At 47.9% G+C, this 144179-nt stretch overlaps 1 protein-coding gene across 2 annotated transcripts; it reads left to right on the forward strand.

Annotated features, from left to right (window-relative positions):
- Positions 1 to 61447: 61447 nt before the first annotated feature.
- Positions 61448 to 115718, forward strand: TRAF4 (TNF receptor associated factor 4). Of its 2 annotated transcripts, none has more exons than XM_069226205.1 (7): positions 61448 to 62147; positions 102157 to 102208; positions 107093 to 107197; positions 108189 to 108350; positions 109577 to 109738; positions 110769 to 110924; positions 111392 to 115718. In XM_069226205.1, the coding sequence occupies exons 1-7, from the start codon at positions 62005 to 62007 to the stop codon at positions 112022 to 112024; spliced, it is 1413 nt and encodes a 470-aa protein (XP_069082306.1). In that variant the 5' UTR covers positions 61448 to 62004; the 3' UTR covers positions 112025 to 115718. The 2 variants fall into 2 exon arrangements, with proteins under 2 accessions (XP_069082306.1, XP_069082304.1); XM_069226203.1 differs by lacking the exon at positions 61448 to 62147 and adding an exon at positions 91089 to 91249.
- The last annotated feature ends 28461 nt before the right edge of the window (positions 115719 to 144179 follow it).

Raw genomic sequence — 144179 nt, forward strand, 5'->3', positions numbered from 1 at the left:
GTACTGGAGTCTTTTAGCATGTTGTTAGGTCGAGTTAGCGTGCTGCTTTTCCAGACGTGAAGTTATCTATTTGGGTTTTTAACCACGCTCAACTCACGCCCATCACGTTCACTCGTTTGTGGGCTTGTCCTACAAAAATCCTTTGTTATCATTAGCAAATGCTTTACGTTTGTCCCTCCTTGGGGCAGTTTGGTTAACACCTCGGCCATCACCCCTGTTACTTGGCTAATTGTACTTTTGCCGATACATTTGGCTGCCAGCGAATTTCTTTTTCATTTTGTGCGTCTCTTATACACTCATGCTCATGGTGGCCGTCAGCTCGCTTAAGTGAAACTGTTTTACTTTTGATTTTCAATTTGCGTGGCAAGAAAGGCCAGTTAGGAGTTTAAAATGCCAATACCTTTTACTGCATTCATTCCAGATAATGATTTTAGGCCCATATTTATACTTTTTTTAGCGCCTCATTTGCACTGCTTTTTCATGCAAAAACGGCGCAAACTTACAAAATACAATTGTAAAAATGTAAAAAATGACGCAAATGCGGCGCTAAAAAAGCATAAATATGGGCCTTAGTATGGAGACTTTAGAGAAACTATTTTGGATTTTCTATATACCCTGGTCCATTGCCCAGGTTCCAGTTCTGTTACTGATTTGTCCAGAGTCATATGGGGCCACAAGCAGAAATTACTCACTATGCTATCATATAATTATACCCTATGATTTTTGCAAACCAAACTCCTTTATGCAACATGCATTTTTTTGCACCTTCCTTGAAAAGTTTGTTTGTGCCTTACACTGACAGCTGTAGGTAGTTACATTTGGAAAAGTTGTCAGCAGCCCCAGCAATGGAGAGTTTCCTTTACCTCTCAATAGCTCCTGTTCACATCAAATGCAGCGCCTGCTGCAGGTCTGGAGTCTCTGTAGGTGTTGATGCCGCAGGCTCAAGGGAAAAAAGGAAGCTCTCCAGGTCCACATGGTTCTTAAACCCCTCTGCCTCAGGGCCTGCAGATGACATCACACTGCTCGCAAGAAGCCAGCTAAGATCACTTCCCCAACTCCTGTCTGTGGTGCAACTAATGGCAGCCCTCTGCTATGTGCAGAGTCCATCAGCCCATTCTGAACATGATGTGTTCAGGCTCCAGAAGCAAACAAGGTGGGAAAAATGTCCTACAGGCTTGGGTATGCAGGAATCTTTCTCCAAACTCTTTAAAGTGTGCTTTCCCAAGGATCGGGAGACCAGTTTTAGATATCTGGTCACCTGATGGAATTTCGTCAGCTCCTCATCTAGTTCTTTAAAGAAATGATAATCTGGTTTGTTCACAACAGGCATAAAACAGACCAATGATTCCTAGAACCCGAGAAAAGCAGTTGAAACCATCTTACAGGAATCAGCTTGGGACTCCATCACTCCTGAGGACTTTGTGATGGATTGCGCATATATAGCACTTACATGCAACTATTTTGAGTACGAAGGGAATTTTTCCTCTAGGTCAATGGAACTTCTATGGGCAGTTCATTTGCCCTAAGTCTGGCCTGTCTATGCGTCTACCACCTTGAGAGATCCCTGATGTTATCTGAAGATTATCCATATCAGCAGAACATTTGGATATTGGAAAGATACATAGACAAAGGGCTACTAATAGGGTGAGAGTCAATGCGGCAGCGCAAGACTTTGGCATGTAGCTTAGTCCACCTCCCTGATCACGTGTTCTGATTGGACCCAGTGTCCAGGAGCTGTGAAGAGTTCGGTCAGCTTATGAGAATTTAGCAGAGACAAGTGCATGCAGTACAGGTTACATCTTCCTAGATAAGGAATGCTGTAAATGAGATTCTACGATAGTATCCAAGAGCGCAATCATATAGACAGGCCCTGTAATAAGTCCTATTAGGGACTGTATGGTGAAAGTAAGCAGGGTCGCCAGAAATGAGGCAAGGACCTTCTCATGATGAGGATTTTTTGCTCCCCCACCCAGTAATTAACTACATGAATTATGGAATATGTTCTGATTCTTAGTATGTGACTATAAAGGGAGACGTCCCCCCTAGATAACGATGAGGCCTTTTCCTGACAGTTGCAGGGTAAGTGCAGAAACTCTAGATGAATGAAAAATAAATGTTGGTTGCAGTGCCAAGCCCCCAGTGGCAGTATGGAACCAACGCCACCCCAGCTCCAGTGACACCTCATCTCCCCGACTCCATGCGGTGTCTTTGTTTCCTCATTGTTTTCCAAAGTGCTGTAACCGGGTCTACACGACTCCGTGGCACGCCACGCTCCCTTATGGGTGGTACCGGACTGTTGGAAGTGACTCTGTCAGGCGTTTGTTTTGATAGCCCCAGTTGCAGCTTTTGTGTTTGTAAGCCCTATACTACATTTAGGGCCTGATTATGACCTTGGCAGATGAGATACTCCGCAAGTTCCATTATATTCTATTTAACTTGTAAAACGGTGGTGTCATATTTGTGATGGAGTATCCCATCCGCCAAGGTCGTAATCAGGCCCTGAATCTTTAAAAATGTGTTTCTTTACTTGTGCATGTTGGATTTTTGTTGTTTTGGTCTTGTTTTACTCGGATAAATATTAACTATTTTTCTAAACTGGTGTGGAGTACCTTTGTAGAGTTTTCACTGTGTTACTGTGTATGAGTACAAATACTTTACACTTTGCCTCTGAGATAAGCCTAGCTGCTTGAGTCAAGCTACAAAGGGGGTTAGCAGGGGTTATCTTGGATGTGTGACTCCCTTACCCTGACTAGAGTGAGAGTCCCTTCTAGAGCAGGGTGCAAGGTGCAGTTTGCACCCTTGCACTTGAGCAGGGTGCAACTACTGCCAGCTTTGAGACCCCATTTCTAACAATGGCCTTTAAGTTTAGGCAGGAGGTTAACTCAAGGAGGTCGTATGAAGTAGAAAACCAGGACTCAAGCATATCACATAATTTAATAATTCAGTTTCCAGCAAGTCGTTCGGAAGAAAATGTACTTCATTCACAGCAGACAGCTAAATACTAAATAATATGCATGAAATGGAGAGGGCAAAATGAATAAACACATTCATCAATTGACTGTCGGTATTACTTTGAGACCACTCATGCGATCCTACATGTAGCAGCACAAGATAAGTGTGAAACCACAATTGGTTGCCAAAGGGCTTGCAAGGTTCAATCTCCTTTCACCCTCTCCAAGGTGTAAATACAACATAAATAAGGCTGGCAAAGTATGGCTGTTTTTAAGGTATCTGTATAGCTTCCATAGCTGCCGTGGTGTTTATCAATGTTTATCAATGTTCTAGTGGTCCCTGTAACTTTGGTTGCATACTGTACTTTTAAAGTTTGCAATGGACTTTTCCAGCATTGTATTGTTGGCTACGCAAGGACAGCACACCTGACAGTGTATGTGCTTGCACACACGCTTGCTTAAGAGTGGCCACACTCTTTGGTCTCCTGCTACGTTCTCCAGCAGTGCAGTTGGGTACAGGTGCATGCCTTTGAAACAGAAGAGAAGGAACTATGGCCCTCATTATGAACACGGCGGTAACAACCGCCGTGTTTATGCTGGCAGTCAAAACACTGACTGCCAGCGTCCCCGGATCCCCGCCGGCCACATAATGAACCTTCCTGTGGGCCGGCAGACGGAAACATTGTTTCCGCCCACCGGCTCACAGGAAGGCCTGGCTGGGACATTGACAGCTGCTCCACGTGGAGCCGCCGCCAATGCCTCTGTGCGGCGGGTGCATCTGCACCTGTCGCGCAGATCTCTGCCTGAAAATCGGGCAGTGACCTGCGTGATGGGGCCCCCAGGGGTAAACCCGCCAGGGAAAGGCTGGAGGATTAGGAAACATTATCCGAGGGGTGGCACCGCTGCCCTGTCAGATAATGTTTCAGCCCGCCGCCAGGCTGCCTGATGGAGAAAGCCTGGCGGTGAGTGAGGGCCTCCGATGGCGGCCCTCACCAGGTTCATTATGTGGCGGTTTGGCCCACCATGCTGGCTGGCGGTTTCACCCGCCAATCCCTGCATGGCGGGCCAAACCGCCAAGTTCATAATGACCGCCTATATCTTCCTCTGTCTCCACTGGTATGTAAATCTTGGCTCTAATTAATGAGAAATCTTGGGACTCCAACTGGGGATTTCTGATTATACTTACTCTTAGTTTGCAGACAACAAGAGGTGGGTTCCACAGACCCAGCTCTGGGTCTGGTTTTAGGTGGCTCCTGTCTTTTTCTGTATTCCTTCCAGACTAGTAAACCTACAGTCTTTTTCTTCTACTATCAACATGAAGGGAATGGGGTTGGGAGGGATGTCAGGGGGAGATAGCAGAGAGATCTGAAATGTAGGGAAAACTGCAGGAATAGCTTGTATCAAAAGGATCAGAGAATGGGAAAGAAGAAACTGTGTAGATTACAGGTCCCAGGGATTATCAGACTATCAGCTAGAGAGGCTTGAAGGCGGGTTGTAGGGAGTGGAAAACATGCTTATGGACATTTTAATGAGACCTAGGGCCTCATTTAGAGCTCGGCGGATGGGTAACTCTGTCACAATGGTGACAGATATCCCACCTGCCGAAATATAAATCCCACTGGATATAATGGGATTTATATTTCGGCAGACGGGATATCCGTCACCGTTGTGACAAAGTAACCCGTCCGGTGAGATCTAAATCAGGGCCTTAGATAGCTAATCTTTGCGCAAGTAGACACTTCTGGGTTAAACTTACAACTTCCTGGGCTTCATAAGCAGAAGGAGTATTTAAGGTCTGCTGCAGCTTGCATTAAGTGTCTGGCAACTTTCTGAGAAGTTGAATGGCCTGCCATTTCTTTAGTTCGGTACCAGGCACCTTTTTTGTTTTATTCCCTAGGAGTTCCCTCGTGTTAGTGGGATTAGGAAGATGTAGATCAGCATTTTCCTTTTCTCACCATTCTACACAATCTGGGATTTTGTGGCCTACTGGGGCTCGACATCTGCATCCGTGTCAGCCATTGTACTGTCCACTATGGAATTATGTAAATTAAACCACTGTGTTTGTTGTGTGAATCCTTACCCTTTGCAAATTTGGTGTTTCACATTTTGTTTCTGTGCTTTATTTATACAAAGCTTCCGTAAAAATACTTGCCGCCCAGAGTTCAGAGTGGTCAGGATGTAATGGGGTCCGCGTTCCCTAGCTTTTTAGGTTGAGCATAGCAGCACACAAGCGCTGCTTTTCCAATGTGTTGGTATGTATCTGGATTTAAAAAAATGACTACTGCACGCCCGTCACCATCACTCGTCCATGGGCTTGCCCTTCAAAAATCCTTTCTTTTCATTAGTAAATGCTTTACGTTTGTCCCTTTTTGGGGCGGTTTAGTTACCGCCTTCGACATCGCCCGTGTTACATGGCTAATTGCACTTTTGCAGATACGCTTGACTACGAGCGAACTTCTTTTTCCTATTGTGTGCTGCTTCACGCTGATGCCATGGCGCTTTGAATCGGCTCGCTTATGTGAAACTGTATTACTTTTCTTTTTCAATTTGTGTGGCAAGAAAAGTCAGTTTAGGAGTTTACAACGCTAATAGCGCTAACTCGAGCAAATGCGAGACCAATTGCATTGCAAAAGCTTGTTTTATTTTGTCAACACATTTCCCATACAAATAAACATGTGAGCGCACATGGTGAGCCCATCTATTTACATGCGAGCCCTGCCCTGTGTCCCAGTCCATTTCCGGGCAGGCAGGCCCTCGGAGTACGCAAGTGATTGTTGTGTGTGCTAAGAACAAAAATCAAAACTATCTAGAGACTCGCGGCCTCGTGAAATTTAGGGCAGGGATGCATGCTCTCCGGAGTAATACAAGGAACATTTCCGCCCCAACAGATTCCCTTTGTGAGTCGGGGATACCTGCTGATAGAAAGGAGTTGTTGAAAAGCGCAGTGCGAGGGTTCAGCATTAATCAGAGTGGAAGGACACTGGGGCCCACTGTCTTCTTGGTGCTCGGTACCGTGAACCCCTAACAGCTTCGGGAGCCTCCATCTGTGCGAGGCATATGACTGGAGACAAGATTGATCACATAGAGCGAGTCGATGTACTTAATCAATAAGGAAAGTGAAGACCCACTGGCCCCTACCCTAGAATTATCATTAGCCAAGTCATTTGTAAAAGGCGATAATTTACTTTGATCTACTTTTGCTTGGATACAAACGGAATTACAGCCCGCTGATTCTCAGTGAAAAATATGGCCCTGACCTTCCCGATTGCTTGTAGTGTTTTTAGCAGCTGGATTTCCCCAGATTGTTTGGATCACCCCAGTTTCTTTGGAAGCACCAGAAAAAGTTTCTTGTTTCTTTCGGCCGTCAGTGCAAGGACGAACGACTTGCAGTATTGATTATAAACCTGTGTATGTTTTAATGAGAGTTTGACTATATAGAGGCAGTCCATACCAGATTTGACGTTCTTCACTTGTGCTAAGCCTCACATTTCTACCCAGTGCAAACATGCAGGTCTTTATAAAACATAATTGGCTATTCAATTGAGGGAAAGAAGCTCTTCCTCTGCGATTGATAATACTACAGTTCCTGCAATATTTGGCAAAGCCAAAAGGTCTGGATCGAAAGTGCTAAAGCATGCAGCGTCTTCACATTAATGCAGACAAATTAAAACAAGCATTTGCAATGCAATAGGTCTCGCATTTGCTTGAGTTAGAGCTATTGGCGTTGTATATGCATAACCCGATTTTTGTCGCCATATAAATTGGTCGACCCTGCATAATTTGGTTCTCTTTGCCACATAATTCCAGTGGCACTACATATTGGATGTAACATTTTATTGAAATGAGGAATGCAAAATTAACATGAAAATTGCAAAGAAATGTGGCACGGTAACTAAATGTCCCTGTTGTAGTGAAAGACGCACTAAGTGCCAACATTGCAGTGACACACTTTCTGTATTTATTGCATACGGAGCATGTGAAGAACAAAGTTAGGGACTCCATTTGCAAAGCAGATCATGGGAATGTACAAAGGGTGAGATCAGGTGGGAGAAGAATACTGCTGAGCGGAGTTGAGTTTGGCCCTAGGAGCTGTATGGGTGCGAAGAAAGCAGATGTTTGTTAACGCTGCTGCAGGAAGCACATGTTATTCCTGACACACCGCTGTAGAGAAGAGAAAACAGCACGATCAAGTAAATAAGTATAGTAAAGAAAGGGCAGGATTTGCCAATTATATAAGGTTGTGACGGAACAGCAGAGGTGGGGACTTTGGAAGTGAGGATCCAGGTTTGACTCTGGGCGTTGCCTCAAAATCAAGAGTTTCCGGGAAACTCTATTTATCTCGCCCCAGTATTGCAGAGTTTATATAAAGCGCTAGAAATACCTTCGGGTTAAGTTTACGTTATATTAAGCAAACAAAAAAAAAAACTCTTCAAAAGAGGTGTTTAAGGGAATGAAACCTTCCAGCGAGGGTGTGGGAGGAGGGAGTTTGGAAAAGAAAATTAGCAAATGAAATCAAGTAGTTGTGTTGTAATTAAAACAATGTATTGTTTGCAGGTCCAGTACTATAGTAAGGCAATATTAAGCTTCATGTAGGTGATAGCAGATTGCCCCATATATATTATGGATCCTTTTTCAGATGGGGTGGCAGAGAGGACACTGCTTGACGTGTCTCTGTGGTTGCAGATGGTTGGCAATGGCAAGCATTTTCAAAGACTGTTACACAGACATGATTTTTCATGACCCGGAGAAGGAGACAAACCAGCAGAAAATAGAAAAAGATGGAGGAAGATGATGATATATGGAAACAGTAAAATGGGAGAAAGCAAGGATGAAAAAGAAGGCACAACAAGAATCAGATAAAGAACACAGACTGCAGGCTGGTGCAAGGAAGAGGCACGTGGTAGAACCAAGAGTAGTTTATCATCATTTCGGCAAACCCTGGTGTTGCACCTGGCCCTTTTTGCAGGGTCATCCCCAGTCTTTTTGCCTCCTTCCTCCTATTTTTTCTGACCTGTTTTTGTTGGCTTTAGGACTCTGGGCACTTTACCACAGCTAAAACAGTGCTAAAGTGCATATGTTCTCTGTGTAAATTGTACTGTTGATTGGTTTATCCATCATTGGCATATTTGATCTACTGTAAGTCCCTAGTTAAGTGCACTAGAGGCGGCCAGGGCCTGTAAATCAAATGCTACCTGTGGGCCTGCAGCACTGATTGTGCCACCCACATAAGTAGCCCTGTAAACATGGCTCAGACCTGCCAATGCAGTGTCTGTGTGTGCAGTTTTAAACTGCCAATTCGACCTGGAAAGTGTACCCACTTGCTAGGCCTAAACCTTTCCTTTTGGTACATGTAAGGCACCCCTAAGGTAGGCCCTAGGTAGCCCCATGGGCAGGGTTCAGTGTATTTAAAAGGTAGGACATGTACTGGTGTGTTTTACATGTCCTAAAAGTGAAATACTGCCAAATTTGGGTTACACTGTTGCAAGGCCTTTCTCCCTCATAGGTTAAGATGGGGGCTGCCTTTAAATAACTTTAAAGCACAGATTCCTTTTGAGGGCAGATAGAAATATGGAGTTTGGGGGTCTCCAAACTCACAATTAAAAAATACATCTTTTAGAGATTTGGTTTTGAGATTGGGCTGTTCACACCTTTCCTCTAGACAGTGGCGCAAAGGGCGCTGGGGTATAGCCTGCATATCTTGAGGAGCCATCTGAGCTAGAGTGGAGGGAGGAGTGGTCGCTTGCACCTGAAAGGACTGTGCCTGCCCTCACACAATGCAGTCTCTAACCCCTTGGTGTGTGTCTGGGGCCTGGCCTGGACAAAGAAGGATCTTGCAAACACTTGAGACTTTGCTTTGAAGTTTGCCAACTTCAAAGGCAGAACGGGGTATAAGAAGAAGACCCAAAACCCTAGACTTTTAGAATCTTTTTGGAATCAAGAGGAACCTCTGCCCGGGAGAAGAACTGAAGAGCTGGAGGAGGAGTACTGTCCCTTTACTGTGTTGCTTTGCTGGCCTGGCCTGCAGTTGCTGCTTCTGCCTGAAAAGAGTGCAAAGGGTGAACTTTGCTGTGTGTCCTGCTTGAGAAAGTTCTCCAAGGGCTTGGAGTAGAGCTTGCTTCCTGTTGGAAGTCTCAGGGACGCCAAAGACTTACGTTTCCTCAACCTGCAGCACTGGGAATTGTGTGTTATGTGCAGTTCAAGAGGAGAAACCACCGTGCAGCCGGCAACGAAGCCGCTGGCCTGAACCGCAACCTGCCGACAGAGTACAGAGTGGCATTGCCCCACTTCACACCGCAACCCTGGTCTTACCGATGCCGTCATCGGATGACTTCACCGGGTGGCTGCTCGCACTGTGGCCTGTGGGCCCGCACTCCGGCATTGCCTGCTCACACCACAGCCTGGGCATCCCTGACGTGCCAGTCCTGCAGGCACTGGTGCTGCTGCCTGCACCGTGGCCTGTGGACACCGCTCGTGAGGTACCAGAAGCACCATCCTGTTCCGCACCATAGGCCCGGTCCACCGACGCCAGTACCATCAACTCCAGTGTCGTCACCAGGCATCCCTGCCTGCACCGTGGCCTGTGGACACTGCTTGTGAAGGTCATGAAGCATCATCCCATCACGCACCACTGGCTTGGGCCTACCGACGACAGCGCTTTAGCAACGACGACGACGCTGCCTGCACGTAACCTGTGACACCGCACGTCACACCGTCCTGCTTCACACCGCAGCCCTGGTCTCACCGACACCGCTGGATGCCATCACCGAGCCGCTGCCTGCACCATGACCTGTGGGCACTGCACGTCGCATCGTCCCGCTTCACACCGCAGCCCCGACGCCATCCAGGCCAGTGCTCCTGACTTCATCAGCCCAGAGTTCGATCTGCAAGGCATGTGACTTCCAGGCCCCGACGACTCCTGCACCGACTCCGGAACCGACACCGCAACGCCAGGGACACCGCTCTCCAGAGCTCACGAGGATCACAACGCCCTGCAAATCCAAAGGTACAGTTTGCAGGTCTTCCCAACACTGTAGCTGGCACGCGACACCGCGGCTGGCCTGAACTGTTGGTTTTGTTGGTCACAACACCATGATAGCCCCAGGTGGACCTATTGACTTCTAGTAACTGTATTTTTGAGTAAATCTTGCAGAATTCATATATCTATTACTGTATGGCGGATTTTTATTGTACTTGGTCTTGTTTTATATAGATAAATATTGGCTATTTTTTCTAAAACTTCTGTGGTATCCTTTAGTAGTGTTTTCACTTATTACTGTGTCTTATGTGCAAATGCTTTACACATTGCTTCTGAGATAAGCCTGACTGCTCGTACCAAGCTACCAAGGGGGTGAGCAGGGGTTATCTGAGCGGGTATCTCCTCTATCCTTACTAGAGTGAGGGTCCCTACTTGAACAGTGTGCAAACCAACTGCCAACTAGAGACCCCATTTCTAACACCTGGCATTTGGAAAAACTGATGGCAAACTCCCAGGCGGCTGCAATTTTTTAACTTTTTTATGTTTGTTTTTTTTTTAACAAGGGAAGCACTGGCCGATATAAATTTGTAACTTTGATGCAGAGGGAAAGGAGCACTTATATTGGCTATGATTTTATGTAGTCATTACGACCTTCCAACAGGCAAAATTTCCAAGGGCTGTCCGACCAAAATTTTAAATTATAATATTTTATGTGACGTTTCTAAGCACTGTAAGTACTGGTTGCTGTCAATCTAATTTAATGTTACCCATTCTGCCAACCTTGGACTTATTACAAAATGTGTCAATGCTACTTCGGGATTCGAACTCGCAGATGCAGCATTCGTTCACTGAGGCATCTTCCCACTTGATGCCATGACCTCCCTCGGCACAACCCTGGAAGAGAAAATGCTAATAAAAAAATAAAAGAAGCCAAAGCATTTCTGCTCTCCCACCGCCAATGAGCGCGAAGGAGAGAGACAAAGGACAGAAACAATGCTAATAAAAAAAACAAGCCGAAGCATTTCTGTTCTCACACCGCCATGGAGTGCAAAGGAAAGACAAAGGAACAAATGTGACATAATTGGTGCTCATGCAAAGTGCTGCAATACCGCCAATCGAGTTTGCACTGTATGAAATTTTAAATCACCATGGAGCGTGGGGAGAGAAAAGAAAAAAAAGTAGTTTGCCCAAACAGCATCAAGGCGGGGCAAGCGTGAAGCATTTACCAATGTTTATATATGTTTGCTGGCGATCTTTTTTGAGACTGCACTTCATGGTATCAAATATTTCTGAGGTCAGTTTGTAACTCCTGCTAAGCAGAGGTGTAGGATAGTCAGTAAGATTGGGAGGGGGGGGGTTGGGCTTCAGATTTCCCGACAATCATGTTGGCATATAATGTGAAAATACATTATACAACAAGAAGGGTACGTGAGAGGGGCCTTAGGGGCAGTGAAAAAGGAGAGGAATGTGGCTTGCTAAGAGTACTAAGTGAGAGAAACACATATTGTAAAATAAGTAACATTTTTTAGGGCTTTTAAAACAGAGATGAGAGATAGAGTATGTTTTTGACAGTGTGTGCATGTAAAAATCCCAAGTGAAATCTGACAGACACCTCACTGTCCCCAACTGAAAGCACCCATACCCAACTATTCACCAGGAAACATATTTATTAGGGGGTGTACCATCCCAAACACCCCCTGAAGCTCTGCCCCCGATGCTAAGAAGAAAAAGACTCTAGGCCTGATTTATATTTCGCCAGACGGGGTACTCTATCACAATGGTGACGAATATCCCGTCTGCCAAAGTATTAATCACATAGGAAGTAATGGGATTTACATTTTGGAGGAATGGATAGCCATCACCGTTGTGACAGAGTAACTCGTCCACCGAAATCTAAATCATGCCCCCTGTTTTGAGTTTTGAGCGCTGTTTTGGATTCAAACCAAATACATATTCAATTGAGGTGACAAAGGATAAAGGAATTTCCATAAATTGGGAAACTTGTGTTTATTTGGGCATATTGATGCCCCAAACTGTAGATTCAATTAGAGTCTACTGAGCGCATTAAAAGAGGATCTGACCAGGAATATAATAATGATTAACTTTTTGAGGTAACAATTGTGTACAGGCTGAGCTCTTTTAGAGTTAAATTAATATTCATGTTATTTAGGTTTTGTGTCTAGCAGAGTTTTCCTGGTAATACATATATGTAGTACATATATGTTACATATAAGCCAGGCCTGAATGTATGCCAACACAGATTCACAAATACATTATTAGGGTATTTGTGGTTTAAGCTTAGAGCCTAGAAAATAACTGTTTAAATGATAATGCTCACAATTGTGTGCATGATTGCCATCATTTTCTTTCCGAAACTCCATTTTGACATTGTCCACATAAAAAAGATGGTGAAGGAATTTTCTATCTCTGTGAGCTGTATGTTTTGCTTGCAACCAAACAACCATCTCACCTTGTACAGAATTAGCTTGGAATGAAACCAAATTGTTATATCGCTGCCTTCTGTGCACTCTCCTGCAACAGAGCATTGTTTGCAGATGTATGCAGTAGGACTGTCCCTTCCCCTCTCCACAGGAACTACTGAAAGTTAAAGTACAAATAGAAGCCAGAAGACGGAGGTGTTAGATGCTGGGTGGGCTATGTTAAAAAGATTATATTCCAGCTGCAGGCCCAGCAGTAAAGTACTGTATGTGGGGAAATTAATATAACATGGCATGCTATAAATTATTTAGGTGGTACTCCCAAGCAATTACATGTCGCATGAATTTTCTCAATAATAGATAGGGATTGTAGACTAATAAAAATAGGGATGTGTGATGAGACATGGTTGGGGCTTTTCTTCGATTATCTCTGGCTTTAATTATAAATCCTGATATTTGAGTAATTTCTAGAATGCTGTTACATATGTTTTATAGATGCTTTGTGCATAATAACTAACTGATAATTATAAAATACCAATCATTGTGCTTGTCTACTGTTGTAGGGAGCCAGGGCGAAGCTTTATAAATAACCCCAGCAAATGAGAGGCACAATGACACAGTTGTCTGACTTCTACCACACCCTGTCAAAAAAGAAGAATGAGAGACACCTGCATGTTTGTATTTTCTCTGAAACAGGTACAATTAATATATTTCCTCTAGGTGCGAAGGTGAACTATCCAGATGTGCCCCCAAAGCATGAGGTTCATGACATGAGTGCAAATATAGGGGAGTGTAGTATTTATGTTAGAAAATGATTGAAATGATTAGTAATCTTTCTTCTTTATATTTTAGTTATAAGTACAAGGAGACAGGCTGTCTGACTGAGATCTAGATGAAAGGAGGTAAGATCGAAACAAAGGAGTTTACATGTTCTTAGTTCAAAGGTATTGACAATTACTATTCATCTGTTCTTTGCTTTTCCCTGGGAAGCTCAGGCACAATTGATCCTTAAAGTGAAGCTGACTACTATCAGCTCTTCCCTTTTGTTTCGTGCTGTTAGATTGTGTACACTGAGAACAATGAACCTGAGTGAAGAGGTCCAAATCAATGAAGGAATATCAGGTCAGTGAGAGACTGGGAATCCAAAGAAGAAATTACCTATTGTCTGAGTACCATAGATCATGGAAATATGTAATTTTCTGATCTAGGTACACTACTACTAGAGATGCAAAAACAAATATCAGAATCTTGCAAGGAGTTGGATCTTTACATCAACAGGTACCTTTGCTTCCATCGTATATATTAGATCAATTTGCAACTCCTAAACCGAGTATTCCAGGTTCTAGTACACTTCTGGCTACTCCAATTATTTTTCCTAGTGCAAAGCATCAGTAGTTTCTGTTTTGACTACCATGGTCATGCCAACATCACTACCTTTAGTTCTTCCAGAAATGTATGCAGGGGATCAACAGAATTTTTTTCTTTTCTGACACAGTGTAGTTTACATTTTTGAGGACCTTTTGTATTCTATACCCCGGAATCAAAGGTAGCATTTCTGTTGTCTTATTTAACTGGTGATCCAGCAGCATGGCCTTGCCTTTAGGTACCTGAAATAGTCCATTAATATATCGTTTTGAGGCTTTTGAAAAAAAATATGTGCAAAATCGTTGATAGAAGGACTCTCACTCAATCAATGAATCCTGAAATATTAAATCTAAGAGACGGGAAGAAAGACGTGTTAAGGGATCTACCATAATTTAATAAGCTGGTGCTAGAAGCGCAATGGCTAGATGAGATGAAAGGAGCTATTTTTATAGGGGGTTATGTGAAAAACAAAAAGACATTTTAGTCCCTGTTCCTAATAGACCTACCTATTTTGATGAGTTACTTGAATTAGTTTTGCAATTAGATCATCAAGTGAGCTTAAAGGAAGTTGGTGAAAAGAAGAGTATAATAATTTTTATAGGCCAGTAGAATTGATAATCAGCCAAAAAGTAAGGCACCAGGCCAATGCAAAAAAAGAAAGAAAATAGAAGGAAACATAATCAATGTCTGTGTTGTGGTTCTTCTAGTCATTTTGTTAGAAATTGCCCAAAAAGACACACGAAGATTTGGTTAGAAAATGCCTCAACCCAATGTTGAAAGAGAGAGAACAGGTGCAGATGGAAAAGAAAAAGTACACGGATCAGCACAGTATCTTTAAGGGATGGGAATGATAATAATTGCATACTATATGCTCTGATCAATTCATGGGCAACTGGAATATTAGTTGATTGTGGAGTAGTTAGGAGCAATAGGTGGACTGCAGTAACTAAAAATTCCCTCTATCCAATCACTGCAGTGAATGGATCAGATCTAACATCAGAACAAACTTCACGCCACACAAAAAATTATTTCATGAATTGTTTTGAATCTCATCAAGAATTTGTACTATTTGACCCTATCGATGCTCCTCAATATTACTTAATTCTAGGTCTTCCTTGGTTGAGGCAGCACAATCCTGTGATAAAATGGTGAGAGGTGCAAATTCGATTCACTACTGAATATTGCCAACTATCGTGTCTAATGCAGAATGGACATGTGGCATGTTTGTTTTATGAATAGTTTCTCTTTCAAAGCTACTGAATCTTCTATAGAAAAATCTAACATGCGTTGTCAATTTTTTTCACCATACCAAGAATTTAAGGGTGTATTTAGTAAGAGGGCAACTGAAACACTCCCACCACATAGACCTTATGATTGTCAAATTGTACTGGTTTATAATCATTAAAGGGTTGTTCTGAAACAGCAAGTAGTGGTTGTCTCCACAAAAATGAATGGTTTCCTAAAAATACATTTATGTATTTCGTTCAGACTTCCGTCAGTTCCAGATATTATCACTAACAGTTTCTGCGGTTTATCATAACTCTGGCATGGAGGTCCTGGCTACAGCAACGATGGATCTCAACTATGCCATGGACCTCAAGGAATTTTTACTCCTTAACTTCAACATGGCCGTTGCCACTCTGTGGCTTCTAGGACTTGTAGTTTCCTTGACTGTGTCAGACGCCTCGTGTTGTGTCTGGAATGAGAGAATGTCCAATGAGCGTGTGCAATGAAAATACCGTGACAAGGAGGTAGGAATGAAATGGGAAGAGTTGGGAGGGTGCCGCAGCTGGAAGGTCTCACCTGTGCTACTTCCAGCTTAGGAACAAACTCGTTCCTACCTCGTTTGAGCATCTGGCTTGCCTTTCAGCCTTCCTGCTTAACACCAGCCTTTGCTATGTCCTGCTTGGTTTTATAAGATGCAGTTTTGGGCAGGTGGGGCTCTCTTAGGTGCTGTAAGGTGCAGTTCTGGATTTGACTTTCTGCCTTTGCTTGGTATACTAAGACGCAGTTATGGGATTAGGGCGTCTGACTGACCTCATAAGATGAAGTACTGGTTGGTTCTCTGCTCTAACTGGGTATCAAGACACCCCCCAGCTTGGTATGGTCTTGTGTTGTAATAGTAAATAGCTCTGGCCTGGATATGTTCTGAGGGTCGTCATGGATGCTCTCCAGGCTTTGGCTAGCTCTGCTGAGTATAATTATCTGAAGCATCCCGGCTAGGTATACTCTGATTGGTGTGATAAGATACAGTCCTGGGAAACTGTGTTTTGATGAGGTTTGTAAAATGCATTACTAATTTCTTTGACAATGGCCCTTAGGACTGGTGTTAAGTGCATCACTTTCCGGTGGATAGGAGTAATTCATCAAATTTCAAATGTTCTGGGCTCCATATCAGGACCAGGGCGACTGGAAGCCAATCGGAGAGGCTCTTCTCGGATCAGGAGATGCAGCTGCTCTGTGTGGGCTGCACTCATAGCAAGTAAAAGGCAGCACAGGTTCAGAGTGTCTCCTCCCCCACAGGAATGGGTGTGTTTCCCTAAGGCCTGAACGCTAATTTCCGGGCTGGTGGTTCTCCTCGCCCGACCCCGGTCAGTCCTGAGTCTGGCAGTGAGTCACTCCCTGATTCTGAGGCTGGAGCCTCGCCACAGTGAGATACAAAGGATAAACGACCCTTTAAGCCTGTTGTTACATTTAAATGAACCCTTTCCTTGTTTCCTTTCTTATTTCGTCATAACTGCATGTTTTTATGTTTCTTTATTACTTTATGTGAAGAATTAGGTTCTGCTATAAATATGAACGCACATTCTGCGCCTAAAATATTGAGAAAAGCAACATACAGATTCTTGGGGTGTTGGACTCAAGTCCCCAGACTAATGGCAAAGTGTGATGTCAGGTTCATGGATTCATGTCATAAATTAATGTACGGTTCCCAAATCCATGTCACAGTGTGGTGTTAGGTTCCTTCTGTGAGGTCACGGTATGATGTGAGATTCCTGAACCCAAGTCACAGCGTGACGTTAGGTTCCTGCTGTGATGTCACAATATGATGCAGGTTCCTGAATCCCGGCCACAGCTGATGTTAGGTTCCTGCTGTGATGGCATGGTATGATGTCAGGTTTCTGACTCCAAGCCACAGCGTGATGCCACGTTCTTTCTATGATGCCACAGTCTGATGTCAGGTTCCTGGAGTGAGATTACAGTCTGATGTCACGTTCCTGGCGTGATGTCACAGTCTGATGCCAGGTTCTTGGAGTGATTTTACAGTCTGTCAGGTTCTTGGAGTGATGTTACAGCCTGATGTCAGGTTCTTGGAGTGACGTTAGAATCTGATGTCCGGTTCCTGGAGTGACGTTACAGTCTGATGTCAGGTCCTGATCCCGATGTCACAGTCTGATAACAGGTTCCTGCCGTGATGTCACAGTCTGATGCCAGGTTCTTGGAGTGATTTTACAGCCTGATGTCAGGTTCTTGGAGTGACGTTAGAATCTGATGTCCGGTTCCTGGAGTGACGTTACAGTCTGATGTCAGGTCCTGATCCCGATGTCACAGTCTGATAACAGGTTCCTGCCGTGATGTCACAGTCTGATGCCAGGTTCCTAGTGTGAGGTTGCAGTCTGATGTCAGGTTCCTGGAGTGAGGTCACAGTCTGATGTCACGTTCCTGGCCTGATGTCACAGTCTGATGTCAGGTTCTTGGAGTGATTTTACAGCCTGATGTCAGGTTCTTGGAGTGCTTTTACAGCCTGATGTCAGGTTCTTGGAGTGCTTTTACAGCCTGATGTCAGGTTCCTTGACTGATGTTACAGCCTGATGCCAGGTTCCTTGAGTGATGCTACAGCCTGATGCCAGGTTCCTGCCGTGATGTCACAGTCTGATGCCAGTTCCTTGAGTGATGTTACAGCCTGATGTCAGGTTCCTTGAGTGATATTACAGCTTGATGTCAGGTTCCTGCCGTGATGTTACAGCCTGATGCCAGGTTCCTTGAGTGATGCTACAGCCTGATGTCAGGTTCCTTGAGTGATGTTACAGCCTGATGTCAGGTTCCTGCTGCAAAGTCATAGTTAAACAGCAAATTCCTAGAGTAATGTCAAAGGTGGATGCAGTGTGTCTGGAATGCCACCTCTGCTCTCCCTCTCCCTTTCTCCCCTTCTTTTGTCATTTTTCTTTCCCCAGAACCTCACCTTACACCTCAATCCTACGGTCAGATCAGGGTTCTTTCCATGCATACCTATATATTTAGTGCTCTGTGTGTTTTCTATAATACTGCACACTCCTGTTCAGCCGACTTGGAGTGTTTGTAGTAATAGTGGGCAAGCATGTTGCATTATGGAAAGGACATGGAGTTTGCTTGCTCCCATACCCACTAGCACTCCGATACGGCTTGACAGCAGTCAGGGACATTTTAAGGATTTTGGGGTACCCGGGCCAAACGTATTTTGGGGGCCCTGTTCGAAGCAGCTTTGAATTGATGATCTAATTACAGCTCTTTCATGTTCTGTTTCGCCAGGTCACAAGCACGCTAATCCAAATTCTAAATGTGTTTCCATCTAATGTTTAGGGACAGAATATTGTGTTTTCAATATTGTAATACAGCAGCAGCTCAATAATATTTCAAACAATCTCTGTGACCCGAATATGTGAGGTCCTGTTTCGAACAGACTCCCACACATTACCCGTATCAAAAATAGATTAAAGAAAAACAGTATTTTAAACCGTCAATGTTTAAGAATCATTGAAGATCATCAGGGCAAAATGGCTCTATCAGCCCCCCCTGAAAGGCTGGAGCCCTGAACTAGAATCCACTTTGCCCATGCCTTAAAATGTCTCTGACTGCAGTGTGCAGTGCTTTAAAAACGCTGGAGAGAAGTACATAGGATCTGCCAATTATTGCAGCAGGTGGTAAAGGCTTGACGGTACTGGTCGTTGGAAACCCTCTGATGCCAACTTCAAGCAGTGGTTAGAAGTGGCCCCAGGAGTATAACCAGCAGGTTCAGAGGGTGCTGTATAGATACGTTTCAAATCTATTCCAGTGTGAGCAGCGTCCTGGGTGGATGCTCGTTGCCATAAGGCGCAGGTCCACCTCCTAGTCATAAGTGGAGTGGCAGGGGGCATTCAGAACCTGACTATTTAGAAGGTCTCTTTCGGGTCGGTGATGTGCTGGTAGGATTCCTCAGAGTGTAGCACTCTGAGGACCCTCAGAGGTCCCTTCCACTGAATCTACCTCTTGGCTGATGGCTGATAGCTTCTGAGCAGTTCACCTCAGAAACCAGCCTGGATGATAGGGCTAGAAGAGACTTTGAAACTTTTGATGTTAATAGAAAACCCCTAATGTTTCTAGAAATATGAATAATAGAATTAATAACTACAACCCATGGACACCTCCAGTGCACATCAGACCCGAAGTCTGCCCTGCACAGCTTCTCTTCTTTCGGTGCTTAGGCTCATTGCCAACAGTACAATGTAACAAGGGTCAGACTGAAAATAGGCCCTGGCACCAAAACAAAATTGGCAGCTGTTAGACCTGACAGCCTTAGGGTAGTCACCCCTAACTTTTTGCCTGCCTCCCTCCACTTTTTGGACACTGTTTTTGCTGGTTTTTAGACTCTGCGCACTTTACCACTGCTAACCAGTGCTAAAGTGCATATGCTCTCTCCCTTAAAACATGGTAACCTTGAATCATACCTGATTAGACTATTAATTTACTTATAAGTCCCTAGTAAAGTGCACTTCATGTGCATAGGGCTGGTAAGTTAAATGCTACTAGTGGGCCTGCAGCACTGGTTGTGCCACCCACTTAAGTAGCCCCTTTTTCTTTGTCTCAGGCCTGCCATTGCAAGGCCTGTGTGTGCAGTTTCACTGCCACCTCGACTTGGCATTTAAAGCTACTTGCCAAGCCTAGAACTCCCATTTTTCTACATATAAGTCACCCTTAATGTGTGCCCTAGGTAACCCCTAGAGCAGGGTGCTGTGTGGGTAGAAGGCAGGACATGTACCTGTGTAGTTATATGTCCTGGTAGTGTAAAACTCCTAAATTCGTTTTTACACTACTGTGAGGCCTGCTCCCTTCATAGGCTAACATTGGGGCTGCCCTCATACACTGTTGAAGTGGCAGCTGCTGATTTGAAAGGAGCAGGAGTGTCATATTAAGTATGGCCAGAATGGTAATACAAAGTCCTGCTGACTGGTGAAGTCCGATTTAATATTACTATTCTAGAAATGCCACTTTTAGAAAGTGAGCATTTCTTTGCACTTAAATCCTTCTGTGCCTTACAATCCACGTCTGGCTGGGCTTGGTTGACAGCTCCTTGTGCATTCACTCAGACACACCCCAAACACAGGGTACTCAGCCTCACTTGCATACATCTGCATTTTGAATGGGTCTTCCTGGGCTGGGAGGGTGGAGGGCCTGCTCTCACACAAAGGACTGCCACACCCCCTACTGGGACCCTGGCAGACAGGATTGAACTGAAAGGGGACCTGGTGCACTTCTTAGCCACTCTTTGAAGTCTCCCCCACTTCAAAGGCACATTTGGGTATAAAACAGGGCCTCTGCCCTACCTCATCAGACACTTGCTGGAGAAGAAACCTGAACCAGAAACTACATCCTGCCAAGAAGAACTGCCTGGCTGCTCAAAGGCCTCACCTGTCTGCTTTCTACAAAGGACTGCTGCCTTGCTGTTGCCCTGCTGCCTTGCTGAACTCTTGTCTGGCTGTGAAAGTGCTCTCCAAGGGCTTGGATAGAGCTTGCCTCCTGTTCCCTGAAGTCTCAGGACCAAAAAGACTTCTCTCTTTTACTTGGACGCTCCGTGCGCCGAAAATTTCGACGCACAGCTTGTTTCGCGGCGAGAAAAACGCCGCACTCCGACGCTGATCGACGCGACGCTCTTGGGACGATCGAAGATCCGACGCACGGCCTCGCAAGGACAACGCCGCCCGACCTCTAGAGGAGAAATCGACGCGACGCCTGCCGTGAGATCGTAATTTCAACGCGCAGCCCCGCAGATCGAAGTCTAGAGGAGAAATCGACGCGACGCCTGCCGTGAGATCGTAATTTCGACGCGCAGCCCCGCAGACCGACGCGCAGCCGGAGAACAAGCAGGAAAATCCACGCACAGACCCGGGACATCTGGTAATCCCCGCGATCCACAGAAAGAGACTGTCCGCGCGCCGGAAAACGACGCCCGACTTCCCCGCGTGGAAAATAACGACGCAAGTCCGTGTGTGCTGGGGAGAAATCGACGCACACACCCGTTTTCCACGCACCTCTTCTTTTGTGGCCCTCTGAGGAGATTTTCCACCAGAAACCAGGTACTTTGTGCTTAAAAGAGACTTTGTTTATATTCTAAAGACTTAAGACACTTTATATCACTTCCCTGTGATATTTCTACAGTTTTCCATTGCAACGTTATTCTTTTTGACCTACAATTATCCTGATAAATATTATATATTTTTCTAAACACTGTGTGGTGTATTTTTGTGGTGCTATATGGTGGTATTGTATGGTTTATTGCACAAATACTTTACACATTGCCTTCTAAGTTAAGCCTGACTGCTCGTGCCAAGCTACCAGAGGGTGGGCACAGGATAATCTTGGATTGTGTGTGACTTACCCTGACTAGAGTGAGGACTTTTGCTTGGACAGGGGGTAACCTGACTGCCAACCAAAAACCCCATTTCTAACATTGGTGATCAGTGGTGAGGATAGGACTTGTATTTGTGCAGTGACATACAGTAGCTAAGTATTTCACTACCTACCCACAGTTGAAGGTCAACTTGGTTTTTATCTCTTTTTGAAAACCTGATTTTTTTCCTGACAATTTTCAAAAACTAAATCCTCACTCAACATGTCTCTGACTGGGTCTCAGACAGGGGACTTTGACCTAGTCCAGTTGGATACATATACGGTCAAACAACTAAGAGGATTCTGCAGGGCACTGAGGGTACCCACCCAAGGGGCCTCCAGAAAGGAGGACTTTCAAGTGGCGCTGAGGGCCTGGGCAGAAGCCCATTTAGAGGATGATGAGGAAGAGGAGCCAGAAAATGGCACCTCAGAGGAATTTTCACTATCTGTGGATGGTGTTACCACTGCAATTGTGCCCCCTTCCAGACCAGGGAGCAGTGTCTCTATGCAAAGCCTGACCGCAGAGGAAAGGAGAGAGGAAAGGGAGTTCCAATTGCAAATGGCAAAACTGAAAATTGAGGCTCAACAGGAGGAGAGAAGGGCAGAGAGAGAAGCCAAACAAGCTGAAGCTGAAAGAACAGCCAAGCAAGCAGAAGCTGAAAGAGCAGCCAAACAAGCAGAAGCTGAAAGAGCAGCCAAACAAGTGGAAGCTGAAAGAGCTTTGGCTGAAAAGAAACTATTGCTGGCTCATGAACTGAGTCTCAAGGAGCTGGAGATCAAGGCGAGACAGTCTGAATCCAGCTATAATGGTGGCAGCATACAGACAGGACCTGCTGGAGAAAAGAAGGTTCGTATACCCAAAAATGTGGTGCCCAGTTTTGTGGTGGGAGATGACATAGATAAATGGTTAGCTGCTTATGAAGTTGCACTAAGGGCTCATGAGGTTCCTGAAGGGCAATGGGGGGTAGCTATGTGGGGTTATGTGCCGCCATTGGGGAGGGACACACTTCTCACATTGGATCAACCTGATCAAAACACATACCCACTTCAGAAAGCCATTTTACTTGCCAAGTTTGGGCTGACACCTGAGGGATACCGTCAGAGGTTCAGGGACAGCACCAAACAAACCACACAAACATGGGTAGATTTCTTTGATTTCTCCAGTAAGGCACTGAATGGATGGGTGCGGGGCAACAAAGTAGCAGATTATAAAGGTTTATATGACTTGATTCTGAGAGAGCATATGCTTAATGTTACTTATACAGATTTGCGCCAGCACCTAGTGGATAGTAAGCTGACTGATCCCAGGAAGCTTGCTGAGGAGGCGGACCTCTGGGTTAGCACCAGAGTGTCCAAGAAGGTACCTGGGGGGGACTCCCACAAAGGTGGTCAGGGTTCCCAACAGAAGAAAGAGGGGGGAGATAAACTTGCAGATAAGGAACTCTCTAAAGGCCCCCAAAAGAATTCCCAGGGAGGGGGTGGCAACCCTTCCTTTTCCAAATTTGGGAAAAAGCCAGGGACATATGACAAGTCAGGGAAATCTAGCCCCAAATGCATGGAGTGTTACCAGTATGGTCACTACAAAGGCGATCCACAGTGCCCCAAGAGGGCACCGTCCACTACTGGACAGGCACCTGGGTTGACTAGTGTAGCGCTCGGGGGGGAGATGGACCCAAGTAGCTTTGGGGAGCAGGTAGAGATTTCCCTAGTGTCCCTGGGAGAAGGAGAAATGGTGCCCAAGGCCCACATGCCCAGAAATACTTCCAAGTACCGGCAGTGGGTCACCATTGATGGGCAGAAGGTGGAGGCTCTGCGTGACACAGGAGCCAGTATGACTACTATCAAGAGTCAGCTGGTGTCAACAGAGCAGATAGTACCTAATACATTCCACCAGGTCAGAGTCGCTGACAATCGCGAGAGTCACCTACCGGTGGCTCTGGTTCCCTTTGAGTGGGGGGGGGTCTCTGGTACTCTGAAAGTAGCTGTGAGTCCTGCCATGCCTGTAGATTGTCTGTTAGGCAATGATCTTGAGCACACTGCTTGGAAAGAAGTGGAGCTCAGGTCTCACCTGGAGATGTTAGGGTTACCTGTGTGGGTCTGCATGACCCATCCATGGTCTCCATGGCTGACCACGAGGGAAGTCAAGGGCATCTGGAGCCTGGAACGATGGCCCAGAGGGCTGCCAGGAGGAGGGACCAGGGGTGCGGGAAACCGGCCCCAGAAGTTCCCACAGTAGCTGACGGGGCTCCTGAGGAGGATGCTCCCGAGCCAACTGGGGAAGACATTGCCGCCCTAGGTGACTTACCTGAGCTTGCTGGCTGGCAAGTTGAGGGTGGACCCACCAGGGAGGAATTCTGCAAGGCGCAGAAAGAATGTCCCACTCTGGAAGGTTTGAGGAAACAAGCCTCAAACCAGGCAGCAGGCGACGCCTCTGGCGATCACCACCTATATTGGGAGAATGATCTCCTCTACAGTGAGCCTAAGGCTCCGGGCTTTGGGGCAGCACGTATGCTGGTGGTCCCCCAATGTTACCGAACCTCCCTACTGGGTCTGGCTCACAACATTCCCCTGGCAGGACATTTGGGGCAGGACAAGACCTTTAACAGGCTTGTCACCCACTTTTATTGGCCCAAAATGAGGACACACTCAGATAAGTTCTGCAGATCTTGTCCTACCTGCCAGGCCAGTGGTAAAGCAGGAAAAAGGGTTAAAACCCCCCTGATCCCACTTCCTGTCGTTGGCACCCCCTTTGAAAGGGTGGGCATCGACATTGTTGGTCCCTTGGACCCCAAAACTGCCTTAGGCAACAGGTTCATCCTGGTTTTGGTGGACCATGCCACCCGTTACCCAGAGGCAATCCCTCTGAGGACCGTAACTGCACAAGTGGTGGCCAGAACCCTGATGGGGATATTTACCCGTGTGGGATTCCCCAAGGAAATAGTGTCTGACAGAGGCCCTAACTTCATGTCTGCATACATGAAGTCTCTGTGGGATGCGTGTGGTGTGACTTACAAGTTCACCACACCCTATCGCCCCCAGTCTAATGGTCTTGTGGAGAGATTCAACAAGACCCTGAAAGGCATGATTGGTGGCCTCCCTGAGGCCATGAGGCGTAAGTGGGACGTCCTCTTACCATGCCTTCTCTTTGCTTACAGAGAGGTCCCCCAGAGGGGGGTAGGGTTCAGCCCCTTTGAACTTCTCTACGGGTATCCTGTCAGGGGACCCTTAAGCATTGTCCAGGAGGGATTGGAGAAAGCTCCAAAGACACCCCCGCAGGATGTGGTCAGCTATATGTTGGCCCTCCGCAACCAGATGACCCGCTTCTGGAAAGAAGCCCAAGATAACCTTGAGGCCAGTCAAGAGGTGATGAAAAATTGGTATGACCAGAAGGCCACCCTGGTAGAGTTTCACCCTGGAGACAAAGTGTGGGTAATGGAGCCAGTAGAGCCCAGAGCTCTCCAGGACCGCTGGTCTGGCCCATTTGAAATAAAGGAGCGGAAAGGGGAGGCCACTTACCTAGTGGACCTCCAAACCCCTAGGAATCCCCTAAGGGTGCTCCATGTGAACCGACTAAAAGCTCATTTTGAGAGGTCGGAGATCAACATGCTTCTGGTCACAGATGAAGGAACGGAAGAGGAGAGTGAACCTCTCCCCGACCTCCTCTCTGCCCAAGAAGGTGATGGGTCAGTAAGCGGGGTCATTCTGTCTGACTCCCTGACTCTAAATCAGAAAGGAGACTGCTATGAGCTGTTGGAGCAGTTCTCCCCCCTGTTCTCCCTTACTCCTGGACTGACCCACCTCTGTGTTCATGATATTGACACTGGTGACAGTCTCCCTGTGAAAAACAAAATTTACAGGTTGTCGGATAAGGTGAAGGCCAGCATCAAGGAGGAGGTCTCCAAGATGTTGACTCTAGGGGTTATTGAAAAATCCAGTAGTCCCTGGGCCAGCCCAGTGGTGTTGGTCCCTAAGGCTACTGCCCCAGGTGCGAAGCCAGAACTCCGGTTCTGTGTGGACTACCGGGGTCTCAACTCAGTTACACGGACTGATGCTCACCCCATCCCCCGAGCTGATGAGCTCGTGGACAGACTAGGCGCTGCCAAGTTCCTGAGTACGTTTGATCTTACTTCAGGGTACTGGCAGATCGCCCTGACTGAGGGGGCTAAGGAAAGGTCCGCATTTTCAACCCCTGATGGCCATTACCAGTTCCGGGTGATGCCGTTTGGGCTGAAAAATGCCCCCGCTACCTTCCAACGGTTGGTTAACGGGGTCCTAGCTGGCAAGGATGCCTTCTGTGCAGCCTACCTGGATGACATAGCTGTCTACAGTTCCAGCTGGGAGGAACACCTGCTTCACCTCAAGGAGGTGCTTCAGGCCCTGCAACAGGCAGGCCTGACCATCAAGGCTAGTAAGTGCCAGATTGGGCAGGGTTCCGTGGTGCACTTGGGACACCTGGTGGGTGGTGGCAAGGTGCAGCCACTCCAGGCCAAGATTGAAACTATCAAGGCCTGGCAACCACCACGAACGCAGACTGAGGTGAGAGCCTTTTTAGGCCTCACCGGATATTACCGCAGGTTTGTCAAGGGCTATGGTACCATTGTGTCACCCTTGACAGAACTCACTTCCAAGAAACAACCTAGGTTGGTGAATTGGACAGAGGCTTGTCAGAAAGCCTTTGACACCCTGAAGGAAGCCATGTGCACGGCCCCCGTGCTCAAGGCCCCTGACTACTCCCAGGAATTTATCGTGCAGACAGACGCTTCAGAGCATGGCATAGGGGCAGTCCTAGCACAGCTAAATGAGGAGGGCCAAGATCAACCGGTAGTCTTTATTAGCAGAAGGCTATTACCACGGGAGCAGAGATGGAGTGCTATTGAGAGAGAAGCTTTTGCTGTGGTCTGGGCACTGAAGAAGCTGAGACCCTACCTGTTTGGGACTCACTTCCGGGTTCAGACAGACCACAGGCCCCTCAGATGGCTCATGCAGATGAGGGGTGAGAATCCAAAACTCTTGAGGTGGTCCATTTCCCTACAGGGGATGGACTTTACGGTGGAACATCGCCCAGGGGTTGACCACGCCAATGCTGATGGTCTCTCCAGGTACTTCCGCCTTAGCGATGAGAGCTCCCAGGAGATCGGGTAGCTCTCCCCACTTTCAGCTGGGGGGGACACATGTTAGACCTGACAGCCTTAGGGTAGTCACCCCTAACTTTTTGCCTGCCTCCCTCCACTTTTTGGACACTGTTTTTGCTGTTTTTTAGACTCTGCGCACTTTACCACTGCTAACCAGTGCTAAAGTGCATATGCTCTCTCCCTTAAAACATGGTAACCTTGAATCATACCTGATTAGACTATTAATTTACTTATAAGTCCCTAGTAAAGTGCACTTCATGTGCATAGGGCTGGTAAGTTAAATGCTACTAGTGGGCCTGCAGCACTGGTTGTGCCACCCACTTAAGTAGCCCCTTTTTCCTTGTCTCAGGCCTGCCATTGCAAGGCCTGTGTGTGCAGTTTCACTGCCACCTCGACTTGGCACTTAAAGCTACTTGCCAAGCCTAGAACTCCCCTTTTTCTACATATAAGTCACCCTTAATGTGTGCCCTAGGTAACCCCTAGAGCAGGGTGCTGTGTGGGTAGAAGGCAGGACATGTACCTGTGTAGTTATATGTCCTGGTAGTGTAAAACTCCTAAATTTGTTTTTACACTACTGTGAGGCCTGCTCCCTTCATAGGCTAACATTGGGGCTGCCCTCATACACTGTTGAAGTGGCAGCTGCTGATTTGAAAGGAGCATGAGTGTCATATTTAGTATGGCCAGAATGGTAATACAAAGTCCTGCTGACTGGTGAAGTCGGATTTAATATTACTATTCTAGAAATGCCACTTTTAGAAAGTGAGCATTTCTTTGCACTTAAATCCTTCTGTGCCTTACAATCCACGTCTGGCTGGGCTTGGTTGACAGCTCCTTGTGCATTCACTCAGACACACCCCAAACACAGGGTACTCAGCCTCACTTGCATACATTTGCATTTTGAATGGGTCTTCCTTGGCTGGGAGGGTGGAGGGCCTGCTCTCACACAAAGGACTGCCACACCCCCTACTGGGACCCTGGCAGACAGGATTGAACTGAAAGGGGACCTGGTGCACTTCTTAGCCATTCTTTGAAGTCTCCCCCACTTCAAAGGCACATTTGGGTATAAAACAGGGCCTCTGCCCTACCTCATCAGACACTTGCTGGAGAAGAAACCTGAACCAGAAACTACATCCTGCCAAGAAGAACTGCCTGGCTGCTCAAAGGACTCACCTGTCTGCTTTCTACAAAGGACTGCTGCCTTGCTGTTGCCCTGCTGCCTTGCTGAACTCTTGTCTGGCTGTGAAAGTGCTCTCCAAGGGCTTGGATAGAGCTTGCCTCCTGTTCCCTGAAGTCTCAGGACCAAAAAGACTTCTCTCTTTTACTTGGACGCTCCGTGCGCCGAAAATTTCGACGCACAGCTTGTTTCGCGGCGAGAAAAACGCCGCACTCCGACGCTGATCGACGCGACGCTCTTGGGACGATCGAAGATCCGACGCACGGCCTCGCAAGGACAACGCCGTCCGACCTCTAGAGGAGAAATCGACGCGACGCCTGCCGTGAGATCGTAATTTCAACGCGCAGCCCCGCAGATCGAAGTCTAGAGGAGAAATCGACGCGACGCCTGCCGTGAGATCGTAATTTCGACGCGCAGCCCCGCAGACCGACGCGCAGCCGGAGAACAAGCAGGAAAATCCACGCACAGACCCGGGACATCTGGTAATCCCCGCGATCCACAGAAAGAGACTGTCCGCGCGCCGGAAAACGACGCCTGACTTCCCCGCGTGGAAAATAACGACGAAAGTCCGTGTGTGCTGGGGAGAAATCGACGCACACACCCGTTTTCCACGCACCTCTTCTTTTGTGGCCCTCTGAGGAGATTTTCCACCAGAAACCAGGTACTTTGTGCTTAAAAGAGACTTTGTTTATATTCTAAAGACTTAAGACACTTTGGCCCTCATTACAACTTTGACGGGCGGCGGAGGCCGCCCGCCAAAGTTGCGCCGCAGGAATACCGCACCGCGGTCTGAAGACCGCGGCCGGCATTCTGAGTTTCCCGCTGGGCGGGCGGCCGCCTTAAGGCCGCCCGCCAGCCCAGCGGGAAACAACCTTCCCACGAGGACGCCGGCTCGGAATCGAGCCGGCGGAGTGGGAAGGTGCGACGGGTGCTACTGCACCCGTCGCGTATTTCACTGTCTGCTATGCAGACAGTGAAATACAAGCGGGGCCCTCTTACGGGGGCCCCTGCAGTGCCCATGCCGTTGGCATGGGCACTGCAGGGGCCCCCAGGGGCCCCGCGACACTCCCTACCGCCATCCTGTTCCTGGCGGGCGAACCGCCAGCAACAGGATGGCGGTAGGGGGTGTCAGAATCCCCAAGGCGGCGCAGCAAGCTGCGCCGCCTTGGAGGATTCCAACGGGCAGCGGAAAACCGGCGGGAGACCACCGGTTTTCCTGCACTGACCGCGGCCAAAGCGCCGCGGTCAGAATGCCCTGCGGGGCACCGCCGGGCTGTCGGCGGTGCTCCCGCCAACCGCGAGCCTGGCGGTCACAGACCGCGAGGCTCGTAATGAGGGCCTTTATATCACTTCCCTGTGATATTTCTACAATTTTCCATTGCAACGTTATTCTTTTTGACCTACAATTATCCTGATAAATATTATATATTTTTCTAAACACTGTGTGGTGTATTTTTGTGGTGCTATATGGTGGTATTGTATGGTTTATTGCACAAATACTTTACACATTGCCTTCTAAGTTAAGCCTGACTGCTCGTGCCAAGCTACCAGAGGGTGGGCACAGGATAATCTTGGATTGTGTGTGACTTACCCTGACTAGAGTGAGGACTTTTGCTTGGACAGGGGGTAACCTGACTGCCAACCAAAAACCCCATTTCTAACAGCAGCCATAAGCTAAAAAAGAGCCCCAAATTTACAAATCGGACCAGTTTTGAACTTGACATGTTGTATAGGTATTTTTCAAGGTATGGGTGTCTGCATGCATTTGTGCATGCTGCAGGAAATTTTTGTGGCAATATCAGCGACTGCCCTTATTACCACCATGGACAACATCCAAATGATCATGGACAGAGTTGACACTGCTCCCCTCATCCTACTGGACTTTTCCACAGCTTTCAACACAGTCTTCCTCTCCATCCTTATCCAACAACTGCCAAAAGCCAGCATCCAAGGACCTGCACTTTGTTGGATTTGCTCCTTCCCAATTACCCGCTCCCAGTCGATAAGCCTGGTCCCCTTCACCTTGGATGCATCAGCCTTATCTGAGGAGTTTCACAAGAATCTTCACTCAGCCACATCCTCTTCCATGCCTACATGCCCCCACACACCAGCATCTCCTACCTCACTCCTAAAGCCTAGACCAACCTGCCCCTTCATATCAAGCTGCCTCCTAGGTGCTTCAATGTGGTGAGAAACTGAAGGTCTGGCTCTTCACCTAGCCCCAGCCCTTGCACGGCCCACAAAGCTCCTTACAGCTGCTTCAGCGCCAGGATACCCTTTCAGGTAAGTCAACCATAACATTACTGTAAGGAAATGCCTCCTTGGCATGGTTACCCCCTGACTTTTTGCCTTTGCTGATGCCAAGTTATGATTTGAAAGTGTGCTGAGGCCTGCTAACCAGGCCCCAGCACCAGTGTTCTTTCCCTAAACTGTACTTTTGTTTCCACAATTGGCACACCCTGGCATCCAGGTAAGTCCCTTGTAACTGGTACCCCTGGTACCAAGGGCCCTGATGCCAGGGAAGGTCTCTAAGGGCTGCAGCATGTCTTATGCCACCCTGGGGACCCCTCACTCAGCACAGACACACTGCTTGCCAGCTTGTGTGTGCTAGTGGGGATAAAAAGACTAAGTCGACATGGCACTGCCCTCAGGGTGCCATGCCAACCTCACACTGCCTATAGGTATAGATAAGTCACCCCTCTAGCAGGCCTTACAGCCCTAAGGCAGGGTGCACTATACCATAGGTGAGGGCATAAATGCATGAGCACTATGCCCCTACAGTGTCTAAGCAAAACCTTAGACATTGTAAGTGCAGGGTAGCCATAAGAGTATATGGTCTGGAAATCTGTCATGCACGTACTCCACAGCACCATAATGGCTACACTGAAAACTGTGAAGTTTGGTATCAAACTTCTCAGCACAATAAATGCACACTGATGCCAGTGTACATTTTATTGTAACATACTCCCCAGAGCGCCTTAGAGGTTCCCCCTGAAACCTTAACCGACTACCAGTGTGGGCTGACTAGTTTTAGCAGCCTGCCACACACCAGACATGTTGCTGGCCACATGGGGAGAGTGCCTTTGTCACTCTGTGGCTAGTAACAAAGACTGTACTGGGTGGAGGTGCTTCTCACCTCCCCCTGCAGGAACTGTAACACCTGGCGGTGAGCCTCAAAGCCTCACCCCCTTTGTTACAGCACCCCAGGGCACTCCAGCTAGTGGAGTTGCCCGCCCCCTCCGGCCACGGCCCCACTTTTGGCGGCATGGCCGGAGGAGATAATGAGAAAAACAAGGAGGAGTCACTGGCCAGTCAGGACAGCCCCTAAGGTGTCCTGAGCTGAGGTGACTCTGACTTTTAGAAATCCTCCTTCTTGCAGATGGAGGATTCCCCCAATAGGATTAGGGATGTGCCCCCCTCCCCTCAGGGAGGAGGCACAAAGAGGGTGTAGCCACCCTCAGGGCTAGTAGCCATTGGCTACTAACCACTCAGACCTAAACACACCCCTAAATCGAGTATTTAGGGGCTCCCAGAACCTAGGTAACTAGATTCCTGCAACCTAAGAAGAAGAAGGACTGCTGAGCTGAAAACCTGCAGAGAAGACGGAGACACCAACTGCTTTGGCCCAGCTCTACCGGCCTGTCTCCCCACTTCTAAAGACACTGCTCCAGCGACGCGTTCCACAGGGTCCAGCGACCTCTGAAGCCTCGGAGGACTACCCTGCATCTAGAAGGACCAAGAACTCCCGAGGACAGCGGCTCTGTTCCACAAAGACTGCAACTTTGCAACAAAGAAGCAACTTTGAAACAACACACGTTTCCCGCCGGAAGCGTGAGACTTGGCACTTTGCACCCGACGCCCCCGGCTCAACTTGTGGAGAACAAACACCACAGGGAGGACTCCCCGGCGACTACGAGACCGTGAGTAGCCAGAGTTGACCCCCCCTGACCCCCACAGCGACGCCTGCAGAGGGAATCCCAAGGCTCCCCCTGACCGCGACTGCCTGCTTCAAAGACCTGAAGCCTGGTAAAGACACTGCACCCGCAGCCCCCAGGACCTGAAGGATCCGACCTCCAGTGCAGGAGTGACCCCCAGGTGGCCCTCTCCCTTTCCCAGGTGGTGGCTACCCCGAGGAGCCCCCCCCGCCTGCCTGCATCGCTGAAGAGACCCCTTGGTCTCCCATTGAAACCTATTGCGTACCCGACACTTGTTTGCACACTGCACCCGGCCGCCCCCGTGCCGCTGAGGGTGTACTTTTTGTGCTGACTTGTGTCCCCCCCCCGGTGCCCTACAAAACCCCCCTGGTCTGCCCTCCGAAGACGTGGGTACTTACCTGCTGGCAGACTGGAACCGGGGCACCCCCTTCTCCATTGAAGCCTATGCGTTTTGGGCACCACTTTGACCTCTGCACCTGACCGGCCCTGAGCTGCTGGTGTGGTAACTTTGGGGTTGCCCTGAACCCCCAACGGCGGGCTACCTTGGACCCAACTTTGAACCCCGTAGGTGGTTTACTTACCTGCAAAACTAACAAACACTTACCTCCCCCAGGAACTGTTGAAAATTGCAGTGTCTAGTTTTAAAATAGCTTTATGCCATTTGTGTGAAAACTGTATATGCTATTTTGCTAATTCAAAGTTCCTAAAGTTCCTAAGTGAAATACCTTTCATTTAAAGTATTACTTGTAAATCTTGAACCTGTGGTTCTTAAAATAAACTAAGAAAATATATTTTTCTATACAAAAACCTATTGGCCTGGAATTGTCTCTGAGTGTGTGTTCCTCATTTATTGCCTGTGTGTGTACAACAAATGCTTAACACTACCCTCTGATAAGCCTGCTGCTCGACCACACTACCACAAAATAGAGCATTAGAATTATCTCTTTTTGCCACTATCTTACCTCTAAGGGGAACCCTTGGACTCTGTGCATGCTATTTCTTACTTTGAAATAGAACATACAGAGCCAACTTCCTACAATTACACAATATGGCATTAAATGGTATAACTACTGGCCCAGCAGACCATAAAAATACCCCAAAACAGCCAACCCTAGCCCAGACACTGATCTGTGAGACCAGCCCTTCTGGCACTGTCAGATTGCCCAATAGGCCAATCCAACTCTGCATATATCTCAATCCTGACTTGCAGCATCCTCAGTTCATAACTTGACCTGGCGGTTGCAGGAGAGGGCCACCAGCATTCATTTTTTAGGGACTGCACTTATTTTTCCTCATCTGACATTTCCTGAGAGCAAGAGAGGGGAAAACAAATAAGCGGGAAAGGAGGAGAAATAGAAAGACGGAAACCGTCGCAAAGGGCGAAAGCAGGAACCTGTAAAAGTGAGATAAAGGAGCAGGGGAGGTCTGGTAGACGTTTAAACAGGCACGAGGTGGATTCCAGACTCCATAGCTTTGGTATGTAATGGGGCCTGCTGGGGATTTCAGGACAGAAAATCGTGCACTGGCACTCACTCTTTTGAAAATTGAGTAGAGAGCATCCTCTCTTAAACTCATGTGAGCGGAATCAAAGCACAGCTCTGCCAGTGCACTTCCGGCCTGGCCTCCATCACTTGCAGCTATTCTAACAATAGAGACGTACGTAGCTCTGCCAGTGCACTTCCGTCCAGACCTCCATCACCTGCAGCTATTCTAACATTAGAGACGTACACAGCTCTGCCAGTGCACTTCCGGTCTGGCCTCCATCACTTGCAGCTATTCTAACATTAGAGACCTACACAGCTCTGCCAGTGCACTTCCGGCCTGACCTCCATCACCTGCAGCTATTCTAACATTAGAGACCTACACAGCTCTGCCAATGCACTTCCGGTCTGGCCTCCATCACTTGCAGCTATTCTAACATTAGAGACGTACACAGCTCTGCCAGTGCACTTCCGGCCTCACCTCCATCACTTGCAGCTATTCTAACATTAGAGACCTACACAGCTCTGCCAGTGCATTTCCGGCCTGACCTCCATCACTTGCGGCTATTCTAACATTAGAGACCTACACAGCTCTGCCAGTGCACTTCCGGCCTGACCTCCATCACTTGCGGCTATTCTAACATTAGAGACGTTCACAGCTCTGCCAGTGCACTTCCGGCCTGACCTCCATCACTTGCGGCTATTCTAACATTAGAGACGTTCACAGCTCTGGCAGGGGCACTTCCCAGCCTTCTTGTCTTGCAAAGGTCACCGATGTTTAATTACTGACTGAGACCCACGTACTGCTCAGCCAGGCCACCTCAATCCTGACCCGCTCTCAAACTCACGCAAAGGGGTGAAGAAAACATGGGTGGGGCGATTATTCTTCTGCATTGGTGGGGAGTTTAACAGCAAAGATGGTCAGCTGTAAAACCGCATAAAATATTCAGGTAAAGGGGATGGCTGTGCATGAAGGGAGGGGGCATGTGGCAGTGAGAGCGGAGAAGGGGATGGTTGTGCATGAAGGGAGGGGCATGTGGCAGTGAGAGCGGAGAAGGGGGGATGGCTGTGCATGAAGGGAGGGGGCATGTGGCAGTGAGAGCGGAGAAGGGGGGATGGCTGTGCATGAAGGGAGGGGGCATGTGGCAGTGAGAGCGGAGAAGGGGGGGGTGGTTGTGCATGAAGGGAGGGGGGCATGTGGCAGTGAGAGCGGAGAAGGGGGGGTGGTTGTGCATGAAGGGAGGGGGGCATGTGGCAGTGAGAGCGGAGAAGGGGGGATGGTTGTGCATGAAGGGAGTGGGGCATGTGGCAGTGAGAGCGGAGAAGGGGGGATGGCTGTGCATGAAGGGAGGGGGCATGTGGCAGTGAGAGCGGAGAAGGGGGGGTGGTTGTGCATGAAGGGAGGGGGCATGTGGCAGTGAGAGCGGAGAAGGGGGGGTGGTTGTGCATGAAGGGAGGGGGCATGTGGCAGTGAGAGCGGAGAAGGGGGGATGGCTGTGCATGAAGGGAGGGGGCATGTGGCAGTGAGAGCGGAGAAGGGGGGATGGCTGTGCATGAAGGGAGGGGGCATGTGGCAGTGAGAGCGGAGAAGGTCCCAATAGCTTAATTCCACCTCCTCACCAAAGACCAGGCAGGAGACCAGCAGGCAGGACCTCCTCCTACTCGCCGAGTGGCGGCACGAGGTACACACAGCACCGAGTGCATGGCGGCAGCAGACTCACTCAGAAGTCTTCATACACTCCCAGGGAGTGTACAGTGTCGAATTCCTGGGAAGGCACCTTTTATCTTTTGTAGCCCAGATCAGTGTGAATGTTTTCCCATACGTTTATTTGCCCCATCAGCGAGGTTGTTTGAGGTCAGTCCCCACATCTCTCTATCCAATCTTCATTTCGTCCACAGTTTCTCAACAACCTTGAATAAATGTGCCAAAGACAGGGCAAACCATGTCTGTGGCACTTGTAGTTCTTTCAGAGCTGTCCGTCTTTGACATACAAAGCCTCACTGGCCCACTTCAGGCAGGCTATTTGAATCACCAGGCCTGTTATGGTTTCCTATAACCTTTTTGGTCCCCGTTTTACCCAAAAAAAAACATAGGTCTCTTTTTCCTTTTATCCACTTATAGCCACTTGAGTTGAACCAGCATCCTAAAGATTGCAACTGCGTAAGGCTTTCCCTGTCACCAGTTTACCACTGTAGAGCCTCATGGGTCCTAGATTTCACTTACTCATTGACCGGAGACCAGGCAACACGCAAATATCGCCTCTCTCCTCAAGAAGTCCACTTCTCTCATTCACAGACATAGATATCTGCTAACCCCAGTACGGCACCGTCTCTGTGATGGCCTCCAATCATAGTGAATCACAATTTGCAACTTACCTCATTAATATTCATGAGATAGGTCAGACTGCAACCCACTACGATTAGTATTAGTAAATAGATTGGCTCTTAAAAGTCTTTATGGATCATAAAAATTCTGGTTGCAATTTGTGACCAGTATTTGCAACCAGCGATTCGAACACCTGGCCCCATCACCTCAACTTTAATTGGAGTACTGGCACTTTCCTGCGTATCTCTCCTACTATCACCTCTTCTTCTAAATCCCAGTGCTTGACCGCCACAAACATAGTATAAGGGGTGTTTCTTCCCATACTTTGTACATTCATGTTTAACTGGCATGGGGACCAGTCACATGTTCCTTAACTGAAATTATAGCAGGTGCCCACATTCTCATTCTTCACTTGGCCTTCCAAAAATCCCACCCCATTTGGGGAGTGCCACCCTAGAAAAGGGACATACAGAAGCAGTAAACTGCTATCCATGTGCACTGATGGAACTTCCTAGTGAATGTTAATAGGTGTAGCCACCGCTCGTTATCAATTTCTGCCTATGAATGCCAAGGTCTAATCTTCCGAATTAAAAGTGGTGAAAGAAAGACTGCCGTAGCTCTGTCTTAAACAGACATTGGTGCCACACACCAAGTACTAATTTCATTGGATGAAGAGGGTGGACTTTTGTAGTGCCCCAAGGACCAGAGAGACCGAGGAAGTAGGCATCTGCAAGGGTCACTCTGGTGGTGCTGGTCTGCTCATCCCTGAGTGGGTGGAGTGCAGGGGCTCCAAAAATATTTGTGGGCCCACAGAAGGCCAAAGAAAGCAAATGAGGGCTGACCAGAACTTAATGGGCCACAGCTTGTTGAAAGGAGGAGGCAGGCTGCACCAAAGTAGGCAAACAGGAGTGTGGCTAATTTATTGAGACAAAGATTTTGTATGGTTTCCAAATATCATCCCAGGGCTCTTGGTGAGGTTGGTGGGCAGAGAATTTACAGTCTGTGAATGACAAAACAGACATAGTGCAGGTAAGCAACTGAAGGAAGTGCATGGTGGTAGGATGGCTGGCCCTTTTAACGGGTACCTATTCTTTAACTAATAATTTTCCCAGTATGGGGGATGCCCAAAGAGGTTGAGATGGAGTTTCAACTGATACATCACCTTTCATGGCCAGAGGGGAGTTCAGTGAATAGCCACATTGACCTCATGGAATGCTCTGTTTCACACTCCAGCATACAGCTGCCCATTAACATGGTGCTGGTGACTGCAATGCCTGCAAGGGAATGCTGACCCTTCAAGTAAGATAGGCAAAAAAGTTAGTGTGCTATTGGCATCAGAGGAAATAGAGGGACTGGCGATGGTGATTATACTTTTGGGCATCGAGTTGGACTTAATGTTCATGGTGTAATAAATGTTGAGAGACAAATATGAGTGACTCTTGAGGTTGTAGGCAGTGAAATGTAAGTTGAAAAATTAGGCAGCAACTACTTGGCACCTCAGTTTCATGTCCACAGGGCAGACGAATGGTGAGTCTTTCAATCTACACCATAAGAAAACGATACCTTAGTGATTGATATGAAACATGCTGGCTTAACTTTACTTCATGGACAAATACAATCAGGTGACAATAATATGACTGGACGGTGACCCAGTGACCTGAAAGGCAGATTTTTTCTGGTGCATCGTGGCACAATCAGTGCTTTTAGGACTGATGGTGCACAGAGCGCTGACTTGAGGCCTAGTTCGACAAAAACACGGTAAAGCCTTTTTGGTGAGGTCCTCAGGAAGACAGATATCTACGAAGAAGTTGACAGTTATGCTGGAAATGAAGCAGCGGTTAGAGAGATAAACAGAATGTCTATCAATGACCCGTGGGTGTTGCGCTTGCTGAAAGAGCTAATGTTGAGATTCCTGTAAAGGATCTTACTGTTCTGAGTGAAACATATCCCAGGTTTGGATGATGGGGCTGCTGATGTCCTCTTACATTTGCAGTAGTCGAGATTCAATGAGTTGGCCCCGGGTGCAGAAATACAAGGAACACCCGTGCTAGAAGACATGTGAATCCTACGGCAGTGGGTGGCTCTACTACAAAAGTGTAATTTCACCAAACTTGGGAAGAATTCCTGGACATTGGGCCACAACATGTTTGGCAGCGGAAATGGGATGGGATTGGGATGGAGGATAGGAGGGGGAATGTTGTTACCATTGTTATGGCAATGATTAAGAAAGGCCTGGTGCCTGTGGCAATTTGGGGAAGCTCGCAGGTACAGCATTCTGTGGTAAGTGTGAATGGGAATATGAGGGGTATTCGTTTGTGAAAATACTGGAGGTATGAGCAACAAAAAAGGTAGAAATTGGGATGAGAGAAGAGCTTTCATGCTGAACATTTTGAGAGTGGTTGCCCAGGTGAGATTCACATGTGCATCCCTGTGCGAGTATAGGTTGTTTTGAACTATATTTATAATTATGTTATGAAGCTTTCATGGTGTCTGAAGTGGTAGGAACAAAAGTTACTGTAAGGCCGAAGAGCAATGAAATTAGCTTGAAAGGCGGTGAGAGTACATTGGGGTGCATAGCTGAATGATGGACCAGAACGGGGAAGTACTTGGGTGATGTTGCTCGGACAGGGGACAGGAAGAACTGTCCAGTCTCAGCATTCATGTCTTATGTGACCTTGATGTGTGATAGGACTGGGGAGGCATTTGAGCATTAGGATGGCAATGAAATGATTAGGCCATTGGGGGTCAAAGTGCACACTGGTATATGCTTGTCCCATGGAAAACGTGATGCATGGACTGTGATAATGAGCATTATTTACTGGTAGAAGTAAAAGATTGGAGGACACTGAAGAAAGAGGTGTGAATATGCGGTTGTAAAATGGACAGGGAAGCGTGCACAAGGCAATGCTATGGGCAGCAGCTGAGCCTGGAGGAAGACATGGTAACACTACATCAGTATGGGAAAAGGGGGGTGCAATGGGGACAGATTTCACCCATGCTGTGGAAGAAAGGAGTCCAAGTTCAGAGGCAATATTGTTGCATGAGTAGGAAAATGATTTGGTGCATTTGACGGGTGGGGATCTTATTAAAATGACGAAAGAGACTTGGAACGGATAACAGTCAAAGAAAAGGCAAATGCTGTTTGAACGTGGTTGCTTCCTAGAAGAGTTTGGAGGAGTACCAGGAAACCAGCAGCCATTAACAGGGCTTGCAAAATAGTGGCGGTTTTCAATGAGAGTGGGGGAGTGTCGCCCCCCCTTTGCTGCGAGCCATGTGTAAGAAAATAAAATGGCAATGAAAGATTTCCCTGGCATTTTATTTTTCACCAATGTGCATGTCGCAGTGTGACTGAACTGAAAGACATGCAGGTGCGTCCTCTGCTGCTGATTGGCAGCATGGACGACTGGAGCAGTGGCTGGCTGGATACTGCAAAGTGCGCATGTCAGTTTAGCCAGCTGTCTTTGCAAAGGCCAGCCTGACATATGCACTTTAAAGCTCTCCATTCTGAGCTGTCTTAGACAGCTGAGTGGAAGCAAACACAGGCTTCGAGGCCTGAATGAGTGTCTGGCCAACCCACTCCATCAAATCCTGGTGCTTCTTTCATGCTGGTTAATAGCATGAGATCAGCGCCTGGATCAGTGCTTAATTTGAGCCAGCGGTTTCCGGTACGGGGCACTGATACTTATTTTTGAGGGCCGCCACTTATTCTTCTGCCTCAAGCATTTCTTGCAGCAAAAGACCTATATGGGAAAGACGCAGGAAGAGAAAAACGCATCACAAAGGGAGAAAGCAGAAACCTACAAGTGTGAGCTGAAGGGGCAGGGAATGGCTGTAAATGGGTTAAAGAGGACCGAGATGGCTTTAGGATTACGCTGCCTTAGTATTCTGTGCATACACATTTAACTACAGCAGTCGTGAGTTTCATAGGAGGGCTTTGTGCACTGCTAGATTTTTATGTAGAAATTAAGCACTGGGCTGGATTGGTTATGGAAGCTCCACAGCAGACTGCAGATTCAGAACACCAAGGAGGGTGTGCAGCATTGAGTAAGTGTCATTTATTTTTTATTTAATTTCTTTTTTAATGTTAGTGTAGTTGTTTTATTTCTGACTTTTGGAGGGAGGAGTTGTTTTACTAAGGGCTTTTGGAGGGGTGGTTATTTGGGGCTTTTGGAGGGAGGTGGTGTTTTGTTTTTGTCTTTTGGAGGGAGAGGGCGTTTTGTTTTGATTTTTTGGGAAGCAGTGGGGCACTTCGCTCCGTCCACCACTTTCAAAGGTTACCAGTCGCAAAAAGGTGAACCCGGAAATGCCTTGTTTTTGTAAGGTTCGGGACAGTTATATGATGAGACATGAATATTATTTATAAGCTCCTTGCACTATTCCCAGTGGCGTAACAAAGGCCTCTTCAACCCTTGCGGTTCGGCGGGGCCCCCGAGCTCCTGAGTCCGCCGGGGGAGCCTCCATGTTCTTTGCAGGGGGGGGGCTCCAGTTTTGTTACCATACTGACTATTCCAGCACCAAAGGGTGCGTTTATCACTTTTTCAGGAATATAATTTACATAACTGATGTAATAGAGTGTTGGAAGACCAGTGGAAGAGGTTGTAGTCTTAAAGGGGGGAACCAAAAGGACACCTTGGGGGTGGTCTTTCTCTTGGCAGACAGAGTGAAAGCTCAGAACAAGTCAGGGGGAAACAGTGGGAGAGAGAGAACAGGTTACAGCCTGGGCCTTGTGTGGGGGGCTGGTAAGAGATATAAGGATCCTCTGAGGAGTAATGGTGGTCTTTCCTTCCACAAAACAGACACCCCAGGGACGGGAAGGTACCATCTCCTCTGTGAGGAGTCATTGGGGAGGTGGGACAGCAGACAGAGTTGGTGATGCTGTAGCCTCGCAGGCACCGCATCAGCAGTCCAAACCCATGAAAACACAATGGGCCACAATTACCCCAACCCTGATGGATCTGGCTTGATGCAAGCAGTGGGGAGTGACCCGTACCCATGGTTCGTCGCTGGGAGCAAGTGATGAGAGTTTGGAGTCAGGAAAAGTCAGAGGGAGAGCAGAGACGATTAACAGAAGGAAAAGCAGGACAGAGTGCAGTAAAGAAGGAAATACCTTACAGCCTTGGATAGTGCAGACAATTTGTCAGGAGAGGTGGAATAAGGAAAGAAGGAGAACCTGTGGCTATAAAGTAATAAATAGAGAGATGATTACAGTATAAATGTGAAGTGAATAGGGGATTATGTCATTAGAACGAGCGGTACTGTTTAGGGCAAAAGGGAAGGGTTAATTGTGTTTAAAACATATTTTATTGATTTTCACAACAATACAATACAAAGCACTTTTGGCATCAAGATTTCAATCAGTAAATGACACGGCCATCCCAGCCACCTTCACTGACTCATCTACTTCCTGAATCCCCCCGTGGTCTCGCCTCTCGTCTCGCCTATGGCATGCCGGGTACCAGTATTTGCTTCTCTTGGCACGCTGTCCAAACACATTAACTACTAATTAGGGGGAAGCTCTTAGGGAGGAGACCCCACATGGGTTCCACTATTCCATCCTATTTTCCTTTCCCTGATGTTAAATCAGAGGAGATTCCATAATTATATACAGTCCTGTTCTGGGGAGGGCTGGGGAATGGGGTTTTCAACACTCTGCCCTCTTCTGGTATATACGTATTATTACATCCCATGCTCCGAGGAAATCAAACTTCCTCTGCCTGTTTTTGGGCTTCTCTGTGTAGCATGGCGACCTCTACTTCGCCTATTTCTCAGCACTCTTAGCCAAGCCAAGGAACTAGGACCCCAGAACTCTTCCAATCCCGTGCAATCTGTCTCTTTGCTAATATTAATGGTGGCCTACTAGTTCTTAGGTTTTGCGTATAGGTCAGACAGGAATCCATCTGGGAATTTAGATATATCACTAACCGTTGCTGCCTGTAATACCAATCTCATTGTCCTCCAATATTCCTCTGTTGCGGGACAACTCCAGATCCTATAGTAGAGGGCTCCATCAGGGTCTGCATATGTTGGGCAGGCAAACCAGTGCTCTACGGTAGGTTTTATTAATCCTATAAGGGATCAAATGTACCAGTGGACACTGAGCACTCTGTTCCATCCTCTTCAGTGATATGCCTGCCAATGTCTGAGAGTTACTGCTTTGGATTTCCCAATAGTAGTGCAAAATAACTTGAGTGCATTGTGTTCAATAGGTTTGATGCGCCTGTATTCCCAATTCTTTTGAATAGTCGCTCAGACTGTGCAATACAATAAGAAATATCCCCTTGGAATATCGTATTCCTCCCTTAGTTCTTCAAATTCTTGTAGGGCTGCCCCCACAAACAAATCTTCAGCAGTATTGATACCCTTCTCAGCCCATATCCTCAGCCACCCCCTCTCCCTTGCGTTATTCTGCATCAAAATACGTTCTAATGGGATGCACTCCGATATGTCCGGGTGTTCTCACCACAGCTCTCTACCAGCAGCATGGCAACACTTGCTGAAGCCAGTCTTCATCCGTCGTACCCTTTAGAGGCCAGATAAACACAGCCAACATGTCAGTTAGAGCTATAGCTCCAGGAGCGCCGTTCCCCTTTTACAGTAGACTCTTATTTACTTGCCTCGTGATCCATTGCAGCTGCGCTGCCAAGTAATGTTCTATTACTTACCAGCAATTTTCAGTACTCCTTGTCCTGTTGTCCTTGTCCCATTCATCACTAATTGAAGATAACTATCTCCACAACAGAAAAAAGAACATGAGTAATGCTGTGATGTTGCCTCCCCAGCCCCTCCCTCTGGTAGTACATAAGCTGTACTCACCCAGCATTCCGTCTGCACTACCAAGCCCCCAACGAAGGCCGGCGGCACGGGAGGGTGGGAGGGGTGTGATGAATGGGACGAGGACAACAGGACCAGGAGTAATGGAGATTACCAGTAAGTAATAGAACATTACCCCCAGGTCCCTCTAGTCCTCGTCCCCTTCATCACTAATTGGAGAATACCCAAGCATGGAAAACTGGCCTTCTGAAAATCGGACAGAGCCAACAGAACACCCCAAGAAGGGATAGCAAACAAAACACCATACTGTGATGAACCCCAACAAACAGAGAGCCAACAGACCCCACTCCGGAGTCCCAGGCCAAAACAAAGGCCGAGCGCAAACCAGAAAAGTAGCGACCGGGCCAACCCAAGGAGCAGAGGAACCGCCGCACGGCAGAGCACAAGGGGAACAGACAAAGACTGAGCCCAGAAGACCGTAACCAACCGCGAAGACCAGTTCAAGAACCCCCCAGATGAGGAACACCAGACACCACAACAGCCAGTGCAACAGACAGCACGGGAGATGGACCCAAAAAAGACGTCCACCAATGAAACCTCCCTTGGCAGGATCCAACAACAACTGCAAAGCTTGGAAGGAAGAGGCCGACTGGAGACAGCCAAACCCTGAGAACCCAAGGCAGAAAAAGGATGCTTTGCAAGCAACGGACAAAAAAGGAACCACCGGAACAATGAATAGCCAATACACAAAGAGCACTCCATAGGCTGAAAAAGACAAGACAGGGACTCCAGTCCCACGAGAGCACAGAACCCGTAGCCCCCCAACCGAAGATGTGGCCAACCAAGAGGCCACTGAAAACGAGAAAGGTGGAACAGCAGCCACCTCCAGAGACACACAGGAGCCCAACAAAAGGCTCACAGACCAAAAGACCACACAGCTACAGCCGGAAACCGGGGAAGCCGAAGCATAGCAGCCCAGGCCAGACAACAACCAGACAGAGAGCTGCCGCAGGAACAGAGTGGAAGGAAAGGGAAGCCACCAAGGCCATACCACAGTCATCCCCATGGAAATGTAAAACCACGACCTTCGGAGTAAACCATGAACCAACAAACACCACCTGGAGTACGTCCCGGAAGCAAGGCAGAAACAGGGCAACAACCACCCCCTGGGGAAAGAAGCAAAAGATACCAGGGCCAGGGCACCAACAGGGTCCCCAAGCCTCCTGAAACCCTGCGAACAGCACATACAAGAGGGGTGTCAGACCCTGGAGATAGGAAGCAAGCAAAGCGAAGAATGGAAGACCACAGCAATCACACAGCAGCTGAGGCCTGGCTAACATGAAACAGTACATGAAAGAAGGAAACCCCAGACACAAGACAACCTCCATTCAACTTCTGGCAACTGCACCACCAAGAAAGAGAGACACAACCCCCTCAACCCCCTTCCAAAAAACAGAGAAAAACAACAGGGGAGAAGTACGAGGAAACGACAACCCTTGGAAAATCAAAAACCACTGGCATGCGGCAGGCAGAGTGCACCACCAGAGACCATACAACGAAGCGGGATACAACCTGCCCGAAGCACGACCAGCAGGAGCAATGGCATCCAAGAGAAGGCCCATCCAACAGGAACTAGAAACCCAAAGGCGACAACCCAAGACAAAGAACAGGGAGAAGCCAGGGCAGGGCCTGAAGCAAGGAAACCCCTGCAACAAAAACAGCCCGAACAGGCCGAAGAACACCTGCAAAGCCTCAGGACACACCTGGAACAAGAAGGAAAAAAACTGAAGTGTAAGCAACAAAGGAACCTAGAAGGGGCAAGGAAGAAGCAAGCCAACAGCTGAAAAAAATAGCTGTGAGGGCAGGACACTGGCCACGAAACGCCAGGGCCAGGGGCCGAAACTGAGGCACCAACCCAGGATGGGGACTGCTGCAACAGCCATCTCCAATCAAAGATACATCCAGAAACAGGGAGCAACAGGAACTACGCCAAGGAGCTCCACACAACCAAGAGGGGCTGCCAAAGAACCACCTGAGACACGGCAGTAAAGAGCAAGTGAACAAAGAAGGAAACAGAAGACAGAGCACCCCCCGGGAAACCACCATCCCCGAGAACAGCAACGGCGGAGACTTGAGATCGAGACAGAACAAGAACATGCACCTTGCCAAACAGCACCCCAAGAAAGAACCCCACAGCACCCGAGGAAGAAACATGTGGAAGAGTCCCAGGCCATAAGGGACACCACCCACCAACAGGTATAGAAAAGCCTGTGAGGCCAGGCGAACACCCCACACCATACCAAAGCGGGCAACAACCAATCAGCAGGAGACCACTGAAGGGAGGAACACCATGCAAAAGGGCGACATGCCAATCCTGAAGCACAGGCAAGGAGCAGCCCCTGCAGGGGAAGGTGACACAACCCTCCCCCGCAAAAAGGAGACCGCAGCCAGGCAGGGGAACCCCTCAGGACAAACCCCCCTGAACAAGCCCCATAAAAAGGGGCAGGAACCCCGTACCAGGGGAGGCATTCGGGTGGCTGCAACCACCCATGTGAACAGGATAAGGACCCCAAGCAAGCAGGAAGTGCCACCGGGAAAGCAGACAGCGAGGAGAGACACAAAAGAAAAGGGTCCATCAACCCCAAGAAGACCCAGAAGCATGCCCACCTTACTGGCCACGACAGAACCGGCCAGAAAACAAACACCAAGCGGGAGCACAACTGTCCCACATAGCACATCCTGTCAGCAGAAAAGATGGGCCTAAGAAAGAGATGGAACCACAGAAAGAAAAGACAACAGCCATCACCAGGGGAGAACCCCAGGGCACAGCCTGAGAGGCTGGAACCAGGATAACAAGGCTGTACACAAAAAAGAACAGACAGCTCAACGTGCAAGGAACCGCAACCAAGAGCAGACACAGGCCAACCAGAACCCCCACCTCATATCATAAGGGATCAAAACTGGAACAGACCAGGACAGAAGACACACACCAGAACCAACGCCATAACACCATCTATGGGACAAGAGAGGCAGCGCTACCAACAAGAAGAAAAGAAAGGCAGCATCCTGTGAAGGCCCAACAAGAGGGGAAAGGAGATATACAACCCCAAAACAAAAGCCACAGCCCTCCATGCAAGGTCCCGAAAAGGGAACTACCCCTGGGGTAACGCCGGAAAGACAAGGTGGCAAAACCCTGACACACCAACAGCTGTCAACAGGGACCATGAAGGAGACACAGCACCGGAAGAAACAGGAGGGAAAGGAGGGGACACAGGCAGAAACGCCTGGACCCTTACCACGCAGAGCGAGGAGAAGGCTGGAAGAGAAAGAAAAAAGAAGTGGCACCACAACAGTCACACCAGCCACACAAAACCATCGCAAACAAAACTAGTGACCCCAAAACAGCACAGAAGAAGCGGAGACAGCAGGGCAGAGGCCCAAAAACGCTGTGGGAGGCCAAGAGCCCAAGGAATGCACAAGCGGAGGCCCACCAAGAGCACAGTGCAGCAGGCGCCATCCGGAAAAGCCAGACGAAGGCACCCCAAAAAGCCAACAGCCTGGAAAAAAAAAGGAGGGGAGCGGCAACAGACTCCACACTCACAAGGGGGACAGTACAAGTCCACGAATCATGCAGTGCTACCCCGCAAATACAAAGAATAGGGAAGCACCAGAACAGTCCCACCATGCATGGCAAAGGAACATACCAATGGTGTGTGGACGCGCCGCACCTGCAGAGCTGGGGAACCACGTGCCCGACCCGGACCAATCCACGTTCCCCGAGCCACTGCTGTTGTTTAGCCCGAATTATTGTTGGTTTAAGATGTTTTATTTAATATTTTACCTCTGGAACTGTCCTGCAATGGATAAGGTATCCACAAAGAGCAAGCACCAATATCGGCCCCCCTGGCACTGGAGAACAGGCCCCCATCGCAGCAGCATGGTGGTAGTCCGTAGCAGTCACCAAACAGCAGCACGACCCACAGAAATAAAAAAAACGCCAAGCGGTACTCACCCCTGGAACACACCAGCAGCTGAGCCGAAAGCATGCTTGCCAACAACAGCATCCCAAGGAGGAAGACAGGAAAGCGTCCAGCTGCCTGCAGTCTCCGCAAGGGTCCCAGCTGCCCAGCTGGCCGGGAGACCCTGCAAGCAGACTGCCACTGCTGGAAAGAAGACAAGGGACCAAAACTCACAGCGGCCCAGGGGAAGGGCAGTGCCCATGCAGCCACCCGCAACCTGCCACCCTACCAGGGAGTCCCAGAGGATAATACACTGGCAAACAACAGCCCGCACAGCGGCCACTGCCATAGAACCAACAGCCAGAGGCATTAAAGTGGCCCTTTTCACAAAACAGCTGGAGTACTGGTGGTCTGTCTTCACCAAACAGCAGTGCTGTGCAGGATTGCAAGATTTTTATTGGCTGCACTTCTCTGTAGCAATTGGGCATATGGAACAGTATGGCCATCATGGGCATATGATCTTTTGTATTGATGGAAGATTGTAAATCACCTCTCCAAGATGGCTGGTAGGCAAAAAGCTGTGAACTGTTCTCAATGGTGGATTATCAACAGGAAATTATGGTTTGGGGTGTGGGGGTGGTTTCACATATGTAAAAGATAGAATTGGGTGCGTAGCTAATGCCGTTTTGGAGAGTACGTACGATGACCAGGGCCACTGGAATTCTGCAGCAGAAGAGGGCCAAATTATGCAGCAGGGTTTTACTAAATTAAAAAAAGCAAAATTGTGTGGCATAACGCGGCACATTTTGTGATAGTATTACTTTATTATTTTGTTCTTTTTTACCACTTTAACATTCTTTTAGCACAGGGTTCTCCTTGTTAGTACTTTAGCACCCAAATTGCAATACAGCAATAACCTACTGAAAGGTGACCAGTCAACTCTTGGGAAAGGCCTTCAACTGGGCAACAACATATGCTGTTGATTTTTGAGTAACTTTAGATTATTTTTTTTGCTAGAATATTTTTTTGTTTTGTGAAAATCTGCAAATTATTCAGCAGATAAAGGATTATGTGGCAAATCCGTCAAGACCATAATTATGTGAAAACCTCTGTACCCGCCGTATTGCATAATTCTAGTAGTCCTGACCATGATATATGAACTGCACATGTAGTGTAACTGTGGGGGCAGACATAAGCCGCCATAGGTGAGCTGTTTGAATAGATGAGCACTGTGCTGCCTGGTTGTGAGATTGCTCCCCTGTTTTGAGGACTCGGAGTGTTATTCCGTGATAGATTGCTGAGTCAAGATCTTGGATCTCCCCGTGCACTTAAAAACACTAAAGGATCATTATGAAGGCATTATGGGGATCTTATAAACTAGTAAGGATTATGTGGATGTAACTGAGGTTAGAAATCTGCACAGATGGAAGATACAGTTTCATATGACACATAGACCCTCATTATGAACATGGCGGTCTGGACCGCCATGGCGGCAGTGGCATATTCTGAACATGGTAGTGAACTGGCCGTAAAGCAGCCAGTTCACTACCACCCACCCCCAGGCCAGAGTCCACCGCCGGGCTGACTGTGAGCACATCCGACCCGGCGGTGGAGGCATTACAGGCGGTGCGATTACGATCCCATTTCCACCAGGGGTTCCTTGGCAAGTTACCCCACCAGGTAATCCCTGGCAGAAAGCATACGGGTGACAGGAAGAATCATTCCTGTCACCTGTATGTGACATGCCTGGCCCCTCCCCCCTTTCCACAATCCCTACCCACCCCCCAAGCCCCTAGAACAGCCCCTACCCCAACCCCCTCCCCTGAAAACCGACCCTCCACCCCCAAAACCCCATGCAGGTCCCCCCTACCCTACATACAGGTCCCCCCACACCCCAACATCCAAATTCACCCGTTCACGTACATGCACACATGCAGACATGCACTCAGACACACATCCCCCCCACATACACTCATGCACACCCCCATGCACTCACACACTCACCCCCCTTCCCTCTCGGACAGCACTTACCTTTTCCGTCACGCTGCTCTGGGAGGGAACGGGCTCCCTGGATGCTGCTCTGCCTCCATCGCTGCCTCTCCATACACCCCCACACCTATAACTGCTGTATTATAGGTGTGGCGGTGTATGGAGTGACGTGGCAGTGAGGGTGGAGCAGCATTCACCACCGCCACTGACTGCCAGCATGGCGCATGGCGGGGCTTACCGCCATCAATGGTGGTGAGCCACCATGTGTCATTATATGGCGGGATGTCGGTTGCCAACACTGGCGGTCTTTCATTGACTGCCTGAACTGTTGGCAGTGGGGCATCCCGCCAAGAATGTAATGAGGGTCATAGTGGGCAATACTAATATGGTACTCCCAACACATGAGTGTTTTCAGGAAGGATATGATTCCGATTTGAGTAAAAATATGAAAAAATATAAAATAAAAACGTATGCTTATGGTTATGATTCAGTTCTAGATAAGCGACATATGAAGCGTGCACAAAGGACCGAGTTCGTATAAATCTATAGTAAAGGTTTGAGGAAGGAAAATGCACTGAACTTTTACATATAGGTAGATGACAAGAAGGTGATGGCACTTGATGTTGTGCCAATAAGAAAGACGGTAAACGAAAAAACAAATCTTTTTTTTAAGCCAAAGGATTGAATTTAAGTATTTTACAGGTTTAGATATAACTTATTGCTCTTAAACACATATCTGTAGTTAACATGGCTGTGTGCCTCAAACTGCAATGATCTTGATCCATGTTCCAATATAACGATTACATGTAAAGGTTCATATTGGCTACACATGATAGGCTGCGTATTTATGATTTTTCAGTGTGTAATTATGTTTTAGGTTAGCATTTATCCTGGCTTTGGCTAAAAGAAGAGTGGTTGTGAGTCCTGATGAAGGTAGACGCCTTTTGGCATCTTACTCCAAATCGGTGATAGATACCCCCTAATGTCCCTACTGAATGGAAGATTGTAGTGATCAACTCATGTCAACAGGAAGAAGAGGCGGGATTCAGGACTATAATTATGCACTTTACTCTTGTTGTTGACTTTGTTTTTTTTTAGAAGAAGGGAGAGTGTATATGAATGAATGAGAAGGATGAATGAGTATGAATAATAGGTACAAGAGTGAGGGCGTGGGCAGGGACTCCTTCGGGCATGGGCGAGCTGGGGTAAAGGACCAGGGCGCCTAATTTAAGAGGGTTACACTGAGACTACCTTTAAAAACGTATTTTAATATATGTTTTTTGTTCCAGGCCGACAGCGCCTGTTCTTTGTCTCCATAAGCTGCATGAATGAATGAGATTGCTCCCTCCCAAGTAACTCCTTACCTTTGTGGCGCTTAGAGGAGAGATAGAAGAGAGCAGAGGGGAAAAGGACGAGGAAGGGCAAGAACTTTGGTTTGCCCAGGTCGTTTTCTTAGCAAAGGACGGCTCTGGGTGTGGGTATTGCAAATTTGATGTAATAATAGAAAATGGCACGATAAGGAAATCAAAAAAGAAAAACAAGGAAAAATGTTCTATTAGAATGAATTCAATTGAAAATATTTAGACTTATAAGGTCGGCTTATGATAATTAAGATGTGTTTTTAGGAATTGTAAATATGGTTATTAAATTATCTGCATATATTATTGGATATGGGCTATGTTTTTTAATGAATAAACCAAGTATGCTGGAATAAAAGAAATATAGGTTTTGCATGTTTTTTCTATTTATTTATTGGTCGAAAGATCCTCGCTGCTGTATCGAAGACGCCCGAGAGGTGCCAGTGCATGATGCAGAGGTGAGCAGCAAAGGAAGGGGGCGCTCTCGCAAAGCAGGATACGAATGGAATCGTAACAAGACACAAAATGGAGGGCCGGAAGCCATATCGTGACCCTTACAGGGCAGGTAACTCTGCAAGCGCAGTGTCCAGATCCACACAGAGGGCCGCTGTAAAGGAAGTACCCAGGGCCAGCTTTCCAGTGTGCCCCGAAGTGACCAGCCACGTCGCTGTGTGAACGTGCGCAGAACATCTTCGGGAAGAAAAATCAATTCCTTTGAAGTGCATTTTTCTGCATCCTGTCTGTTTTGAAACGTGCATTGTTGTTTTTGTGTATACATTTTTATGTTTGAAAGTGATGGTACGTTGCTCATCCTCTACTTGTAAAGTTACTTTGGTTCACAAGATAGTCCTAAATTAAGTCTTGTGCCTAAAAAAGTGTTATTTTAAACACAGTAGTGAAAATGTGTCAAGATGCCACATTAAATTAAAATGTGTGGAAGCAAAAGGCAGTATTGGAGACAGCATGTAACCCCCATGGGGTACCCTGACAGGCCTTGTTAACAGTGTGAATTCCCTTCCCCGCTGAGACAGCAACGTTGTGCTAACACGAGCTGACACGCAGAATGCCTTGTTGTTATTGGAACAGCTGGGAGCCCAGGAGAGGGGACTGAGAACAAAGACAGACCCTGGGAAAAGTTGAGGTTTGTACAAGGCCAGGTGGGTGTGACCTTGCAAAGTGTACGGGTGCGTTCACATTTGAGTGGACATGGAGGGATGGTGTGGCAGCAGGGGGTTATGATGGTAGATAATATGTGATGTTACTTGGTGGTCCGGGGCTTTGAAAGACTAGTAGGTTTTGGGGCACAGTCAGTCAGATGTCAGAAAGAAGGTTGACATGTGACTTTGTGTCAGGCATAAGTGATGTTCCTGACCCAGGATTAGCCAGCATTTAAATCTGCAGGGCTGCCAGGACAGATTCCATATTCAGTGTAACCTGGCAAGTAATTGACTCATCCCAGCCCGACAGACTGTCAAATATCCGTGTTTGACAGGTGACTGGCCTTGCCAGTTGCTTCTCTGTTCTGATAGACTTTCAGAAGCAAGCACAGCACGTGCTAATTCCGTCCAGCCCCTTGTGGCTTTGGTGGTAAAAAGATATAGACTTACCATGGCTACCGGCTATTTGGGCTTTCATATCAGAGCCTGCCAGGTTATTTTCTCTGTCCCAACCTAGCGCCCATCATAGTTTGGTTCGGCAGATAACTGAGACTGCCCCAACCCTAACAAACTCTTATAGTCGAGCCTTGCACACAACTGACTGCCTCATCCCGAGCCTCCCTTCCCGGATGGGCCTAGCTGGTGACTGAGGCCCATACTTATGAGGCTCTTTCACTGCCATTGCGTCACTTTTTGTGGCAAAACGGCGGTACAAACCACTAAATCATATTTCTAAGGCCACGCAAAGCCACTTCGCTTTGAATGCCTTCATAAATATGGAGTAAGGCAAGGCAGGGCAAACCGCTGAGTTGCCTTACTCTCCTCTAGGGAAGCGTTCCAGGGGCATTGCAGTAGGTGTTCCCATGCAACACCCATGGATTTTGATGCATCCCCAGATTTACAAGGACTTGTAAACCTGAGGATGCGCCAAAACCTTACACCTCCCCAGGGGAGGCACAACTAGGAGTGTTACTATTTCTCCTCATTTTTCCTCATAGAATGAGAAAAAATCCTCCCAGGATTGGTTTTGTGCAGGAAGGTACGCCTTCCTGCACAAAACCAATCCTGCATGCAATGCAGGCACTCTTGCACCACAGGGCAAGGGTGCCTGCATTGGCACTAGGCTGCTGAAACGGTGCCAGCACAGGGGAAAGGACAGGAATGCACCGTATGCTGTAGATTTGGTGCATTCCTGCTCTTTCCCTGTGAGACGGGGCAGCGCAACAAGTTAATGCGCTGCGCCACAAAATCATAAATATGCCCCTGCGTGTCCTAGCCTTTTCATCTGGAGTGTTTTCGGAGCAGGCGACGATCTGCTGGTAATCACCCTACACCTGCGTAGTCGGGTCTAGCTCTGGTCCAGCAGCCCTTTGCATCCAACTTCTCTTGGGAACTTCAGGTCTGAGCTCTTGGGTTTTGACTTGGTCGGACCACAAGACTGAATTAATAACTAATGGGATGGTCCTTCTTCGGCCCACTAGACCCAAAATAGCGAAATATAGTAAGGTATGTATGCTCGAGAGAACCGGGGAACTGATGGGGTGCACACGCCTGACAAAAAAGGGAAGTTCTCTCATCCCTGTACTCATCATTAGTAAGGCCTCATGTAGAGCTCTGTCTGTTTCAGAGGGTTTTATCTTTAATAGTGTGTCAAGTTCTTAATGCCCATCTGCAGTATTGTGTTCATTTCCAGAAAGTTCATTTGGAATATTGTGTCCTGCACTGGAGGCCTTGTGAAATGGTCACTGGGACCGCAGCTAGAGTATAACTGTGACCAATTCTAGAGGCCCCACATGGAGTATTGTGTCCTGTTCAGAAGGTCATGTCTGAGTACTGTGTCTAGTTCTAGATGTTTCATTTGGAGCATTGTGGCAATTTCTCAAGCCCTCTTCAGGTGAATTATGACCAGGTTTGAAGGAATAATCTGGAGGCTAGTATTGTGTCGTATTTTGTGGCATCATTTAGAGTACTACAACCATATGACGTTTCATTTTGCGTAATGGTCGCGATCTGGGTGGGTGGAATTGGCGAAGTTTCATTCCACAAACTTTTGTGGAATTACATTAAAATTCTGTGGAATTCCACGAGATTCAGCCAAGGGCCAGAGTGGGCACCACAATGTGCAGTGCAATCTCTCTTGGTGCCCTTACATACTTATGTAAAGGGCACCCAGGGGTATGGCGTTCACGGTACCCTTACTTAGGCATATAATTGTACTGAGGGGTATCCACCGGATACCCGTCAGGTACCTTTACATACTTATGTAAGGCCACCCAGGGGTATCCACTCCAGTGCAAACCACTCAGCACCCTTACATAGTTATGTAAGGGCATTGAGGGGTATACACTGCACTGCAGTGATTTAAACAGGGCTGGAAGTGAGAGCAGTCACTCTGTGTTTAAAAATCACTGCAAATGAAAGTTGGCTGGAAAAGCTCCCTCTTCCAGACATGTTTAAATACATTACAGTGCTGATTAATTTAGCTGGCGGAACGGCAGAATTAATTAGTAACTCTGTATTACATGAGTAGCGCAGAATTATTAAATTACTCCAATTCCGCAAGATGAATTACAAATTATGCCCACCCCTAATATAAATGATCATCTCTGAATAGTGTGTCTAGTGCTTAAGTCCTCTTCTAGAGTATGGTGTCTATTTCTGGATGTTTCGTTTGGAGTACTGTGTCCAGTATTCATCCTCATCCTGAGAAATGGCCTGTGAAGCCACACTAGTTCTGGAAGTCCTGGCCCAACTATTGTGCCAGGTTCTTGGGGCCACATCTGGAATATTTTCTCTAGTTTGGAGCCTTCATTTGGGGTATTATAACAATTTCTGAAAGTGTCCTCTAGAGCGACATGTTCAATTTTGAGGACTTAATCTACAGACTAGTATTTGCTCATGTTCTAGTACTATCTTTTGGAATATTGGGGCCAGATCTAGAGGTTTCATTTGGAGTATTGTAAACACTTGTGGACACCATATCTGGAGTGTTGTGCCCAGTTCTAGAGACCTCATTGTGTGCTTTTCTAGAAGCATGTTTTGGGAATTGTAGCATTTTGTGTCACTTAGACATATAATCAATAGAGTGGGGTTTTCCCTGTACAGTAGGTCCACATCAATTCATGTTCTTATATCCAGGTTATGAAATGTATTTTAATTTCATTTTGGGGTTTTATAAAGTGCTACTAACCATTGTTTAATAGTCTTGCCATGCTTGGGATATGGGAATGAACAAGAGGGAGTGGTGGATTATGTTATAGTACACTTGCCAAAACCAATGGTGACAACCATGGATCAACCAGCTGTAGCTGATATTGACTAGAGATAATCGAACCATTGCATTTCTACTCAACATAATGGCAATGCCTTGATTGGAAGTGCCACAAGGTGGGATGCTGCATTTTTCATACCTGAAAAAATCTGAAACACCAGGGTTTGGAATTTATTGGATGTGAAAAACAGCACATATACGTAATGCTGCCTAATCAATGGAGTATAACATGATGATTTTGGCGATTGCTACATCAAAATCTGCAGATCCCTGCATTTACTGGCTTGTTTTACAAGATAAATTCTGGTAGGTTTGACCTGCCACATTTTTCTGAGGGATGCAGGCTTTATTACGTATGGTATCCTGTTGCAGCAACGATCATGAAATTCAAAGTCACTCGTGATCAAAGACAAAGCCTTGAAGAGTAGGAGTCAGGAAAGCGTGGTTAGAGAGTCAAAGAGGTCCTGGGCATTTGACCGGGCCAGACTAAGGGTGAAATGAGAGGGCTGGGGTAGGAGGGCACGATTATTCAAATGCCAGGATGAAGAGGTGAGTTTTTGCACTGTAATGCTATTTATACAGGGCTTTCCATGCACCTTGTGAGACATATAGCCTGGCTAGTCTTTATAGAAATAAACGTGTAACCCCGTATACGTGGATTGTTCACACTGCAGTTCAGGAGTCCTCGGCTGGAGTTTTGTGGCCAGTTGCAGAGGCCTCTCCTGGACATATTATCGAGTCATTCTTGTAAGGTCTGCTTGCAAAATAGCTCATGCTTTGCCTGGCGAGATATGTTTGAGAGGGGATTGCTGCAGTCACAAGCACAGATCCCTCAACTGGTTGTCAATAACTTTGCTTGGACCTAATTTGGACCATGCTGACTCTGTCCCTTCGCTTTAAAAGAGACATCACTAAATGCTGAAAAACCTCTAAGAATTACATCCTCCACCAACCACACATTCTAGACATTGAATAATTTCCTCTGGTCTGCTGCATTCCTTACCATGATGCCTATGCCTTATCACTCTGAGCACTATGCCAAATTTAAAATTATGTATTGGTGTATATTAGAGTGCCTAATTTCACGTGATTTCCTTACTAGAAGAACATAGAACCAAGACACGGATGGACAAAATTTAATGTCTAGAGCAGACTTTTACAAAATGTAGCTTGTTAGCTACTGGTAGCTCTCCAGCTACCTGTAAGTAGCTTTCCTGTGTGCAGCCCAGCCTACTAAATTAGAAACTTTTGCTTGGTTGAGTGTATGTATGAATACCAAATCTGAAAAGTGTGCATTTGAGATGGAAATATGTGTATTTTTACAATTTATAAGCTGATGGTTAGACACAAATGGTTGAATTTCCAAAATAAATTTAAATCTGGTACTTGAGTAAAAACTCGTTTGGCATTGGAATTAATTTTTACATATGTATATGTATATGTATATATATATATTATATATAATCGATGTATATATATATATATATATGTATATATATATATATATATATAATAATATATGTGTGTTATAAATTACCCTTGCATACTGCTAGCAACCCTGTTTGCTGCACTGAGCCGTGGCGGCGGCTACTGCAAATCTCAATGGGGGACGAGGGGGGAGACGAAGGGGACAGGGGAAAGAACAAAAATTAAAATAATTTAAAAAAAGACACTGACAGCAGCATCAGGATTAGTCTGAGTGGCTTGGATGGCTTGGACTACCGCTCAGACAGTGCCCTGGGGTCTGTGCAGTTTCTCCAGCCCATCTGTCAAACACAACCAAGCTTGAGAAACCTAAGTGCGCATGTGTGTTTGGCCGGCCTGACACGGCCGGCCAAACACACATGCATACTTAGGTACACTCTGTACTCCTCCACCCTCCCACCTCCCGTGACCCAACCCCACCCCTCGTTGCACTGCTGGCTGAGACTGCAGCTGAAAAATAAAACGATAGTGGAACTATCGTTTCATTTTTCATCTCCTGCCTTTTGGTCAGAGGGGCGACACTCCTCCGCCATTGCAAATGAGCCGCCTGTGGCACTGAGGTGATCACTGCTGACAACCATGCAATGTTATCTAGTCTGATGTGGACACTATTACACTTCTAATATCAGTAGCTTGGAATGACTTTCATTCAACATAAGTAGCTCTTATTTTAGAAAATGTTGGAGACCACTAGTCTAGAACCACTCAGTGTATATTGGTCATTTTGTTTCCCAGCCGACCTAATCTATGTCACTGTAGGCAGAAAAGGGGTACACAATCTAGAGCCAGTGTTTTTCTCTCTGCCATTTAGTCTGTTTCTGTTTTCTTTGTGATTACAGAAATCTTTATTGTTTGTTATTTTTTTCATAGTCTAGGATAGCTATGTCTGAAGAAGCGGTATGCGTGGCCCCAAAATATCATGTTTATTTACCCCATCACTGTTTTACTTACGTTGGTCCTGTATAATCAAGTCCTCATAATATAAAAGTCCAGTTGGTACTCAATCAATCCATGTGAATTAATCAGAGTGTATTTGCTAAAGTATCCCAGCAGAGGGTGCCCTTGGCCCAGCCATGAACCACGTTAAAGCCGATGTGACTGTATTTACAAACAGCACGTGGGTATTGTAACGTATTTTACTGTCACCCGATCTGATGGTGCTCAGTAATGGAACTCAAAAGACTAAAACTGTCAGAGACATATAAAAAAGCATTAACAACAATTAATTAGAAGCGAAACTGAGTTAATGTTTTCTTTTAATGGAGTTTCATCATCTACATAATAAAGTGATTTATGATTTTTACTGTGGTTTATGGGTTTCACAGTGGCTCATGCATTTTCCAGCGGTTTAGATTTTCATAGTGGTTTGTGGGTTTTTTTCAACTGTGGCTCATGACTTTCACAATGGCTTATATTTTTTTTACAGTATCTTGTGGTTTTAGAGGTATTTCCTGATATTTAGGGTCGAGCGCGCAAAGTGCTCTGTCCCTGTAATAATCTCTCTGTGAACTTTTAATCACGCTCATGTCACGCTCATCAGTTTGGGTGGTTCGTGGGCTTGCCTTTTAAAATTCGCTTGATTTCATTAGTGAAAGGCATTCATATGTCATGGCTTTTCCGATGTTCATCCCTCCTCGAGAGCACCGGTAAAGTACTGAACATGTACGAGGAACCGTGTTTTCTGTTTGGTTTCTGGACTACTTTTTCTCTTTATTTCATAGGCAGCGCGATCTCGGGCATTAGCCATGGGCTTTGCATGACATCCACCCTGTTACATGGATAATTGCAGTTTTGCTGGTAACATGGATAATTGCACTTTTGCCCATACATTTGACTGCAAGTGAATTTCTGTTTCCTTTTGTTTGTTTGTTTGCGCTCATGGCGGCCGTCAGTTCACTTATGTGAAACTGTTTTACTTGTCATTTTCAGTTTATGTGGCAAGAAAAGTCCGGTTAGCAGTTTACAACGCTAATAGCTCTCACTCGAGCGAATGCAAGACCCATTGCATTGCAAATGCTTGTTTAATACTTGGGTTGGGTTTTCATGGCGCTGGTGGTTCATGGCTTTTCACTGTGGCTGAGATTTTCACAAAGGCTTATGGTTTTGAAGGCACCTCGTAGTTGATTTGGAAGAAGGCTTTTGATTTTGAAGTTGGCTTATGGTTTTCAAAGTAACTTTTTGTACTGAGACTTATGGTATTCAAAGTGGCTCATATTTGTCACTGTGAATTATGGTCTCATAATGGCTCGTAGTTTTCAAGGTGACTCTTGTTTTTCAAGGAGGCTTGTGGTTTTCATAATGGCTTACGAATTCCTATGGAGATTCATGTTTTTTTCGCTGTTGTTCATGGTACGTGTAGTTCATGTTTTTCTGTGATGCCTGTACGTTTTTTTTGTTATATACTAGCTCATGTATTTTACAGTGGGTCATAGTTTGCATGATGCCTCAGTATAGGGTTGATAAAACATGCCAATGAAACTGCACCTTTCCAGCACTAACTCTCAAATGATGACAGTGTGGACAATGTTAAAGTGACAGCACATGGACAAAAATGGCCATGAGCTCCATTCAAGCAAGGACAAAGATGGCGGCCCCGCAGTCATCCACATCATAGATGTTCATGAGCCGTCACCCGTGTAACCAATCTTCCAGCATTCTAGGTGTGCGGGCATGGGTTCAGAAGAACTGGCGCGGGATCAGATGTGTTCAGTAATTAGGAATCAGCCAAGTGTAGCTATGACTAAGGAGACCGGAGATGGATAGGTGGAACCGTTGTTGAACAGGGTTCCTCACCCATCTCCTTTCCCCAAGGTGAGGCGAGTTGAGGCTTGTAATGTTATGTTATATTGATTTGTATTGTGCACTAATCAACCGTGAAGATATTCAGGCATCCCTGCCTGCTATATAAAAGGATCTGTGATTATAAAGTATCCACCTCCATACAGGCCAAAAGTGTGAAATTGGATTGTACAGGTTCATGGGGCAGTGGAGGTAGATGGCACCATACCCACAAACAAAGGGGCATCACTTCTAAATGTAAACTTGAGATGGATGGAGGCTCTTGGTCATAAACATAGGTTGAGGGCCCTAGACAGTCAAAAAAATGTATCCACTAAGCATAGAAAGACACCTGAATGAGCCAAACATGTTTTTAGTAACGTTTGGTGCCGATTGGATAAAGTGGCCGAATTTATAGGTCATCCCTTTACTTCTGACCTAGGATCACTACTGCAGACTCTCATATGTAGCTTCGTGCAAAGCACATACATCTCCGCCTCAGGTGCTGGTGATGTGCACAAATAACAGGTCTTCAGATTATGTGTCATGTCACCCGTCATGGCATTATAGTACCTTTGAAGGTAATAACTCATTTGTGTGTTTTATGACAGGGCATGCTGTGTCTTTTTCCAGCATGTAAGATAGCTCCCGAACATTGGAACCAAGTTTACCCAGCCATACCTAAACGTACCAAGGATCTCCTGGGCATAAAATATCGTCAGACAAAAGGCCTAAGTCAACAGATTCCAGATAGGCAGGTATTACTCCTATGAAAGGTAAGCAATCGCCCTGGCACAGTTTACCAATGAAAACCTCTCTGAAATGGACACATCTGTATATAGTCTCGCTGACATTGATAAAGTGACAACAACGGTTTCCCCTGTGGGTATAATTACATCACACATTCCTCGAATGGATGCCATTACATCAAATCTTCATGACAAATATAATTTCTTCAAACCTTCGTTAAAAGGATATGTATACATCAAACAACTGTGATTTGAGCATAGTTCACCTAAATATCTATACAATGGATGCACACACTTACTTTCTCCCTGAAATGGGTAGAGCTACATCAAACGTTCCAGAGTTTATATCAAATATTCTTACCTTGGCTGTAATGATACTCATCCCCCTGAAATCAACATATTGATATGAGATCCACCTGCGATTTCGACAATGACCTCAGAGCTCCTATTAGTGGATGCAGAGTTTGAGAAAATAACTCTGGGTTGAATATATTTGGAAATGACCTATCTGTAACTTAGGAATGCCACCTCCAACAACAACCTCTCACAATACAATACATAAAAAAGACCGATAGTACTGATGTGTACCCAGTTTTTGTTGCTTGACTTGCCCAATGTGAAGCTTCTGGACCAGTAAGACGCGAGGAGTATTTTACATGAGCCATATGTTTAAAATGAAACATAACTTAATGTGGGAAATGGAAGAGGTGGAGCTGGAGGGAGACACTCTCACCCATAAGAGCTGTAAAAAGTAATAACAGTGTGTGGTGTTCTAAGAAAGACTCCCAAGCATGTATTGGACCACTTACCTGGAAATCCTAAATAGCCTGGTGTCCTGCTACTCCAGCCATGATGCTGCAGGCCATGGGACTGAAAATCCTGAGAGGCTTACATCCACTTTGGTGGACTGATACTTCCGACATGATGTTGAAGGTTAGGGTGGTAAAGGAGTTGGAAATCCAAACATGGTTTGGAATGAGTGACTGATACCTCTGGCATATCACAGATCTTGGTGGCTGATTGGCCAGAATGTATCAAGCCATGGGACTCAAATCCAGATGTCGCAGGTGATGTAGACCTGGTACTACGGCTTGTCTTGGGCCATCATGTCCTGGGGAATGTCAGAGGACCTGGAGGCTGAAATCCAAAGCATGTCTTGGATCACAGAGGATGCAATCACAGGTACAGTATATTTTGAGCCATGGAGGATGAAATAGCAGCCGTGTGTGTGTTAACTAACAGAGTCTGAAATTCTCCCATAAACTCATCCTAGGCCACGAAACTGAAATCCAACAATGTATGTCTCATGTTTTCATGGGACAGCCATTGAACCGAAACGGAAGGCTCTGTGGGCTGAAAACCTATACACAGGTATTTCACAGGCCGTAGAACTGAAATCCCACGCGTGATTCCATTTACTGTCCAAGGCGTCACTGTTACTTTCCTGGGCAAACCAGGCTGACATCGGGGTACACTGCATTCATCCTTCCGTGACCCTTACCCGCCCACTGATTACTCAGTTTAAGAGGCGTAGCAAGAGGGCCATGGGCCTTAATGCAAACAAAGTTTACGTGCCACGGCGGCGTCCATTAAAGTATTAAAAGACAGTCACAAATGTGTGCGGAGGCTCTCTCACCCTTCTCGACACTGGGCCACTGCACCTGCTGCACCATTGACAACAAAGTTTCTACTCACCCCGCCCCCCTCTTTCCTAGCGCACTACAATCAAATACAAGGCCCTATTTGAGCTTCTTACATTGAAGTTCGTATATGAACAAGAAGTGAAAATCGTTTACGAAGGAAATTAGTCTGAAGCCCTAACCTCCACAAAGCTCCTGAGGGCAGAGTTATTACCGCGCCAGCGCGCTCTGCTTCAGTGCACAGTGCAGCAGGGTATATGACAAGCGCTTAAATGAATGCCATTTAAACTAGGTGACATCGCCTTATCATAGCACCTACCAGTGCATTCTGTGGGCATTTTCAGTGTAAATAATAGGTACCGTTATTGCACAACCCAAGAACACCCAATTAACAATAGCAATAGGACTTACCAAACGACACAATTAAGCAATTACACACAGTTTGTTTCTCGCCCCCTATTTAATGTGCTTTCTGTATGTATAAAGCATGCTTGCCGATGGTATGGTAATAAAGCGCATAGTTTCTAAATGTCACAAGAAATACTGGATGACATAAGCGGCTCATAACCGTACACGTCATGTTCTTTATATAAGACACATTAATAAATAATGCAGCTCCTCCATTGATTGAAATCAATAATTCATACTTTATAACCATGAATTATGCAAAAATAAATTCGTGGGTATGGCATAATTCCTGAGAATTAGTGCTTTGGAAACCGGCGCGCACCCGGTTGTGCAACATTGCCAGCATCTGTCCTTCATGCAAACAAAGGGGACGGCGGGCGCTAGGACCCGGCGCTCCGCCCCTCCGTCCTCCTGGGGAATGCCAGTGGGCGGGGCAGCTCCTGCCCTGAATCCCGAGCAGCCGAGCAGTGCGGGGGGAGTCAGTCCGGAGCCGGAGCAGGGGAGGCTGCGTACGGAGCGGCTGGGGCAGGGAAGGGGGAGTCAGTCCGGAGCCGGAGCAGGGGAGGCTGCGTGCGGAGCGGCTGGGGAGCAGAGCCCAGACAGGGAGGGGGACTGAGACCCGAGAGAGGAGAGCCCCTGTCCGCGGGACGCACACCCCGAGCAGAGCCTTGGGGGGCGAGAGTCCCTGGAGGACTCAGCCCTGGGAACTAGAGAGCCCTGAACAGGGGCCCTGGGGGAGTCGCGGGACAAGGAGGGTTGCAGGAGACCTGTGCACGAGCGGCGGGGTCCCACAACGGGAAGATCGGGGCAGAGCCCTCGAGACGAGAGGGCTGGGGAGCGCACCAGAACCAGCTGCAGGTCCAGGCGAGAGACCCCTGAAGCTGGAAGTGCCCCTCAACCCCGGGGCTGGGAGAGGGAGCAAGGACCCGGGCAGACCGACCCCAGGGGCAGGAGGACTGGAAGCGACCTGGGGAGGACTGAGCTCCCCAGAAGTGAGTGTAAAGCCCCAAGAGCCTCGCACACCCGGTGCCCCCGAAGATGCCCGGCTATGACTACAAGTTCCTGGAGAAGCCGAAGCGGCGGCTTCTGTGCCCGCTGTGCACCAAGGCCATGAGGGAGCCGGTGCAGGTGTCCACCTGTGGGCACCGCTTCTGCGACACCTGCCTGCAGGAGTTCCTCAGGTAAGTCTGCGCTCAGTCCTTGTTACCTGTTTCACAGTTCGTGGGGGACAAGCCAGGGCAAGTGAGCCGACGAGCCCTGCCACAGGGTGGTGGGGCCCCTGCAGAATGTGGGGAGGGGCTTTTGGTACCCTGCTAACTCTTTCGCTTGAATTGGATGCCCTCTCTTGCCACCAGGGCTGCAGGAGCCTGCTTAGCACCAGCTCCCAATACACTCAGGCAACTTATTCATGTGGGCAGGGTGCGTGCAGAGATGTCCCTGCACGTGTTGCGTGGCATACACCAAAACGGGCTGTACAACAGACACCGCAGGAGACCTTTAAGTTGTCAGAAACTTTAGCTGTTGCATTCGAGGCTCACACCAACCACTCTTGGCAATTTATGAAACAGTTAAATAATTAGCTCTCGCGCCAGAAGAGAGGCACATGTTCTTCCTCACTGAGACGCGCATGCAGTTCTTTCTACCAGTGCACCCCAGCATCTGTTTCTTTTGTGTTTTCTGGAGATCATGCACAGCTCCGCCAGCGCACGTCTATTGAAGCCTGCAGCGTCTTTATTCCAGAACTGGGTCCTTACGTAGCACTACCGATCCTTCTTTACTCACTCAGCTCCGATAATGTACCCCAATCTCGTTTGCAACTACCCCTTCCTCCGCTAATTCTGTACTGGACACAAACACAGTGCTTTCGGACTCCTTTCACCATTAAGTGGCTATTGGTGGCCCCAAATAGCGCTCGCTCCATTGCACCCCAATCGTTGCAAAAGCATCGTTTTTAATCCCTGGAAACTCTACATTGATCTGCCCGTGCACCCCAGTTCTTGTCTTCCCTACCGCGTCATTTAAGTGCCCAAGCGCACATCCATCAATGCACTTCAACACTGCCCCCGAGCCCCTCGGGTTATTCCATCACTGGATTCCACATGTAGTGCTCTGACTATGCGTCTTAATTAACCATTACTGTTTGGCCCCTGTCCTGGATATTCCAGTTTTGGGTCCATATTCCAGCGCTGCCAATGTACCTCATTCCTGGTCATCTGCATCGCATTCTGGCAGTACTGGGCAAGGCGCAGTGTGCCCGGGTCTGCTCAGCCCTGGAAGGAGCAGAGTACAGTGAAGTACAATTGCTTGCAGATGACAGTCCCGGGACAGGATGTGTGCTGGAGTGGGGGTCGGAGGGAGACACAGGCTACATTGTACACGGAGTGCCGCAATTTTAACGCATTAGCAAGCTACTCATTTGTGTGGGTGGGGGAGGGCCGGGTCTGCTGTGAAACTTGCTACTGGGAAGTTATGGTTACTGCACTCGTGTGGAAGTCGATTTAAATGCCCTGGTACGATTCACTGGTGCTGTTGGTTCACATCCTTTGGCATGTCCCCATTTCCTGTTTATTGCACTTCATCTGATGCCAAGCCCTACTTTTAGTGCATGTGTGTTTCGGCATCTTTTCCTACAGTGCATGCGAGTTTCATTTTTTGACCCTTTTGTCGGTGCAGTAGTCATTTTACAGTTTCCGCCCTTTTCCTGAATGATTACTACCAGGTGCTTGTCCCTCTTGGAGGCGTGACCTCCAGGAACTGTTTACACTATTGGATTTGATTGGGACAGGTCACTGTCAGGTAGGTACAGTACCCTGGGACGGGACACGGCGTGCCAGAATTGGACTACAGAAGGGCACGGTATATGCGAGGCGGCCTTCAGAACTGGAGATAGCGTTTCAGTTGTAGGAGCAACATAGCGTGGACATAGTGCTTCGGACGAGGCCTTCAGAAGGGACACATATGTGGTCTCCACATCTGAACACGATTTCCAGAACTGTACAAGGAGAAACAACTGTTTTTATTTACTCAGTGGATTCATTACGATGTAAACAAGGTTTTCTTTAATTTGTAAGAGTTGCCGCCGTTGGCTATCTCCAAGGAACATGGTCTCGCGATCTTGTGAAAAGCTCGGAGTACCTGGTGGAAGGTGTGTGTGTGCTGACAGCGCTGTATGGGGGAGGGGACTAGAAAACCTGCGGTTTTGTGTACAGTAAGCTCACGTTTCCAGTTGCTTGTAGTCCACTATCATTCTCAAAATCTCTCCCCCGTATGCACACCACGTTTAACCACTGTCAGTCACTCACTCTCTCTGTTTACAACGGTAGCCTTTAACTCTTGGCCTTTCACTGTGTCCTCTCGAGATTCATCTGCTTCTTTTTGCGTAGTTACCCTTTGGCTGTATACTGGGTTGCATTCTCCTCGTCCACCTTTGTCAGTTTTCTAAAATTACGCCAAGGATTTTTTTTTAATCTGCTACCTCGGGACAGCTCGCTCTTTCCCCTCCAAACTCCCGGCTCTGCTGCAGCGCCACATATGAGTGCTTTGAAGCGCACTGGGCCTCGTCACCCCCTCCACCAGCTGCATGGATTGTGCTTCTGAAGATGATGACAAGTCTCCCACGCGTGAAGTTGTCTGAGGGTTCGTGCTTGACGGAGTATCTCTCACCTCTTGCCAGCACCCGCTTGGGTGAACTAATGACCCCCCTCCCGCCCCCAACCACTTGTAAAACGACCATTGAACCAAAACACCTTCCCCCCCCACTCACACCCACCACTTGTAAAACGACCATTGAACCAAAACATTCCCCCGAAATCAGGACGGGATACCCTGGGTCGGCGTGTCTCTGCACATTTCTGAAATATTTCAAGTAATGGGCATTTTATGACATTTCGTGTAAAAGTAAATATTGATGGGATTCGATTCTGGAGGTTTCGGTAAAGCGTTGCACAGTTGTAGAGATGCTGTGCAAATGCTTCAATTTCACGGACAGTTTGCTTAAATACTTTATCTGTGTTGTGAGTCCGGAGTAGGGAAGAAAACGCTACCTGGGGTTCAGGTAGACCTCGGCTGCCTGGGGCTCGCTGGGTGGAGGTTTCAGGCACTGGCCTGAGTCAGCAGCTTGCCCCACCCGTGGCCGTGCCAGGGGCCCCGCAGCCTCTGCCCGCTGATGTCTCATGCTGAGCTGCACCTAGCCCCATCCGGCTGACCAGGCCGCCCCGCAGTGCATCATGCATCATGGGGTGTAGGGTACGGTGTGGGGGATCGGGGATCCCCCACACCGTACCCTACACCCCATCCGCAAGGGAACCCTCATATGCTGTAACGCGGAGCAGCAGACCCCTGCCCACCCAGCTGCTGCTCCTGCCCACCCGACCCGGCGGCCTGCAGACCCCCCGGAACTTAGCCCCGCCACGTGTCCTATGGGCCCTGGTCGACAGGTGGGGACCAGTGTCTGCTTTAAATGAGCCCGTCGTCTGGACTATTTGCATTTCCCGTCGTTCCTCCCGGCGCAGGTTATTCAAATATTAATGCCGTTCAGTGAATATTTCTCCGCCCCTCCCTGTCTAGCCGCTTCTGTATTGACCCAAGTCCGCCTTCCTCTCCCCCCCCCCCCCCCTTGTTTTCCCTTCCTGGTGTCTTTCATCGCTTCCTTTGGGGATTGTGTTTGTACTTGGGGTCATTTCTGGGCCTACTTTGTCACGGGCGGTAATTAGAAGGGAACAGGGCGTGTACACGGCATTTGTCACCGTGCCAGCAGTGTGCACAGCGCTTAGAGGCAGCACACGCGTTGTCGCCGTGAGTGTGTGCAGCGGTGTTTACCAGCGCCGGCGGTGGAGCCGTTTCTACCAGCAGTGTCTGCTATGAGCGTTCACGGTGTTTCCCGGACATGTACACATTGCTTCTCCGCAGCGCGGCCCAGCAGTGTGCACACTAAGTGTTGTTAGTCAGCAGTGAGAGCTGGGAGTGTACACAGTGCCACGGCATGCACCCACTGAATACCAGCAGCGCTTTCAGTGTTCAGCTACAGTGTGAGCCAGGCACGTACACGGCGCTTGCCAAGCGTGCACACTGTAGATGCAGTCTGGGCCAGGGCTGTGCACGGTGTATGTCCAGTTTGTGTGCAGATAGCGTTGCAGAGGTTTACACGGCACGGGCAGCTTGACTAGCTAGTTTAACGGGTGGTTACTGTGGCTGCATGCGCCGTGGGCCAGGAGTGCATACCGTGCACCAGTGGCATGCATAGGGTAATTACGGACAGCTTGACTAGCTGGTTTAACGGGTGGTTACTGTGGCTGCATGCGCCGTGGGCCAGGGGTGCATACCGTGCACCAGTGGCATGCATGGGACAGCTTGACTAGCTAGTTTAACGGGTGGTTACTGTGGCTGCATGCGCCGTGGGCCAGGGGTGCATACCGTGCACCAGTGGCATGCATAGGGTGATTACGGACAGCTTGACTAGCTAGTTTAACGGGTGGTTACTGTGGCTGCATGCGCCGTGGGCCAGGGGTGCATACCGTGCACCAGTGGCATGCATAGGGTAATTGCGGACAGCTTGACTAGCTGGTTTATACGTGGTTACTGTGGCTGCATGCGCCGTGGGCCAGGGGTGCATACCGTGCACCAGTGGCATGCATGGGACAGCTTGACTAGCTAGTTTAACGGGTGGTTACTGTGGCTGCATGCGCCGTGGGCCAGGGGTGCATACCGTGCACCAGTGGCATGCATAGGGTGATTACGGACAGCTTGACTAGTTAGTTTAACGGGTGGTTACTGTGGCTGCATGCGCCGTGGGCCAGGGGTGCATACCGTGCACCAGTGGCATGTATAGGGTAATTGTGGGAAACAGCGCTCCCACAGGTCACACTTTGCTTCGCATGAAAGGGCCCCTGTTGGGGCTGAAGGTGGCATTGAGTAAGCAGGGTGTGGCGAGATATATCCGCGCAGTGCCCGAGGGGCCGAGAGGGACAGGACATCCCCTCACTCAGTCCCCAGGGCTAGTGTCGTAGGGGCGACTTCTCCCATAGAGGCACTGGCTGCAGCAGCCACGGTTATCGGACGCGTGCTTGCAAAGCGGAGTGGCGAAGCCAGCTCCTTCCCAGTGCCTCGAGACCCCTTCACTGCGCCAGTGAGTGTGATATTGCATTGCCCATTGTGGGGGTACAGGCAGCAGTCGGCAGTACAAGGGCGCATGCATTCTGACAGACTTCTGTGCCGTGGGGGGGGTGTATCACTGCTGCACTGCATGGGTCACTGGCACTCACTGACCACTGGTTAGGCACAGCTGGCAGAGGGCAGTGTGACACAACATGTGCACCATAGAACTCGGAGACCACCAGGAAGCCCACACCAACACCTGCTACATGCAGACCGACATTCGTTGGAATAATTTTTTTTCAAACTTTTAGCAATTACTTCACAAAATACCAACAGTAATAAATCAATTCAAAAGAATCTTCAAAAAGCTATTTACAAACATTTATAGAAACAATTTCATTAATATTTATTCAATAACCATAAACGATGTGACAGGATCCCTTCCTGCCCTAAACCTCCTTTGGACCACACAGGTGAACCGTACCTCACCTGTATCCCTGGGGAGGGGTGGCTCCCCCAACTTCACTGTTCCTTGTCCTCATGCTCAGAGTTCCGCCCCCTCTCCAAACACCAATCTGCCAAGGGGGTGTAACGGGGCAGCCAGGAGCGGGAGCCCCATGGCCACCCCAGCGATCTGGGCTCCCTACCCCTTAAGGTGGTGGGTACATCTGCAGGTTGGTTCAGGACTTCAGGATCCTAGCTCTGGTGTTATCCCGGGGCTACAGCCTTGGAGACCCCTCTGTTGGTTACTTTAGTACTTCTTATCCAGCCAAAAATTAGGGGAGTGGGTGGGAGAACACTGATCTTCGGTCTCTCTGCCGCCACGCTGTAGAAAGGCTGAGCCTTTTCTGGGGGACGCTTAAATACCCCCCCCCCCCCAAACCCCACCTGGTGCGCCACGACCAAACCCGGAAAACCGTCACCCCAACATCCTCCACAGCTAACTTACACCCCCACAGCTCGCTAAGCATGAGGGCGGAAGTACCCTGGCCAGCCCAATGCACAACTAGTGCAGGGGGTTTAGGCCACAGCGTCCCCGATCTCTAAGGGGCCACACTCCCCCGACCTCCCCATCTTGGGGAGGGGGCGGTTTTCCATCAGACCTGTTATCGGCACTCTCTTCCAGAGTTCTTTGCGCTTTTCAATATGTGGCCCCTGGAACCTTATACTTGAGTATACATGTCACGTGGCATCTATCCTGCTTAGAGTACACCTTTGTACAGTCACTTCACACCACGGTGCAAAGGGCATCCCCCGCCAAAATGAGTTTTCCATAGGAGGCCGCTGTGCACTGACTGAGGCGCGGGGTGACAGCTGTACTCCTGCCCCCTTGCTCTCTCTGGTTCTTATTCAGCGCTGAGCTCTGTGGAGTCGCTGCCCCTGCAGGCGAAATCACCCAGTTTCCGTCTTCCCCCGTTCGCACTGTCGGATAAATCTCCATATTTCTCGCTTTATCTCTGTGCATATATCTCTGCCTCTCTCTTTCCAAGTGCCTGCCTCAATGTCTTCCACAGTCTCTATCGTTCTCTGCACACACCTGCCCCTATTCCCGTTTCATCTTCTTATTTCCCTCTAGTTCTGTCTCTATGACCTTCTCTGTCTCCGCGTCTCTCTCTTGTATCTTTCTCGTCCGTCTCTCTGTGCACCTGTTTCTGTTTGCGCGCCTCTTCCTGTCTGCCCGTGTCTTCTAGCCGTAGCTCAGTGTCTCTCCGCGCCTGTCCTGCTTTCTCTTTAACCCCGCCCCCTCAGCCGCCAGCTCAGATTGCACCATGTATATGTTTACTGCTGGTAAAGGAGGAATTCGCCCTCAGTAACTCGCGTTTAAACAGGCCAGGCACATTCGATGAACCAATCAACCGAAGGATGCGCCACGTCATCGAGAATTCATCAATGTCACACAGCGCTATAAAATCGGCACTATTTTACACGAGAGTGACAGCAGTATAGACCAATTACATCTTGTAAAACTGTCCTCCGACCGCGGAGGCAGCTCTCTTGACAACTCCATGGCAATCTGAAGTATGCCATTGACCTAACATGCTCATTCACGGTGATGGCAAGCAAAGCCATTCACTAGCAGTCCACACTCTCGGCAGTGTCACTCGGTCTCGTGACGACACAGCTCCAGATGTACAAAGTTGAGCTCATGTTTAAGACACACCTGTGAAGATGTCCATTAATATAAAAACCGAATAGACTCGGCCCCGGCCACTATGGCTGCTACAAGCATGGATACATGACAGTGAGGAAAAAAAAAAACAAAGTGGGCAACAGACTTGACCGTTGGTGGAAAGTTTCCCATCAGAAGATGGTTTCAAGGCAGTGTGTCCTTTCAGATGCTGTGATTTTGAACTCTTGCTGCTGCCAAAACAAGAGCCTTTGTTAGACGGATAATGCCTTCTGAGGTATAATATGCATGATATACTGCATATACAAGGGAACATGTTAGCCCCGCTCATGTGCATTAAACAGCACAAAAGCTGTATAATACTTCAACAGCGCACACATCTCCTCACACTAACCTACCTCCCACTGCCATTCAGAACAAGTTAATGTACCTACATTACACCCACCTGTGCAAGTCACAAAGGATAATGCTCAACAAAATAGTCATCTCAGCCAATGGACAGCTATTCATCTGCCAGAACAAAACCAAAGGAACAACCCTATCCTCACATCCATCAATGAAAACAGTACACCACGAAGATCTTCGATAGCGTAGGAAACATCACATCCTTCCCTTTATCCACTACAGGAGATTACTAAAGAATACATTAAGGGCACTGACCAAACACAATGACACCAGATAACCATGACTCCACTCCCATCCATGAGAAACCCCAGAAAGCTGTCAGACGGTCACTGAGGCCAAACAAACTCTATAGGCATGTTAATGCTGGTAACTTAACGTGTACAAAGCACCCACATATCACCAATTAGAATAGCCAATTTTCACAATTCTTTAATCACAGACACTACCTTCTTCTGTTTGTGATTACTAGACAGAACAAAATACTATGCAGTCTTTCATTGTAGGTGGTGTGGGAGCTGGATTTGTGGCTTATTATAGCTGTTCTATATGAATATTTGATGTATTGGGTTGGGTGTGTGGAATCTGTTGGTCGTGGCTGCTGTTGGGCTGTCTTATATAAGTATACCCATGCTGCGATGGATGTTTGTAAGAGGTTCTGTCTAATGGCTCCCGTGACCAGTGCAAGCAATCCAATCTGCACATTGCAAACTGCACTCCTTAGTGAAGACTGCTCACTGTTGCTCCGCAGCTCCTTTCCACCACTTGGTCTTGGGTTCATTCTGTACATTCATGGCACTGAATGATCCCTTAGGATGCTCGTATTCTGCAGCCAAAAAATATGACTTGTGTATGAAATTGAGGGGGCCTGGGCCACAGAAATAACAGGAAACAGATGAGGAAACAGGCTGAAACGTGAGCGCAAAGGAGCACGGTGATGGTGGGATTGGGTGATGAGACTCAAGGTTGTTGGGGGTTAGACAGGAGTACCCCGAGAGAGACCTGGTGGGGGAGGGATTTAACAGCGGCTGGGTATACAGCCGTGCAAGAGGTGCAGAACGGGGGTAGGACAGTGGGCCGTCGGGGAGGACGCTCCGACATGGTAGCAGGTAGGAGGTTTTTGGTCTCACCTGTTCAATAGCCTATATGGTGTCTCCCCCATCTGATGTACAGCAGACTGGAAAGAGATGTTGTAACAAGTGTAACATGCATTCCATGTCTCATGCAACTCAAACAAATATTAAAAACGCATCTGGGAGGGTTTTGAGGCTTTCTCTGCCAGACCCAGCAGTGCCAACCCACCTCTCTAGCAGCACTGCCATCGATTACTCTCAGAATATTATCTTTAGAGTCTTAGATTGTCCCCCTACTTCCTACTAAACAAGTGGTTAAGTACTATCCTAAACAGCACCCTGAAGATTTAATCCCTATTCCTCAAAATCTTGAACTTTCTCTATTCCTCACATGAGAGCTTGTCCACCTGGGAGTCTGGGAGTACACCTTCATACTACACTAGCAGACCTTTGGGCAGCTGTGTCTTGAAAAATGTCTAATATTTATGGGCTATAAGGCCCCTCCCATAAACACACACAACTTTTTTCATCGTATAGTGTGTAGCATATAACAATTGAGCAAAACTATTTTCGTTGCTTTTAATTTGGACTCCTAAAGCATCTTTAGTCAGCAGTTCTTACAGTTTGGAGAAAGTGAATTCAGTGCTATGTATCCGCGTCTTTACACTCTACTCATACCTACAGGGTAATGTGGAGCACACTGACCAGTGCTTAATTTGTGCTTGCTGTTTCAGGTGCGGGGCACCGACACTTATTTTTGAGGCCCGGTACTTATTTTTCTGCCTCAAGCATTTACTGCGAGCAAAAGACACACATGGAACAGACGGAGGAAGAAAAAAAACAAAAAAAAGCATCATAAGAGTGAGCTGAAGGGGCAGGGAGGGTCTGTAAATGGATTGGAGAGGCCCGAGATGGCTTCAGGATTACGCTGCCTCAGTATACCGTGTTCGCACATTTAATTGCTGCAGCCGCGTGTTTAAGAGGAGAGCTTTGGACACCCGCACGTTTTTATTTACAAATTAAGTACTAACACTGACATACCCATGCAATGGCTGTACAGTACAGGATACGACACTTTTCCCTTCTTGGCCCAGGGAGCAGTTTAGTACCAAAGAATATGTGTGCAGTGCAACACGCGTACTCGCACAAGGCATGACGCACTCCTCTCTCGGGGAACCGCGGAACCCCCTTGTCTCTACAATACGGTGGTGCCACTCAAGACGTTGGTCATTTTTGGAGAAGGCCAAAGGGTCCTAGTGTGACCTCGTGTACCTCAGGGACATCTCTTTTCACTTGAAGGGGTGGAGGGGCGGTGGAAGTGGTTTATTCTTCAAAGCGCAGAATTTGAGACCATTTCCTTTAACCCCGAAGGCGGGTTCTTGAATGAACCCTTTCCCAGGGGAGGAAGGCGCAATAACAAACGAGCTTTCGAAAACCTGCTCTGATGTGGGGTGAAGGGTCAAGTTTAACTCCAGGAATCGGCTTGTTTGCTCTCCTCCCCGATCTCTGGGCTCAGGTTTCCTGCTGTAAACATGCTGTGGTTCGCGCCAGCGTGCTCCAGGGCCTGAGTGTCTCATGGTGGCCCGTGTGGGATGTGCGCTGTCAGTTTGGCTTACAAGGCACGACTAGTAGTCGGTGTCCGGGGCGGACCTGGGTGTATTTGTTTATTAGGATGGTTCTCGGAGGGGTCACCTGGGAGGCAGAGAAGGTGATGTTGGGCAGGAGGGTGGCCTGTGGAGATTTGGCTCGCGAATAAAAGGGGGGAAGGGTCTGAGAGCTTAATACATGAGTGGGGGAGAGGAGGGTTGAGGTAGAATAGCTGCAGCGGCTGAGAGGCAGTGAGAAGAGGGTGAGGGGAAAATAGCTTCTAGGGCAGAGAGAGCTGGATGTGTTTAGAGGGGCCTGAAGGTGGGGTGGATAGGTGGAACGGCGGGGGTGAAGGAATTAGAGGTGGTGAAGTCGATCTAGAGACACCAGTGGAGAAAGGTTTGGGCGGCGCAGGAGAGAGAGATTAAGGGTTTAGCTAGAGAACCGAGTGCCTGCCAGCTTCACAGTGGGACCTACAGACGGAGGCATCTGAGCTGGACCGGGCCCGAGGAAGGCATTCAGACTGCGATGGTGCTGGAGAAAGCGATGGAGGGTGAGGGAGAGGGGCGCAGATCAGCATTGGACAGGGGTAGGGTAGTGATGGCGAGAGATGGTGGGGTCGAAGCTGGAAGGGTGCAGAGATGGGGGGCAGGTGGAACATGGAGGCGGGGAGGAGAGAGGTAGGCGGAAGGGTCTTGGAAAGGTGGTGAGTAGAAATAGCTGATTGAGCCGGAGGTGGCGGGGGAGTGAGGGAGGGAATGGCGGCAGTGAACAGTGAGTGAATTGGATGCTAAATGGAAACGGAGGGAGGGGGCGCGCAGGGGGCTACATTACTAGGCTTGCCGGTACAGGCAGGTGCAGGATGTTGTCACTGAGGCGTCTCCATTCTTCCTCCCAGGCATCTCCTGCCATCTCCCCGGCGAGCGTGCCCGGGCCTGCAGCTTGGAAAAGATCCCGTTTCACTTTGGATTGAAATATCTAACGTTACCGAAGTTTTTCTTAGAAACCAGTGGCATAGAAGACCCGCAAAGTCACCCTATCTCTGTGGTTACGTTTGTCTCGAAAGCCAACAGTCTCCTGGTATAGCCTTGCTACTGCCCTGTGCGCGCGACGGACCCTTTACCGAATTTGTTTTGCGACTTCACACAAACACCCTCAATACTAGATGCTTTTGGACTACCTGGCCCCGAGGTATGAATGCCAGAGCCGGACATCTCTTGGGATTTAAGAAGTGCCATTGTGTGTTATTATAGGACAGGGGCTTTAGGCTCTTAATATTTGAAGAGATGTCATTGTACACGGGCCTGTTATTTGATACTAGTCGGTAGAAGGCGCCGACTGTTTACGCAGTGACATCTTGGATGGGCACGAAAGGGATGTGGTCTAGTTGCAGATTTGCTGGCCTTCCATCTTGGGGATGTTTCTTGCAGTCTCGGAGATGGGCTGGTGTGGAGCTCTGAGTAGTAGCTAGTGGTTGATATTAATTTAAACTCTGCCCGTCTTTCCATCACAATGTTGTGTGTTGGTGTGGACTCTCTCTAAGTGTGACCTGTATGCCCAGACTTCGATCCAGTGATCACTGCCACAGGAATCAAGCTATCCCTTACCAAGGAGGCCTAAATAGGCAGCACCGATCTGGATTTGCTTATGTTCTTATCTGGACGGGATTTGGCCCAACAGTTAGGGCTGGACTGGTCTTGTTGGACTGAGTTGCACATAGCTGGGCTCGGTCTAGAGTGGCACAGTGGGTGAACAACAGCGGCCTTCAATGGGGCTCTGAGCGATCGCCATTGCTTAGAACAATTCAAGCTAATTTAAGTTTTCCTTATCTTGTTTGTTTGTTCCAATCTTGACCGTCAAACAAAAAATCGTCTAATTTTGAACAGTATCACTTTATATCTCTTTGTCTGTAAATGTGCAAACTGTAAACATGTAAAACCTAGCAGGTGTCTTGCGATGTAAGACAGCCTATTGTTTGAGGGTTCTGAAAGTTAATTAGTGCTCTGGTCTTGGCTCTTGCACAGAAACATTTTAAGGATTTTGGGGGCCCTGGGCCAAACTTTGTTTAGGGGCCCCCTTCTTGGAAGAAGTCTGAATTTATTATGCATCTCCTATACATTGACACCCTTGGCGACCATGGTAGGATCATTGACATCCCTTTTCCTTGGCCAGTCTAGATCTGGGCCCAAACCTATAACAAATAGTCTGTCTGTGGCTCGCCAGCACCAGAGAACCAGATAAACTAGTTGGGTAAACAAGCCTGCGGCATGTGGTGCAATGGACTGGTGTCTCACCTTTTGGGCCAGTGCATACGGAGGGTGTAGTTTTTGTTTAATGCACCCCAGTCCTTGCTCTTTGAAGAACCGGGATTATGAGTGAGTTGGCACTAGGCTGTGATCTCACAAGTCGGGCAGCGTTTCCACGTGGATGGTGCAGTTATGAAGGGAACATATAATGTTTTTATGTACTGAACGTTGACATGTGGCGTACCCTCCTGGACCACACTGGCACCCCACCTTAACACAAGCAGTCTCCAGCTGGACTGTGCCAGAAAAGCAGAAATGTGTGGTGAGGCACCATTCAGGTATTCAGTGCTGGTACCAAGCTAAAGGGGGGCCATTGTTTACTGCACTCCCTCTGGCACTCCCTCTGCCATGTGGGACTGGTATTCAGAGTTAGATGGCACCAGGCGGTAACCACACCGGTCTAGCAGCAGCTCCATGCAGTCACAGAGGGAGCCCGTAATGCTAATCTTTACTGCACAGTAGGTGTCACATACTGCATAAAGGCAAAGGCTTGTGCAGTGGGCTGAGCCTGTGCACTTTAAATTGTTAAACGCCTACTGAATCTGCCCAGCATCGAATGGGTGTTCTTCTTTAGTCCTCATTGTCTCTTGAGTGGGGCTGGACAGGCGGATAGCCTGGGCTGGAAAAAAACAAAGTATGTAAACAAACTGCACATTTAAAAACTGTAGACCATTTATGACTGTTATGTAAGCATAATTAGGGGGCCCTGGGCTAGAGCCCACCTTGTCCATCCCTTAAAACGTCTTTGCTCTTCCAGTGCACCAGATTCATCAATCTGGCTGAGGTCAGGTCCCACCTCCTCCTCTTCTTCCCAGCACCTCTTTCTTGAGGTTTTCCTTTTACAATAACCACATTCCCTGCCAAGGCCTCCTCTGGTCTTTTCAGCTAGATTTACTTTGTATCAAATACCAAAAGTAGTCACAACCCTGTACTTTCTTGTGTGCTCTTTAATGGTCAAAGAGTTTTCTCTGCGCTCTCCCTGTAGGTCAATGGGTGTAGCGGGCCCGACTCTTAAGCTATAATGGGTCTTACCGTGCTCTGGGTATACCTCAATAGTGTAGTAGGACCTATCTTTCAAGCTCTGAGAAGAGTCATTGCACAGTCATTGTAATAGGTTAATAGGGGCACCCGTGTAATAGATGTGTTGGCTATAAGAAAACGGGTACAGTGAAGATTTCTATAGAAGTTAGTGGTGTTTGTTGGCTGAAGGGTTGATAGGTGTTGGGGGTCTGTGTTTTCTGGTATACGAGATGCCACTGAGTGTTGGATTTAATGCAGCCAGTCTGTCTCCTGTGGCGTAGGAGATGCCACTGTGTGCAGAGTACACGTTAATTGGTGCAATGAGGCGGTCTACTATGGCGTGGACACCCTGTGTGTTGGCTCTATGTTACTAAATGCAATAGGATTGTGTCTTATAGTGTGGGAGGTGCTTTTGGGTGTTGGCTGCATATTAATAGGTGATGTAGGGCTGTCTCCTGTGTTGTCTATATGTCTGTGTGCGCTCTTTGCATGTTATGGGATGCTGTCAATCTCTCATGTTATGAGGGAGCTCTTGTGTGTTGATTTCAAGTTAACAAGGTGCACTGGGGCTGTCATCTATGCTGCTTGTTAGTGGGGGCCTAAACTGGTGCGTAGATGTCACTGGGCGCTTGTTGTATTAGTGGCCGTGTCTCCTGAGGTGTGGAAGTTCTTGTCCTCTCACTCCGTGTATGGCAGCAGGCACTGCCCTTGTGTACTGCACGCTGCCTGTGTCCAGGGCAGCCTCTTATGGACGTGGGCTGCAGGCTAAACAAGGCAGGGTCTGTCGTACCTGCACTAACCCCTTTGGAAGGCTGCAGACTGCCGATCTGCCTGGGGATTTGTTGACACAGCATTAGACTGTACCAGTCACCCACCCACCCCCTCTGTTCCCTGCCAGACTCACTTCCCAAGGTGACCCTGCCCCGTGGCTCCCATGGCAGCACACCCTGAAGGTTACAGCCAAAGAGAGCTCCCCCAGAACTCCCAAAAAACCCTTACTCAGCACATTCTTTGCCCAGCCAAGTGGGGATAATTGTCCAGGCGTGCTGTGGGATTACAGTGTGAGGGCGCGGCGCGCCCCCGTCGCCACTCCTTCCTCGCTCAGCTGTGGGAAGAAGGAGCGCCGAAGACCTCTTTGTTTAGGTCTGGCGATGCTGGGACTGTGCCAATAACCCTCGGTGTGGCTTTGTCCTGCAGCTGTGCTGGCATGCAGTTCTCTGAGCAGTTTGTGTAAGGCTGTGCAGTGGATTTGCACCTCTCCAAGAAGCTGGTATCTGGCTGTGTGGTGTGACTGTGTTGGACTGCACCTCCCTAAACATACCGGCGCTTGTGCTGCAGCTGTGCGCGTCTCTGAGGGGGTTACATCTGGTCTACACTCTACCTCTTTATGTAACTGTCATCTACCTGCATCTCCCCACGATGGATACAGCTGCTTGTGTATTTGATTTTTTTTGTCTGCCTTTGTCTTTAAGAAACCTCTGCCTGGTGTTATTTTCCAGCTGAGTCTGTATTTCTAAAGTGAGGGCTGGGCCTGGCTTTGTACTGCAGCTCTGCTTGTTTCCATTGTAGTTGTGCCTGTATCTCTGAAGTGAACCTATGTCTGGCTGGGTACTGCAGCTGTCCTGGCACCACTCCAGTGAACCTGGGTACTGCAGATCTGCCTGTATGTCTTCGGTGACCGGTGCCTGGCTGGGTACCGCAGTTCTATCTGTAACTACTGCAGTTCTGCCTGTATCTCTTCTGTGACTTGTGTCTGGCTAGGTACAGCTACTCTGTATATTCCCACTGAGACCCGTGTCCGGCTGTGTGCTAAGCTCTCCTGGCAGCTCTTCCGTGAACCTGTGTCTCGATGGGTACTGAAGCTCTCCTGGCACCTCTCCCGTGAACCTGTGTCTGAAAGAGTACTGAAGCTCTCCTGGCAGCTCTCCCCTGAACCTGTGTCTGGATGGGTACTGAAGCTCTCCCGTGAACCTGTGTCTGAATGAGTACTGAAGCTCTCTCGTAAACCTGTGTCTGGATGGGTACTGAAGTTCCCCGTGAACCTGTGTCTGAATGAGTACTGAAGCTCTCCTGACAGCTCTTCTGTGAACCTGTGTCTGGATGAGTACTGAAGCTCTCCTGGCAGCTCTCCAGTGAACCTGTGTCTGGATGAGTACTGAAGCTCTCCCGTGAACCTGTCTCTGGATGGGTACTGAAGCTCTCCCGTGAACCTGTGTCTGGATGAGTACTGAAGCTCTCCTGGCAGCTCTCCTGTGAACCTGTGTCTGGATGGGTACTGAAGCTCTCCCGTGAACCTGTGTCTGGATGAGTACTGAAGCTCTCCCGTGAACCTGTGTCTGGATGGGTACTGAAGCTCTCCTGGCAGCTCTCCCGTGAACCTGTCTGGATGGGTACTGAAGCTCTCCCGTGAACCTGTGTCTGGATGGGTACTGAAGCTCTCCCGTGAACCTGTGTCTGAATGAGTACTGAAGCTCTCCTGGCAGCTCTCCCGTGAACCTGTGTCTGAATGAGTACTGAAGCTCTCCTGGCACCTCTCCCGTGAACCTGTGTCTGGATGGGTACCGAAGCTCTCCCGTGAACCTGTGTCTGAATGAGTACTGAAGCTCTCCTGGCAGCTCTCCCGTGAACCTGTGTCTGGATGGGTACTGAAGCTCTCCTGGCACCTCTCCCGTGAACCTGTGTCTGAATGAGTACTGAAGCTCTCCTGGCAGCTCTCCCGTGAACCTGTGTCTGGATGGGTACTGAAGCTCTCCTGGCACCTCTCCCGTGAACCTGTGTCTGGATGGGTACCGAAGCTCTCCTGTGAACCTGTGTCTGAATGAGTACTGAAGCTCTCCTGGCAGCTCTCCCGTGAACCGGTGTCTGGATGGGTACTGAAGCTCTCCTGGCACCTCTCCCGTGAACCTGTGTCTGAATGAGTACTGAAGCTCTCCTGGCAGCTCTCCCGTGAACCTGTGTCTGGATGGGTACTGAAGCTCTCCTGGCACCTCTCCCGTGAACCTGTGTCTGGATGGGTACCGAAGCTCTCCCGTGAACCTGTGTCTGAATGAGTACTGAAGCTCTCCTGGCAGCTCTCCCGTGAACCTGTGTCTGGATGGGTACTGAAGCTCCCCGTGAACCTGTGTCTGAATGAGTACTGAAGCTCTCCTGGCAGCTCTCCCGTGAACCTGTCTCTGGATGGGTACTGAAGCTCTCCTGGCACCTCTCCCGTGAACCTGTGTCTGGATGGGTACCGAAGCTCTCCCGTGAACCTGTGTCTGAATGAGTACTGAAGCTCTCCTGGCAGCTCTCCCGTGAACCTGTGTCTGGATGGGTACTGAAGCTCTCCCGTGAACCTGTGTCTGGATGAGTACTGAAGCTCTCCTGGCAGCTCTCCCGTGAACCTGTGTCTGGATGGGTACTGAAGCTCTCCTGGCAGCTCTCCCGTGAACCTGTGTCTGGATGGGTACTGAAGCTCCCCGTGAACCTGTGTCTGAATGAGTACTGAAGCTCTCCTGGCAGCTCTCCCGTGAACCTGTCTCTGGATGGGTACTGAAGCTCTCCTGGCACCTCTCCCGTGAACCTGTGTCTGGATGGGTACCGAAGCTCTCCCGTGAACCTGTGTCTGAATGAGTACTGAAGCTCTCCTGGCAGCTCTCCCGTGAACCTGTGTCTGGATGGGTACTGAAGCTCTCCCGTGAACCTGTGTCTGGATGAGTACTGAAGCTCTCCTGGCAGCTCTCCCGTGAACCTGTGTCTGGATGGGTACTGAAGCTCCCCGTGAACCTGTGTCTGAATGAGTACTGAAGCTCTCCTGGCAGCTCTCCCGTGAACCTGTCTCTGGATGGGTACTGAAGCTCTCCTGGCACCTCTCCCGTGAACCTGTGTCTGGATGGGTACCGAAGCTCTCCCGTGAACCTGTGTCTGAATGAGTACTGAAGCTCTCCTGGCAGCTCTCCCGTGAACCTGTGTCTGGATGGGTACTGAAGCTCTCCCGTGAACCTGTGTCTGGATGAGTACTGAAGCTCTCCTGGCAGCTCTCCCGTGAACCTGTGTCTGGATGGGTACTGAAGCTCTCCTGGCAGCTCTCCCGTGAACCTGTGTCTGGATGGGTACTGAAGCTCCCCGTGAACCTGTGTCTGAATGAGTACTGAAGCTCTCCTGGCAGCTCTCCCGTGAACCTGTCTCTGGATGGGTACTGAAGCTCTCCTGGCACCTCTCCCGTGAACCTGTGTCTGGATGGGTACCGAAGCTCTCCCGTGAACCTGTGTCTGAATGAGTACTGAAGCTCTCCTGGCAGCTCTCCCGTGAACCTGTGTCTGGATGGGTACTGAAGCTCTCCCGTGAACCTGTGTCTGGATGAGTACTGAAGCTCTCCTGGCAGCTCTCCCGTGAACCTGTGTCTGGATGGGTACTGAAGCTCTCCCGTGAACCTGTGTCTGGATGAGTACTGAAGCTCTCCTGGCAGCTCTCCCGTGAACCTGTGTCTGGATGGGTACTGAAGCTCTCCCGTGAAGCTGTCTCTGGATGGGTACTGAAGCTCTCCTGGCACCTCTCCTGTGAACCTGTGTCTGGATGAGTACTGAAGCTCCTTTGTATCTACAACAGTTCTGCCTGCACCTCTCCAGCGAAGACTGACTCTGCTCCTCTCTCCGCTAGGGTCCGTGTCCTCCGGCTCTCTTCTCCGGTTTGGGAGTGACCTGCATACTGATGTCACTCAAGAGAGCATCACCCTGACCTGCAGGTCCGCATTACTCTCCTGGGCGCCTCGTCTGATAAGCCGTGTGGTGTGGTCGAGAGTGAGGCTTCTGATGCTTGTGACTGATAGTGTTTCCATTATAAACTGTCTCCTGGGTGTGCCGCCTGACCTCCACTGTCCTGGGTGTTGTTTTTCCGGACATGCAAGCCCGTCCTGTGTGTCTTGGTTTCTAGTGTAGCCCGAAAGCATGGATCTAACACAGTTGTAAATCAATAGTTCTGGGAGCTGGCACGTTTAACTCACCTGAGGCCTGTTTCAAGCCTGAAACAAAATGGGAGAGAGCAACCAATCCCAGCTGTAAGAGGCTTCCGGGGGAGGCAAGGAACGAAGGGGACTACCAGGCAAGGGTACGCATACTTTGAGGCTTCAAACCGCGGAAACATTTTAAATACCCTTCCATTTTAAAAGTGTTTTATTCCTGGGTGTGCTGTTGTTTGATGTAAAAAAAATAATTCCTCCTGACTTTTGCCAAAGAGTGCTTAGATTGAATCATTTGTTGTTACTTTCTGAAACAAAGCGAAACTTTTTTTAAATTTTAAAAAAGTTTCTTTTGGCTGAAGGAGGTTGTGTGATGACCTTTGACTCTTACCGGGCTCCAGTTAGTGATTGTGAGTGGATAGGTGGACTCGGAAGTCACAGAACAGCCCCCTCAAGCCTCGGCGTGGAGGAGGGCGGAAGGAGGTCTTGTCCAGGTGACTGTTCCTTTTTTAGGGTAGAGCCTGCATGGCATGCGCTAGCGCATGCGTATCGCTTGCGAGACGCTGTAGTAGTTAGAAAAGGGCTGAGAGCCCTACCCATGTCACGTCCGTGTCTTTCATTGGTTCATGGGTTTGCCTTTTAAAACCTGCTTGCTTTCCTTAGCGGAAGGCATGCGTGTCATGCCTTTTCTGGTGATTAGCCCTCCTCGAGCGCAGCGACCAAGTACTGAAAACATACGAGGCTCGCTGTTTTTCGTCCCGTTTGTGGACTACTTTTTTTTTTTTTCTTTTTTTCTTTTTTTTTTTTTTTACAGCGCGATCTTGCTGGGCAGAAGTAGAGTGCTTTGCATGAAATCGACCCTGAGACCGTTTCTATTTCCATTTCCATTTTTTAGCAGTGCTCGTTTTTTTTCCATTTAATGAGACAAGAAAAGTCCGGTTGGGAGTTTACAACTGCTAATAGCTCTAACTCGGAGAAATGCAAGACCCTTTGCATTGCAAATGCTTGTTTATTTTGGTCACAATTCGTTATTTTATTTTTTATTTTTTTAAAGTACATAAACATTGAATAACTTTCACAAATCAGTCCAAAAACAGTAAAAAAACATTATGGAAATGAGTAAAATATGCAATAAAATACAAGATGAAGAAAATGGAGAAAGAAAAAGACATCAAAGAGCAAGAAACAAAATGTAGTACCATAATCACGGTTTCAAACATTGCTAAAGTGAATAATACAATAAGAATAAGAAATGTAAAAAGAAAGAAATGTATACCTTCAAGACTAAAATCCCTAGTGTAAACCCATGGACATCAAGAGTGTAAACTCTACCCACGTTGATCGTGAATCTATTAAAGGACCCCATACATGGTTGAAGTGGACCGAATTATTCAGTTTATAAATCATTTTCTCAAAATTAGCCACATCGAACATATCTTCAAGCCAAGAATGAAGTTTCGGAATAACTTTGGACCTCTAGAAATGTAGAATGATAATTTTTGCTAAACTAAGAGCCGTAGAGAGCCACTTAAAGGAATGAGCGGACATGGGTGGCAATACTGACGTATCATGTAAAAGTGACAAATGGTTTGTAAGAGAGACATTTATAAAAATAAAAAAAGGGTGTTTTCAGTCTGAAGCCAAAAGGTATGAATGTTGGGACATCCCCACTATATATGAACAATATCACAACCTGAAGTCCCACAACTCCAACAAAGTGAGTCAGGACTTTGTCAGCTAAATATAACTTAGATGGGGGCCAATGGCAATGATGTAGTATTTTGAAATTATTGTAATTTAAGGGGAGAGTCCTTTAGCTCTTTATTGCAGCTATCTAGGATAGCATCCCATTCCTCATCTTCAAAATCCACATTCAAACGTGTGGACCACAATGATTTTAAATTATGGGAAGTTTCAATAGAAAATGAAGAATCAATAAGAATGACGTAGAGATCAGAGACTGTACGCTGGAAATGCTTCCAAGTATGAATATATTGTGCAATTGGAGAGTGAGATGTTATGTCAGGACTTTTTGTCGTACTTGGAGCAAAGTTGAATGTATCTGTGAAGGAGAGATGAAGGCAAATCAAATTCCTGTTGTAAGCTGGGAAATGGCTCGATAAAATAAGATGGCAAAAATACATCTGATATCCAGCGTGTTTTATGTTTAATCCAAAGAGGCCAAAAGAGTTCAGATTCCTTACATACAATGTCAGCATTATCCCATAATGGAGCTTCATAAGGGAAATGAGGATGAGTGTTTGTAAGCTTATGTGCTTTCTGCCATACTTGTTGTGAAGAATGAATAATAGGATTTATGGAATTCATGAATTTCAATCCAAATCAGATCGAAGAATGGATTGAAACACATAACGGTGTATTCCTGTGAGTTGGTAGCATGTAAATAGATTGAGCCAATTGCTGTGCGATCCAGTAAAATTATGAAGGACTTTGCTCTAGCTCAAACTCCCACTGCACCCTAGTTCATTAAAGTTTGGCGTACCCTTCTGATGTGGACATTAGACCCTCACTCGGGACTCTCATTCTCCAGGCTAAGATGGATGACTGGATTCATGTTAGGTTCCAGGTGAAGCAGTACAAGGTGTCTCCCAGGAATGAGCTAATTTATTTTGTATATCTCGAACAGCAGAATTGAAAGCGTGGGCATAGTGCTCTTGAAAAGCACCATCCGTAGTCTGTCAATTTATGCGCTGTATGTTCACGCTCGGGGACCCTGGCCACTGCGTGCCCGACAGCCAAGCTGGTAGTGGCAGCGGACGTGGGTATTTGGGGCTGCCTGCCCTGGCACTCCTGTGACTGAAACCTTATTCTCTCGTGCCATAGCTCAGATTATGAAGGCCCCCATTGGGCCCTGTGCTTGGAGCGCTTGCAATCCCTGTTTAAGTGACTGCAGTGCCGCCTGCCTCTCCCCCAACCAGTTTGAGATCTTGAATGCAGTTCTGTTGGCGTGACTGCCAGTTGTGTGAACAATTGGAGACCTCCTTAAATCCGTCTGCCTTTTGTGTGACCAATTGGAGACCTCCTTACTTCCTGGTTAGAGTCACTAGTGCAAACTTGTCATTCAAGCAGGCGGAGGCCTCCCTTCTGGTCCTGTTGGAGAGGAAGTTCAACTTTTTTTTTACACTAAGCCCAATCAGGCTTCTGCAAGGGACATGTCACAGAAACAGTTGTAGCAAAAGCAGTCCAAGACTTTAGGGATACCCTGCATAGCAGAACAGTAGGAGCACTGATACGGTTATATCTGTCAACTTCTTTTGACACCCTATGCCACTCCTCCCTATCGCAAAGACTCAAAGCAGTTGGCTCAGGGGGAACTGTGCTCACCTGGTTTGCCCCCTTACTTTCGGAACTTGAGCTGTAGCCATGAACAATTTTAGATCCTTTGCTAAGAAAACTTCTACTGAAGTCCCACAGGATTCAATCCTTTCAATCTCTTCAGGTCTTTTCAATCTTTGGCTCTTTGGCCAACCTTATTGAATCGTTTGCGGTTACTTTCTACTCCCATGCCAGAGATACACAAAAGATCATCACGCTAGATGTCAACCCTGCAGAAATGGCCAGTAACTTTAGAAACTGTTTGTCAGAAATATCAGCCTGGATGAAGGTAAATTCTCCCATTCCGAACCATGGGAAAATCTACATTGTGGTATTTGGATCAATGTCTGACTAGTCTCAAAAACTGAGGCCAACTTCTTTCAGTGCTTTACTGACCTTTTCACTGCAGGTGCGCAACTTAGGTATTTGGGTGGGTTCTGAAGTGTCATCATTGAAGGCTAGATCTTCTCTAGGATTGAGTATTGTAAATCTCTCTACAGTGGCTTACCAAAATACATTTTGCAAAGACTACAGCTTCTGCTGGAAAAAATTCATGCCCATCTCAAATGAACTGGACAAATTACACTGGCTCGCAGGCCAAGAAATGTGTCAATTTAAGGCACCGTGTCTCTGCCTAATAACTTTTGCAGTCAGACGCAATCATCCTGCATGGCAATGATGTTCTCATGGTACCAACTCGCAAGAGACATAAGTTCACGATATTTTTTTAATATCATAGTCCTTGAATTCAGGAAGGCTAGACTGGGTTGGGCGCCTCTTGGCCGTGATCACAGCCAAACTGTGGAGTTCTCTTCCCTTAAAATTGTGCTCAGAACATCACCTAGAGTTTCAGAAAGAAACACAAGACATACCTAGCCTTCTCTCCACCCAGATAGGGAATGTTGGGGGCTCTCTACTTTCTGAAGCTATAGTTTTCTTTTCTCATTCCAACTCCAGGACACTTTGTTCGTCGAATTACCCGTAAAAGTAACACTATTTAGCGCTCTATATGTTTCCAATCAAATCAAAACATTTAAACTGGGGGTGCGCAGAGGAAGTGTTGTAGAACCTATATCTGGTAAGGTAAGCATAGGGTGCACTGGGTATAGTAGACTGAGTGTGTGTGGAGTGAGGTAAGCTGTGGTTGTGAGTGTGTGTGGGGATGAGGCAGGCATCGGGTGTGTGTGGGGTGAGGTGGTGCCTATGCAGGGCAAGATTGGTGTAGCTTTACTGCAGAAGTATGTCATTGTGGAGCTGGGTTTTTTGGGATTCCCCAGCGCCTTCCCCCAGTAGTGGCGTTTACCTGACTCCTCATACTACGCCCCTTTTCACAGCGGGGCCTACGTTTTTCCGGTTCGGTGGTGGTTACAAGTGAGTCGTCCCTTCCCATGGATAAGAAGCGGGCACTCTTTTTCTGCCCGCAGTTGCTAGGGCACCGCTTCCTTCTGGTTTCCTGAACCCCTCCCTTCGCCACGACTGAGCTTTTCTTGGCTACCGGGCCGTGCCTCCAGGCGCTATTGTTTTCTCCGTCGCTATAGAGACTGGGCTGGGGCTGTCACCGGTGACACGGTCCAGAAAGGTGCGGAGAACAGGCTGGGGAGGGAAAGCCGGAGCTAGGAAAGATCGGGCGGTATTCGCGGCCCAGCGAGGGGCAGCGTCTGCGGGCCCTGGAGGATGGTGATGTGTGCCCAGGAACGGGCAGGGGTTGTTGATGCGGCTGCCGTGCCAACGGTGTGCCGGGTGACTGGGGACATGGAAGATCATTTGTGGAAAGGGTAGAAAGGTTTATGTTTGATTACACCACGAGAGGGTGACTGGTATTGGGAGAGGGGTGAGCTCAGTGGAGTAAGGTTTTCGGGTTATAAGCACAGGCATTTCCCATCCTAACCAGTTCTGTGAGTGACATGTTATTAACTTCTCGGGTTTCCCGGACACCAAGGTCTCGCAGTTCTTTCTCGCGGTCACTCCCGCCACCTGAGTTTTCTTTGTATCTGTGTAGCTCCTCTCGGGCGCGCGCCTGCCCCTGGGCGCATCTGCCCCTCTGCAGCTGTCTATGGAGTCCTCTGCAGGGACACCAGACCTAATCAGTTCCCCTTCCCCTCCGACAAAACGGGTAACAGAGATAGTCTGGGTGGGTCCTAGTGACATTGATGGGAGAGGAAGGAGACGCTGAGCCGCCCTTTCAATGCAAACACTCCGTTGGAAGTGGTACACTACACCAAACAGCCAAAAGCATGACATAAGAGAGAGAGAGATATTCCTCTGACGAGACAAAGCCCACTTTACATTAACGTAATCGGTAACACTGTCTTGCAAACAATTGTGCTGTCAAGCCATACCTCAAAAAGAGCAACACACATTTAGAGATACAAAAGTGCACGTAAACTGTTTCTTTGTTATTATTTGAAGTAGAGTTCGTCAAGCCAAAAACAGACTACTGACTTGAAAATCCCCCTGCGAAGAGAAAGGTCCACGCCTCTGCTAACTCCAACTGCCTTCCTGGCCCTCAGACCAATTGTTTTATTGCTTAACAAGACTCCCACGCAGACCAACCAAAACCAATTTTCTGAACTCTTAAGCGCCCACAATATGCACTGTAATCTCAGCGACTGCTGAACTAAGCTCAGATGCAATCTCCCTCTATGTGCTCTGTCCTAGCCCGAATCTAGACCAGGGGGGAGAAATCTACCATCCCCAGGCCAAAAACGATCTGATGGTGTCCTGGAGTGATTTCCGAGGCTATTTGATTGGTCACTTCACTGTTGTCTGTTTTCTTGTGGGATTGATTGATCTCCGATTATTTATTCTTGTTATATTCTCCCATCAATTGCTATGGTCACCGAGAAGATGGTAGTTACCTGCCCTTGGGAGATTCGTGGGAGGAACCAGCCCTGCTTAACCAGTTGAGGAAGACCTACACCTTAACTAGTTTGGAGAAGGAATCCTCTCTGACAACAAAACAAAGATAATAGGGAAGATCAAGCCATAGTTTGAATGTAGCAGAAGGAGCTTCCTCCCTGTGCGGTGCGTTTCGACAGTGGCATCATAAAGTGCTTGTTGGCCGTCAAAAAATGAGAGGAAATGTATATCGTGAACTGAGTTTGAATGACCGGTGTGCCAGCATCACGAAGTGCTTGTGGCACACACAGAGACGTTATATCTAATCCTTATAGCGACTGGAAGCCAGTAAACTTTCTGATGAGAAGTATTTTGGGGGAAGCCCAGCAGAAGCCGGACAGCCACGTTTTCTATGAACTGTAGTATGTGAGTGGGGTAGTTGAGTAAGCCCAGGTTGCAGAATTGGTAGATTCTAGCTGATCAGTTTTTCGGTTTGTGATGGGGAACAAATTTAAGTTGTGAAAAGCAAGCTAAAATCTTTTTTCTAATCTGGGGTTTGTATGATATGCCCGTTTCTGGTAGGATTTCAGAATTGTTAATCTTATTTCTGTGTATTTTCTAGACAAACATTCTGTAGTGTGTTTTATTAGATCACTCTGAGCAGAAGATGTTGGTTCGTGCTTCAAGCCTTCCACTGCGGGACACAAATCTTAGACTTCCAGGAAGGAGTAGCCTGGATTTTATATTTTTTTTCAATGTTAATTGATGATTGTTCTGTCGTGTAGGAGGCTTGTTGCTGTTGTTGGGTAACGACACACCCAAGAGAGGTTACCACGTTGCCTCTGGGACAATATTCTGACGTCGAGCTCTGGTGGCACTGTAGTCACAGCCCAATTGAGATGGTGTACCTTCCCTTTTGGCACTGGTAATGGAGCACTTCTACCGTTGGTATTTGGGCACAAATGATTCTCCAAGTGGCACAGATCCCATGTCATCGGAGCTGTGTTAACAGTGTTGCATAACAGATTGTGGAATTCTGTGTCGCCAGAGAGATGACTAAAGCCTTGGCTTTGATCTCATTCATTAATCATCCCCAAGCAGGGTATGTCCGGCTCTGCCATTTTTTATAGCAGGTGCAGCCCCCCTGCACATAGTATATTGACATAGCACTGGCACGGCCTGAAGACCACCTGCAAATGCAAAAGTCACCTCGCGAGCCTACTAAATGGTTGTACTTCTTGAAAAGAATGGTTTTGAAGATGAAGTGGTAATGCTAGGACAACATGTTGACTTCAGTGTTCCTTAAGAGTCTAGTGTGGCTGGACTTTTTGTGGTAGGATTTTTTGTAAGCGACTTGAGCTCATGGTAATGGTTTTACATGCCTGGCAGACATCCACTTGGAGCAGATGCCATCTCTGACCTCATGTTCCCTCCACAGGAAATGCTCATTATATGAAACTGTCCATTCTTCTCTCTTCCCCCTACGCCCGAGCCTCATTTCTCACGACTGTTGCTTTCTGTTTAATGTGCAGTTCCAAAATTACCTACATGGTAAGGGGTTCGTCTTTTCTTGCTGACATAGCCTGCCGTCTCAGCGAGTGGCAGTTATGCTGGGTTTTTATGACACATTTCTGATCTTCAGAGCACATTCCAGCCGGCGCTGTTCCTCACCATGGGTTTGTTTTTAGGGTTCAAAAATTCCATCTTGCATTTTTGACTAGTTGGAATCTTTTCCAGGGCTCCTGCATGGGTCAGATGGTTCCTTCCCACAGCTGTAGAACTGCACTCCCGAGTATGGTGGTAGGGTCTGCCAGGGGTTCCTGCTGTTTGTGCGAATGAGAAGGGCTTCCTGGCATTGAGCATCTAAGATCAACCAATGGGAGCCTTGGTACCTTGTGGGAGGGAAGTGCTGGAATCTCCTGAGTTCAGAGATGTAAACTTAGATATGCAGAAAGAGCTGGGAAGTACTCGTAGTGCTCCATCCATGAAGATACCTGGGGTATTTGTAGCCTTCTGCTGAGTAACGGTGGATGGGTCCTCCATGTACCCCCTCTGACCAGGAAGGGCTGGTAGGTGCTGGTATCCCACGAGCCTGGAGAGCTGAGGCCGAGAGAGACCTGTACCTCACCAGCCTGGAAGGGCTGAGTGGTGCTTGTGTCCCTCCATCCCTTCCCAGCCAGGAAGGACCAAGTGGGGCTTGCACCTTGGTAGCCTGGAAGGGCATTGCATGTTTCCTCCTTCCCTTGCCAGCCTGGAAGGGCCGAGAGGTGCTTGTTCCTCGCTAGCCTGGAAGGGTCAAGAGGTGCTGGCACCTCACCAGCCTAGAAGGGCCGAGTGGTGCTTGTGTACCTCTATCCCTTCCCAGCTATGAAAAGCCAAGGCGTGCTTGTACCTCTCTAGCCTGGAGGGGCGGTGTATGTTTACTCTTCCCTCGCCAGCCTGGAGAGGCCGAGAGGTACTTGTATCTCACCAGCCTGGAAAGGCCGAGTGGTGCGTGTGTACCTCCATCCTTCCCAGGCCGGAAGGGCCAAGGGGTGCTTGTACCTCGCAAGCCTGGAGAGGGAGAATTACTTTTGTGATTCTCCAGCATTGATGACCGAGGGGTCTTCTAGCTTCCAGTGCGGAGGTCGGTTGCCCGTGGTCCATCATTCAAAGAGGAAGGAGATGCGAGAGTGCTTGTGACTAGGGGGGAGGGTGGGCGTTAGGGGGTGCTCTTTCCCCTACCCAGACCCTCCACACGCACTTGATTGAGCAGTCAGGTAAAACAGACGGATACCCTCGAGTTCTTTGCTGCCTCTGGTGACCCCACCGTGTTTTTGTTGTATTTAACTGGCGCCAGTGTAGCTCACACTGTGCCATGATTATGGCATCGCGGCGCCTCTACAGAGAGTAACAATGGGGGGGGTGCTTTTAACCAAAGGTTGAGGGTACCGTCGACAGGGAGACGGCTGTGGTGTCTTGCCAGGAGAGCGGAGGGGGCCCGCTCGTGCCCAGAGAAAGAAGGGTGCAGCTCCTGCCAAGGCAGGGGTGGGGGGCGAGCAAACACTGTGCCAGGAGGTGGAGGTGGCGCGTGCTCGGTGCCTCGGCAGGGTGTTCTGGTTGTACTTTGCGCCAGCAGCTGAAAGAATTGTGTGTTATGTGCCAGGTGCGAGAAAGTCCGTTTTGTGTCACTCCTTTGTGTATTTTTTTGCCCTGTGCCAGCCATGTGCGACTGTTGGTTCTGCTGTATGCCAGGAAGGTGAATCGAGCATTGTTCTAGCCCGCGGGTGGGCGGTCTAGTCATCCTGCCAGGCCGCTGTCCCTTCTCTGTGAAGCTTTAACTTCCCTGTGACGCGTTTCATCGCTTGCCTGACACGTGTTGTCCCGCCGTGATGTCTCGAGTGTCCCCTGTGATGGGCCCTCTTCACTGGAGATGAACTGAACTGTTTGAACTTTGCCCAGGCTTGATCCTGGATGCAGGTGGTCAGAGGGGCGGCACGGGTGACCTGTGTGGGAGGGGCTCGGCTCGGTGGAAGGGGGAAGGGGTTACTGTTTGCTCCAAAGCCTCAGGAAGTGGCCTTGATCCTGCCCTCCCCCGCCCCGCCCCTCCACGGGGTGGTTGACGTTGCATTCTGTCTCTGTTTGCTTTCACTGCTGCCGTTTTGGACAATATTGACTTAGTGGGCCCTTATCAGCAGGGGGTGGGCGTCCTCCCCTGTGCAGGGGGCCTCCTGTCTGCTCCCCGCTGCGGTTCTCTTCCTGTCTCCTACCTCTCGTTATCTCTGGGTTATTGAACAAACTTCTGAACAGTGTCGACATCTGCCTGCGCACCTATGCATGGCAAGACCCACGGAACCAGGGGAAGGGCCGGTGTGCGTTGGTTTAGTCACAGGGCAAATGGAATACGTTCATGTGGACCACCTCCGGAGTCTGAGCCTCGTACTGATTTCTCTTGGCTCATAAATTATGGTTTATTGGCAGTCCGCGTTACTCATTTTATCATCCCTTGAACGATGAAAGGCTGCGTTAAGGGGGTCGGACTCGAAAGCTTGCAGCACACAGCTCACGGGCTGCGTTAATCACTGGCATGTTTCTTGACATGTAGAGCTGATCCGGGCAGCTAGAGAGAAGTCCGAGTGAACTGGGGATGTGAGCTGTGCGCTGCCGTGGAAGGAGTTTGCGAGGGTAGGAAGGGGCGAGGCAGGAGCTGGAGTGGCCACCCCTACGTCCAGTGGGTCTGGGACCAAGGGCGGGTCTTGTTTTGGGGAGAGTGTGCCAGACGCACAGATCGCTTCTCCAGGGGATACACAATGGACGAGGGAAGGCTAGAACCACAGTTCTTTCGACCAGGACATGCAAGTATTTCCGAAGCAATGCTCGGGGTGAGGGAGCAAGGCCGGAAACCATAGAGGCGAGTTTACTCTCTACATGCCTGGCATATGGCATTCCCGAGGCGTACCGGGGCGAGGCCGGAAACCACCGAGAGAAATCTGCTCTATGAATGCCTGGTACAAGGCATTTCCTGTGCAGGGAATGCCTCGCGAGGTGCGGAAGCGAGGCAGGGCCATAGGAAGGCGAGTTTATGGTGTGTGTAATTTGCGTAGTTTTAGATGGTGTAATCACACGAAGTGTTCGCGAAATCACAAGTATGCATGAAATGCAAAAGTGGCATTTGAGGCTGCATTTCAGCGCGAAATGTCCTTTTTGGATGAGAGAATGCATATTGAGCTAGTAAAAAAGCACACAAAAACAATCCAAATCTTGCTCTGTCGTTTGTGCTCTTTCTGTTTATATATGGTAATTTGTTTTACCGTGAATAGCGCGTAATTAGACAGTTCGCCCCAACAGCATATAGCAAGGAATTTCGCGGTACGAAAGTAACGCGAAATTCTGCTAATTGCACCGGCGTAATGAGAATGTATTTTGCACGTACTAGCTACATGCCTGGCATATACCAATTCCTGCACATCAAAGGCATCCTGTGGGTCAGGTATGGTGGGGGATAGGAGGGAGTCCAAAGCCCAAGGAGGCGAGACTGTTGGGTTCGGGGTAGCATTTTACTCGCCATGAAGCACATCAACGCCTCGCCGGGGTAGTAGGCGTTGTACAAATCCAATTACTATATAATGCGTATGGCATTTCCTGTGCATCGAAGGCCCCGGGTGGTGCAGGTGGGAGTCCGGAGCGAATAGAGAAGAATCTGCCCAGCATTTCCTGGTAGGCCCATAAAGCAGCAGGTGGAGCCTGGAATCTTAGTCCCAGCTCTGATTATTGTTCTTGTGGCCAGGGTTCAGTGAAATAAGTTGTTTCGAGAAAAGGGAGGCCTTCTGCGAGGGACTTCAGCTGATGCCACCCCCCAGCCTGGTATCTGAGTAAAGACCACACTGATCGCAGTGAAGCTGCCCTTCCTGCCTGAGATATGACTCTCCGAACACCTGCTCTCTACCTATGAAATACCTCTGCGCCTAAACAATGAGTGGACTGGCATTGTGTGTATTTAATCCCACCTGTGGCTTTGTTTCCTTGGCATCTTAAATCCCAGTTTTGGCCCCAGGTTGAGTTGTTGAGTTTCAATCCCGGGCTCCCCACTGACTCGCTGTGTGAGCGCTGTCGGGTTATGCTGCCCTCTTACTCGTCACCAGTTGGATTCTACGGGAGGCGTCTGTAGAAAGTGGCCCCTGTGCCGCTGGACCTGTGCTGATGCCACTGAGCCTCTCCGGGGCACTTCTCTCCTCGGAGTGATAGCACGCCAGGAGTTTGGGGCCCCTTATCACTTTCCATTCCTTCTCTTTGTAACCAACCCCTCTGTCCTCCGAGCAAATCGGGACACAGACCACCGTATCACCATTTATAAAGCGGCCCACTTCCTGTAGGAGCACGGGCAGACTGCCAAAAGGGCACAAAGCGCCCGCACCACTTTACAGCCACATAGGCACCCCTCATTCTTTGTGAAGCCTATATAACCACATACCACCCTTTGAAAGTCTTTGTAAAGGCTGCCTTCCACAGAGTCCGTCAGGCACAGACCACCCCGTGTGTGAAGCTTATGAAGACCCTCAGAGACGCCCCGTTGAGGGCAGTATGACACCCTTCACCCCTTAATATCACCAGGGGCTTCGGTTGCGGCACCTCTCGCCTGTTCGGAGCGCGCTCAAGCGCCTAGAGCCCCCGGGGCCGCTACGTACTGCACACATACATCCCACATCTCCTATGACATATTTATGATCCCGCCCCCTCCTGTCCCCGAGCAGCTGCGGCTCTGCTGCTCAGGGAGACTGTAACCTAGTTCAGGTTTTATCCCCCGACCTGGCTCTCTGCCGGGGCTGGGCGGGCTCTGCCGGCTGAGCCCCACGGCTCCTTTTGGCCCGTCAAATGTGAATGTAGCTCCGTAGATTCATGTGCGTGCTGCAGCGGTGTGTGTGCGTAATCTGTTGTGTACGGGTTCAAACAGTCCTGCGGGGTCAGCTCGTGCTTTCTCCTTCCCGTATGATAACATAGAAGGCAACATGGGTTGGTTATTCGGGCACCAAGAATGAGCTGCATCTGTATGGAAGCCCTCTAAAGCGGTTAGTTCGAGTAAAACGTGCTATTTTGCGAGGATCTTTAACCTTATTTGTTTAAGCAGTTGTCTACTGACCATCGCCATCTGTAGCCTTTTTTTTTTTTTTTAAGGATTTGGCATCTTCTAAACACTATCCACTTCCATTTTTGTATGTTTCCCCCCATTGGAATGCTGTAATGTAAAGCGAGCACTGCTGCACCGTCTTGTTACCACGTTTATTCAAGACACAGCTGCTGCGTGGTTCAAGGAGCAGTTTCTTTAAGTTACACGTTTTTGTGTCTACTTGTGCTTCTAGAAGGTTTTCCAGTTGCTCATAAGTGACGACAAAGATTCGACCCCCGGTGTTCTGCCCGTCACGGGCAGCCCTTCATGTCCGAGGTTCTGACTGGCCACAAGGAGTACACAATGGAATACATACTTGTCCAGAGTTTTAGCGGCCAAAAGAAAGAGGGCCCTTGATCCAGCGCTAGGTCGATGCCTGGTTCGGTCCTTGTCAGGTCAGAAGGAGAAGTATTGGTGCGCTCCATAGGTCAAAGGTGACTAATTATGGCCAGTGCCAGGGCAGGTGTGAGCATGCATACTGTAGTTTATGAAGGCAGGTTGCACCTTTGCCACTTCAGAAGCGACAGCAGCACTTACTTTGGGCGGAAGGAGATTATATATCAGTCTAATAATGATGGATGGACTGAAAATTCAAAATAAAAAACAATGACTTTACACAGAGTACACCTCTTCATAGGGAATGTAAGGTATGTATTTATTTCATGCTATGTACTAACGTTGTTTGCAGTGACTGGATTCTTTTGACACCATACTTTGGGGGGGACGGGGAGAGTTGGTATTTTTCAAATTACTCGTTTCACGCTTGGCCAGAGGTGGGTAGTTTGGACCTAAGCAGCATGGTGCCTGTTTTCAAACCGCAGTCGGGTTGTAGGGGGCTTGTAAGTTCAAAAGGAGGGGTGTTGTCCGCCCTGGGCCCAAGATTTGTTCATAGGTCGGTGTGGCCTGGCGTGTGTTGCCCGCCCTGCCACCCTCTGCGTGCATTGGGCAGCTGCTCGTGCGCCAGCTGTTGGAGAGCTCCCTGCAGTGCACAAGGGGGACCTCTGTCTTTCGGATACCGAGCTCGGGCAGCTGCTGACGGTAACACTTGGCAGCAGCTGGCTCTAAAAGCGCTAAGAGCAGCAATATTTCCCTCTCCACCGTCTCCCCGGTCGTAAGAAATCAGGCAGACGATTGGCAGATTCAGGGTGAGCCATTTCCCATCTGAGACACTTGGCAAAGTGCATCTGTCGAGGACGTAAGAGTCAGTGACAAGGTTACAGTTTTAATCATGAGGCGCCTTCTTATCTTTCCATCTTCAGAACGATTGAGTTGGGTGGTAACACCCATTACAGTAGTCCTGAGACAGAATTCACCTGTGGCACGCGGAAGTGATGATAATAGTCCCTTTCAAGCCTGGGGCACGGCCGCCTTTGGCTGCCAGTTGCAAGAACCAGACACCATGTTCTGTCGTCAATTAATGTCCTTGAAAGAGCTGTGATTAAATAGGAGCGCTCGGCGTGTTGTGTAATACAGTTGATGTATTCCCCACACCTCCCTCTGCTCCAGTCCCTTTAGCAGCTGTAGGATGAGAATAATGAATGTGAGGCAAAAGTGTGCGCCTAGATGAGGCCCTGCACTGTTGGGAGGTCATGGGTGGGCGCGAAGCTGTGCGTGAGCAAGGCCTCGCACCGCAGGACGAGGTGTGGAGTGTGAGGGGTGTATAGGACTCGGAGGCCGCCATAGGGGCCTCACCCCAACACCGGTCATACACCAACCGACAAGACATTTTTGTTTGTTGGAAGAAGTATTTATTTTCAAATATACTTTTATAAACATTCATAAACGCAATTTATGGAAGTCATCATATGCACATTACTCAACTAAAAACATTTCACTGCAAACTTTAATATATATAAACTGTTATAGACGCTACTTTGTAACCATAGATTTTGACAGGATCCCTTCCTGTCCTGAACCTCCTTTGGACCACACAGGGACTGATCGTCACCTGTATCCTTAGGGGGGGCGGTATCCCTGCTTCCTCTGTTCCTTGCCCCCTTGTTCAGGGTTCCGCCCCCTCTCCAAACACCACTCAACCAAGGGGTGTACCAGGGCATGAGCCCCGTGACCACCCCAGTGATCTGGGCTCCCTACCCCCAAACAGGTGTGTCCATCCGCAGGTTGGTCCAGGACTTCAGGATCCTATCTCTGTTGTTATACCAGGGCCCCACCCTTGGGGTCCCCTCTGTTGCTTCCGGTTACTTTATTCTCTCTTTCTGCGCCCTTCCTCCAAGCCTAATAATAAGGAGAGAGTGGGTGGGAATCGCTGATGGGTCTGCCTGTCCCTGGGCCGCCGCGCACGAAGTAAGAAGGCCAAGCCTTCTGGGGTGGGGGGCGCTTTTATGCCCCCCCACCAGTGCGCGGCGGCCCAAACCGGTCCAGCGCTGCCCCGACCTCCGACGCTCTCCCAGCGTCGAACTTCCGCCCGCGCGTCTCGCGAGACGCGCGAGCGGAAGCCCATGGCCAGCCTGCGCACAACTAGTGCGAGGCTCGGCCCCAGCGTCCTCGATCCCTAAGGGGCCGCGCTCCCCCCATGTTGGGGGGGGCGCTCTTCCATGTGTACGAGTAGCTAGGCCTCGCATCTCAGGACGAGGTGAGGAGTGTGAGGTGGGTATGTGACGTGAGCGTGTGCACGAGGATCTAGGCCTTGCTCTCCTGGAGGTGGTGTCAAGTGTGACGTGAGCGCGTGCACGAAAAGCTAGGCCTCCCTACTGGAGGGCAGGACGGGTGTGACTGGTGGCTCACCAGGGGCTACGCCTCGCACCGCCGCAAACGCTGACCAGTTTTGATGTTGGTGTCACACGAAGGCTGCTAGGCCTCCCGCCCATGAAGGAGGTGACGAGTGTGACGTGACCATTCGAACGAGGAGCTAGGCAGTGCTTGAAATGGAAAAATAGAGATGAGTACCTGCTTAATTCTGAGAAGTGCAGGTACTCTCCAATTAAAAGGATTACGTTTTTCTTGAAGTGCAGGTACTCTCCCTCACAAAAAAAAGTGTTGATACTCCGTACCGGACAGTACCGGGCCATTTAAAGCACTGGAGCTAAGTAGGACTCGCACCGCAGGAGGCAAGTGTTGTGACGCGGCCGCGTGAACGCGGAGCTAGGCCTGGCAGCCGTGGGGGAGGTGACGAGTCTGGCGTAAGCATGGGCACCAAGGTCTCGGACTGCTGGAGGAGGTTACTAGCGTGACGTGAGCTTGTGAACGAGGCGCTAGGCGCAACACAGCAGGAGGTGACTGCTAGTGTGAAGTGGTGTGCATGAAGGGATGGGCCCGCACCGCTGCAGGAGGTGTCTGTGTGCTTTGAGTGACCTAGACAGTAATGACCGAGCTGTGTTTGGGTTGTACTGGGAGGCCTCGCATAACTGTGCGTGAAAGTCAGCGCTCTGCACAGCCGTGTGAAGACCTTGCACATTCTCCAGTTTCAGCCACCAGAAACTAAGGAGCACTCCTTCAAGTGTATACCTCCTTCCAGGGCGCACAGTGAATGCAAGAGGCGAACACTGTTTGGAGATCCCTGTGACGGTGTTTCATGTTCTTGCCGCAGGAGTTAGTAACTAAAAAAAGACTCAAATGAAGTACAAAAAACACCACAAGACGTTTGCATGAAAGAAGCACTGTGCTGGCAATAAAACCACTAAAAGATCTAAACGGGTCTAAAACTGGATTTGGCTGCAGAGTTATGATCTTGGGCAGTAAACCAGCCACAAGTACGAAATGTGTGTTGCAGCTGTCCCGTCATATCTCCAACCCCTGTTCATTTTCACTCGTTTCATTTTTTTCACCGGTGGTCTCTGACCACAGGAACTAGCCTGGGGCTAGGTGCAGGTCATGGCCAGCGGGCCTCAAAGCGATGGTTGGCTGCTCACTCAAGGTGGCCTTTGTATAATCTCGACTAGGACCACACCAAGAATGTGTGTTACAATTGCATTAACGCAAAGATTGCATCCCTCTTGAAGGGATGCATGATTGCGCTATTGTGACTCTGCACTAGAGAGTTAGTATTGGCTGTGACCGGCTTTACTCCGGAGCCATTATCATCTTGAGTGATCATTTAAGAGTTGTTACTGAGCTGTCCGACGTGGGGCTTTTTAGCATTCTGCACGTCCAAACCATTATGTCTATGAAAAAAGCCCCTAAAAGCCCTGTTAATCGACACTGTGCCCAGGTAAAATCTAGAATAAGACTCCTGCTGCTTGGGAGATCTGTACCTAGGCCCCGCTCCCTAGAATTGAACCAGTGGCGTAACAAAACTTGAGGTCTCTGCAAAAAGAACTGCAGTCGAAGATCTGAATAGTCTTGAGCACTGCGTCCTCGACGTTGAAACTATGCAGTCTCTTCTCTGCCCTTCCACTCCTCAGCTGGAACCGGGCTGGAAAATGGCGGCCTCGACTGTGTCCTGAAATGCCCAACTGAGGTACTTCTCAGTAGACTAAAGGTCCCCAGCACGAGGAAAACCTCTTTGCCCACCAGAAACAAATATGCCAGTTTCCTCAAAACCAGATTTGCCCCAAGGTACAGCTACCCACCGTCCCTTAGTGGAGATCTGAGTAGGTAAGTGCAAATAAGTTAAAACTTTTGTTTGGTGTACCTGCTTGTTGTACACCACCGAGTTCTACCCTTCATTCACCCCCTCCCCAAAACCTTCACTAGTAGCTCTTAACATCGGGTGCTACCCTTCACTAGATATTTTGCAAGCGTTAGCTGGTTGTCTTTTAACTGTTTATTGCTGTATTCATCGCTTTACATAAGTGACTGTTTTGCCTGGTTGATGTTACTATCACCAGTTGATGGATGCAGCAGGAACTAACCTTACAAGGTTAAGTGTAATTCAAATAGGGTTGAAAGGCTGATTCCATCTTTGACAAGAAAATGTTTTGTGTCACTTTTCACGCAAATATGCATCACAAACATCTTGTATCTCTGTCTAAATGCTTCAATTGTAAGGATTTTGAGTTCGAAAGGTTGATGTTATAATGAGCTTCTTGTGTTCCCAGGTAAACATTAGGGTCACTTTTCTATCCATGTGTCTTACAATGTAAAAAATGTGATAGTGACACAGAATGTAACATGTAATTTGTTTTAGTGAATTACTATATAAAATAGTTTGCCTTTTCTTTGAAGGATAATTTAGTCAACCCTTTCTCATTAAATAGTCCTGTGTCAAAGCGTATTTCCAGTACCCCTGTTTCTTTTGCGTTTTCGCCAGCTTTCATATCTCATCCAAGTAAACCTTGACTGCACATTCACAGCAACCACTGTAGTTAAGGAACCTAATGGAGTGTTAACTGAGAAAACGAGTCCCTTTATCATGAATTCCAGTACAGCAGGAGAACAGGCAGTCTCTGTAATTCTAGGTGCTCCCTACTGACCGGGCTCTGGAATAAAGTTCAGACCCCATGCTTAGAGGTTTAGAAACACCACACAATGTGCCATGTTTTTCATTATTAAACTGGTAAAACTTGTCCCCTCTCTAGCCAGCCTCCTAGGTAGTCTTCTTTGTCCAGGCCCCCTGCATTGAGATCCACACACTGGTTTGGAAGGGATCTTAGGAGACAGTGATAATCATTCTTGGCTTTCTGGGGAATTTAAGCTGGAGAATGAGACCTGTTTCATTAAAAATGGAGGCTCTTAGCACTGATGGGCTGTACGTTTAACGTGGCACTAAAGGTAAGGGGCTAATCAGGTGGGTCATCTTTTCAAAGTTGCATTACCTAGTTTAAAAAGGGTGCCACTGCAGCAAATTAGTATCATCCATTTCAAAGACACTCCTGAGGAGAGGGGATGACTGGAGATGTGCTCTTTTTAGACAGAGCTTGTCTGCATCACATTGTCTGGCTAACCACTGTAGGTAGATGCGATTTCAGGGTGCGTTGACGGGGCGTGTTGTGTCACCAGTTGGAAAGATATGGAGAGATGGTTCCTTTGAAGGCTGTAAATACCTAGGTGAGTGTCTTAGCGCAAAGCTATGGGAGGTGGCATAGAGGGTAAACAATAGAGTTTCCAGGGCATTTCTTTGGGTACACCAAGTGGTATGGAGTCAGCAATGAGAGCCAGGTATGTCAGAAGATAGTTGTTTAGCAGTCATAGGGGAGGAGCCGTCGGAGGGCGCAAAGGACTGGTTGGCTGCAAACTTAGGGGATCAGAGGCTGGACTGTACAAGTCAAAATAGTGGACGAGGGTGGTAGAGGTTACCTTGAAATTGGACATAGTGGGTGTAGGCTTTTAAAAGGGTGCAAAGTGTTTTCTCATGGGCAAGATTCTTGCTCAAAATTCGGAAGGAACGTCAAATGTGAAGCTAATTTGAGTTGTTGCATGGAACGGTATGAAGGATGATGCTCTGTGCCTTCCTTACCTAGTGCACAGCAAGCATGCATTTCACACACTCGGATATATTGACTCTGCCTCGTGTGTTTTCATCTTAAATATTTTATCTGTATAGTTCCTTACAGTTAGTAAATAAGGCCATCTGCTTTGAGACTACCCTGACAGGGGAGTGAGCAGAGCATAGCGAGAACTTCTCTGATGAGAATAGTCTTTATTTAAGAGACCAGCGTTTTTTCTTCCTCCCATGTGGACTGTCTGTATTATTCATAAGCATCTCTTTTCTTAAGTTTCTGAGCTCCCATCTTTTGAGCAATTGCTAAGAAAGTTGTGAATTTGGCCGTCCGGTTTTGATGGCAGCTTCATAAATTTGAATGCAGTTGTCTCTTGAGGGCATGAATAGTACGTGTGATCCAGGGCTGTTGTGTGGGGCGGAGGGTGTGAAGATGAGATAGGATAGTGACATTGAAAGTACATTTACTGTGTGTGCAGGTCGGGTACTTGGAGATTGAAGTGCCCAGATCCTATCTTTGGAGGCATGGCGTTATAGTGGAGCATGTTGGCAAAAGTATATAGCCTAATGTGAATTAAGCAATGGTTGGGGGGATGCTGGTTGATGGTAAGTAGACAGTGGGTGAGTGAATTAGAGGCTAGGATCGTATCCCAGGAGTGTTCTTATAGGAGTTTCTTGAAAAGGTTGTGATGGTGTTTTTTGAAGATCAAGAGGAGGACGTTGAAGAAGGCCTCAGTGGTGGTTGGGCATGGGGGGGTTGGAGATTATCTCTATAATTCAGCATAGGAGTGTTGGTTGTGGTAACAATGTTCTGCAGGGTGAGAGTGGACCGGGCATGCACGGGTGGGAGCTGTTTTTAGGGGCTCCCAGCAGCCTTTTTGTGATATTTACGCCCTATGGAGGTAGGTGACGTAGGTTTGCTGTCTCCTATTAAGAAATACGTTTCAGAGACCACAGTGAAGTGAAAAGGGGCTGATAGAAGCCAGTGGAGCCCATAATAAATATATATTTTTTGCCATCCCAAATGTGGAATGACAGGAAGCCAGTGGCGTGGGTAGGCTTTATTATTTTCTATGTAGGGTGATGAAAGCTTTAGGGTGTGAGTAGGTAAGGGAGAGGCTACTGGTGAGTTCAAGGAGCGCAGTGTGGTGACTCTGCAAAGCCATAGTGTATTGTACTATTTATATAGCTTTACTAGCCCTGTGTCGGGTCCTTGAAGCGCTTTCTCACATGGATAGCATGCTATAGCGTGGAGAGTGTGCGCTTGGGAGAGTGCTGTCGTAGTATTAAGCCTATGTGCGAACTGCTTCCATGTTGTGAGTGATGACAACCAAAGTGTAGTTTTTGTGTTATAGTACATAGTGCTAAACATTGAGGTGAACATAGAGTGAGCTGTACACACACAATTCATGGTGTGAAGCATGTTGGCGGTAATCGTTTGTTCTACAGGTCCCTGGGTGGTGGTTGCATTTATTATTTTCTGTATTGGTTGCTCTATTAGGGTCAACCACTGCAGTTTTTATAGGCTCGCCATGAATGATGGAAGAGGGAGGTTGTTGGAGATCTACTCCGATGAACTGATATAGTCCTCCTTACTAGCATTATCCGGACAGTGAGGGGTGGAGGTCAGGTTATATAGCGAGTCGGGTTCTACGGTGTCCGACTGTGTTGGAGCCCTCCGGTGGTCATCATTGCTCATTAGCAGATCTTTTTAGAATATGGCTGTATCTTCACAGTCTGCCAGTGCAGTGGCTATAGAGTGGGTATTTGCAGTGGGTTGGAATAGGACACTGACTGGTAGATCAGTTCTGCAGCAGTTTTGTCTTAGGTCAGTTTATCAGGGCCGATATGCTATGGTTATTTATCATGATGCCTGCATTGGGTACAATCGGGCGTGGGATATTTGAGTGTTTGATAAAGCAGCATGACATGGAGTATATAGATGTCCTGGAATGACCATCCCCTCGGCAAAAACAGATGACTCATAGTATGTGTGGTGGTTGTGCCTGGGATTGGACACCTGTAGTTCGTGGACCTAGGTACATCTGTTTCAACCCATGGGTATGGTTTATAAGCCTTCAATGGGCTATCATCGCCTCGTAGGGAGCTAGAAGGATGCAAATTCAGTGGCACCTTGTAACTACTATCCGTGAAGCGCATTGGCCCTGTATTGATCACATGAGTGCCCGCAATGGACAGTTACCTTTAGGTAGTCCCTCGCGTGTACCGGCAGCAGATGCTCTCTACATGTTTTTGCGGGTGGTGTGGTCTGTCGACAATAGCTAAAATGCCTAATGGTACATCTAGTTTAAGAGGCTTCTGTTACTGTTGCAAGATAACTGGTTTCCTGGGTGGGTGGTGGAAGTTTGGGATTCAGTTGTGCAGCGCTGTGGGGTTTGTAGTCCAAGATGCTTTCATGTGATACATAGCTTGTATCTGCATTAGTTTATGCCCCACAGCAGATGGTGACAGCTCTCGTTTTCTCTTTCAGTGAAGGTGTTTTTAAATGCCCAGAGGACCAGTTGCCCCTGGATTATGCCAAGGTAGGTGTGCCCGTTCTTCTGTTTCGTTGTTTTTGTTTTTTGTTTGTTTCTGGGTGCGTTGTGTGTTCATTAAGAGCCAGCATTGCCTTACAAGAGACCAGTAACTACTTTCAGCCCTGACCCAAAATGACAGGCTTGTTTGATAGACCATAAAAAGCAGTCTTGTATGCCCCCTGCCTCTGACCAGTCATCAAGTGGGTATCTGTTCTAATGCAGGCCTGCCAGGGAGGCCCAGTGCCCATGCAAACCGACTTCCAAGGGGTCTTTGTGCGATAGTGAGAACCGCCGCTGCCAGGCCAACAAAGCCCCTTCTGTCCTGGCTCCGGCATGTAGTGACACGCAGGAAAACTAGGCCCTCGCCTGCCAACCCCCGAGGGGTGTTGGGGCATGATCAGGAAAGCCCTGGGCATGGAATCGGTAGTTTTTTTAACCGTCTTTCGTGGCTAATGGGAGAAGTCCCTTTCTTTCAGAGGGGGCTCACTGTAGGGGCAAATGACCAGTGGAGGTACACGGGTTGATGGCAGTATAATCTAGGTCGCCGTTTATCTCCGAGGTCATGCATTGGCGGAAACCTACATTGGAACCAGGAAGCATAGCGTTGAGGGCAAAGAACACAGTGGGCACATTAGGGTTGGATACTGATGGCGCCTCATTTTTAGGGCACTGGCCACAACCAAAAGCGTATTGTTGGTGACACTGTGTTTAAGGCACATGACAGGGCGGAGTTCACAAGGGTGGTTCTGTGCTGGGGCACAGTACACACACCTAGGGCTTGGCACTGACGACACACTGATCCATTCTCTGCCTTTGGTCGTTTTATGCCTCTGGTGCGTTAGTGCCCATCATGAGGTATATATTGAACCCTCAATGTCTGGCTCTGGAACGAAAGTTTGTGTAATAGTCCCTGCCCTTGTCAAGGGGATCAGTGCCTCGCCTGTGCCACAGGTAGCGCCCGGGCATCTGTTCCCCTTGGCTGTGGCTTTGCTCCATTTCTAGGTGACATTGATACCCTCTGAGGGAGACCTGTGTTTTCTGGATGCAGCTAGGGATTAAAGGCCTTTTATACCAGGAACCGGTCCAGCCACAAGGGCCAGTGCTGAGATGAGGACTTTTGTTCGGGAATTGTGCCACTGACACACCCCGGTATCGCACAGTCTGCAGCAGCTCGCTGCACATTGTGCTCGGGGTATGTGGGGTACAGTCCGCAGCAGCTATCAGCACCTGCCTGCTGCTCGACGTTTTATGGGGTCAATATCCGTATATTCTGAGGAGCCCCCGCCCTCTAACTGCACAGATTGTGCTCAGTAGAGAAGAATTCAATATTCAGCCCCCCGAACCCTCCAGCCGCCTCACCAGCCCCTCTCTATTTCTATGCGCGCCTTGCCGCCTCTTCCAGCATCCTGTTTTGTCACTGTGTTTGGGGTGGGCGCGAGCGCGCGCGCGTGCGTGTGTATGCACGTGCACAGTGGAAGAAAGACTTTATTGAAGTCTCGGTTTCCTGGTTGTCTCTGGAATGTGATATATCCAGCCTGTCCATGTTACGCTTCTTTTGGTTTTGAGAGGTGCCATGCCGACCTTGCCATAGTAGTATCTAGGCTGTGAGGGTCACCCTATGTCCCCCACCAGGTCTCACCTGGTGCGCTCACTATTCTGGGTATCCCTAGAATATGAGGCAACATTCTTGGTCCCTCATTGTTGTAGATGCACCCGGGTTTAGAGGGTTTCGTGTTGTGTTCTCCCTGTTGTAGATGTATCTGATGTGGAGGAGGGGTGGTCTTGCGTGGTCCCCTCACTCGCCTGTGTTAATGGCACTCTGTGTCCCTACTGTACTCACTGTCCTGGTGTTTTTTGTTTGTGAATGGGCCTTTAACGACCCCCGCTTTGCCCCTTTACCTGTCACAGACAGGTTCAGGATGCCATTCTGTGCCTCCCCCCGGGACGCGAGGCACTCACTTTGTGCCCACACCTCTAGAAGTACCCGAGGGCCTGACGGTCTCACTTGGTACCATTTATGGCCCGTGCCCTCGCTCACCTGAGTATCTGCAGTGTGAGGCTCACCTTGTGGGTTCTTCTTTTTTCGGTGTATTCTGGAGCGTGAAATTTTACCATTAAACCGTAATTCTCCTGGGCAAATCTGGGGGATTGCGGGTCTCGCTCGGTTCCCAAAGTTAGCTCGATTTATCGGAGTACTGAAAGCCTTGCCTTATGTTCTAACAACAGCCCCCTTGTTCGAGTAAATGTACAGCTTTTTATACACTGGTGTACAGCCCCCTTCTCAGTTCTTCCCTGGTTTACATATTTAAGGGATGCGAGGGACGGTGAAATGACGAGCCCAGGATCACGAATTGCAGGCACCGAGTCAGATGATGCCGCGATAAAACTCTGACCTGAATGCAGAAGAAGCTGGAATCCAGTCGGGCTACTGATTAGATCTGAACCGCCCGCTTCGCCAAACCCAGGGTTGTCCAATAGGCGGAAAGATTGCTGTTTGTGCCAGCCAATCAGTTGTTTTGTTTCCACCTGGAGTTGTCACCTGTGCTAGGTTTAAAGGTAAACAAGGACACTTGGCCGCGAGCGGGGCTCCTGTTCAGGCTTTCCACTTGCTGTGTTGCCCTTCACATGAGTCACACACACCAGGCACACGGTAACTTGCCGCTTCGAAAAAAAACTTGCACGCATACTGGTTGGCTTTGTGCAACTCAGTGACAGCGTGCGACCACAGCGGGGCGGCCACGGGGCAGAGGGCCCGCCTACTGCCTGCTACCGCGAATACCTCCCGCTGGCCTCCGGCGCCGCGCGCCTGCGCCCAGGCCGTGAAGTGGAAATACAGAGCAGCAGTCCTTGCTATCTCCCTGCGCTTGTTTGGGCCATAGGTGACAGCACAGACCAGCGACACTTATTAGTTGTGGAAAAGACGCGTTATTGACGCCCCCGCCCTACCCAACTAGCCCAACTCGTGTGCAGTCGCCTGGACCGTACCAGTCGCCCAAATGTCCTAGGGCGCCAGAACCCCCCTCTGACTGTTCACCAACCCCCCATTATTATTAAGATGCAGAGGTATTAAAGAATTAAAAGTTATTAAAAGAATTGCACCCCTGCTGGAACTCTACCTGTCGAATTGTCGAGCTGTTACTGGGTTCCTGCCCATGTGAAGCGCCGCCCCTGGCCATCTATGCTGCCTCCTGCTGCTAGAATAACTTGTCACACTTCCTGCCTGTCGGTCCTCTCCACTCTGACCCCGCTACCCCTTAAGCCCGGGTAACACAAAGGGAAGGTGAGGGCCTCTTAAAGAAAGCAATTTGGAGGATTAAAAAGCAGGTGCTGAAACTTCCTTTGTGCACCTTGTAAGCCACGCCCATTATCTTCTGTTAATGCAACATGAAGCTCCCAGAACAACATACCCCTTTGCTCTATTTGGGGGGGGGGGGGGGGGGGGGAGCGGCAGAGAATGCCCCTGCTAGGTCGAAGAATCTCCCAGGCACATCTTGTTATCCGGTGATTGGCTTTCCTTTTTGGTTCCTTTTTCCATCAATATCGTGTGTCTCTTGATGATCATTCGTCCAGCTTTCGGATGCTGGCCTGTGATTGGCCCTGGGCAGCCTTCCCAGATATCAGAACTATGCTGTATGAATACTTAATAAAGCAGTTCTGCTGAAAGCCACAGACCATCAGCCTTCTCCTTGAAATCACCCTGGCGTGATAGATCCTTGATGGATTCTCATCCCCATGTACCACTGTGAGCCCTGACCTCCTTTGCATTAGGCCCTTCCCCCCAAAGAACCACTTACTTCTTTGCAGTGACTGAAAACAATCTCTCGTCCTTGTTGGTGCTCTATGTCACAACTGTGCCTTTGCTGTCATCCCCAAACGCCACACTCTGGAAGCCTTCAACTTGAAAATAGAAAGCATACGCAAAACCTTTCTATAAACAAAACAATTTAAAAAATATATATATCTATAATTGTTTTTCTTCCAAACCCGAAATGTAAGATACAAAACATATGAAGGAAACATTTAAGGGTAATACTCGAGCGTGCATGCACTTTGCTGAGTGTTTGTTTGGTGCCTGATCTATTGACTATCTGACAGGCCAAAAACAAAAGCGTCTTGGACACCCAACACAAACTCATTTTGCACCAGAGACTTCTTTTTGACCAGTTGAGTGACGGCCTCTAAATGATCCTGCAGGCTTTCTGGAGTTAGAGATCACTCCTCCAACAAACATTGTGAATTATTAAACTAGCTGTTTGTTTATTAATACTTTCAGAATATGTAAATAATTGAAAGGAGATATGTACCTTTAATTTCATTATGCACTCACGGATTACATTGGTTTACAGCTTACCTTGTTGTCTTTAAAAGGCACTGCGAAGATTTGTCACCCCACGTCATTACGTGGTCCCCTATTTTGTATTAATTGATTCTGATTTCCCATGACTGACCCCCAAAATCTTCCATTGTACCTCATTTAATAGCTCACACCTTTCCCTTGTCAGAGCAATGAAGAATGGTTCTATTTACAATGGACTTCCATTAACGTCTGCCCCTACTTTCGATGCCTGACCACAGATGCTCCACTTTCCCATGTCTCATTCTGGCCTCTTCAGTTTTGTATGCCTGTGCCCTGGTGCCTTTTCAGATATACACCATATTTTACTGCTTATGTCCAATCTCTGTTGTTGTCTCCTCCTTCCCATGTCGAATTAATATCCTTCCCTACCCACCATCACGCCTGCACCTGTTTTCCATGTCTTACTGCAGCTGTCTTCGCCTGTCTCCAAGTCTGAATGCTGACATCAGCTCGTATTGCTCATCTGCTCTGAATGTTGACATCTCCTCAGACAGCAGATAGCCACCTCATGTTTTCATCTCTTGTTTCATCAGATTTACCCGGATCCAGATTTGGAAGCCCAGGTGCTGAGTCTGACCATCCGCTGCATCCACAGCGAGGAGGGCTGCCGATGGAGCGGGCAGGTGAAGCAACTACAGGTGAGCAGAGTGGGCAATGCTGGGCAGCCTTAAGCCAAGGGAAACTGGGCATCAGGGAGACCAAATGTACCAAAGTAGCAGCTGCACCGCACACACATCTGCATGCAAGCATACCAGCAGGGTGGGTGCCCACCAACACACTCGGCAGTCAGGTGATGCAAGGCACACTAACACTCCACATAAGCACCTGCATGCAAGCAGCTGTAGTAAGTAGCGCATAGACCCTTCTACACACCCTTCTATTTCACATGAAGACTCTGACCCTCGCACACCCTCACAACCCTTGACCAGAGCATAACGTTGCAGAGACCAGCTAGCAGTATCAGTGGTGAGAGTGCATGTCTGTCTTAATGACATGATGTTAAATAGTTCGTCTGAGACCGGTAGTTGGGCCTCAACTTTCCAGGATATATGTGGTCGATCAGTCGAGACCAGGCTCACGAGAGGTGGTGTGAAGGTTCAGCCAGCTAAAGGAAAGCTCTTATCACAAGTGCAATAAGTATGTATTACAGTACGCATCATCTCTAGATGCGACTGATAGTGCTGCATCACAAAACTAGTAAACTGCCCTCACCCTCTACGACATTCATATAATCAGTTTAAGTGTGGTCACCAGGACTTGGCATGATGCCAGGTCTTTCAGATTCCGAGTCCAAGGTGTCCGGATTACAGTCAATGTGCGTCAAGTAAGAAGATTGCAAAAACTGCATTTAAGCTACACACAGTTTAGGACTTCAGTGTTACACATATCGATGTATGTTCATCCAGGTCAAGAAGGTAGCATCTCGCATATATCTGTGCACGCAAACATATGTGCATAAACAGTCTGGGCTAGCGGCATAATGTACTCTGTCCCCATAAATAGAGATAGGGGCAACCCGGTATTCCCGATTCCCTCTTAAATCTCTCACCGTTCATGTGGTACCTTCTGCTGACCCAAATCATTGTCCGTTCATGATCCTCTTGTGTCTCTCGGACTGTTTTCTCTCAGGTCCATCTGAACACATGCAGCTTCAACGTCATCCCCTGCCCAAACCGCTGTGGCATCAAGTTGAGTCGCCGGGATCTGCCCGACCACCTGCAGCATGACTGCTCCAAGCGCCGCGTCAAGTGCGAATTCTGTGGCAGTGACTTCAGCGGCGAGGCACACGAGGTGAGGAGGCAAGAGGAACTTGTTGTGTTAGAGGGGCATAGAGTTGGTCCTAGACATTTTTTGTAATTTTTTTTAATTGTTTGTTTTTCTCTGGAATGTACTTACTAACTTAGCTAGGCTCCCTAGGCAACCACGGAGTTAAGTGGTAGGAAGGACTGCCCAGAAGAGGCATATGATGACTGCACTGGCATGCATAGTCCGACAGCCAGTGTTGGGTAGAGGGTAGATTAGGGTTGGGTTGGATTGGTGTCCTGTTGGGTGGCACAGGCTATAGAAAGGATTTTGCAGAGAATTGGGTGGGATATTTACAACAACGGCATTAGAGGTAAATCAGCTAAAAACAAATTTATTTTTGAAAACTAATCTAAAGTACTATTATAAAACTTTGAAATAAAATGACAAGTTCACACATAAAATCACTGTGGTTTGTGGCACAAATAAATCTACATGTCTGTCGCTAGAAAACAGCAGAACACGAGTGAGGAGGTTGGGAGTCTTCCCTTTATAAGAAAACAATTTAAAAAGGCTAAGAACTCATCTGCAAAGTCTGTGCAGTGTATGGCAACACAAATAAAAGAAATCCATTGTTAATTTCAAAACTGGTGTGAGTGTAGGGTGGAGTTTCTATCATTTTCGAAGGGAGAAATACATACTTTGTAGGGAGTGATTTTAGAGATTTCTTCAGCAATGCCCCATGGAAGGTATTAATGGAGACATGAACGGAACAGCGGGGTCAGCTAAGGTATTGTGCGCAAGCCACATCTGAACAATAGTTAAGCCATTTGATTTACTAATTTTAAATGATTATAGGTGCTATAATTTAAAATCAAGGCCGACATGTGCAAAGTCATATTTTATATGATTTTGAATTAACTGAAAAAAGCAATTATGAATTTGACGAGCCTTTGATGACTTTGCAATGAAACTCCATTGAAAGAGGCAGAGCCTGATGTCAGGTTGTGCAGTTGATAGTGTCATGTTGGACACTGCCTGATGTCTGAGTGGGCAAAATGTCTGCGTGTTGCTAGCGTTTGGGCAGTGCTCCACGTCGGCTTGCGGAGTCTGATTGGTCAAGTTATGGTGTGGGATTTAACATAGCCGGATACCGGGTTGCCCTGTTGCTTTAACGCGTGCAGTGTTGTAATGCAATGATGTTAAGCCTTGGGGTGTTTTGGGCAGTGAGCCTAGGGACAGCAGCTAACACACGGTCTGCCTTGTTTCCAAAGAATCACCAGGGTATCTGCCCTCAGGAGAGTGTGTACTGTGAGAACAAGTGTGGTGCCCGCATGATGAGACGCCTACTGTCCCAGCACTCGCTGGCCGAATGCCCCAAGCGCACCCAGCCCTGCAGCTACTGCACCAAGGAGTTTGTTTTCGATACTATCCAGGTGAGAGGCCCTCCCAGTACCTTTACCCTGTCTGTTCATGCCTTCTGTATGAAAACCGAAGACCCTCTTCCGCGCCTTCACATATCCCGTGCAGCGAGCCTCTGTGCCTCACATGATCCTTGTGTATTTCACACTCATGGTCTCTTTCTCGGTCTGCAGCTGTCTCCAGCACTTGTACTCGCGCGTTCTCAGTTCTTTCCCTACCCTCCTGGTACAATCATCGGAGTGCGGACGATGCTGGGGGTGGGGGGAGAGGGAGCAGAAAAAATCAGTTCCACTTCCTGCTCCCCTGTCAAGATTCTGTTTGCCAGCAAGCCTTCTGCAGATTGCATGATGTACCTGCCAGCACTAGCCACAGTCTTCCTTTATGTGAACCCACCCCTTTTTCAGGGATATAGGGGAAGGAATCTATATGTCCTAGTGTGTCTCTGCTTTTACTCCCTTCCTCACAGGGTTGTAAACACCGTATTAGGAATGTTGTCAGTTCTGATCAGTGATACAACCATTTGATGATTTAATTGACATCAGATAATCTTGTCTGATCTGCCCCAGTGCTTGGTTCCCTTACGATGACTCAAACCCCTGTCACCAGCTAACGTGGAGGCAGAAGAGCCATGCCAGAGGCACATATTCTTAAACACCGCAGAACTCCTCGCCAGAGTCCTTACATTTTCAGCCATTTGCTTGCAAATACAGGGATTGATGGGCTCTTTACAGCCCTACAGACGCGCAATTCCTCCACTCCCACTCTTTTCTCCATTTCCAAAGCCTTACTATTTCCCTTTACTTTGTGTCGTTTTTCCTCTTCCCTCTCCTCTTTCCTCTTGTTTTCTTAGCTTATACTCTCCACTCCATGTCTCTCGACAGTTTATTTGCTTCGTTCGTGATGCCCATTCTGTTAGCCCCCGTGCTGTACCTCTCGCTTCCACTGTGGTACCCCTACTGTCGTCTTGGAGCTTTCACAAGTAACTATGTGTAACCACTGATGTGTATAAATTCTAATTCTGTGCTCCTGTATATCCCCCAACAGAATCACCAATACCAGTGCCCGCGACTCCCAGTTTCGTGTCCCAACCAGTGTGGCACACCCAACATTGCCCGTGAAGACCTGCCAGGGCACCTGAAAGAAAACTGCAGCACAGCCATGGTGTTGTGCCCCTACAAGGAGGCTGGATGTAAATTCCGGGTGAGTAAATCAACAAGGGTGCAGAATCGCCACCATTTCAGATTAACCACTGTACCAATCCATCACAGTAGCAGCTGAGATCAGGGGACAGTGGTTGTGGAAAGCATTGTGCGAATCCTAGAGGTTTATGCAAACAGTCTATCTTCCTCACACACAAGCACATGCCATCTGTGCCACAGACACACCACTTCTGCACCCAAAACCTATCACCCTGCAAAAGCAATAGTCACCATAAACAATACCCCTCACATGCCCCGGACAGATGTACAGCATGTTCATTATGTGCCCAATAGGTCTACTCCTCTCAAACAATCCAAATTGTCCCCCACACACTGCTTCAACGCGTCAGACACTGAGATCCTCCTCCACAAGTATTCATGTGCTCACATATACACACCCACATACATACTTGCATGAAAACACACATATGTATATTCACACTCACGTTCTCCATTTGCCCCCTACAGTGCCCCAAGATTGGGATGACTCGGCACTTGGATGACAGCGTGAAGCCCCATCTGAATATGATGTGTGCACTGGTAAGCCGCCAGCGGCAGGAGATCGTAGAACTGCGGCGTGACTTGGAGGAACTCTCGGTGAGCAGTGATGGCGTGCTAATCTGGAAGATTAGTGACTACTCTCGTAAACTGCAAGAGGCCAAAGCAAGGAGCAATCACGAATTCTTTAGCCCAGCCTTCTACACCCACAAGTATGGTTACAAGTTGCAGGTGTCAGCCTTCCTGAATGGGAATGGCAGTGGTGAGGGCAGCCACCTGTCCATCTACATCCGTGTTCTGCCTGGCGAGTATGACAACTTGTTGGAGTGGCCCTTTTCCTACAGAGTGACATTCTCCCTACTGGACCAGAGCGACCCTTCTCTCTCAAAACCACAGAACATCACCGAGACCTTTAACCCTGACCCCAACTGGAAGAACTTTCGCAAACCAGGCAGCTCTCGCAACTCCCTAGATGAAAGCTCGCTGGGCTTCGGCTACCCCAAGTTCATCTCACAAGAGGAGATCAAGAAGAGGAACTACATCCGTGACAATTCCATCTTCCTGAAGGCCTCAGTTGAGATCCCCCAGAAGATCATTGCATGAAATCAAATATTGGGGCCCCTAGCCCAATGGGGTGACATTAACTCTTGAAATATTATTTTACTTGCTCCTTGTTGGAGTCCCACAGCAGTGCCACAAGAAGGCTGCCTCTGGCTCCTATATTTCATCTTGCAGACCTTCGAAGGAGCCAGTTGCAGGATTTGCCAGTGTACACATGCCAGAAAGGAGACAAGTCTTCTGCGAGTGGGTTGGTGGTTCCTTCACCTTCCTTGAGTATTGAATTTTCTATCATCATGTAAGTCATTTTACAGAGGGCCCCTAGGAGCATAGACTTATTCGTGCAGCAGGAAATGATAGACCATCCAGCACAAAGACCCAGCTGAATCTGTGAATTGGTTTGTTGGTGGTTGGACTGATTCTGGTTTCCATAAATGGCAGAAACACCGCTGTCCTGATCTGGGACTTTGGGCCTTCTGCCTTGGCGTAGGACTGGAGGTGCAGGCACCTGATGCGCAGTGTGAAATGGTTTGGTGGACAAAGATAAAGTGAGGCTTAACTACCTTAACTTTCAAAGAGTATTGGCTCAGAAGTGGCTCAGATGGGAAATTCTAGTCTCTACGTCCGCTGTTGTGATTTTTGGAAAAGCTGTATTGGCAGAAGTGTTTGGGATTTCAAATACAGGCCAGTCCTCATTTGGGACGGGTTGAGAGAAGTGGATAACTCTCAACCTGTGGGCTGGAAGTCATCGAGCTTAGAACCGGATGGATAAACTTGAATAGGGCTCCAGAGTCTCTGACAGTCCCTGCCCAAGCCTGAATTTCGAACTCTGAAGGGGCAAGTATCTAAAGCAGTTGACTACCTGCCCCGGTTCCACGGGCATATTAGGCTGAAAGCAGGCCAGTCATATGAAAGCCTTGCCAAAAATACAATTACTATAGGAAATGACTTCAGAGGATTTTTGGGACTATGAACTGGGGGTGGTGATTTTAATTAAGAGGTCCTGGTGGTCGGACTTGCGGTACCAGTGTGAGCTAGAGGACCCCAGCAGCTCACACCTCAGGGCTGGCTTCTGTGATGCCAGAAAAAAACTGAAAATGGGCGGCATTTGTGCACCTCAGAACATTTGCCAACCAGGTGCTAAAAGAAGATGTGATTGTTTTGTTTCTTAAAGTTTCTGTTTGTATTATCTTGAGGGAGGTGGGCGGCATGTTGTCTGCGAGGTTCTTGAGAGAAGGAATGAGGGTGTAGTACCTCCCACCCCGTGGAGCAATCTAGGTACATTGTTGGACTTTACACTTGCATTCCTTTTGCTTCACACCCAGGCCGTAGTGCAGTATACTTTTTAGAACATTATCAACCAGCCAATGCGAATAAGCAGGTTTCAGGCATCCTCCAACTGCATGAGAGCAGGAGGCGGACTTCATCAGTCCTAGTCCTTAGACATGGCACACCTTCATCTTTTGAAAGACATGGGTCATTTTATAATTGACTGTAATTTTGAAGAAGTGTCAGGAGGGCACCCCAAATAATGCAGTTCTGCTTGTATAAGGATGGATAGTTCTGCTCCGATCCCTGAAAGGTTGTCCTATTCCATATAACGTACAGCTCACTTTCTGACCATCTTAAATGTTCAACATCATCTTCACTACTGTCCATTTTGTATGTTCTTTAAGTGTTTGCATATTGTTAAGGTTTTAAAAAAATACAAACAGAAAATCTACACTGAACCTTATGTTGAAAAACAGTGGTTTCAGTCATGCCGAAGGAGTAACTGGGGCACCCACTAGACTCAATGGATCACAAGTTGGTATTGAGAAATTGGGACATAAAGGGAGGGTTCAGCGATAACTTCAAACCAAATTATCTCTGGAACTATTAGAGTTACAGAGGTGGGTCTAAAACCTAGGGAGAAGAAGTAAAAATATCTCTGCTGCTCGTGCTGGAAATGCAGAGATACACCCTGGCTTAGAGTCACAGGTGGTAGGGAACTAGAGCGCTGAAATGCTCCAGACAGGTCCGCAGTACTCTTAATGTTGTAGACGTCCTTGTATCCTTAAGTCCTGCTTTTCTAGTGGCTCATGAGTAAACTTGCTTCTTCAAGACTGCCTCAACACCGGCTTCAGTCTGCTGGGCCTGCTCCTCTCTACACTGGGCTCTAACACCCCAAACCCCCACCTGGGGTCTTGATGGAAAAATGGTGCGAGGCACAGATCACAGATCTGCTTCTGGAAACCCAGATAAAGTTTGAGTGACAGTTTTGACAGAGGCAGTATTGATCCCACCTTAAGGACACTGGTGGGATGTCCGACTGTCATTTATGAAATGACAGTCAACCCCAGCCGAATGCAACTTTGCAGGCTTAGTTCTCAGGAGAAGCAGGTATGTCGGAAGAAGACTCCATTGCTGATGAGATTCTCAGTGTTCATTCTTTCCATTGGTAGATGATGTCCAGAAAAACCCATGGGGAAAGGAAACTTGTGTACAGTTGCTGGGCAGCTGCCTTGGATCTGGCACGTGAAGGAGAGTGTTCCCCATTTCTCCTAAGCCTCAGGATTTCGGGTGGCTTGTCCACACAACTTCTGGGGAGAACTACCACTTAGTGTAACGTTCACTGTATGTTCCATAGGACATCACTGAGATAGTCTCCCATCCATACAAAATATGGAACATCCCTGATAGACTCAGTAAACATACAGAGATACTGGTCAAATGTTGTGTGTCTCTGAACCTAGAATCAGCTTTCACTGTCCGGCTCCCCCCAGCCTGATTTAAGGGGTCAGTAGCCACAATCACAGACTGGTGGAAGGTGGACTTTCGGTGCACCCTCTTGCCAGTAGCTTCTGTCCTCTCTGGGGAATGCTTTTAAACAGGAAGTGCCTTCCGTGAATTTTCTCCTCAACCAAGGGTGGATGAGACAGAGAGGATATGAAACTGAATTCCTTTTGCTGAGTTCATTGTACGTTTGGTTTTATGGGGCCTTCCCTTTTGAATTCCATATAATTTTCTAAAATGAATAATCATTGTCATTGTAAGATCAGAACATCATCCTCGCCCTCTGGGAATTCGCATTACTTTAAAGGATTGTGGGATCATTGAAAACCTTCATCCTTCAGAGCTCAAATCAGCATAGGGACCTTGAGAACCTCCACTGCACCTCTACCAGGGACTGCATCGTGAGAAAGCACCATCGGCCACCTTTACTTTCCATGCCCCCCCCAAGAACACACGGAGGAATCCTGACGTTCTTCCTACGCCCGCACAGCCTTATCCCGAACTTTGCTCCAGAACAAACACTGTGAATTTGTGCCCACCTACACCCCTCACCCCTTCATCTCTTGAGTCCTCGCAGACCGCAAGCGGTGGGAAACAGCCATATGTTGGGAAAGAAGACGGCAAATTACTCTTTCAATAGCTGGGGGTTTTACACACGATTTATTCATACGTTTTTACATGCAATTATAAAATGTACGGAAGATCCTGGGATATTTTTACCTGCCAGTGTCCATTTCCTGCAGAGATGGCACAGCCAGGTCCTGTAAAAATTAGATTAATTTGTGGCATTTTTTAAGCTTTCTAATCCCCTATCAGTTTTACTCTGTGATCCTCCCTCCCTTTGAAGTTATTTATTCCTGAGCCCTCTCTTTTGATTGAGGGCGAGGTAGTGACATACTGGAAGGATTGCCTGCTACTGAGTCTATTTGCCTTTTTTTAAATTAAAGATTCTAAGTATTTATTACCTGCTGTTGTCTCCGACTGGTTTGTGTGCTTGTTGGTGTGCAGCTACGCTTGTCGGGGCCTGTCTGTGAGGTGCAGTCTCGTGACTTGTGGAATAGTCAAGCAACCCGAGGCGCAAAGGCTGGTACAGAAACGCCCAAAAGTTCCTGTAGCCCTCGCGAGACTAGGCACGTGGTCGGAGCCACGCACGAAAATGGCAGGTTGACATCACCAACGAGCAGGTGGGTACAGTCCTCTGCAGGAGGAGGTGCCACTTCGGATTGTGTTACTGTTACGTCACAACTACGATACTACAGTTACAAACACACCAAGGCTTATCAATGTTTATACGTTAGTTTGCGCATGTGCAAGGCAACATCGGTATGTTTACCTGCATGAACCCTTCATAATTGCTAAAAAATTGTTTAAAGTACGGGGGTCATATGCAAAATTAAACACAGCTAATTACTCCATACTTAAATGTCTAGGAAAAATTGAATCAGACACTACTAACAGCAGGTGTTTCCGCTGAATTTTTCCTAAGAATCCGGATTTAGGAGACACTGTTAATTTGATTCGTAATGGTACGGTAATCTAAATTAAAATGAATTTTTTGAAGGTTAAGGTATATACAGAAGAATCGGAATTTGCGTGTTTTTCTGTTCCTTAACAAAAATGTCTTTAAGTCTGCACATTACTCCTAAAATATTGGAGATAATTATCCTTCATGCACTATTAGTTAAACATAATCTGGAGGTACATCTCCGGCTACCACTGTCATGTTTGTGCATAGAATTATGTTAATGTGAAGGTAATCTGGGTCCTTGTTCCCAGCCGGTTTTATGTGGTATTTTTGGAGTTATTCGTCTCCATGTTGAGGCTGGTCTTAGTAGCTGGCGAGGACTGTGAACGTTTCAGTTGGAAAGCAAGCTCTAACTTTTTCCTTTAGGTTTTACAGTTGCATAGTGGGTTGCATAGTGGTGCACATGAGGGTTGGACTGGCCTGTAGGGCAATCTGGCAGTGCCAGACGGGGCTTTCAGACAGGTCAGTTGGACAAGTGTGTGTGTGTGGGCCACTTTTGTGCCTGTTTTGTGGTGGGTTTGTGGCTGTATGTGTATTGGTGTTCTACACATCTTTTAATAAAAGCCAGACTGGAGTAGCAAGCAGAACGGTGTAGGCGGTGCATGCTTTTATCTCATTGCTTGCAGCATGGATGCACCAATCACACTTTGTGGGTGGAAGAGGAGGGATGTATCAATGTTTTCATCTTTTTGATAGGGAGGGGGTATAGTGAATCTCACTGTCCCCTTTTGTGAATGTTAACGCACTGCCCGCAGCAAGCATCAATATACGTGGTTCCACTCCCCTAAGAGACCACCCAGACAACATATCTTAAAAAGAGCTGCTGAATTTAAAAATATGGGCCACTTTTTTAACTACTCAGTTCATAAGTGTGGACCACTTTCATTTTGGTGCCCTGGACTTTTGTGCCCCAGTCTTAAACCTTGTGGGTATCAATGAAAAGAAAATAACAGCAACATTGAACGTGTTCACAAGAGCCAGTATCCATGGCCTTTTAAGCATGCAGAAATATTGAGCTGAGGACCAAAGAAAATACTACATTCCGGTATAACTGAATCAAAGAGCTGTTCCAACAGATGTTCAGAAAACTTTGTCTTCTATGTTTTTTTTTCTTCTTCATAAGTACACTTATACTTCATTTTTAATCATGCACTGTTTGTTACAAGACATTTTGTTATCTTGCAGTGGGCCTAGAGCCCACCCATTGCTTACCATTGGTTGGCTGTATTGTCACTCACATTTGCTCGCCTCTTATTTGTTAGCTCCTGTCTGCTTTACTTCCTCTTCTTGTGTAAGTAAAGGAGTATGACAAAAGTACTTGTGTCCTTAAAATTCTAATGTTTTGGGTGATACTTTTTTATTTTTGTTCAAGCAGTCCATGAGAGTGCATGTGTTTTCCAATTGTCTCCTTTGTGTGCTTCTTTGACCCAAAGCTAATTTTGCCCTCCCTCGCCTGTGAGCTTCTGAACCTCCTTCGCTTTCTCTCATGGGCTGCTGTACCCCACTTGCGCGCATGTTACCCTCACTCATCCACATGCTTCTGTGTCACCCTCCTACCATTGTTGCTTTTTTTAGTCTGGGTACTTCTGTGTCCCCATGCTCTCCTCATCGTTGCTCTCTGCTCATTCGTGTGCTACTAGTCACTCCCCACCCTCTCCATGTTGCGGTCTCTCGTCCGCTGAATTGACCACATTTGCGGAAGAAGTGGGGTTTGCCTCCCTGAACCGCTACCCCAGCCCTCTGTTCCATTAACATAAAAAAAATAAGCTGGTTGACACAGCTACTGGGCTCTGCATAGACGTTTTCATGCGTTTTTAACACAGGCACACGCCTACAAAATGACACGTCCCAAAGACCACGTCATCATGCATATTTTTTATTCTATTTTATTTTCCTTTGTGCCGTACGGTATATACTTTAGTGCTGTACAACAGGAAGAAAACACATCAGAAGAGCCAACATGCCACTAAGGCGAGATATTGCATTTGCCAATGTTTGTTCAGGGCTGCACTCTCTAGTAGGCATCTAGACCCTTAGAAGCTTGGCGGGCTCCCCAATAAATGTCACATTAAGTTGACTAATAAGCACAGGCCGTTTGTGCCTCAGGACATTAGAGAGACGGGCATCTTCTCTCTATTGCCTTGATTTTCGAAGTAGCAGGAGATAGATACATTTAGTCTAAAGTACCTTGCAACTATACTGACATATAAGCAGCGGTTTCTAATGCTTGCTACCAAAACGCTTCTGAAATAATGAGTCCAAAAAGACTCCTTGGAGCTTTCAAAATGGGTGGTTAAGCACCACTCCGCTTATAATGGTAAACTTATAGGGAAAAAGGAAGTGCACAGGAACATACTGGCAGGATCAGAATGAATCTGAGGAAATCTGAACTAAAACTAAATCACTAAGGTGTGGCTAAAGAGGTTAATCAAAATTAAAACAAGGTAAATATGCTAAAGACACCAAAATAAGGCATGGACAATAACCCCTTCGCTGCTAAGCCTTCACCCCCCTACTGTGCTAAGCCTTTTTTGTCTAATTTGGGTAGTTTGCACTTGGGCCCCATACTTTTTTGTCCACATAAGCTATACATACTACATTTGCAGCCTTTTTCCCCCAACATCCCTGGGATTCTAAAGGTATCTAGGGTTTGTGGATTCCCCTAGAGGGAAGCTAGAATTAGCCAAAATAGAGCTAACGTTTGTTTTTTTTATTTTGTGCTGCTGCTGTAGAAAGCATCTGTTTTTTCCCCTGCAAATGGCATCAATGGAGGGTTTGCGATGCTAAAATCGCTATCTTCCCAACTTTCAGAAACGGGCAGACTAGACTCAGAAAAACACACTTTTAACACAGTTTTGGCATTTTACTGGGAATAACCAATTTTTCCCTATTTCTTGTGCTTTCATCCTCCTTCCAGTTAGTGACAGAAATGGGTGTGAAACCAATGGTGGATCCTGGAAAGCTATACTTTTTTATAAAGTAGACAACATTCTGATTTCAAAAAGGGGACATTTGTGTAGATCCTTTAAGGTTTCCCTATAGAAAGTAACAGTTAAAATAAAAAGAATATTGAAATTGAGTTGAAAAAAATAGCAATTTCCGTCTACGTTTTAATCTGTAACTTCTTCTACCTATGGCATATTTTCAAAAGCAATATACAGTTTCATCTGCTGTTCCCTTTTGGTTACATGGATATATAGGGTTTGTAGGTTATCCCAAGGACCCAAGCTACCCAGAGCCAATAACTGAGCTGCACCTTGCAATGGGTTTTGGTTGTGTACTGGGTATACAGCAATTCATTTGGTAAAGTATAACGAGTGAAAAATGGGTATCAAGGAAACCTGTGCATGTCCAAACTGGGCACAAGATATGGAGTGCAGAAGCAGTGGTTATTTGCACATCTCTGAGTTTGTGGGTACCTATACTGGCATGTGAATTAGAGGGCATTTCTCAAAATGACTTCTTTTTTTATATACGGTCTTACATCTCGAAGGTGCAAATGCAGAGAAAGACAGTTGGTAATAACTCCTGTTCTGCTAGTCTGTGTTCTCCCAAGTCTCCTCACAAAAATGATACATCAGTTGTGTGGGTAGGCCTAGTGCCTACAACAGGAAACGCCCCAAAATGCAACATGGACACATCACATTTTTCCACTGAAAACTGACACGTTTTTTGCAAAGTGCCTAGCTGTGGATTTTGGGCTCTAGCTCAGCCAGCACGTAGGGAAACCTAGAAAACCTGTACATTTTTGAAAACTGGACACCTAGGGGAATCCAGGATGGGGTGACTTGTGGGGCTTTCACCAGGTTCTGTCACCCAGAATCCTTTGCAAACCTCAAAATTTGTCTGAAAAAAACCCACATTTTCATCACATTTGTATGATGCTAAGTTCTGGAATCTGAGGTGAGCTACATACTTAATTCCACCCAGCATTCCTCCAAGTCTCCCGCAGGCCAGGCTCTGCGGCCAACCCCGGCTGTGCACAGCCAAAGGCCGTGGCCATCATGGGGTTGGGTGGGTAGGTAAAAGGGGTTGGCTGCAGGGCCTGGCTGCAGGCGGTGGGTAAACATATAGTAATGAATTACTTTACATTATAAAAAAGCAGAAATGAACTGGAAAAAACAAAGGTTACAGAGACGTTATAGTTAGGAAATAGAATTTAAAAAAAATGGAAATTTTCTGGAAAAAAAAAACGGGTTACAGGAACGTTATCGCTAGGCTCACATTTCACACTTAAAAAAACAGTGACATTCAGCAGTTATAGTTACCTCCGCTAACTATAACTTGTGCACCCGTAATGCACTGCTTATGACCTTACATATTACATCACTGATGACATCACTGACATCGCAAATGACATCACTGATGACCTCATCCACAAAAAAAGCTCAAACATCCATTGATATTCCCATACAAACAATTGTACATCCACACACACACACACACACACTACTCACACACTTATTCATACACCCATAAGAATACTGACAGATGGGGAAACGCCCTGAACCACGACTCCGTAACAATGAAGTCGTGGACAAGGAAAGTGGAACAACGCTTTCGTTAATCACGACTTCGTTGATCTGATAGAGACTTCTAGTTGCAGATTCCTTACCTTAGAATTTCCCCCCCAGGTGTCAGACTGGATCCGGAGACTTTTCTTCGAGCAATACCCTTGCGCGTCGGTAGGTGGCGTCGGTCGACTCCGCAGGCATCGTGGTCGCCGTGATGACATCGGGAGTAGTACATAGATGCCGCCCTTGCGCTGTGACGTCGGTTCTTTTCTTTCCGTGCCACGCGCTGATCCGAGAGAGAGCTATCCTAGGCTATTTTTTGGCTGAATTCGACCGTTTTGTCTGGGTTCAAGCCGTGCGAGGACTGCCACCGCATGATGTCAGTGACGGACCCTCATCGTGTGTGCCTGTGGCGCCGCTAGCACGACCACGACCCAAAGTCGTGCTCCGAGTGTCGGGCAATGCATCCGAAGGCTTTGAGGGAGCGGTCCCTAAAGCTGATGGCGGGCCGGCACTCAACTCCACGTAGATCCCGATCTCGCTCGAGAGGAAGGTCTCGAGATCGGTCGCGGAGCCATCACCACTCGTCTTCTTCAAAGTCTTCGGTTCAAGGTAAGAAGAAGAAGTCGAAGAAGTCCCATTGCTCCAACTTCACCCCATCGCTCGGCCGACGCGATGCGGGACGAGCGTCCACGCACTAGGCCTCCATCCTCTGAGCCTACGTCTGGGTCGACTCTGCGCTTCCCTGAGTTTCCCAGAGTCAGAGCGACCCCCGCCCAACTCAAGAAGTTCTACGAGGCCATGCGCCTCATCTTTGGACGTGCCGACCCCGATACGGTGCCTTTGGGCCCAAGGGGCTTGGCTGAGGGGCCTTCAGGTTCCGCACTGGCGGCTTCGGCCCCGGCCACCGAGGTCGCCTCCGGATCTGTGCGCAGATCCGCACCGACGCCGGTCACACCAACGAGACCTTCCCCGGCGCGGGGTCGTTTAGCGATGCTCCCGACGTCGGTAGTGCCCACTATCGACGTCAACCCGATTCTCATTCCCGACGACTTGTAGTCGGAGCGGCGTCGGCCGCCGCCGCCATCAGCTTCGGTGGGCCCTATTTGCCCGAGGTCGGATTCTGACACATTTTCCTATGGGTAAGAATATGGGGAGGAATTGGAGGGGTCCCTGGACCCTTATGAATACCAGGAAGACCCTACTTTGAACTGGGCACAGGACTTGGGCGAAGCCAGTGGTCTTGATACTTCTCCTGACGCTGGCATGCTGTCTCCTACCGTGGCTACGGCGGAGGGAGCTACCTTTAGTATGGTGGTTAGTAGGGCGGCTGAGGTCCTTGGCCTTGAGCTACCTTCTGTCGAAGTCAGGTCTAAGCTCCTGACGGAGGTGCTTCAGCCTGGGGCTTCTAAGTCTGAACCCCTTCTCCCATTCAATGAGGCCCTCACTGACGTCCTTTTGGGTACATGGTCCAAACCCAACACAGGGGCTTCTGTGAACAGGACTATCGCAAGCCGCCATTGGCCTGTGCCGAACGACCCGACGTTCCTGTCCCAACATCCTACGCCTGAGAGTCTTGTCATCCAGGCGTCCTCTTCTTCTGGCACGTTCCCTTCCGCACCCCCGGATAAGGAATCCAAAAGGCTGGAACAATTTGGTAAGAAGTTGTTTACTTCCTCCAGCCTCGCGCTGCAGTCCGTGAACACTGCATGCCTTTTGGCCCGTTATTCCCACTCACTGTGGGATACAGTTGCGCAAGTCCTACCCGTGCTATCGTCGGCAAAGTTCACGATCCATTGTGGGCTGGATACGACCGACTCTCTGGGCAGATCGGTTGCAACGACAGTGGCCTTACGGCGCCATGCCTGGTTACATACTTCTGGCTTCTCGGGGGATGTCCAACAGTCACTCATGGACATGCCCTTTGATGGCACCCGTCTCTTCGGAAACAAAGCGGACTCGACCTTGAAGAGGTTCAAGGATTCCCGGGCTACGGCTCAGTCCCTTGGCCTTTCTGCCGCCACACACCCCCCACAGTCCGCTTTTTGTTCCTTTCGTGGCCACGGAAGGGGCGACCTGTCACGTCCTCAACCCAGCCACTGGGCCATGCACGCTGGACAGCCTATGCGTGGCCGTGGGTGCGGAATCCCACGTGGCCGTGGGACAGGGAACCAGTGGTCTGTCCAGTCCACCTCTGCTCCTGCAGTAGCCTCTAAACCTTCCTTATCCGTCCCCTCACTCCCGACCAGTTGGTGGCAGAATCCTCCATCACCTGCCCTACCGGGAACATATAACCACGGGAGGGTTTTGCAAATAGTTCGGAAGGGCTACTCCCTCCCTTTCGAATCTGCACCACCACACATGCCACCATCCTTCCATCACCTTTCAGAGGATCATTTGGTGCTTCTCCACCAGGAAGTCGCAGCTCTCTTGGCCCAGGGAGCTATAGAAAGGGTCCCTATGCCAGAAGTCATCATGGTTGTTATTCCCACTACTTTCTGATACCAAAGAAGGACAAAGGCTTGTGCCCTATCCTGGATCTTCAGGACCTTAACTACTTCCTCAAGAAGGAGAAGTCCAAAATGCTCACCTTGGCTCAGGTTCTGTCTGCCTTGGACCCAGGAGACTGGATGGTTGCGTTGGACTTGCAGGACGCTTATTTCCACATCCCCATCCTGCCTGCCCACAGACGTTACCTACGATTTGTGGTAGGTCACGAGCACTTTCAATTTACTGTGCTCCCTTTCGGCCTTACCAGTGCCCCTCAGGTGTTCACGAAAGTGATGGCGGTGGTTGCAGCTCATCTGCGCAGGTTAGGGGTCTCAGTCTTCCCCTACCTAGACGACTGGCTGGTGAAGGCACCCTCGCCCCAGACAGTGGTCTCCCACCTCCAGACTACGGCGGACCTCCTGCACCAGCTGGGGTTCACTATCAACGTGCCGAAGTCACACCTGACTCCCTCTCAGACGCTCCCTTTCATCGGAGCAGTTCTGGACACAGTGCTGTTTCGGGCTTATTCTCCCCAAAAGCGAGTTCAAGACATTCAGGCTATGATTCCGATCTTTCAGTCTTGGTCTTGGGTTTCGGTGAGACAGACTCTGAGGCTGCTGGGCCTCTTGGCCTCCTGCATACTGCTAGTAACACATGCCAGGTGGCATATGCGGGCTCTGCAGTGGGACTTGAAGTTCCAGTGGGCAATGCATCAGGGGAATCTCTCCGACATTGTCCAGATCTTGGAGGGGACTGCGAAAGACCTGCAGTGGTGGCTTTCGAATCCCAATTGGGTCACTGGCAGATCCCTCTCCCTTCCCCACACAGATCTCTCTATAGTGACAGATGTGTCACTTCTGGGTTGGGGCGGCCACATGGGAGAGGCGGAGAGTAGAGGCCTCTGGTCTCCAGCGGAGTCGGGACTCCACATAAATATGCTGGAGCTCCGAGCGACCAGACTTGCGTTAAAAGCATTCCTTCCCTCTCTCAAAGGGAAAGTAGTGCAGGTGTTCACGGACAACACTACCGCCATGTGGTACTCCAACAAATAAGGCTGGGTAGGGTCCTGGACCCTTTTTTCAGGAGGCCCTATGCCTCTGGACATGGCTGGAACATCAGGCGGGCTCTCTCAACGCCAGAGCAGACGAACTCAGCCGCCGACGCACTGTCGATCACGAATGGCGTCTCCATCCGGAGGTGGTGCAAGGTCTCTTTCTCAAGTGGGGAGAGCCTTGGTTAGATCTGTTTGCCTCCGCAGAGAACGCGCAATGTCAGCTATTTTGTGCGTTGGAGTTTCCAAGGAGGCACTCGCTCGGAGACGAGTGGAACTCCAGCCTCCTTTACGCCTTCCCACCTATCCCTCTTCTGCCTAGAGTTCTCAAGAAAATCAAGTACGACCGGGCCCAAGTTATCTTGTTGGCTCCGGACTGGGCGCGAAGAGTGTGGTATCCAGAGCTTATTGAGCATGTCCATCGATCCTCCACTCAGACTGCCTCTTCGGGCGGATCATCTGTCGCAGCAGCAGGGAACGGTCCTCCAACCGAACCTGTCCAACCTCCGCCTTCATGCGTGGAGATTGAGCGGCAACAGTTGACGGCATTTGCCTTCCTCCCGAAGTCTGCAATGTTATCTTGGCAGCCAGGCGTCCATTGACTAAAACTGTATACGCCTGTCGTTGGAATAAATTTGTGGCATGGCGCACCAACAAGTCTGTAGACCCCCTATCTGCCCCTCTTTCAGAGGTTCTTCTATTCATTCTTTCCTTACCCCAGCAGGGCTCTGTATTGGGCACCCTTAAGGGGTATCTGTCTGCCATTTCCGCCTTTCTTAGGCTTCCTGATCAGCCCTCACTCATTAAATCTCCTCTTGTGAGTAGGTTCTTAAAGGGACTCACCCACTTATTTCCTCCCACTCCCTTCATCATGCCTCAGTGGGATCTTAATCTTGTACTTACTTGATGTGTACCCCCTTTGAGCCAATGCATAATTGTCCCTTGCTCGCAGGGTGAGTGAGCTTCAATCAATCAATCAATAATTTATAAAGCGCGCTATGTACCCGTTAGGGTTTCGAAGCGCTGGGGGGGGGTGGGGCTGGTGGTGCTGCTATCGTTCGAAGAGCCATGTCTTGAGGAGTCTCCTGAAGGTGAGGAGGTCCTGGGTCTGGCGTAGTGAGGTTGGGAGTGCGTTCCAGGTCTTGGCGGCGAGGTAGGAGAAGGATCTGCCGCCAGAGGTCTTGCGCTGGTTTCGGGGGACGATGGCGAGGGCAAGGTTGGCAGAGCGTAGTTGACGTGAGGGAATGTAAAAGTTGAGTCTGGTGTTCAGGTAGGTGGGTCCGGTGTCGTGTAGAGCCTTGTGTGCGTGGGTGAGGAGTTTAAAGGTGATTCTCTTGTCCACGGGGAGCCAGTGGAGGTCCCTCAGGTGAGGGGAGATGTGACATCGGTGGGGTATGTTGAGGATCAGGCGGGCGGATGCGTTCTGGATGCGTTGGAGTCGTTTGATGTCTTTTGTTGGGATGCCTGTGTAGAGTGCGTTGCCGTAGTCGAGTCTGCTACTGACGAGGGCTTGGGTTACCGTCTTTCTGGTTCCTGTTGGAATCCACTTGAAGATCCTGCGGAGCATACGGAGGGTGTTAAAACAGGAGGATGAGACTGCGTTGACCTGTTTGGACATGGTGAGGGCGGAGTCGAGAATGAAGCCGAGATTTCGTGCGTGGTTGGCTGGGGTGGGTGGAGGGCCCAGGGTGGTGGGCCACCACGAGTCGTTCCAGGCCGAGGGGGTGCGCCCGAGGATGAGGACTTCCGTCTTGTCGGAGTTAAGTTTTAGGCGGCTGTTGCTCATCCATTCGGCGATGGATTTCAGTCCCTCGTGAAGGTTGGCTTTGGCGGTGTGAGGATCTTTGGTCAGGGAGAGGACGAGCTGGGTGTCGTCGGCGTAGGAGAGGATGCTGAGGTTGTGTTGCGGGCCAGTTGTGCGAGGGGGGCCATGTAGACGTTGAATAGCGTTGGGCTTAGTGAGGAGCCTTGGGGGACGCCGCAGATGAGGTTGGTGGCTTTGGATTGGAAAGGTGAGAGTCGGACCCTCTGGGTTCTGCCGGAGAGAAAGGAGGAGATCCAGTTGAGGGCTTTGTCTTGGATGCCGGCTTCGTGTAGACGGGTTAGTAGGGTGCGGTGGCAGACTGTATCGAAGGCGGCTGATAGGTCTAAGAGGATCAGGGCTGAGGTTTCGCCGTTGTCCATTTGTAGTCTGATGTCATCTGTGGCGGCGAGGAGTGCAGTCTCTGTGCTGTGGTTTCGTCTAAACCCGGATTGGGAGGAGTCTAGGATGGAGTTGTCTTCAAGGTAGTGGGCGAGATGTGTGTTGACGATCTTCTCGATGACTTTCGCTGGGAAAGGGAGGAGGGAGATTGGTCGGAAGTTTTTGAGATCGTTGAGGTCAGCCTTAGGTTTCTTGAGGAGAGGTTGGATTTCTGCGTGCTTCCAGCTGTCCGGGAAGGTAGCGGTGTTGAAGGAAAGGTTGATGATCTTGCGGAGTATGGGGGCGATGGCGATGTCGGCTTTGTTGAAAACGTGATGTGGGCAGAGGTCAGAGGGAGATCCTGAGTGGATGGAGTTCATGGTTATTAGGGTTTTGGCGTCGTCTACTTGGGTCCAGGTGGTGATGTGGTCGGCGTGGGAGGAGTTGTTGGGGGTGGGGTCTGGCGGAGGTGAGGTGTTGAAGCTGTCATGGATGGCTGCGATTTTCTGGTAGAAGAAGGTGGAGAGATCGTTGCAGAGTTTCTGGGATGGAGGCCCTTTCTTCAAAGCCTCCATACTTGTCCGTGCACCCCGACAAAGTGGTGTTACGCACCAGGGCTTCCTTCCTTCCTAAGGTAGTTACACCATTTCATGTAGACCAGTCTATCACTTTGCCTACCTTCTACGCACCCCCACATCCTTCCCATGAGGAGGAGAGACTCCACCGTCTGGACCCAAAAAGAGCATTGGCGTTCTATCTCAATCGTACTAAAGATTTCCGGGTGGACAATCAACTCTTTGTTGGCTATGTGGGTGCGAAGAAAGGGAAGGCGGTGCAGACACGTACCATCTCTCAATGGGTGCTTCTTCGCATCAAAATGTGCTACGCTTTGGTGAAAAGGCAACCTCCTGACGGCTTGCGGGCTCATTCTACCAGGGCTACTGCTGCATCCACTGCGTTAGCACGCGGAGTTCCTGTCCTGGACATCTGTCAGGCAGCTACGTGGGCGTCTCTGCACACGTTTGCTAAGCATTACTGCCTGGATAGTCAGGTCGGTCGGGACGGCTTATTTGGTCGTTCGGTTCTGCAGGACTTTCTAGTATGGTCTTAGTTCGCAACCCACCACCGAGGATGGCATTGCTTGGGTATCTATTCTAAGGTAAGGAATCTGCAACTAGAAGTCTCTACCAGATGTACAAGTTACTTACCTTCGTTAACGAAATATCTGGTAGAGACATATTTTAGTTGCAGATTCCTTAGCCACCCACCCATCCTCCCCACTTGCGAACTGATTTCTAGGAACAGGGATTCCCCCCTTTCAGGTCCTTAGCTCTGGCGCACCAAACTCGGTGTTCTTTGCGGCTCTGTGCTCTGGTGTGGAAAGTCGCTAATAGAAACTGACGTCTCTGCGCGAGAGCGGCGTCTATGTACTACTCCCGACGTCATCACCGCGACTACGACGCCTGCGGAGTCGACCGATGCCACCTACCGACGCGCAAGGGTATTGCTTGAAGGAAAATCTCCAGATCCAGTCTGACGCCGGGGGGGGGAAATTCTAAGGTAAGGAATCTTCAACTAGAATATGTCTCTACCAGATATTTCATTACCGAAGGTAAGTAACTTGTACTTTTGTGCCTTAGCCACGCATGTGCTGAACCACGCACATGCGTGGTTAAGGCACAGAAGAAGGGAGTCGGCTGAGGAGGACGACACGATGAGTCAGGTGAGTGGGGCTGTTTTAGGGGCTGGGGGGTCGGGGTATTTTTTGTTTTAGGGGCGGAGGTGGGGGTTGGGGTTTTAGTTTTAGGGGCGGGGTGGGGGGGTTGGGGTATTTTTAGTTTTGTGAGTCAGGGTGGTTTAGGGGAGGGAGTTGGGTTATTTTTTGTTTTAGGGGTGGTTTAGGTTTAGGGGCAGGGGAAGGGGGTCGGGGTATTTTTAGTTATGGGGGTGGGGGTCGAGGTATTTTTAGTTTTAGGGGAGGTGGGGGAGGGAGTGGAGGGGTATTTTTAGTTTTAGGGGAGGGGCGTCAGGGCGGTTTAGGGGCGGGGAAGGGAGGTGAGGGTGTCTTTAGTTTTAGGGGCGGGGTGGGGGGTTGAGGTATTTTTAGTTTTAGGGGTGGGGGGGTCAGGCTGTTTAGGTTTGGGGGAGGTTTAGGTTTTAGGGGCAGGGTGAGGGGCTCGGGTAGTTTTAGGGGTGGGGATTGGGGTACTTTAGGTTTCAGGGGTGGGGGTTGGGGTTGTTTTAGGGGCAGGGTGGGGGTTGCGGTAATTTTAGGGACGAGGTGGGGGTTGGGGTAGTTTAGGGGCAAGGGTGGGGGGTTGGCGTGGTTTTTGGGGAGCGGGTGGGTGGGGGGTTGCAGTAATTTTTAGGGGTGGGGGTGGGGCCCCCGGGGGACGCATGCTGGCACCATGCATGCCTATCACTAACGCCTTTACCAGGAATGCCTTTACAACGAAAAATCGTTGTTAAGGCATTCGTGGTAAAGGCATTAGTGGTAACAACGCGGTCGTTGTTCCGACCTTGTTGTTCAGGCATGCGTTGTTCTGACATACATTCGACAGATGCACTCACACAACCCCTAACACAACGACTCACTCCCCAAACATTGTCAGCTGTTCATACGCACGCATACACCCACTCACACACTCCTATAGCCTCTCAGACACCAACTCATCCATACAACCACTCACTCACCCATGCCGCATCTCATATACCCACACTCACCAATCCACACGCTGAGACACCCAGTAACTAACCAATGTAGCTACTCACATATCCATTCACTCTCCCATAAAAGCATTGACACATCCACACACTTATGCAAAAACCTAGTTATGCATCCAGTCTCCCGTAAAGGCACTGACTCACCCATGCACCCACCCACTCACTCACTGATGCAGTTCCAAACACACTCCATTACTCACCCATACACGCAAACATGCACACATTCACCTGTACAGCCACTCACACTCACACATCTATACAACCACTTACACCCACTGGATGATGTCATCAGTGATGTCACTCACCATGTCAAGAATGATGTAATATGTGAGGTCATAAGCAGTGCATTAAGGGGGCGCAAGTTATAGTTAGCTGAAACCAAGTAAACAGAAGATATCAGATAGAGGGCAGACGTACAGATTAAAAAGCTTGAGGGTCAGGGAGGAGCCGTGCACAGTCCACATTTTAGCTGATGAGTTGCAAAAGGAAAGGGCCCCTCACTAACCTGGAACCCCCTCTTATTCAGAAATGATGAAAGCCATTTAAGGCACTACCTGTAATGCCTACTTTTTCCAAACAACAAAGTACAGTGGGATAGAAGACCGTGTCAAAGGCCACACTTAAATCAAGAATAACAAGTGCCGCTGACCCACCCTGATCTAAGGGCCTGATTACGACCTTGGAGGAGGAGATTACTCTGTCACAAAGATGGCAGATATCCTGTCCACACTATTACAAGTTCTATAGGATATAATGGAACTTGTAATACGGCGCACAGGATAGCCATCATGTCTGTGACTGAGTAATCCCCTCTGCCAAGGTGTTAATCAAGCCCTATGGCCTTTTTAGGAACACTGTTTCCATACAACAGTCTAGGCAGAATCCTGTTTTAATTGGATGAAGTATATTGTTAGATTCCAGGAATTCTGAGAGATGGGCGTAGCAATATTGGTCTGTAATCTTCAATAACCTCAGGGTCCAGTGTTGGTTTCTTCAATAGGGGGCGTATAAAAGCTTGTTTCCATGCATGTGGGACACTAGAACTGGCCAAAGAGGAATTGTAATTATCTGTCAAGGCAGAGAGCATAACGTCCCCCTCTCAATAAGATATATAATGGGGCAGGATCAAGCGGCAAACCTGATTTTACTGTGCTTGCCACAATAAGGACTTCATTTTTGTATAATAGAGGGAAGGTGGAAAGCTCAGCTTTGATTTTATTAGCTATGGGCATTTCATCCGCCTTATTGTTATGATCTGTCAGTCCTGAGAAGGCATCATAAATGAGCCTCACTTTCCCAAGAAGGTGATCAGCAAGTAATTCACAATGTGCCTCTGCTGGAGGAGGGCCAACTTCAGATGTATTGAGTTTTTAAAAAGAGTTTACAATAGTGTGCATTTCTTTAGAGGCGTTAGACAACTGATTAATCCTGTCCGCAAAGTACCTCACTCTATGAATGGTATTTTGATATTTTTTCTGGGCATTTTTATAGGCCTGTTTACAAATGTCATCGTAATTAACCCTACAATTCCTTTCTCATCTTTTTGAGTCTTTTTTTAGTTCTCTTAACTTGTGAGAACCATTGGATTTTTTTTCCCGCAGCTGGGGTTTCTTGCTGGTTTTTAAAGGAATTCAAGCATCTAAAGCAATGCTAACCCTTTTCTTCAATGCTGTATAGGCAGGGCCAATGGAAATATGCAGCAGGAGCGGACCCAATTATGGGGCAGGGTTGAGTTAAATATGCAGCAAGAAAAGGCAAATTATGCGGTATAATGCCGGCACATTTTGTAATAGTTTTACTTCATTATTTTGTCATTTTTTAAACTTGGTAACACTCTCTGGGCACTGGTTGCACCTCATTAGTACCAGTTTAACACCCAAATATAGCAATAAACAACAAAAAGGTGACCATTCCAGCTTTGAAAAGGGCCTGTGGTAACAGGTGTTGTTTCAATTTCAGTAACTTTTCAACCATTTGAGCTAGAAACAAAAATATGTTTTTGTTAAAATCTGCAGATTATGCGGCAGATGATGGATTGTGGGGCAAATGCGACAAATCTATAATTATGCGAGAATTGCTTCACAATCACATAATTACAGTGGCTCTGTATGTAGCATGTAGAGGCATCACTTTCTTGATCTATATTTGGCACTGAATTGCATAAGTTCAGTACCCAGCTGCTGGAGGCCTGTTCAGACCACTGCAGAGTAATTCTTAAATGTGTTGTCTAAGATATAGTCTCTCCTACTTTTGGGATGGAGAACGGAATCAAATAATGATTGTCCAACAGACTGAATGGTTGTCGAACAGTCTGGCAAGGGGGAATAAACTGCCATATTGGATATGTTGCTAAAAACAGATACATCACTGAGAGGTCTTGCAGAAAGTTTACACCCTAAGTGCATGAAATGTCTTCAAAATTGATATTTAGATCACCTAATAGTGTGAATTGGCTGTCTGGACACTGTGTAATGCCAGAATGTCTGACATGGCCTGCACAAACTCAGCAGCAGATCTAAGATATGTTATGTGTTGCCCAAGAAAGAGCCCCATGAAGGCCTGCTGCCCATTCCACCCGGCAAATGTTTCAGCAACTGCACTGGCAAGGGGAGTGCCTGTCCCGGCTGGAACACAGGGTGTTGATGCATGTGTTTATGAGCACCACTGCCTTGACAGCCAGGTTTGAAGAGCAGGTCATTTCTCCCACTTTTCCTGCAAGATTTACTGGTTTGAATTCACTTTTGAGACTCTCCACTTTTAGCTGCAGGTAGGATACTTCAGATACCTCACTAGCTTCCCTTCTCCCTTTATCGTAGGATGGACATCTGCACAGCATAATAAGGTCCCAGTTGGATTTCGGCACACTGTCACCTACAATTTGCTTACAATGATTGAGGGTGCAAAAGGAGAAAGCTTAAGAAACTGATATCAGCTTGCAGGGGTGACATCTATATGCAGCCTGCTTCTTCACTTCCAGGTTGGTTTGAGGGGGCACACAATGCAATCTATTGGCATGTAGGAGTCATTTCTGAATATAATTTTTCAGATCCTGTCGATGAATCTGCTTTGAAATTATCCATCATAAAGAGCTTCACCAAACGTAAGTAACTTCTTTTGGTGTAAACCCATACAAGGTGTGGCTGTCCCTCCAAGGTAGGATGGCACTATGTTGATGCCTATACACATGATGTCCATGTTGATTGTCGTGTTCCTCTGGTATAAATGTGCAGAAGTAGGCATTAGCCCTGCCTTTAAAGGTTGAATAACTCCTGCTCATGTCACTGACTTCAGTTGCTGTTGCAACTCTTATATCACTCATTTACCATAATCACAGTCACAATCTGGATTACTGTTCCTTCTGCGTTTTTCTTCTGTGTGAACACATAGCATTCTGCTGCCCTCCGACTACATTGGGACGACTATGTAGAATTAGATGCTTATAACATTTTTTTCTTTCACAGAAATCAAAACAACTATAGGTCCAGCAGGTCTTAGTTGGCAGAATCACTAGTTCTCATCCAGCATAGAAGATTTGACAGACTATGCCTCACACCTTCAGATACTCTATATAGTTGAGCATCTTCACACTCACATTAATACTCCACACAGACAGCAGCACCTAACACAACACAACTGACTCCACTCTGCAATGAACATTTGTTCTCTCTGTGCTTAATTTGTATTAAAAGTGCAGAGCACCAATAAATTTCTTAGGACCCGGCAAATGAATTACAGGGGTGTTGAACACCATGGCAGCCTAGTTTTGATTTCATTTTGTGTCCTTTTCTTTCTCCGCTGTACAGATCCTGTCTCTTTATCTCACTCATGAAGGTTATTTTGCTTTTTCTGAGTACTTATAACTGCCGATTCCTCATATTGTGATTATTTTCAAGCTCCAGACTGGGTCCAGAAACTCAAAATGCAGTACCCCTAAGTGTCACTTATGTGTGCTGATATCTGTTCCTTTTTTCCATGTTTTCAAATGCAGACCCGGAGTTCCCCTCCTTTTCTTTATTTCCTAAAGAGATGTTTTCCTACTGATTTTCTCTCCTATATTCTTCAATGTGCAAGGGACCATGCCGCTCCCAAGACTACAGGGTTTAAAAATAGTAGGGACTCAACAGATGTTTGTGATAGATCCCCACCTGGTGCCTCTGGTGTCTAGAATCAATGCCAACTCCAAGGCTTGTGATGACTGAATCCTGATGAACTAAAAACCATCCTATACTGTGAAGCACAGCTGTAAGTGGAAAAACAGAGCAAGACTCCACACAGGTCCTGCTCCTGGTTGAAGTTGAGAGTGTGGACCTACCCCCAAAGCTGTTCCCGCAGCAGATCATCTTTACGGTCAAAGTCTTTGGGTATGTCCAAAACGAAACACAAGAAGTCCATGCTGGAGTCTGCCTTTTCTGACCACTCTTGTTCTCCAGAGAAGGTACAAGGGTCCTACCTTGCCTTTAAGTCTCACTCCCATTCCAATGAGGAGCTTGATTCCAACTGTGGCCCCCGGAACCCCAAATTTCTGGATGAGTCAGCTACATTACAGCAAGTTGAAGCCTTTAGAGATGCCACACACTGCACATCTTCAGCACTCTTCTGGCTCTCTCTGGCATGCCATCAGACCTCAATGGTCTCCATAAGCCTCCAGAGGTTACCAGCAGTGAATCCATTCTCAGCGCCATCTGTGCTCCTTGAACTCACAGTGGGTTCTGCACCTACATTACTGCCAACTTTGGGTTCCATGCCAAAATCTGCACTGGTCCATTTGGACATCGATAGTAGCCCCAACACCAGTGAGGGTGGAGGAGGATTCACACCCTATGGGGTTATGTGATTCCAAGCCAAATTTGTCATGGCCTAAATCAAAGACCACACCCAGATCCTGATGTGGTTGCAACTAACACTCAAGCCATCTGACTCTGCCACTATAAGATTACCACGCAGGAGCGCACAAACACTGCACCAACTTTCTGGCTTGGACTACAACCAAAGTAAGCCAATGGGCGATGACAATGTAGGTGATGGGGAAGAATTTGCCCCTTCCTTTGCATAGCTGGTGCATAGGTCTGCAAGATGCCAGTGGGCTGGATACCTCACCCAGTACTCGGTTGGTTTTGCCTTCTGGACCAGCAGCTGAGGAAGTACATCCTTTGACGGTCATTAGGAGAGCTGCAGAAGAGCCTTGACTTTTACCTCCCCACTGTGGAGTTAAAAAATAATGTTCTTTTGGAGGTCGTTCAATCTGGACAGGTGTTGACCAAACCTCTCCCGCCCTTCAGTGAGGCTTTCACTGATACTTTCTTGGGCAAAACCATATTCTATCCCTCCGGTCAACAGCCAGGTCACACACCCTGAGTTTTTAACACAGTAACCAACTCCTGAGAGTTGAGTGGTGCAGGCATCCATCAGCAGTGTGAACTCTAGCACCTTCCTGACCATCCTTCATAGAAATGCTTGGCAAAAGAATGCTTTACTCGGCCAGCCTAGCCTTGAGGTTGGTCAGTGCCATCTGCCTCCTAGGAAATTACACCCAGGCACTTTGGGACATGGTTGGTGAGATCTTACCAGCAGTCCCTGAATTCCGCAGACTTCTTTGGCCCATACTATCCAGAATGGCCGAGATGTGGCTAAGTTAATCATTCGTTCGGTCCTAGACACTACTATGACGCCACTAATGGTCTAGGAAGGGCTACTGGGACAAGCATAGTGCTCTGGTTCCATGAATGGATGAGAGCCACAGGCTTCTCCAGGAACATTTAGGCATACCTAATGGACATGCTCCTTAAGCCATCAGGGCCAGTGTATGTCCCACCCCCTTTCTGTAACAACTTCCAAACCTCTTTAGTGTGCCCTTAGCAGCACACAGCCATCTGGTAGGAGGCCGGGTCCTCCACTTCCTTTAGGGGTGGCAGAGCATTACATCTGACAGGTGGTTCCTTCAAATTGTCCAATGGGACTACACCATGTCCTTCCTTTTCAACCTACTGCACCTGCCACCTACATCAAAGCACCTTTCGGAGGACCATCTGTCTGTTTTGCACCGGTGGGGCTAGCTCATTGGTCAGAGGAGCCACAGAGAGGATACTGGCCCCAGAAATGAGGATTGGATATTATTTTTGCTACTTTATTGTGCCAAAGAAAGACGGAGTCCTTCGTTCTGTTTTGGAACTTCACCTTCCTAATTCCTTCCTACAAAAGGGAAAATTAATGATGCACACACTGGTACAGGTTCTATATGCCGTTGATCCCAGAGGCTGTATGGTGGTTTTGGACTGCAGGATGCCTATTTTCATATCCCTGCCCTACAGGCCCTTTGGCGTTACCTGCAGTTCAAGGTGGGCCAAGAGCTCTTTCAGTTTGCCATGCTCTCTTTTGGCCTTACCAGTGCCCCTCAGGAGTTCACAAAGGGGATGGCACTGGTCACTGCAAATCTGCAGAGGTTGGGAGTCAAAGTCTTCCCCTCCTACCTTGATGACTTGCTGTTGAAGGCGGACCTGCCACAGTTAGTCATGAACCATCCCCAGACTATGGAGGTCCCAATGCTTTAGCCTCTGTCCTAGGTCTCAGTAAATATGATTGAGACTTCTTGGCATACTGGCCTCTGGAATCCTGCTCACCAACCATGCCATATGGCACAGGTGAGCCCCGCAGTGGGATCCGAAGTCTGTGGACCCAGCACTAGAGGAACCTGCCGTATCTCATCTAGGTTTCAGAGGGGACTGCAAAAGATCTTCAGTGGTGGCTGCTGGACCGCAGTTGGGCCAGTGCAAGATCCCTAGCCCACCCAGAGCTGACTGTGATAACTGACATGTCACTACTGGGTTGTGGAGACTATCTGGTCGAGGTAGAGATTAGAGGACTCTGGTCTCCATTGAAGACCCACCCCCCACATCAACTTGCTGGATTTGCGGGCAATTAGTTTGGCATTAAGTGCCTTCCTGCCAGCCATCAAAGTGATGTACAGGTTCTCATGGACAATATCGCTGCCATGTGGTACAGTAACAAGCAGGGTGGGTTGGGGTTCTGGGTCCTGTGCCAAAAGGCTGTGATGCCTCTGGAAATGGTTGAATCAGCACAGCATTTCCCTGATCGTAGATCAGTTTGCAGGATCTTTAATTGCCAGTGTGAACAAACTTGGCCAAGAATGCCTAGTGACTCATGAATGCCATGCAATGTCAACTTTTTTGCGAGCTGGAGTTCCCAAGAAGGCTCTCCTTTAGAAATGAATTCTACACAGGGAAGAACTGGGCTCAAGTCATCTTAGTGGCATCGGAATGGGCTAGGACAGTATGTTACCCAAATTTTCTTGGCCTGAGCATGTCATCTGATCAGGCTGCTGCTTCTGGAGGATCTTCTGTCACAGCAGAAGGGCATGGTATTACACACTGGCCTGCGCAACCTTTACCTCCATGCATGGAGTTTGAGAGGCGGCAGTTGATCTCCCTTCCAAAGTACTTCACGTAATCCTGGCAGCCAAGTGCCTTTCCATGAAATCAGAGTATGCCAAGCCCTGGAAGACGTTTAGGGCTTGGTGTGGCATCTGCCAAGTTGTCAGATATCTTGTTCATTTTGTGTTTGGCCCAGCAAGTACTGCAAGTAGTCACTGTAAAGATTACTTGTCAGCCCTATCAGCCTTTTTATGTTTGCCAGACCAGCTGTCCTTGTTCAAATTACCTGTTCTGATGCATTGTCTTAAAGGTTTGCAAAATTATCTTTCCACCAAAGCCATTTGTGATACCATAGTGGAACTTAAATTTGGGTTTCAGTGTTCTTATGCATACTCCTATTGGGTTAATGCAAAGTTGTCCATTGCACCTCTTGACTTTGACAGTGTTTTTTTCTGATTGCAATAACATCTGAAAACTGTGTGAGTGAGCTTCAGGACGTCTCAGTCCACCTGCCTTATACCGCCTTCTTTCTGGACAAACTAGAATTAAGACCTCTAGCTGCTTTCCTGTCGGAACCATCACTCTTCTGACCTTCTTTGCTCCACCACACCCCTCGAAAGAGAAGGAGTCTCCATCATTTGCACCCCAAGAAAGCGCTGAGCCTTTACATTGATACTACAAAGGAGCACCTGGTGTAGAATCGGCTCTTTGTGGGGTTCTCTAACGTAAAGAAGGGCAAGGCAGTGCAGAAGCAGACCGTCTCTCAATGCATAATCCTCTGAAGTAAGATCTGCTATGCACTGGCTAAGAAGCAGCCTCTTAAAGTCTGAGGGCTCATTCCGCCAGAGCTAAGGCTGCTACCACTGCTTTGATACACCAAGTGCCTGTTCTGGATATCTGTCATGTTGCTAGATGTACATCTGCACATTTTTACAAAGCACTATAGCCTGACAAACAGGCCTGTTAGTATGGCCAGTGTGACTGTTCGGTCCTGCAGGACTTTTGATCTGAGCCATTCTACAGACCCATGACCTTTGGAGGTACAGCTTTGGTATCTGTTCACAAGATTAGGAATCTGCTGTTAAAAGCTTCAGAAAGCAACTGACGCGAGCGTGCATGGGTGGTGCTTATATGTCGTGGACCTGTGTGTGAAATCTAGTTTTAGTCAATTGTTTGACCTGTGGAGTTGTGGACAGACCGAATCACTACTGATAATTCCTCGGTTCTATACCTGTGGTTTTAGCTCCTCCTGACCCTTTGTGAGAGATGTGTACTGTGTCCGTCCATTCATTGCATGTTAGAATGTCTGTTTTTGAGGAAGAGTTGAAGGTGGATCTCTGTCATTCTTTGGGGCTGTCATCCAGTTTTGAGAGCTAAAGGTCATTTAGGTTATCCAGTTTGAGGATTATCTAGGTATTGAGGTTGAAGGAGTTTATGAGTTGAGATTTTTGTTTTTTGTTTTGTTGAGATAATGATACTTAGAGGGTAAGTAGGGAATAGAAATGATGCTTAACCTGTTAAGACAGGAGACAACCCAGTCTAGTGTATCTTCTTTTATACCACAATCATTTAGTCTGCCCACTAAAGTTTTGTGATGTACGGTGTCAAACATTGCTGACAGGTAGAAGAGGAGTGCAGCCACTCCGTTTTATCCACTGAAGTTTTCACACCCTCCTAAATGGAGATCAGGCATATTCAGTGTCCCTTCTTAGGTGGACATCAGTTTGTTAGTTAGATAATAAGGTGTTTTACTCCACAAACGTTGAGATCCCGGAGAATGTGGTGTTTTCTATTTTCCTCCAAGCCATGGGTCATTACCAACAGGTCTGTATACAGTATGCTGTGATTTGTTGAGTTCAAGTTGTTCTTAATTAATCGACGTATGTATGATATTTTGAGTTCTGGAGCAAATACACCTGTGATTAGGGACTTCTTAAAAATATTGTGTTTGCTGCTGCTGCAGAATGTAAGATTTCCTTGAATACTAGATGTGGGCAAGGGCCTGCATGTGCACAGGCTGGTCTGTTCAATATCACTAGATCATGAATTTCCATAAGAGTCAATTGCTGGAAAAAAGGCAACATGAGTACATTTTTCTCCGATGAACTCAGTCTCTGAGCTCTTTTCTCTTAATTTGAGAAGTGTTCTTCTAGTATTTTGGCTTTGGAGAAGACATCGTTGACTATTTGGTCCCAAAAGCTCTGACTGTTGAGTGCTGATATTGTTATAGATTCTGGATTGAGAAAGTTTGCTACAATCTCGAGTAGTTCTTTCAAATGGCATTTGGACATGGAAATTCTGCTTGAATAGTATGTTTTCTTTACTTTTTAATGCGTGATGTGTACCTCCTGGTGAGTCTTTATAGACTTGTTTTTATTCTGTAGGTTGTTGGATTTCAACCAGGCTCTTTGGCAAGTGTATATGTGTGCTTTTATCTTTCACCTTTCCTCATTCATTCAAAGGTTTTTTGAAGGCAGTCTTTGTCATAAAGTTAAGTTTTTCTTATGGGTTCATTTGGTCCAAGTTTGTCTTTATTTTTATAAGGTTGACTTTGAGGTTATCCACAAAGAGTTTGTTCTATTGTCTTAGGTTGTCACGTAAGACATAGAGTTGATTAAAGGTTTAGTTACAGTATTATGGTTCATGTAGATGAAATAATGGGTTTTCCAGGGGATTGAAAATGTCTCTTATATGTTCGCTACCCTGGATTGCAGAAGATAGTGTCCAGTGTCTGCTCTACTCAGTGAGTCAGACGAGGGGCGACTTGGGTGATACTGAGAGCGGATAGTGCAGAAATTATGGTATTAGGCTTTGTTGTTTTTGGGCTTTGAAAGCAAATATTATAAGTCAACTAGGATGCATAAGTTAAAGGTATTTGCTGGAAAGGCCATTTATGGACTTTAGAAAAGTATCTGTGAATATTCCATTAGTTGGTGGAGGTCTGTTTAGTAGTAGAAGTGTGCATGAGAATATTTGTTTAGGATTGCAACTTGTCAGTAGACATTCACATCCTAATACTGTTATGTCTTTTATTTTGGTGACGGCGATATATCCCTTAGAAATCACTTTCATTCCTCCATTTCAGTCTTGTAGGTTCTGAGTGAAGCATCAATAGCCTGGTGGAAGTCTCTTGGCGTACTGTAGCCATATCGTCTCCTATGCATGTTTCTGCAGGGAAAAAAGAGGTATGGTATTTGGTCAGATAGTTCATGTGTACCATGTTTTTTTTAGAAAAGTCTAGCACTGGTGAGCATGGAGGTCAAGAATGCGCTGGACATCCGAGATTGTGGAGTGGATAAGGTGCAAGTAGAGTTCATATTTAGATGTGTTCTGATGGAAGAGGCCCTGTGTTGGAGAGATCCATGGTGTCGCTGCTCTGAGCAAAGAGAGTTATTAATGATTTGGTATAGGTTCTCTCTGTAGAGTAGTGTCAACTGCTTTTTGGATTATTGTTGTGAACATGTGGGACCTAACTGTTGAAGTATAACAGGGGAAAATGACTGTTGGTTAAAAGTCAGAGCTTGAAGAATTGCCTCTTTCCCTTTTGAGTACCCCGTAGGTGGATGTGCCTGTAAGTGAAAGGTGGGGGTGACCATTTGAATAGCTTTGAATGCTGTAGCAGAATAGATCAAAGACCTCTTAGTGAGTTGCAGATATAGGAGTCTGTTTTGGTGTAGCGTGGGGATTCTAAAGTTGAACTAGGTGTAAGGGCTGTAATGGCGGACGTTTTCACGAATGCTTGGTTTCATGTGTGAGCTTGGTTAGCCCAGGTTATAGGTTTGGGGAAGTGGATATGTATGATTTTGATGGGTTAGTGTTGGCTACTGTGCTGCTAACTTCTTAAATCATGGGCATGTAAGGTGATGGCACTCTGCTTCTGTTGTAGGAGATGGCAGAATATGTTTTACTAAGGAGTGAGGGTGGTTGGTAGTTTGTGATTTTACAGTTTAGAGGCTTGATAATACTGGTAGGTGATGGTATATGTTGAAAGGGGGTGAGGGTGATGATCAAAGTGTTGTGTGAACAAGTCTATAAGAGCAGGAGCTGGTGGTGAATAGTAGTGAGAAGAACTGGGAGGAAACAAAAAGAAGGGATTGAGAAACTAAACGGCCAGGTCTTATTAGCAAAGTAACCTGAAAGGAGATGACTTGAAGACGTAAGATGAGGCTGGTACCCGCAGTAAGGTGCAAGAGGTGAGGGAGGGTTGAAAGACTCAGTGACTGGAGTTGTGTGTGAGGTATTGTGGGATTGAGGATGTTATTTTGTATAATGTGTAAACGAGGTAAACATCCCTAAAATCGGAGTTTTGGGTGAATTTATAAGCATGTTTAATGCATTCCCCAGCTGCAAGTGGTGCTGGTAGCACATAACCGCGCACCAACATTTCACAGTGTCACAGAGGTGTGTGGGGGGAAAAACTGTTAATTTCGCTTTGTGTATCTTGAATGAGTTCTTCTTAAAATCTTGTGAAAGTTTCGAAGATCTCATTTGTAATACATAGTTAAATAGATCCTGGTGTCAGAAAAAGACCAAGGGCCCATGTATTCCACACTTTACTTCCACTCTTCCACTGTCAGTGTTCTAGCTCCGGAAACCATGAGTATAATAAGAATTATTAAACGTAAAAAGATGGTCCCTATGTCCCCAGTGTCAGGGTTCTAGAGGGGTGGCCAGGTGGGCCACACCCTCCCAAGAGAGTCCTCTGAACTACCCTAGACCATCCATAAATAAAGCTTTCCATTTGTTTAATTGTTAATGTTTAATTTGTGTTTACAGCCAGTGGTTCTAACTCACTTGCATAACTAGCATTGACTTGGAATACTTTGTGCCTGTGTGAAACGGAAGTCACAGTGGAGATGGGGCCGGGTCAGTTATCCCACACCATGGCCTGGACTCCAGGAAGGCCTTCCAGTAGGAGCGGTTCCATTCTACGAAAAAACAAGCCTTCTAGTTTTACCTTTGCAGACTACCGTCAGGGCTCTAACTTGTGCGGTGGGGCAACAAATAATTAAAAACTTACTTTAAAATAGGCCCCTACAAGGCCCTATTCATGTACTTAATTTTACAAGCAAAAACACTGAGCGGTTTCTCAACAAAGGCTGTAAACACCTTTTCCGTGTCATGCGGCCCCTGTTTATTTTCACATTTTATTTCATTTTGTCTTGCCTATTCATTTTCCTTTTTTTTTTCTTCTTCCCCAGATATTGTATTCCAGTTGTGTGTGTTTTCATGCATCATATAAGTCTAGAATAGTGTATACTGTGACTGGATCAGCCTCTAGGTGTCTGGGTGATTTCAGGGTGTGTATGGTTATTCATGACAGGGCACACCATGCCTGTAGTGGGTTATTAAGGTTTTCAGATGTCATGCCTATGAAATCGGTAGCATCTATGCAATGTGCCTAGAGCAGTAGTCCGATATGTGCCAATTGTAATTGCCATTTTATGTGGAAAGGCTACACACAGTTGTGAAATATTGACAGTGCCAACAGAAAATAAAATAATGTGTTTACAGGTGAAGAGAGTGAGAAACAGAGAAAGGGCCTGGCGAATGGGAGGTAACACAAGGAAGTGCACACTGAAGGACAGCCTGAAAAGGCAGAGATGAAGATGATGTGTGGGATGTTCAGTAGTGAGAAAAGGGGTGTGTCTACCAGATTGAGAGATTGCACAGGAATGTGGTGTTAACGAGAGAAAGGGAGTGACTGAGACACTCCGAAGACCACTACCCTTTCCACAGACTTTAGTAATGGTAAATTCAGTTTCCTATTTTCAGAACTGAAACTTTTCAATTCTAATGATGCGCAGCATTCTCATTATTACTCATTTATCCAATATCTCTAACAAGCACTGCCAACACTTGGCTTGTTTCTGACATATGTCCCTGGGTGTGATATGTCTGGCTTCAGTCTTTCTTTCAGTACACACAACTAACTGAACTGAATGCGCCTCCATTGTCTTGAATCTTCTACTGCTTCTAGGTGGACTCCATAAAGTGGTTTACTGGTAGAGTTAAAGTGCTTCCAGTGGTCATGTTCCTTCTGCTCTTGGGTGAACTCAATATAGTGGTTTGTGCTTTCTTGGAAGCATAACACTGCCCCCAGAGTTTGGAGCCCTGTCACAGCTGTGTAGACTTTATAAAGTGAATTACTGGTGGCCTAACAGTGCCTTCAGAGGTCAGGCTGTTTCTGTACCAGAACCAGCTCCAACCATATCTTCTTTAGCGGTACCTTCTCTTGTCCTGCCATGCAAACCTTGGGTCTTGCCTTCATAAAGAGTAGTATGTGTTAAAGACAATGATATTTAGTTCTGCAACAGAGACAAGGAATTTCCTAAAAAGCAACACAGGTGAACGAGAATATACAGTTGTATACAGTTTTATGTGTGGGCATGTTTACATGCTGATGTGACAAACATGAAGTACTCTCAGGGTGCTCATACACAATATGAAAACTCTACACTTTAGATGACACTGTAACCAGCACCCATCCACGTGGGTGCACTTAGATAGGGTCCTACCCTGTGATTAATTTGTGCTTGTGGTTTCCGGTGCTGAGCACCGGCACTTATTTTTGAGGGCCGGCGCTTATTTTTTTTTGCTTCAAGCATTTACTGCGAGCAAAAGACACATATAGGAAAGACGGGTGAAGAAAAAAACGGAAAAGCGTCCGAAAGGGGAAAAGCAGAACACTGCAAGAGTGAGCTGAAGGGACAGGGAGTGGCTGTAAATGGATTAATGAGGCCCTAGAGGGCTTCGGGATTACGCTGCCTCAGTATTCCCTGCTCGCACATTTTATTGCAGCTGCCGCGTGTTTAAGAAGAGAGCTTTGAGCACCAGCACGTTTTTATTTACAAATTAAGCACTGGCTACCTAGCAGCCCACTTGGAGTATGCTTTAAGGCCTTAACAAGAGATGCACAAAACACGATATAAATGATACATTAACAGTTGCTGATTGATAATGGTAAGGGTTCATTAAGAATGGTGTCTCTGACACAACCCTATCAGCCTTTCAGAGTCAGTCACACGGCAGGGAATACTTCAAGATATTGCCGCTCAGCATGTGGCTGAATCAGCCCAGCTTCTTTCTATGTTCACACATGCTAACTTCTTATAAAATCGCCCTATTTCCAAGCGCATTTTCCAATAATGTTCTTCGTGTTTTTTCCTCGCACCTTGCCAGATGCTGATCACTGCTACAGTCCCCGGTGATGTTCATGCACTATGCTTTTTCTTTAAATAGACAAGAAGTCTCATGTAAAATCTCACTTAAATCGTGTTATTTTAATCAAAGTTCCTGGTCCAGTATGCAATAAAATGCACCATTCACTTGTTTTCCCTGATGTTACTCAGGGGTAGTCAGTCTCCCCATAACAACAAAACATATTTTGAGCAATATTACTTGCCCGCAGTTTTAAAAATCTCCTTTAGTCATTCATGTTTCATTTAGTTGCCAAAGCGAACTCTGACCTTGTGTAAAAAAAAATAATAATATTTAAATACTCAACATTCTACCAGTGACCCTGAAATATCTGGTAAAGTGAAGCATATG

Source organism: Pleurodeles waltl, chromosome 3_1, assembly GCF_031143425.1.
Source record: "Pleurodeles waltl isolate 20211129_DDA chromosome 3_1, aPleWal1.hap1.20221129, whole genome shotgun sequence".
In the NCBI taxonomy this organism is placed as follows: Eukaryota; Metazoa; Chordata; class Amphibia; order Caudata; family Salamandridae; genus Pleurodeles; species Pleurodeles waltl.

Coding starts and splice junctions, on each gene's coding strand:
- TRAF4 (XM_069226203.1), top strand. CDS start 91,104: ATGGCATTCCCGAGGCGTACCGGGGCGAGGCCGGAAACCACCGAGAGA. Junction 91,250..102,156: donor CATAGGAAGGCGAGTTTATG/GTGTGTGTAATT, acceptor TTTCTCTTTCAG/TGAAGGTGTTTTTAAATGCC. Junction 108,351..109,576: donor TCAGCGGCGAGGCACACGAG/GTGAGGAGGCAA, acceptor TTGTTTCCAAAG/AATCACCAGGGTATCTGCCC.